Here is a 140621-nt window from a genome sequence, read left to right on the forward strand (position 1 = left end):
GAAGAACTGGGGAAGGAGAAAGAACGGGGCGTCCAGGCGGAGCAGGAAGCTTCAGCAGAAAACACTGAGTCAGACGCCTCACGGGCAAGAGACAAACGGCCGAAGCTCAAAAAAAAAGAATCGCAGCCGCTCGAAAGCTAAGGCAGTATCCTGACCACGGAGTCCAGGAGGACGGACACGTGAAGAGGGGCAGAGGCTTCTCCCGGGAGGGCCGGGGTCCTGCATGCGGAAGGAGGCGGGGGGTTGGGGGTGGGGGCGTGGGGCGACCTCGGCCCCCAGAGCACATTTCCCAAATAGCGGAACACCAGACTAAGGCCGCAGGACCGGCGCGCCCAGACGAGATTTCTTAAAGGTGGGCCGGGGCCTCGGGGCCTGCCTGGCACTTTGGGAGGCAGTGACCTGCGACCAGGCTGCCGGAGAGTCCTCATCCCCATGCTCCACGCGGCCGGCGCAGCCGGTACCCCCGCGGCGCCCGAAGGCAGGTACTAACCGGAGAAGAAAAACTGGAATCGAGGGCTACACGAAGGGCCTCACGCCACAGGAAGAACCCACTGTCGCCCCGCCGAGTGTCCGCTGCCCATGTGGCCCACGCGCGTGTGCAGAACGATCTCGCGGGGTGGGGGGGGCGGGGAGAACGGGCCGAAGATACGGAAGTCCTCCGGGGACGGGGCCGAGGACAAGGAAGCCCTTCGGGGGCGGAGACAAGGTGGCGGAAGACTCCCGGAAGCGGGGCGAGGCTGAACACCGGGAAGCCCTTTGGGGTGGGACCAAGGTGGCGGAAGCGTGGCGGAAGTGCGGCGGAAGGTCAGACCTCCCCGGAGGCGGCTTCTAAGCCCTCCAGGGGCGGGGACCAGGTGCCGGCAGCCTATCGGAAGCGGGGCGGAGGCGGTGCAAGACCTCCCTCCACATCTTTCCAAACAGTACATTTCACTTACAGCGAGTTTACGCGGCGACACATTCAGCAGGCTATTTATATCGCCCTGCTTTTCTCCCCGCCAGGCCGGTCATATATCATGCTAAGTCCATCAACATTTCTTCTGAGAAGGAGCCAAGTCCATTTTTATTTCCTCTGGGAGATGCTGGGACTAGGTTCATTTGCATGCAGTTCCTTTGCGTACGTCAAAAGTCCGGGTGGGCGTTCCAGCCGCCGCCAGGTTCTGATGCCAAAATCTTTGTCAAAGCCAAAATCTCCGAGTGGCCAGCCTGCCACTGCCTCTCTGACCTCATCTCCTGCACTCCTCCCCAGGGGTCCCTCGCCTCTAGCCACACGGGCCTCCTCGCTGCTCCGCAAACACACCGGCACACGCCAGCCTCGGGGCCTTTGCACTCGCGAAAGTTCCCCCGGCCTGACACACCCTCCCCGGGGTAGTCCCACGCCCGGCTGCTTCTCAGGGACACCTTTCCAGACCATCCTATTCAGACCCCGACACGCCCTGTCCTCCTTCCCAGTGTATTCTTCTCCAAGCTTACCAACACCCAAGGAGCCGAGGCACAGGCTTGAATCTCTGTGAAGCTGCTACGTAGAAAAAAATACCGAGGCCACAGCTAGAACGGCAGCTTCGTAAAGCTTGTACGTACACTCTGCGTCCCTAGAGTGCCGCCGCCGCCGGGCGTCCCTAGAGTCGCGGAGAGGACAGAAGAATAAATAGCTTAGCGGACGGCCCCCCGAGCGATTTGACCTACAGAGGAGGATGGCATTGAATACAGAATGACATGCACACCTACCACACCCACTAACTGAGATATGGCGAGGCCAAACTGGATTTTTATCTTGTCATTCGTGGGTGTTGCACAGGACGAACCCATCTTTCGTCGCCTCGAAATAAATCCTTAAACAAGCTATCTTCATGTTTTGCAATAAAGAACGGTTCGGCTAATCCTGTCTAACAAATTTTTAAAAGTTAGCGTACTGGCTTCTCTCCTACAAATAACTTTTAAAAGTTCGTCATCATTAGTGAACCAAACTATTAGTTAGACTATTATTAATAGTACTTTTAAGATGAAATATTAATACAATTCTTTGTGATCAATAAGGAGCACTCCAGTTCAGATATGTTTTTAAGTTAAATCAGAGGACTCTCATGGAAATAGGCAGAGTTCCCTAAGAAGCACTCGGTACTTAGTACAGACTTATTTAACTTCCGAGTAACAGAAGCCTTTAAATGACCAGTTAGGGGGTTGCTTGACACAAAATTTCAAACCTAGAAAACATGTATGGAAGTAAAATAAACGTATCAACGGTAGATGTAAAATAAACGTGCTTTAATTTCCATGTTTTTAGAAAAGATTTTATTGATGTATTTTTAGAGGGGAAGTGGGGAGAAATAGAGGGGGAGAAACATCAGTGTGTGGTTACTTCTCATGCACCCACACTGACTGGGGACCTGGCCTGCAACCCAGGCCTGTGCCCTGACTGGGAATCGAGCCAGCAACCCTTTAGTTCACTCAATCCATGGAGCCACACCAGCCAGACATACATGATTTTAATATACAAAGATATATGAAGTACATAGTAGGTGCTCACTTTGTTGAATGCATACACGAATGAATACACGAGTCCATACCATCTGACAATTCCCTTTTCTTTCCAATATTCGGAGTTTCATCGTCGGTCGCGAAACAACTTTCACCTAGTTGCAGAAATTTGCTATTAAGGACGATGAGGCATTAGCCTGCGCTTCTTAAAATTGGAGACCTAGTCTTACTCAGATTTGAGTATGAAGAGAGGGGATAACAGCACGCTGGTTAAGAACACAGGATTTTCAGGTGGACGGCTTGGGTTCCTTCCAGCCTCTAACACCTGCTGTCTGACCTGAAAGCAAGTTACCTCCTTCTCTGCATATCAGTTTTGCCTTCTGTAAAACTGACCACGGTGAGGACGAAATAAAACTGTGCATGGAAGTGCCAGCACGGGGTCATTCTGATTATTCCACAAATGACTACTAGAGTAATGGTAACTGATAGACCTCCAAAGACACAAATACACAGAAATATTGCAACAAAAGCAGTCACTGCCTGCAGAGCTACTGATTCTGCCTGAAACCTCCCGGAGGGCCACTAAAGGTCGTTTCCCTACAGATCACCCGAGGAACGGAACCTTGCAAAATACGAGGGAAGAGCTTGTCTGTGGAACTGGGCACTCTCTGCACAGTACAATGACAGTTCAATAAGAAGCTTTCCCAGAGTCTACACCCTTTAAAGCTAATAATGATAATTAGAAGAGCAACCTACTAATAGCACACAGATGACATATTTCAAAAAAAAAAAAGTGAAGGGGTTCAAGCAGTGACGCACACTAAAAACAGTATAAGAACAAAAATAAGAAGGTATTGGACCAATAGTTAAAAATACAAACAACACGGGAGAAAAACTGGGACAACTGTAAAAGAACAACAATTTAAAACAAGACCAAAAAATTGCCAATAACAGGAGACAAAGTAAACTGGATACATAAAAGGTATAAATAAGAAACATGACATTAACACTCTGAGAGACTTAAGTTTTGGCTGTACAAATTCAATTTTAACTTTGAATATCATTTCTCTAGTACTGTCTCAAATTTGGGGAGTTAGAAGAATGATTTACCTAAAAAGTTTGGTGATTAAGGAAGGACAAAGGACTGCAAAGCTGAAAACCTTATTTTGAATACTTGGCACCACCACTCGTTTAGCTGTGAACCTGCACATGCCACAATATCCTAACCTACATCAATATGGATATCTATTGGCACAATGTCAATAATTGTTAAAAGTGTATGGCGAGAACTCTTCAAGTCATTATATTTGAATGTTTTATGTATGTTTAAATTTTTTAATTCTAGAAAATTAATAAGAAAGAATAACTTCTGCTTTGCTGCCTCACTGTTGTGCAGAAAAAATTAAATAAGCTATATTATCTCACTAAGTCAGGTAGTATCTAGGTAGTTTGCCATTCTTTTTTTTTTTTACCCCCGCTACGACTACTCACACTTAGTGTGGTGGGACAGACGCGCGCTCTGCACAGTCTCCCGCTGGCCTTACTCCTCGCTTTCGGGGTTCCTACAGCCACCCCGAAAGAGCACTGGGCCTGATGATGGGGTACATACGAAGCGTTTCTGGAAATCTGTTAGCTCTTCTGAAGCTCCATCCAGGAAGGCTAAGTCTATTAAAGATAGAAGCCTGTTAACCCTAGGCTCATTAACGCTAAACCTATCAACCCTGAGCCTAGCCATCTAGCCCTATCCGTACAATGGACTCGGTGAGCTTCCCTTAGCTGTAATCCCCAGAGTTCCCCACAGGAGGGCAGCACTGAGACAGACGGGGAGCCACAGCCGGCAAGCACACTGACAGGTTGATGGAAGAGTTCCTCTGGAGCGCACAGGAGCAGGTGAAGCGCGTTGAGTTCAGTGGACTTAAGTGGCTTCTTGGCAATCCCAGAGCCTGGCGTCTGAATCGAGAGATGATGATTTGCACTTTCTAAAAAAGTCTGAGCACCATCAGATTAAGTAAATGTTGAGTTTACTATTGTAATTTGATACCGTAAACCTCTCCATAGAATTGCGGAGGACGTGTAAGACCTTCGGGAGCAGGACAGAGGACCCCGAAGTCCCGGGGGGGGGGGGGGGCAGGGAAGGGGACGCGGCAGTTCTTCGGGGGCGGGGACAGGGTGGCGGAAGACTCCCGGAAGCGAGGCGAGGCCGAACACCCGGAAGACCTTCGGGGTGGGACCAAGATGGCGGGGCAGGCTGCGTGGACCTTCTGGGGTTGGGCCTCGGCTGCGTGAGACCTTCTAGGGCGGGAACAAGAGGGCGGGTCCGCGGGAAGCGGAAGTCGCCCGGAAGTCCTCTGGGGTGGGACCGGGAGGGCGGATGTGTCCCGGAAGTGCGGCGGAAGGTCGGACTTCCCGGAAGCGGCTCCTAAGTCCTCCAGGGGCGGGGGCGAGGTGCCGGAACTCTATCGGAGGATGTGTAAGACCTTCGGGAGCAGGATAGAGAACCCCGAAGTCCCGGGGCGGGGGTGGGGCAGGGAAGGGGACGAGGCAGTTCTCCGGGGGCGGGGACAGGGTGGCGGAAGACTCCCGGAAGCGGGGCGAGGCCGAACACCCGGAAGACCTTCAGGGTGGGACCAAGATGGCGGGGCAGGCTGCGTGGACCTTCTGGGGTTGGGCCTCAGCTGCGTCAGACCTTCTAGGGCGGGAACAAGATGGCGGGTCCGCGGGAAGCGGAAGTCGCCCGGAAGTCCTCTGGGGTGGGACCAGGACCGCGGAAGTGCGGCAGAAGGTCAGACTTCCCGGAAGCGGCTCCTAAGTCCTCCAGGGGCGGGGGCGAGGTGCCGGAACGCTATCGGAGGATGTGTAAGGCCTTCGGGAGCAGGATAGAGGACCCCGAAGTGCCAGTGCGGGGCAGGGAAGGGGACGCGGTAGTTCTAGTTCTTCGGGGGCGGGGACAGGGTGGCGGAAGATACCCGGAAGCGGCGCGAGGCCGGACACCCGGAAGACCTTCGGGGTGAGACCAAGATGGCGGGGCAGGCTGCGTAGACCTTTGGGGGTTGGGCCTCGGCTGCGTGAGACCTCCTGGGGCGGGAACAAGATGGCGGGTCGGCCGCAAGCGGAAGTCGCCCGGAAGTCCTCTGGGGTGGGACCGGGAGGGCGGAAGTGTCCCGGAAGTGCGGCGGAAGGTCAGACTTCCCGGAGGCGGCTCCTAAGTCCTCCAGGGGCGGGGCCGAGGTGCCGGCAGCATGTCGGAAGCGGGGCGCAGGGTATGTAAGACCTTCGGGAGCAGGATAGAGGGTCCCGAAGTCCCACGGGGACAGGGAAGAGGACGGGGTAGTTCTTCGGGGGCGGGAGACACAGAGTGCAGAGAGAAGAGCGTTCCAGAGAGGGTGAGGGACAGACAGAGGGCGGTCCAGAGGGGGGGCGGGGGTCCAGGACAGAGCATCAGCAACAAGGCAGTGGCGAGTTGCAGGTCAGAATGAAGAAAGTGGACTTTATTCTCAGGACGAGGGAAAGCAGGGGCTGATTCGGGTTTATATATAAGATACTATCTGTGTGTGTGTGTGTGTGTGTGTGTGTGTGTGTGTGTGTGTGTGTGTAGCGGAGTGGGAGGGTGTCCTCTTAAAGCAAAAGAATACGGCAGTACAAATACAAAATTGGGTATCAAACTGAAAATCAGAATGAGAAACTTCACCAAATTACCGCAGTGGTTCGATGAGCCGACATACCCGTAAGGCACCCCCCCCGCCCCCCCCCCCCCCCGGCGTTTCCGGCATCACGGGACCTGAATCCCCAGATGGTAACTGCACACACCTTAAGGATGAAGTTTGCTTCTGACTTGGCCCATGTCAAGCCCTGTTCCTCTCCCACTGTCCAGGAACTTCCAACGATGGTGACAACTTCTGTTCCTGTGCCTTCCTGTCACTATACTGGGTATGCAGGCTCATCGGGTGGGTGAGGAACACGTCCCGAGAGCCATTTCGACCCTGAGGTGAGTAACAATAACCTCACTACGCATGGAAGTATCTGCGGACAAGTATGTTCCGCTGCAGAAACAGACGGTAGCGCTTATTAACCGCAGGTAGAAGACCTTACTTTTGCAGACTTTACAAAAAGCATGAGCACGGAACACATTGTGAGGGTCCCTTCCCAGGCCTCGGAAGCGAGGGGTCCTGAAGCTTAAGCTTCGCTCACTTCGCAGCAGATCTTTGAAAGTCTCGCATGGGGAACCGACGGAAGGGTTCAATGTGCTCTGAGGAGAGCTGGAGGGGACAAGTGTGGGAGGCCGGCACTGCGGCGGTGGCCCTGGAGCCTTCCTGGGCTGAGACCAGGGCCCCCCACCCCCCCACCCACCGCCCCGCCTCAGCCAAGACCGACTGCTCTCGTCTGCGGCCCCTTTTCCTCTGTGGCCATAATCTCTCCTGCACAGGACCTGCCACGTGCCCGCCGTGGGCCTGCCGCGGCGTCCGCAGCTGTCATCCCCCCGCCCGTCTGGTCTGGGTCGGCTCAGCCCACGGTCGTTCTTAAACCAAGCGCTGGAGACGGAGAGAGGGCACACCCGGCTACCCCGAGGGATGTGCCACCTGGGTCAGAGGAACAGACAAACGCATTGTAAGAACCATAGGTAAGGGGAAAGGTAAACTCGAGTTCTCTCTCTGGAGTAGAAGGGGAGAGGGAAATGGGGTCTGAGGGATCCAGAGGTGCTCAGAAGCACTGATGACCGATTACTGTAGCGGGTGCAGGGCTTGCACTGTAAACGGGCCTTTCACGTGTTTTCGGAGCGGTTTGCGTGAACGCGTGTGTGTATACATGTGCACGCACACACTTCCGGTCCTAGGAAGAGCCATCGATGTCGATGACTGGCAACAGGTACAAGAATGTGATTCCCACAGAGGCCGAGGGCCACGGGTTCTCCAAGACGGTATGGACACAGCAAGGGAGGCCTCCAGGGCACAAGTCCCATCTTTCCCTGCTTATGACACTCGCACCCACCAACTTTAGCCTCTTGTGTCCCGGCACCTCCAGGGCTGCCCCAGGACACTGAAGCATGAAGGATCACAGACCCACTAACCCCGGTGAACAACAGTGACTGCTACAGACAATTCTCCTTCACCGTTTCCATTCTTACCGAGTTTTATTCCCAGAAAAGGGGGGAGGGGGGTAGAAAGGCCCATGAAGAGCAGTCACCGCTCAACTTACAGAAAGGCGAGGCCCCGATCAGAGGCTACCATCCCTCTTTCCCACCGTCCGGGTTCAAAAGCCAACACGTGCTCACTGTGGAAGAGGGCGGCTGAAATGGGGCTCAAAAGATTTATAAGACCCCCAATTCTGTCTTCCACGTATCCTTTTCTTTTTGTTCTTTTTCTTTCTTCTCACGCTCAGCCTTAGCTTCTTCTTCCTCGTGTCTTCTGATCAGCTGTTCCACTTCCTTCTGTCCGAGGACTCCGATGACCGTCTTTCCATTCTCTCTGGTCGGCGTGGCAATTTCCACTGGGGGCAAACACACACACGCACGGCTGCGTTATAGCAATCACAGGTGCTAAAGTTGTTGCAGCTACCTTAAAATACCGTTTACATTCATCGCCGTTGCAAAATCACGTTAGGTACCTATCGCTAGGTTTTACAGCAACACAGAAATACTCACGGCGCCGTTATTGCCAATGCGTGCGGCCTTCCATCCCCCGTAATTTCCGCTTGGGTCGCTCCGATAGAGCTGAAAGCCGTAACGCTTATCCCAGCCAATGGACAGCAGCGAGACGCCAAAGGCACGTTTTTCCCTTTAACCAAGAAAAGAGGACCGTCAAGCACATCAGCCGCCCAAAGGCAGTATCGCTACAGTCACTCGAGCTCCCCGAACGTAGCTGAAGCACCTTTCTTGTGAAGCTGAGCATTCGTAAGTGGCTCTGTTCTGGCCACCACAGACTAAGGCCCACCAAAACGTCCACTTGCTTCCGGGAGATGGGCACAGCCAGGAGACGGAGTTAAGACCCGGAGGACCGCTACTCCGTGCTGAGTTTAATTATTAGGTAAGAAAAGCAATCGGTTTCCAGATTTAAAAAGGCTATTTCTGCCTCTCGATGGTCTATTAATAAAACATATGATAATACATATCGCGGAAACCACGAAGCGCAAATGTACAAAAAGTTTTTCACTTACTTTTCAATTTCTTTTTACCATCTCATAAAAAAATTATTACCTAGAAAATGTTTCCCCTTTCTGGAATAAATATGCCCCAGATTTCCTACCTCCAAACTGCGCGTATGCTTGTTTGATATCACAGAGCGCTGTCACCAACTGCTCACGAGGAATTGGCTCCCGATACTGTAATAAATAAATACCTAGGATGAAAACACTGGCATAGTCATCATTTTTTCCTAAGACACAAAAATCTAAGCAAAACATATTCTGGACATAAACCTGCGCCATGGGGGGACATTGACAGTCACCTGTCATTTGAAAGGGGAGCAGGGGAATGTCAACATCCTAACAATCTTATGACCATAGCATTTTATAAGTTCGGGTTAGAAAAAAGAAGCAATTTTCAATTAATAAATCTGCGATGACTCTCATCTTGGCAAAAACGAGTTCTCCTTAGAGATATCAAGCAAACTGACTTATAGATCGTCAGTCACACTCTCTCTGACCATACCTTTGGGCAATGAGCCTCAGTTCGTTGGTCAGAACGTTAGCGTCAGAAGTTACGCCGGCCACGGTGCAAGCCATGCCCCTGGAGGAAGAAAAAAAAAAATGTACTCATGTGTCTGTAAGCAGAGCAGGTGTCTGAGAGGGCCTTTAAGAAGTATTTGCAAAGCCCCAAGTTCCATGATAAGTTTACCATGCTCGCGTCAATGCTCTGGTTTTCTTCTGAACAGACAGAAACTACAGAAGGTTTATCTTTGCAGGACAAACCTGACGTCGTTTATAACATGAAAGATACACAGCGCCCCCTCCAGTTCTTCGATAGGCGTATTCAGCGCCACGACGCCGAACAGGGCGAGAGAAGGAGCACTAGGAAGCTAAAGCAAGTCCCGAGAGGGTCCAGAAGCAAGACAGAGGTTTTGCCAGAGGGGAAGAAAAACTACCCCCACTCCTGGGTCATCGGTATTCTCACCTCCAAAGGCCTGGCTGGCCGGGGCGGAGGGAGGGGGCTCAGGGGCTAGGCTCCCAGGAAAGGCGCCTTTCCTTTCTTTGCTGCCGCTCCCCGAGGGCTGCGCTGGCTCCCCTAGAGCTGGCACCCTCTGTCACCTGCTGTCACTACACCTCCGCAAGCCTGCCGGCTGCCGAGCGGCCCGTGGCCCGGCGGTGACTCTGGAGGGATGACGCTTCCTTGGACACGCATCCAAAGGCCCTAGAACCGGCACCCGCCTCGTCCCCCACTCAGGGGGGAAGTCTCTTGACAGGCAAACCCAGTGCCCCGCCAGCTAGGAGTCCCGCACGCCCAATGACGCAAAACTGACGGGGCTCATCTAAACTGTTCCCAGACCTCCAGGGGTAAGATTCAGGACACTTCCACACAATTCCCGAGTAGCCGTTCTGAACACTCGGGGAGCCTGCTACGTGTCAGACCCTGCGCTAGTGTATTTCACTCGTTTTACTCTAGTTCATTAAACGGCCACCACCACTCGAGGCGGCACCGAAGCCCAGAGAAGGAAAGCAACGGGTGCGAGGTCACACAGACTTAACCCAGATCTGCACACCTACCACGCCTGTACTCCGAACAGTATAGAATAGTTTCTCCACCTAGGGCTTGGCCCTGCACGTCAAAAGGATAACGTATCGTCCGAAGCCTCAAGGAAGTTTCAAACAAGAATCAAAAATGTCCACCAGTAAAGGCACAATAACAAGCGTTCGCTTCAAGTTTACTGCGGCACACGGGCCAGGCCTCCCGAAATACGTGAGGTCCTACGTATGTGAGCACGTGAGGTATCGAAACCCTCTCCCCCCTGTGAGCTCACTTACTCATCATCGAGCTTATAAATTTTTTCAGGGACAACAACTTCATCAAGCAGCTTGTGGATGTTGCGTCGCTCTGCTGCAAGCCAAACACCGTCGTTCGCTAAAGTTCCCGGACAGGTGCCCGCACGTCCGATGGCCTCCATGGCGTATTCAACCTGGTACAAGCGACCTGCAAAACACAAGCGGTGAGAAACCGAGACTCCCTTCTGGGTGCTTGCACCACTGGGCCAAGAGAGTCAGCGGGAACCCTGACAGGCTCTACCCTCGAGTCCCTCTCTCGTTCTCTCGTGCTGCGCGCGATCGACCTGGTGACCATAATGACATCAAAACACAAGAGAGCATGAACTATTCAAAAAGTGTCTTGACTTCCGCCCCCCCACCCCCACCCCCCCAAAAGTCAAGCACTTAAAAATACTTTTGAGACAGATTCTACAATTCCTACTTTGCCTCCTGGAGAAAATATAGTGGTCCTGGAGTCATAGCTTCGAGACCGCAAAGGAAAATATATACCCATGACTCCCGTCCACTGAAAGTAACTCCTGCATAAAACACATCCTGGCACCCAGAGTCCAGTGTGTAGCAGGGAACCGATCATTTCTTCCCACCCCCATTTTCTCACGCAGGTCTGTAAGCTGAGTACCAGACCCTTTGTCAGGCGATAGCTTACGGACGTGTGCGGAACTTACCGTGTGTTCTGAACTTTACGGCTCCTGTCAAAAGAAAGTAAGATCCTTACTAAAACGAAAGTTACAACTGAAAAAGCATTTCCACGGCTTAAAACCGTTCCGTCCACCCCCTTCTTTGGCCGAGGTGAGGGACGCAAACACGATTTGACACAGGTGGAGACCGAGGCACCGGGGCTGGACGGGAAAATCGAAAAAGCCCTTTTTTGGAAAAAAACCAACGCAGAAAAGGAGCCCAAATGAGACACGGTAGAGGCAGAAAGAGGGATGAGACCCTGCAGGTCCAAGAGGAAGAACTGGGGAAGGAGAAAGAACGGGGCGTCCAGGCGGAGCAGGAAGCTTCAGCAGAAAACACTGAGTCAGACGCCTCACGGGCAAGAGACAAACGGCCGAAGCTCAAAAAAAAAGAATCGCAGCCGCTCGAAAGCTAAGGCAGTATCCTGACCACGGAGTCCAGGAGGACGGACACGTGAAGAGGGGCAGAGGCTTCTCCCGGGAGGGCCGGGGTCCTGCATGCGGAAGGAGGCGGGGGGTTGGGGGTGGGGGCGTGGGGCGACCTCGGCCCCCAGAGCACATTTCCCAAATAGCGGAACACCAGACTAAGGCCGCAGGACCGGCGCGCCCAGACGAGATTTCTTAAAGGTGGGCCGGGGCCTCGGGGCCTGCCTGGCACTTTGGGAGGCAGTGACCTGCGACCAGGCTGCCGGAGAGTCCTCATCCCCATGCTCCACGCCGGCCGGCGCAGCCGGTACCCCCGCGGCGCCCGAAGGCAGGTACTAACCGGAGAAGAAAAACTGGAATCGAGGGCTACACGAAGGGCCTCACGCCACAGGAAGAACCCACTGTCGCCCCGCCGAGTGTCCGCTGCCCATGTGGCCCACGCGCGTGTGCAGAACGATCTCGCGGGGTGGGGGGGGCGGGGAGAACGGGCCGAAGATACGGAAGTCCTCCGGGGACGGGGCCGAGGACAAGGAAGCCCTTCGGGGGCGGAGACAAGGTGGCGGAAGACTCCCGGAAGCGGGGCGAGGCTGAACACCGGGAAGCCCTTTGGGGTGGGACCAAGGTGGCGGAAGCGTGGCGGAAGTGCGGCGGAAGGTCAGACCTCCCCGGAGGCGGCTTCTAAGCCCTCCAGGGGCGGGGACCAGGTGCCGGCAGCCTATCGGAAGCGGGGCGGAGGCGGTGCAAGACCTCCCTCCACATCTTTCCAAACAGTACATTTCACTTACAGCGAGTTTACGCGGCGACACATTCAGCAGGCTATTTATATCGCCCTGCTTTTCTCCCCGCCAGGCCGGTCATATATCATGCTAAGTCCATCAACATTTCTTCTGAGAAGGAGCCAAGTCCATTTTTATTTCCTCTGGGAGATGCTGGGACTAGGTTCATTTGCATGCAGTTCCTTTGCGTACGTCAAAAGTCCGGGTGGGCGTTCCAGCCGCCGCCAGGTTCTGATGCCAAAATCTTTGTCAAAGCCAAAATCTCCGAGTGGCCAGCCTGCCACTGCCTCTCTGACCTCATCTCCTGCACTCCTCCCCAGGGGTCCCTCGCCTCTAGCCACACGGGCCTCCTCGCTGCTCCGCAAACACACCGGCACACGCCAGCCTCGGGGCCTTTGCACTCGCGAAAGTTCCCCCGGCCTGACACACCCTCCCCGGGGTAGTCCCACGCCCGGCTGCTTCTCAGGGACACCTTTCCAGACCATCCTATTCAGACCCCGACACGCCCTGTCCTCCTTCCCAGTGTATTCTTCTCCAAGCTTACCAACACCCAAGGAGCCGAGGCACAGGCTTGAATCTCTGTGAAGCTGCTACGTAGAAAAAAATACCGAGGCCACAGCTAGAACGGCAGCTTCGTAAAGCTTGTACGTACACTCTGCGTCCCTAGAGTGCCGCCGCCGCCGGGCGTCCCTAGAGTCGCGGAGAGGACAGAAGAATAAATAGCTTAGCGGACGGCCCCCCGAGCGATTTGACCTACAGAGGAGGATGGCATTGAATACAGAATGACATGCACACCTACCACACCCACTAACTGAGATATGGCGAGGCCAAACTGGATTTTTATCTTGTCATTCGTGGGTGTTGCACAGGACGAACCCATCTTTCGTCGCCTCGAAATAAATCCTTAAACAAGCTATCTTCATGTTTTGCAATAAAGAACGGTTCGGCTAATCCTGTCTAACAAATTTTTAAAAGTTAGCGTACTGGCTTCTCTCCTACAAATAACTTTTAAAAGTTCGTCATCATTAGTGAACCAAACTATTAGTTAGACTATTATTAATAGTACTTTTAAGATGAAATATTAATACAATTCTTTGTGATCAATAAGGAGCACTCCAGTTCAGATATGTTTTTAAGTTAAATCAGAGGACTCTCATGGAAATAGGCAGAGTTCCCTAAGAAGCACTCGGTACTTAGTACAGACTTATTTAACTTCCGAGTAACAGAAGCCTTTAAATGACCAGTTAGGGGGTTGCTTGACACAAAATTTCAAACCTAGAAAACATGTATGGAAGTAAAATAAACGTATCAACGGTAGATGTAAAATAAACGTGCTTTAATTTCCATGTTTTTAGAAAAGATTTTATTGATGTATTTTTAGAGGGGAAGTGGGGAGAAATAGAGGGGGAGAAACATCAGTGTGTGGTTACTTCTCATGCACCCACACTGACTGGGGACCTGGCCTGCAACCCAGGCCTGTGCCCTGACTGGGAATCGAGCCAGCAACCCTTTAGTTCACTCAATCCATGGAGCCACACCAGCCAGACATACATGATTTTAATATACAAAGATATATGAAGTACATAGTAGGTGCTCACTTTGTTGAATGCATACACGAATGAATACACGAGTCCATACCATCTGACAATTCCCTTTTCTTTCCAATATTCGGAGTTTCATCGTCGGTCGCGAAACAACTTTCACCTAGTTGCAGAAATTTGCTATTAAGGACGATGAGGCATTAGCCTGCGCTTCTTAAAATTGGAGACCTAGTCTTACTCAGATTTGAGTATGAAGAGAGGGGATAACAGCACGCTGGTTAAGAACACAGGATTTTCAGGTGGACGGCTTGGGTTCCTTCCAGCCTCTAACACCTGCTGTCTGACCTGAAAGCAAGTTACCTCCTTCTCTGCATATCAGTTTTGCCTTCTGTAAAACTGACCACGGTGAGGACGAAATAAAACTGTGCATGGAAGTGCCAGCACGGGGTCATTCTGATTATTCCACAAATGACTACTAGAGTAATGGTAACTGATAGACCTCCAAAGACACAAATACACAGAAATATTGCAACAAAAGCAGTCACTGCCTGCAGAGCTACTGATTCTGCCTGAAACCTCCCGGAGGGCCACTAAAGGTCGTTTCCCTACAGATCACCCGAGGAACGGAACCTTGCAAAATACGAGGGAAGAGCTTGTCTGTGGAACTGGGCACTCTCTGCACAGTACAATGACAGTTCAATAAGAAGCTTTCCCAGAGTCTACACCCTTTAAAGCTAATAATGATAATTAGAAGAGCAACCTACTAATAGCACACAGATGACATATTTCAAAAAAAAAAAAGTGAAGGGGTTCAAGCAGTGACGCACACTAAAAACAGTATAAGAACAAAAATAAGAAGGTATTGGACCAATAGTTAAAAATACAAACAACACGGGAGAAAAACTGGGACAACTGTAAAAGAACAACAATTTAAAACAAGACCAAAAAATTGCCAATAACAGGAGACAAAGTAAACTGGATACATAAAAGGTATAAATAAGAAACATGACATTAACACTCTGAGAGACTTAAGTTTTGGCTGTACAAATTCAATTTTAACTTTGAATATCATTTCTCTAGTACTGTCTCAAATTTGGGGAGTTAGAAGAATGATTTACCTAAAAAGTTTGGTGATTAAGGAAGGACAAAGGACTGCAAAGCTGAAAACCTTATTTTGAATACTTGGCACCACCACTCGTTTAGCTGTGAACCTGCACATGCCACAATATCCTAACCTACATCAATATGGATATCTATTGGCACAATGTCAATAATTGTTAAAAGTGTATGGCGAGAACTCTTCAAGTCATTATATTTGAATGTTTTATGTATGTTTAAATTTTTTAATTCTAGAAAATTAATAAGAAAGAATAACTTCTGCTTTGCTGCCTCACTGTTGTGCAGAAAAAATTAAATAAGCTATATTATCTCACTAAGTCAGGTAGTATCTAGGTAGTTTGCCATTCTTTTTTTTTTTTACCCCCGCTACGACTACTCACACTTAGTGTGGTGGGACAGACGCGCGCTCTGCACAGTCTCCCGCTGGCCTTACTCCTCGCTTTCGGGGTTCCTACAGCCACCCCGAAAGAGCACTGGGCCTGATGATGGGGTACATACGAAGCGTTTCTGGAAATCTGTTAGCTCTTCTGAAGCTCCATCCAGGAAGGCTAAGTCTATTAAAGATAGAAGCCTGTTAACCCTAGGCTCATTAACGCTAAACCTATCAACCCTGAGCCTAGCCATCTAGCCCTATCCGTACAATGGACTCGGTGAGCTTCCCTTAGCTGTAATCCCCAGAGTTCCCCACAGGAGGGCAGCACTGAGACAGACGGGGAGCCACAGCCGGCAAGCACACTGACAGGTTGATGGAAGAGTTCCTCTGGAGCGCACAGGAGCAGGTGAAGCGCGTTGAGTTCAGTGGACTTAAGTGGCTTCTTGGCAATCCCAGAGCCTGGCGTCTGAATCGAGAGATGATGATTTGCACTTTCTAAAAAAGTCTGAGCACCATCAGATTAAGTAAATGTTGAGTTTACTATTGTAATTTGATACCGTAAACCTCTCCATAGAATTGCGGAGGACGTGTAAGACCTTCGGGAGCAGGACAGAGGACCCCGAAGTCCCGGGGGGGGGGGGGGGCAGGGAAGGGGACGCGGCAGTTCTTCGGGGGCGGGGACAGGGTGGCGGAAGACTCCCGGAAGCGAGGCGAGGCCGAACACCCGGAAGACCTTCGGGGTGGGACCAAGATGGCGGGGCAGGCTGCGTGGACCTTCTGGGGTTGGGCCTCGGCTGCGTGAGACCTTCTAGGGCGGGAACAAGATGGCGGGTCCGCGGGAAGCGGAAGTCGCCCGGAAGTCCTCTGGGGTGGGACCGGGAGGGCGGATGTGTCCCGGAAGTGCGGCGGAAGGTCGGACTTCCCGGAAGCGGCTCCTAAGTCCTCCAGGGGCGGGGGCGAGGTGCCGGAACTCTATCGGAGGATGTGTAAGACCTTCGGGAGCAGGATAGAGAACCCCGAAGTCCCGGGGCGGGGGTGGGGCAGGGAAGGGGACGAGGCAGTTCTCCGGGGGCGGGGACAGGGTGGCGGAAGACTCCCGGAAGCGGGGCGAGGCCGAACACCCGGAAGACCTTCAGGGTGGGACCAAGATGGCGGGGCAGGCTGCGTGGACCTTCTGGGGTTGGGCCTCAGCTGCGTCAGACCTTCTAGGGCGGGAACAAGATGGCGGGTCCGCGGGAAGCGGAAGTCGCCCGGAAGTCCTCTGGGGTGGGACCAGGACCGCGGAAGTGCGGCAGAAGGTCAGACTTCCCGGAAGCGGCTCCTAAGTCCTCCAGGGGCGGGGGCGAGGTGCCGGAACGCTATCGGAGGATGTGTAAGGCCTTCGGGAGCAGGATAGAGGACCCCGAAGTGCCAGTGCGGGGCAGGGAAGGGGACGCGGTAGTTCTAGTTCTTCGGGGGCGGGGACAGGGTGGCGGAAGATACCCGGAAGCGGCGCGAGGCCGGACACCCGGAAGACCTTCGGGGTGAGACCAAGATGGCGGGGCAGGCTGCGTAGACCTTTGGGGGTTGGGCCTCGGCTGCGTGAGACCTCCTGGGGCGGGAACAAGATGGCGGGTCGGCCGCAAGCGGAAGTCGCCCGGAAGTCCTCTGGGGTGGGACCGGGAGGGCGGAAGTGTCCCGGAAGTGCGGCGGAAGGTCAGACTTCCCGGAGGCGGCTCCTAAGTCCTCCAGGGGCGGGGCCGAGGTGCCGGCAGCATGTCGGAAGCGGGGCGCAGGGTATGTAAGACCTTCGGGAGCAGGATAGAGGGTCCCGAAGTCCCACGGGGACAGGGAAGAGGACGGGGTAGTTCTTCGGGGGCGGGAGACACAGAGTGCAGAGAGAAGAGCGTTCCAGAGAGGGTGAGGGACAGACAGAGGGCGGTCCAGAGGGGGGGCGGGGGTCCAGGACAGAGCATCAGCAACAAGGCAGTGGCGAGTTGCAGGTCAGAATGAAGAAAGTGGACTTTATTCTCAGGACGAGGGAAAGCAGGGGCTGATTCGGGTTTATATATAAGATACTATCTGTGTGTGTGTGTGTGTGTGTGTGTGTGTGTGTGTGTGTGTGTGTAGCGGAGTGGGAGGGTGTCCTCTTAAAGCAAAAGAATACGGCAGTACAAATACAAAATTGGGTATCAAACTGAAAATCAGAATGAGAAACTTCACCAAATTACCGCAGTGGTTCGATGAGCCGACATACCCGTAAGGCACCCCCCCCGCCCCCCCCCCCCCCGGCGTTTCCGGCATCACGGGACCTGAATCCCCAGATGGTAACTGCACACACCTTAAGGATGAAGTTTGCTTCTGACTTGGCCCATGTCAAGCCCTGTTCCTCTCCCACTGTCCAGGAACTTCCAACGATGGTGACAACTTCTGTTCCTGTGCCTTCCTGTCACTATACTGGGTATGCAGGCTCATCGGGTGGGTGAGGAACACGTCCCGAGAGCCATTTCGACCCTGAGGTGAGTAACAATAACCTCACTACGCATGGAAGTATCTGCGGACAAGTATGTTCCGCTGCAGAAACAGACGGTAGCGCTTATTAACCGCAGGTAGAAGACCTTACTTTTGCAGACTTTACAAAAAGCATGAGCACGGAACACATTGTGAGGGTCCCTTCCCAGGCCTCGGAAGCGAGGGGTCCTGAAGCTTAAGCTTCGCTCACTTCGCAGCAGATCTTTGAAAGTCTCGCATGGGGAACCGACGGAAGGGTTCAATGTGCTCTGAGGAGAGCTGGAGGGGACAAGTGTGGGAGGCCGGCACTGCGGCGGTGGCCCTGGAGCCTTCCTGGGCTGAGACCAGGGCCCCCCACCCCCCCACCCACCGCCCCGCCTCAGCCAAGACCGACTGCTCTCGTCTGCGGCCCCTTTTCCTCTGTGGCCATAATCTCTCCTGCACAGGACCTGCCACGTGCCCGCCGTGGGCCTGCCGCGGCGTCCGCAGCTGTCATCCCCCCGCCCGTCTGGTCTGGGTCGGCTCAGCCCACGGTCGTTCTTAAACCAAGCGCTGGAGACGGAGAGAGGGCACACCCGGCTACCCCGAGGGATGTGCCACCTGGGTCAGAGGAACAGACAAACGCATTGTAAGAACCATAGGTAAGGGGAAAGGTAAACTCGAGTTCTCTCTCTGGAGTAGAAGGGGAGAGGGAAATGGGGTCTGAGGGATCCAGAGGTGCTCAGAAGCACTGATGACCGATTACTGTAGCGGGTGCAGGGCTTGCACTGTAAACGGGCCTTTCACGTGTTTTCGGAGCGGTTTGCGTGAACGCGTGTGTGTATACATGTGCACGCACACACTTCCGGTCCTAGGAAGAGCCATCGATGTCGATGACTGGCAACAGGTACAAGAATGTGATTCCCACAGAGGCCGAGGGCCACGGGTTCTCCAAGACGGTATGGACACAGCAAGGGAGGCCTCCAGGGCACAAGTCCCATCTTTCCCTGCTTATGACACTCGCACCCACCAACTTTAGCCTCTTGTGTCCCGGCACCTCCAGGGCTGCCCCAGGACACTGAAGCATGAAGGATCACAGACCCACTAACCCCGGTGAACAACAGTGACTGCTACAGACAATTCTCCTTCACCGTTTCCATTCTTACCGAGTTTTATTCCCAGAAAAGGGGGGAGGGGGGTAGAAAGGCCCATGAAGAGCAGTCACCGCTCAACTTACAGAAAGGCGAGGCCCCGATCAGAGGCTACCATCCCTCTTTCCCACCGTCCGGGTTCAAAAGCCAACACGTGCTCACTGTGGAAGAGGGCGGCTGAAATGGGGCTCAAAAGATTTATAAGACCCCCAATTCTGTCTTCCACGTATCCTTTTCTTTTTGTTCTTTTTCTTTCTTCTCACGCTCAGCCTTAGCTTCTTCTTCCTCGTGTCTTCTGATCAGCTGTTCCACTTCCTTCTGTCCGAGGACTCCGATGACCGTCTTTCCATTCTCTCTGGTCGGCGTGGCAATTTCCACTGGGGGCAAACACACACACGCACGGCTGCGTTATAGCAATCACAGGTGCTAAAGTTGTTGCAGCTACCTTAAAATACCGTTTACATTCATCGCCGTTGCAAAATCACGTTAGGTACCTATCGCTAGGTTTTACAGCAACACAGAAATACTCACGGCGCCGTTATTGCCAATGCGTGCGGCCTTCCATCCCCCGTAATTTCCGCTTGGGTCGCTCCGATAGAGCTGAAAGCCGTAACGCTTATCCCAGCCAATGGACAGCAGCGAGACGCCAAAGGCACGTTTTTCCCTTTAACCAAGAAAAGAGGACCGTCAAGCACATCAGCCGCCCAAAGGCAGTATCGCTACAGTCACTCGAGCTCCCCGAACGTAGCTGAAGCACCTTTCTTGTGAAGCTGAGCATTCGTAAGTGGCTCTGTTCTGGCCACCACAGACTAAGGCCCACCAAAACGTCCACTTGCTTCCGGGAGATGGGCACAGCCAGGAGACGGAGTTAAGACCCGGAGGACCGCTACTCCGTGCTGAGTTTAATTATTAGGTAAGAAAAGCAATCGGTTTCCAGATTTAAAAAGGCTATTTCTGCCTCTCGATGGTCTATTAATAAAACATATGATAATACATATCGCGGAAACCACGAAGCGCAAATGTACAAAAAGTTTTTCACTTACTTTTCAATTTCTTTTTACCATCTCATAAAAAAATTATTACCTAGAAAATGTTTCCCCTTTCTGGAATAAATATGCCCCAGATTTCCTACCTCCAAACTGCGCGTATGCTTGTTTGATATCACAGAGCGCTGTCACCAACTGCTCACGAGGAATTGGCTCCCGATACTGTAATAAATAAATACCTAGGATGAAAACACTGGCATAGTCATCATTTTTTCCTAAGACACAAAAATCTAAGCAAAACATATTCTGGACATAAACCTGCGCCATGGGGGGACATTGACAGTCACCTGTCATTTGAAAGGGGAGCAGGGGAATGTCAACATCCTAACAATCTTATGACCATAGCATTTTATAAGTTCGGGTTAGAAAAAAGAAGCAATTTTCAATTAATAAATCTGCGATGACTCTCATCTTGGCAAAAACGAGTTCTCCTTAGAGATATCAAGCAAACTGACTTATAGATCGTCAGTCACACTCTCTCTGACCATACCTTTGGGCAATGAGCCTCAGTTCGTTGGTCAGAACGTTAGCGTCAGAAGTTACGCCGGCCACGGTGCAAGCCATGCCCCTGGAGGAAGAAAAAAAAAAATGTACTCATGTGTCTGTAAGCAGAGCAGGTGTCTGAGAGGGCCTTTAAGAAGTATTTGCAAAGCCCCAAGTTCCATGATAAGTTTACCATGCTCGCGTCAATGCTCTGGTTTTCTTCTGAACAGACAGAAACTACAGAAGGTTTATCTTTGCAGGACAAACCTGACGTCGTTTATAACATGAAAGATACACAGCGCCCCCTCCAGTTCTTCGATAGGCGTATTCAGCGCCACGACGCCGAACAGGGCGAGAGAAGGAGCACTAGGAAGCTAAAGCAAGTCCCGAGAGGGTCCAGAAGCAAGACAGAGGTTTTGCCAGAGGGGAAGAAAAACTACCCCCACTCCTGGGTCATCGGTATTCTCACCTCCAAAGGCCTGGCTGGCCGGGGCGGAGGGAGGGGGCTCAGGGGCTAGGCTCCCAGGAAAGGCGCCTTTCCTTTCTTTGCTGCCGCTCCCCGAGGGCTGCGCTGGCTCCCCTAGAGCTGGCACCCTCTGTCACCTGCTGTCACTACACCTCCGCAAGCCTGCCGGCTGCCGAGCGGCCCGTGGCCCGGCGGTGACTCTGGAGGGATGACGCTTCCTTGGACACGCATCCAAAGGCCCTAGAACCGGCACCCGCCTCGTCCCCCACTCAGGGGGGAAGTCTCTTGACAGGCAAACCCAGTGCCCCGCCAGCTAGGAGTCCCGCACGCCCAATGACGCAAAACTGACGGGGCTCATCTAAACTGTTCCCAGACCTCCAGGGGTAAGATTCAGGACACTTCCACACAATTCCCGAGTAGCCGTTCTGAACACTCGGGGAGCCTGCTACGTGTCAGACCCTGCGCTAGTGTATTTCACTCGTTTTACTCTAGTTCATTAAACGGCCACCACCACTCGAGGCGGCACCGAAGCCCAGAGAAGGAAAGCAACGGGTGCGAGGTCACACAGACTTAACCCAGATCTGCACACCTACCACGCCTGTACTCCGAACAGTATAGAATAGTTTCTCCACCTAGGGCTTGGCCCTGCACGTCAAAAGGATAACGTATCGTCCGAAGCCTCAAGGAAGTTTCAAACAAGAATCAAAAATGTCCACCAGTAAAGGCACAATAACAAGCGTTCGCTTCAAGTTTACTGCGGCACACGGGCCAGGCCTCCCGAAATACGTGAGGTCCTACGTATGTGAGCACGTGAGGTATCGAAACCCTCTCCCCCCTGTGAGCTCACTTACTCATCATCGAGCTTATAAATTTTTTCAGGGACAACAACTTCATCAAGCAGCTTGTGGATGTTGCGTCGCTCTGCTGCAAGCCAAACACCGTCGTTCGCTAAAGTTCCCGGACAGGTGCCCGCACGTCCGATGGCCTCCATGGCGTATTCAACCTGGTACAAGCGACCTGCAAAACACAAGCGGTGAGAAACCGAGACTCCCTTCTGGGTGCTTGCACCACTGGGCCAAGAGAGTCAGCGGGAACCCTGACAGGCTCTACCCTCGAGTCCCTCTCTCGTTCTCTCGTGCTGCGCGCGATCGACCTGGTGACCATAATGACATCAAAACACAAGAGAGCATGAACTATTCAAAAAGTGTCTTGACTTCCGCCCCCCCACCCCCACCCCCCCAAAAGTCAAGCACTTAAAAATACTTTTGAGACAGATTCTACAATTCCTACTTTGCCTCCTGGAGAAAATATAGTGGTCCTGGAGTCATAGCTTCGAGACCGCAAAGGAAAATATATACCCATGACTCCCGTCCACTGAAAGTAACTCCTGCATAAAACACATCCTGGCACCCAGAGTCCAGTGTGTAGCAGGGAACCGATCATTTCTTCCCACCCCCATTTTCTCACGCAGGTCTGTAAGCTGAGTACCAGACCCTTTGTCAGGCGATAGCTTACGGACGTGTGCGGAACTTACCGTGTGTTCTGAACTTTACGGCTCCTGTCAAAAGAAAGTAAGATCCTTACTAAAACGAAAGTTACAACTGAAAAAGCATTTCCACGGCTTAAAACCGTTCCGTCCACCCCCTTCTTTGGCCGAGGTGAGGGACGCAAACACGATTTGACACAGGTGGAGACCGAGGCACCGGGGCTGGACGGGAAAATCGAAAAAGCCCTTTTTTGGAAAAAAACCAACGCAGAAAAGGAGCCCAAATGAGACACGGTAGAGGCAGAAAGAGGGATGAGACCCTGCAGGTCCAAGAGGAAGAACTGGGGAAGGAGAAAGAACGGGGCGTCCAGGCGGAGCAGGAAGCTTCAGCAGAAAACACTGAGTCAGACGCCTCACGGGCAAGAGACAAACGGCCGAAGCTCAAAAAAAAAGAATCGCAGCCGCTCGAAAGCTAAGGCAGTATCCTGACCACGGAGTCCAGGAGGACGGACACGTGAAGAGGGGCAGAGGCTTCTCCCGGGAGGGCCGGGGTCCTGCATGCGGAAGGAGGCGGGGGGTTGGGGGTGGGGGCGTGGGGCGACCTCGGCCCCCAGAGCACATTTCCCAAATAGCGGAACACCAGACTAAGGCCGCAGGACCGGCGCGCCCAGACGAGATTTCTTAAAGGTGGGCCGGGGCCTCGGGGCCTGCCTGGCACTTTGGGAGGCAGTGACCTGCGACCAGGCTGCCGGAGAGTCCTCATCCCCATGCTCCACGCCGGCCGGCGCAGCCGGTACCCCCGCGGCGCCCGAAGGCAGGTACTAACCGGAGAAGAAAAACTGGAATCGAGGGCTACACGAAGGGCCTCACGCCACAGGAAGAACCCACTGTCGCCCCGCCGAGTGTCCGCTGCCCATGTGGCCCACGCGCGTGTGCAGAACGATCTCGCGGGGTGGGGGGGGCGGGGAGAACGGGCCGAAGATACGGAAGTCCTCCGGGGACGGGGCCGAGGACAAGGAAGCCCTTCGGGGGCGGAGACAAGGTGGCGGAAGACTCCCGGAAGCGGGGCGAGGCTGAACACCGGGAAGCCCTTTGGGGTGGGACCAAGGTGGCGGAAGCGTGGCGGAAGTGCGGCGGAAGGTCAGACCTCCCCGGAGGCGGCTTCTAAGCCCTCCAGGGGCGGGGACCAGGTGCCGGCAGCCTATCGGAAGCGGGGCGGAGGCGGTGCAAGACCTCCCTCCACATCTTTCCAAACAGTACATTTCACTTACAGCGAGTTTACGCGGCGACACATTCAGCAGGCTATTTATATCGCCCTGCTTTTCTCCCCGCCAGGCCGGTCATATATCATGCTAAGTCCATCAACATTTCTTCTGAGAAGGAGCCAAGTCCATTTTTATTTCCTCTGGGAGATGCTGGGACTAGGTTCATTTGCATGCAGTTCCTTTGCGTACGTCAAAAGTCCGGGTGGGCGTTCCAGCCGCCGCCAGGTTCTGATGCCAAAATCTTTGTCAAAGCCAAAATCTCCGAGTGGCCAGCCTGCCACTGCCTCTCTGACCTCATCTCCTGCACTCCTCCCCAGGGGTCCCTCGCCTCTAGCCACACGGGCCTCCTCGCTGCTCCGCAAACACACCGGCACACGCCAGCCTCGGGGCCTTTGCACTCGCGAAAGTTCCCCCGGCCTGACACACCCTCCCCGGGGTAGTCCCACGCCCGGCTGCTTCTCAGGGACACCTTTCCAGACCATCCTATTCAGACCCCGACACGCCCTGTCCTCCTTCCCAGTGTATTCTTCTCCAAGCTTACCAACACCCAAGGAGCCGAGGCACAGGCTTGAATCTCTGTGAAGCTGCTACGTAGAAAAAAATACCGAGGCCACAGCTAGAACGGCAGCTTCGTAAAGCTTGTACGTACACTCTGCGTCCCTAGAGTGCCGCCGCCGCCGGGCGTCCCTAGAGTCGCGGAGAGGACAGAAGAATAAATAGCTTAGCGGACGGCCCCCCGAGCGATTTGACCTACAGAGGAGGATGGCATTGAATACAGAATGACATGCACACCTACCACACCCACTAACTGAGATATGGCGAGGCCAAACTGGATTTTTATCTTGTCATTCGTGGGTGTTGCACAGGACGAACCCATCTTTCGTCGCCTCGAAATAAATCCTTAAACAAGCTATCTTCATGTTTTGCAATAAAGAACGGTTCGGCTAATCCTGTCTAACAAATTTTTAAAAGTTAGCGTACTGGCTTCTCTCCTACAAATAACTTTTAAAAGTTCGTCATCATTAGTGAACCAAACTATTAGTTAGACTATTATTAATAGTACTTTTAAGATGAAATATTAATACAATTCTTTGTGATCAATAAGGAGCACTCCAGTTCAGATATGTTTTTAAGTTAAATCAGAGGACTCTCATGGAAATAGGCAGAGTTCCCTAAGAAGCACTCGGTACTTAGTACAGACTTATTTAACTTCCGAGTAACAGAAGCCTTTAAATGACCAGTTAGGGGGTTGCTTGACACAAAATTTCAAACCTAGAAAACATGTATGGAAGTAAAATAAACGTATCAACGGTAGATGTAAAATAAACGTGCTTTAATTTCCATGTTTTTAGAAAAGATTTTATTGATGTATTTTTAGAGGGGAAGTGGGGAGAAATAGAGGGGGAGAAACATCAGTGTGTGGTTACTTCTCATGCACCCACACTGACTGGGGACCTGGCCTGCAACCCAGGCCTGTGCCCTGACTGGGAATCGAGCCAGCAACCCTTTAGTTCACTCAATCCATGGAGCCACACCAGCCAGACATACATGATTTTAATATACAAAGATATATGAAGTACATAGTAGGTGCTCACTTTGTTGAATGCATACACGAATGAATACACGAGTCCATACCATCTGACAATTCCCTTTTCTTTCCAATATTCGGAGTTTCATCGTCGGTCGCGAAACAACTTTCACCTAGTTGCAGAAATTTGCTATTAAGGACGATGAGGCATTAGCCTGCGCTTCTTAAAATTGGAGACCTAGTCTTACTCAGATTTGAGTATGAAGAGAGGGGATAACAGCACGCTGGTTAAGAACACAGGATTTTCAGGTGGACGGCTTGGGTTCCTTCCAGCCTCTAACACCTGCTGTCTGACCTGAAAGCAAGTTACCTCCTTCTCTGCATATCAGTTTTGCCTTCTGTAAAACTGACCACGGTGAGGACGAAATAAAACTGTGCATGGAAGTGCCAGCACGGGGTCATTCTGATTATTCCACAAATGACTACTAGAGTAATGGTAACTGATAGACCTCCAAAGACACAAATACACAGAAATATTGCAACAAAAGCAGTCACTGCCTGCAGAGCTACTGATTCTGCCTGAAACCTCCCGGAGGGCCACTAAAGGTCGTTTCCCTACAGATCACCCGAGGAACGGAACCTTGCAAAATACGAGGGAAGAGCTTGTCTGTGGAACTGGGCACTCTCTGCACAGTACAATGACAGTTCAATAAGAAGCTTTCCCAGAGTCTACACCCTTTAAAGCTAATAATGATAATTAGAAGAGCAACCTACTAATAGCACACAGATGACATATTTCAAAAAAAAAAAAGTGAAGGGGTTCAAGCAGTGACGCACACTAAAAACAGTATAAGAACAAAAATAAGAAGGTATTGGACCAATAGTTAAAAATACAAACAACACGGGAGAAAAACTGGGACAACTGTAAAAGAACAACAATTTAAAACAAGACCAAAAAATTGCCAATAACAGGAGACAAAGTAAACTGGATACATAAAAGGTATAAATAAGAAACATGACATTAACACTCTGAGAGACTTAAGTTTTGGCTGTACAAATTCAATTTTAACTTTGAATATCATTTCTCTAGTACTGTCTCAAATTTGGGGAGTTAGAAGAATGATTTACCTAAAAAGTTTGGTGATTAAGGAAGGACAAAGGACTGCAAAGCTGAAAACCTTATTTTGAATACTTGGCACCACCACTCGTTTAGCTGTGAACCTGCACATGCCACAATATCCTAACCTACATCAATATGGATATCTATTGGCACAATGTCAATAATTGTTAAAAGTGTATGGCGAGAACTCTTCAAGTCATTATATTTGAATGTTTTATGTATGTTTAAATTTTTTAATTCTAGAAAATTAATAAGAAAGAATAACTTCTGCTTTGCTGCCTCACTGTTGTGCAGAAAAAATTAAATAAGCTATATTATCTCACTAAGTCAGGTAGTATCTAGGTAGTTTGCCATTCTTTTTTTTTTTTACCCCCGCTACGACTACTCACACTTAGTGTGGTGGGACAGACGCGCGCTCTGCACAGTCTCCCGCTGGCCTTACTCCTCGCTTTCGGGGTTCCTACAGCCACCCCGAAAGAGCACTGGGCCTGATGATGGGGTACATACGAAGCGTTTCTGGAAATCTGTTAGCTCTTCTGAAGCTCCATCCAGGAAGGCTAAGTCTATTAAAGATAGAAGCCTGTTAACCCTAGGCTCATTAACGCTAAACCTATCAACCCTGAGCCTAGCCATCTAGCCCTATCCGTACAATGGACTCGGTGAGCTTCCCTTAGCTGTAATCCCCAGAGTTCCCCACAGGAGGGCAGCACTGAGACAGACGGGGAGCCACAGCCGGCAAGCACACTGACAGGTTGATGGAAGAGTTCCTCTGGAGCGCACAGGAGCAGGTGAAGCGCGTTGAGTTCAGTGGACTTAAGTGGCTTCTTGGCAATCCCAGAGCCTGGCGTCTGAATCGAGAGATGATGATTTGCACTTTCTAAAAAAGTCTGAGCACCATCAGATTAAGTAAATGTTGAGTTTACTATTGTAATTTGATACCGTAAACCTCTCCATAGAATTGCGGAGGACGTGTAAGACCTTCGGGAGCAGGACAGAGGACCCCGAAGTCCCGGGGGGGGGGGGGGGGGCAGGGAAGGGGACGCGGCAGTTCTTCGGGGGCGGGGACAGGGTGGCGGAAGACTCCCGGAAGCGAGGCGAGGCCGAACACCCGGAAGACCTTCGGGGTGGGACCAAGATGGCGGGGCAGGCTGCGTGGACCTTCTGGGGTTGGGCCTCGGCTGCGTGAGACCTTCTAGGGCGGGAACAAGAGGGCGGGTCCGCGGGAAGCGGAAGTCGCCCGGAAGTCCTCTGGGGTGGGACCGGGAGGGCGGATGTGTCCCGGAAGTGCGGCGGAAGGTCGGACTTCCCGGAAGCGGCTCCTAAGTCCTCCAGGGGCGGGGGCGAGGTGCCGGAACTCTATCGGAGGATGTGTAAGACCTTCGGGAGCAGGATAGAGAACCCCGAAGTCCCGGGGCGGGGGTGGGGCAGGGAAGGGGACGAGGCAGTTCTCCGGGGGCGGGGACAGGGTGGCGGAAGACTCCCGGAAGCGGGGCGAGGCCGAACACCCGGAAGACCTTCAGGGTGGGACCAAGATGGCGGGGCAGGCTGCGTGGACCTTCTGGGGTTGGGCCTCAGCTGCGTCAGACCTTCTAGGGCGGGAACAAGATGGCGGGTCCGCGGGAAGCGGAAGTCGCCCGGAAGTCCTCTGGGGTGGGACCAGGACCGCGGAAGTGCGGCAGAAGGTCAGACTTCCCGGAAGCGGCTCCTAAGTCCTCCAGGGGCGGGGGCGAGGTGCCGGAACGCTATCGGAGGATGTGTAAGGCCTTCGGGAGCAGGATAGAGGACCCCGAAGTGCCAGTGCGGGGCAGGGAAGGGGACGCGGTAGTTCTAGTTCTTCGGGGGCGGGGACAGGGTGGCGGAAGATACCCGGAAGCGGCGCGAGGCCGGACACCCGGAAGACCTTCGGGGTGAGACCAAGATGGCGGGGCAGGCTGCGTAGACCTTTGGGGGTTGGGCCTCGGCTGCGTGAGACCTCCTGGGGCGGGAACAAGATGGCGGGTCGGCCGCAAGCGGAAGTCGCCCGGAAGTCCTCTGGGGTGGGACCGGGAGGGCGGAAGTGTCCCGGAAGTGCGGCGGAAGGTCAGACTTCCCGGAGGCGGCTCCTAAGTCCTCCAGGGGCGGGGCCGAGGTGCCGGCAGCATGTCGGAAGCGGGGCGCAGGGTATGTAAGACCTTCGGGAGCAGGATAGAGGGTCCCGAAGTCCCACGGGGACAGGGAAGAGGACGGGGTAGTTCTTCGGGGGCGGGAGACACAGAGTGCAGAGAGAAGAGCGTTCCAGAGAGGGTGAGGGACAGACAGAGGGCGGTCCAGAGGGGGGGCGGGGGTCCAGGACAGAGCATCAGCAACAAGGCAGTGGCGAGTTGCAGGTCAGAATGAAGAAAGTGGACTTTATTCTCAGGACGAGGGAAAGCAGGGGCTGATTCGGGTTCATATATAAGATACTATCTGTGTGTGTGTGTGTGTGTGTGTGTGTGTGTGTGTGTGTGTGTGTGTAGCGGAGTGGGAGGGTGTCCTCTTAAAGCAAAAGAATACGGCAGTACAAATACAAAATTGGGTATCAAACTGAAAATCAGAATGAGAAACTTCACCAAATTACCGCAGTGGTTCGATGAGCCGACATACCCGTAAGGCACCCCCCCCGCCCCCCCCCCCCCCCCCCCGGCGTTTCCGGCATCACGGGACCTGAATCCCCAGATGGTAACTGCACACACCTTAAGGATGAAGTTTGCTTCTGACTTGGCCCATGTCAAGCCCTGTTCCTCTCCCACTGTCCAGGAACTTCCAACGATGGTGACAACTTCTGTTCCTGTGCCTTCCTGTCACTATACTGGGTATGCAGGCTCATCGGGTGGGTGAGGAACACGTCCCGAGAGCCATTTCGACCCTGAGGTGAGTAACAATAACCTCACTACGCATGGAAGTATCTGCGGACAAGTATGTTCCGCTGCAGAAACAGACGGTAGCGCTTATTAACCGCAGGTAGAAGACCTTACTTTTGCAGACTTTACAAAAAGCATGAGCACGGAACACATTGTGAGGGTCCCTTCCCAGGCCTCGGAAGCGAGGGGTCCTGAAGCTTAAGCTTCGCTCACTTCGCAGCAGATCTTTGAAAGTCTCGCATGGGGAACCGACGGAAGGGTTCAATGTGCTCTGAGGAGAGCTGGAGGGGACAAGTGTGGGAGGCCGGCACTGCGGCGGTGGCCCTGGAGCCTTCCTGGGCTGAGACCAGGGCCCCCCACCCCCCCACCCACCGCCCCGCCTCAGCCAAGACCGACTGCTCTCGTCTGCGGCCCCTTTTCCTCTGTGGCCATAATCTCTCCTGCACAGGACCTGCCACGTGCCCGCCGTGGGCCTGCCGCGGCGTCCGCAGCTGTCATCCCCCCGCCCGTCTGGTCTGGGTCGGCTCAGCCCACGGTCGTTCTTAAACCAAGCGCTGGAGACGGAGAGAGGGCACACCCGGCTACCCCGAGGGATGTGCCACCTGGGTCAGAGGAACAGACAAACGCATTGTAAGAACCATAGGTAAGGGGAAAGGTAAACTCGAGTTCTCTCTCTGGAGTAGAAGGGGAGAGGGAAATGGGGTCTGAGGGATCCAGAGGTGCTCAGAAGCACTGATGACCGATTACTGTAGCGGGTGCAGGGCTTGCACTGTAAACGGGCCTTTCACGTGTTTTCGGAGCGGTTTGCGTGAACGCGTGTGTGTATACATGTGCACGCACACACTTCCGGTCCTAGGAAGAGCCATCGATGTCGATGACTGGCAACAGGTACAAGAATGTGATTCCCACAGAGGCCGAGGGCCACGGGTTCTCCAAGACGGTATGGACACAGCAAGGGAGGCCTCCAGGGCACAAGTCCCATCTTTCCCTGCTTATGACACTCGCACCCACCAACTTTAGCCTCTTGTGTCCCGGCACCTCCAGGGCTGCCCCAGGACACTGAAGCATGAAGGATCACAGACCCACTAACCCCGGTGAACAACAGTGACTGCTACAGACAATTCTCCTTCACCGTTTCCATTCTTACCGAGTTTTATTCCCAGAAAAGGGGGGAGGGGGGTAGAAAGGCCCATGAAGAGCAGTCACCGCTCAACTTACAGAAAGGCGAGGCCCCGATCAGAGGCTACCATCCCTCTTTCCCACCGTCCGGGTTCAAAAGCCAACACGTGCTCACTGTGGAAGAGGGCGGCTGAAATGGGGCTCAAAAGATTTATAAGACCCCCAATTCTGTCTTCCACGTATCCTTTTCTTTTTGTTCTTTTTCTTTCTTCTCACGCTCAGCCTTAGCTTCTTCTTCCTCGTGTCTTCTGATCAGCTGTTCCACTTCCTTCTGTCCGAGGACTCCGATGACCGTCTTTCCATTCTCTCTGGTCGGCGTGGCAATTTCCACTGGGGGCAAACACACACACGCACGGCTGCGTTATAGCAATCACAGGTGCTAAAGTTGTTGCAGCTACCTTAAAATACCGTTTACATTCATCGCCGTTGCAAAATCACGTTAGGTACCTATCGCTAGGTTTTACAGCAACACAGAAATACTCACGGCGCCGTTATTGCCAATGCGTGCGGCCTTCCATCCCCCGTAATTTCCGCTTGGGTCGCTCCGATAGAGCTGAAAGCCGTAACGCTTATCCCAGCCAATGGACAGCAGCGAGACGCCAAAGGCACGTTTTTCCCTTTAACCAAGAAAAGAGGACCGTCAAGCACATCAGCCGCCCAAAGGCAGTATCGCTACAGTCACTCGAGCTCCCCGAACGTAGCTGAAGCACCTTTCTTGTGAAGCTGAGCATTCGTAAGTGGCTCTGTTCTGGCCACCACAGACTAAGGCCCACCAAAACGTCCACTTGCTTCCGGGAGATGGGCACAGCCAGGAGACGGAGTTAAGACCCGGAGGACCGCTACTCCGTGCTGAGTTTAATTATTAGGTAAGAAAAGCAATCGGTTTCCAGATTTAAAAAGGCTATTTCTGCCTCTCGATGGTCTATTAATAAAACATATGATAATACATATCGCGGAAACCACGAAGCGCAAATGTACAAAAAGTTTTTCACTTACTTTTCAATTTCTTTTTACCATCTCATAAAAAAATTATTACCTAGAAAATGTTTCCCCTTTCTGGAATAAATATGCCCCAGATTTCCTACCTCCAAACTGCGCGTATGCTTGTTTGATATCACAGAGCGCTGTCACCAACTGCTCACGAGGAATTGGCTCCCGATACTGTAATAAATAAATACCTAGGATGAAAACACTGGCATAGTCATCATTTTTTCCTAAGACACAAAAATCTAAGCAAAACATATTCTGGACATAAACCTGCGCCATGGGGGGACATTGACAGTCACCTGTCATTTGAAAGGGGAGCAGGGGAATGTCAACATCCTAACAATCTTATGACCATAGCATTTTATAAGTTCGGGTTAGAAAAAAGAAGCAATTTTCAATTAATAAATCTGCGATGACTCTCATCTTGGCAAAAACGAGTTCTCCTTAGAGATATCAAGCAAACTGACTTATAGATCGTCAGTCACACTCTCTCTGACCATACCTTTGGGCAATGAGCCTCAGTTCGTTGGTCAGAACGTTAGCGTCAGAAGTTACGCCGGCCACGGTGCAAGCCATGCCCCTGGAGGAAGAAAAAAAAAAATGTACTCATGTGTCTGTAAGCAGAGCAGGTGTCTGAGAGGGCCTTTAAGAAGTATTTGCAAAGCCCCAAGTTCCATGATAAGTTTACCATGCTCGCGTCAATGCTCTGGTTTTCTTCTGAACAGACAGAAACTACAGAAGGTTTATCTTTGCAGGACAAACCTGACGTCGTTTATAACATGAAAGATACACAGCGCCCCCTCCAGTTCTTCGATAGGCGTATTCAGCGCCACGACGCCGAACAGGGCGAGAGAAGGAGCACTAGGAAGCTAAAGCAAGTCCCGAGAGGGTCCAGAAGCAAGACAGAGGTTTTGCCAGAGGGGAAGAAAAACTACCCCCACTCCTGGGTCATCGGTATTCTCACCTCCAAAGGCCTGGCTGGCCGGGGCGGAGGGAGGGGGCTCAGGGGCTAGGCTCCCAGGAAAGGCGCCTTTCCTTTCTTTGCTGCCGCTCCCCGAGGGCTGCGCTGGCTCCCCTAGAGCTGGCACCCTCTGTCACCTGCTGTCACTACACCTCCGCAAGCCTGCCGGCTGCCGAGCGGCCCGTGGCCCGGCGGTGACTCTGGAGGGATGACGCTTCCTTGGACACGCATCCAAAGGCCCTAGAACCGGCACCCGCCTCGTCCCCCACTCAGGGGGGAAGTCTCTTGACAGGCAAACCCAGTGCCCCGCCAGCTAGGAGTCCCGCACGCCCAATGACGCAAAACTGACGGGGCTCATCTAAACTGTTCCCAGACCTCCAGGGGTAAGATTCAGGACACTTCCACACAATTCCCGAGTAGCCGTTCTGAACACTCGGGGAGCCTGCTACGTGTCAGACCCTGCGCTAGTGTATTTCACTCGTTTTACTCTAGTTCATTAAACGGCCACCACCACTCGAGGCGGCACCGAAGCCCAGAGAAGGAAAGCAACGGGTGCGAGGTCACACAGACTTAACCCAGATCTGCACACCTACCACGCCTGTACTCCGAACAGTATAGAATAGTTTCTCCACCTAGGGCTTGGCCCTGCACGTCAAAAGGATAACGTATCGTCCGAAGCCTCAAGGAAGTTTCAAACAAGAATCAAAAATGTCCACCAGTAAAGGCACAATAACAAGCGTTCGCTTCAAGTTTACTGCGGCACACGGGCCAGGCCTCCCGAAATACGTGAGGTCCTACGTATGTGAGCACGTGAGGTATCGAAACCCTCTCCCCCCTGTGAGCTCACTTACTCATCATCGAGCTTATAAATTTTTTCAGGGACAACAACTTCATCAAGCAGCTTGTGGATGTTGCGTCGCTCTGCTGCAAGCCAAACACCGTCGTTCGCTAAAGTTCCCGGACAGGTGCCCGCACGTCCGATGGCCTCCATGGCGTATTCAACCTGGTACAAGCGACCTGCAAAACACAAGCGGTGAGAAACCGAGACTCCCTTCTGGGTGCTTGCACCACTGGGCCAAGAGAGTCAGCGGGAACCCTGACAGGCTCTACCCTCGAGTCCCTCTCTCGTTCTCTCGTGCTGCGCGCGATCGACCTGGTGACCATAATGACATCAAAACACAAGAGAGCATGAACTATTCAAAAAGTGTCTTGACTTCCGCCCCCCCACCCCCACCCCCCCAAAAGTCAAGCACTTAAAAATACTTTTGAGACAGATTCTACAATTCCTACTTTGCCTCCTGGAGAAAATATAGTGGTCCTGGAGTCATAGCTTCGAGACCGCAAAGGAAAATATATACCCATGACTCCCGTCCACTGAAAGTAACTCCTGCATAAAACACATCCTGGCACCCAGAGTCCAGTGTGTAGCAGGGAACCGATCATTTCTTCCCACCCCCATTTTCTCACGCAGGTCTGTAAGCTGAGTACCAGACCCTTTGTCAGGCGATAGCTTACGGACGTGTGCGGAACTTACCGTGTGTTCTGAACTTTACGGCTCCTGTCAAAAGAAAGTAAGATCCTTACTAAAACGAAAGTTACAACTGAAAAAGCATTTCCACGGCTTAAAACCGTTCCGTCCACCCCCTTCTTTGGCCGAGGTGAGGGACGCAAACACGATTTGACACAGGTGGAGACCGAGGCACCGGGGCTGGACGGGAAAATCGAAAAAGCCCTTTTTTGGAAAAAAACCAACGCAGAAAAGGAGCCCAAATGAGACACGGTAGAGGCAGAAAGAGGGATGAGACCCTGCAGGTCCAAGAGGAAGAACTGGGGAAGGAGAAAGAACGGGGCGTCCAGGCGGAGCAGGAAGCTTCAGCAGAAAACACTGAGTCAGACGCCTCACGGGCAAGAGACAAACGGCCGAAGCTCAAAAAAAAAGAATCGCAGCCGCTCGAAAGCTAAGGCAGTATCCTGACCACGGAGTCCAGGAGGACGGACACGTGAAGAGGGGCAGAGGCTTCTCCCGGGAGGGCCGGGGTCCTGCATGCGGAAGGAGGCGGGGGGTTGGGGGTGGGGGCGTGGGGCGACCTCGGCCCCCAGAGCACATTTCCCAAATAGCGGAACACCAGACTAAGGCCGCAGGACCGGCGCGCCCAGACGAGATTTCTTAAAGGTGGGCCGGGGCCTCGGGGCCTGCCTGGCACTTTGGGAGGCAGTGACCTGCGACCAGGCTGCCGGAGAGTCCTCATCCCCATGCTCCACGCCGGCCGGCGCAGCCGGTACCCCCGCGGCGCCCGAAGGCAGGTACTAACCGGAGAAGAAAAACTGGAATCGAGGGCTACACGAAGGGCCTCACGCCACAGGAAGAACCCACTGTCGCCCCGCCGAGTGTCCGCTGCCCATGTGGCCCACGCGCGTGTGCAGAACGATCTCGCGGGGTGGGGGGGGCGGGGAGAACGGGCCGAAGATACGGAAGTCCTCCGGGGACGGGGCCGAGGACAAGGAAGCCCTTCGGGGGCGGAGACAAGGTGGCGGAAGACTCCCGGAAGCGGGGCGAGGCTGAACACCGGGAAGCCCTTTGGGGTGGGACCAAGGTGGCGGAAGCGTGGCGGAAGTGCGGCGGAAGGTCAGACCTCCCCGGAGGCGGCTTCTAAGCCCTCCAGGGGCGGGGACCAGGTGCCGGCAGCCTATCGGAAGCGGGGCGGAGGCGGTGCAAGACCTCCCTCCACATCTTTCCAAACAGTACATTTCACTTACAGCGAGTTTACGCGGCGACACATTCAGCAGGCTATTTATATCGCCCTGCTTTTCTCCCCGCCAGGCCGGTCATATATCATGCTAAGTCCATCAACATTTCTTCTGAGAAGGAGCCAAGTCCATTTTTATTTCCTCTGGGAGATGCTGGGACTAGGTTCATTTGCATGCAGTTCCTTTGCGTACGTCAAAAGTCCGGGTGGGCGTTCCAGCCGCCGCCAGGTTCTGATGCCAAAATCTTTGTCAAAGCCAAAATCTCCGAGTGGCCAGCCTGCCACTGCCTCTCTGACCTCATCTCCTGCACTCCTCCCCAGGGGTCCCTCGCCTCTAGCCACACGGGCCTCCTCGCTGCTCCGCAAACACACCGGCACACGCCAGCCTCGGGGCCTTTGCACTCGCGAAAGTTCCCCCGGCCTGACACACCCTCCCCGGGGTAGTCCCACGCCCGGCTGCTTCTCAGGGACACCTTTCCAGACCATCCTATTCAGACCCCGACACGCCCTGTCCTCCTTCCCAGTGTATTCTTCTCCAAGCTTACCAACACCCAAGGAGCCGAGGCACAGGCTTGAATCTCTGTGAAGCTGCTACGTAGAAAAAAATACCGAGGCCACAGCTAGAACGGCAGCTTCGTAAAGCTTGTACGTACACTCTGCGTCCCTAGAGTGCCGCCGCCGCCGGGCGTCCCTAGAGTCGCGGAGAGGACAGAAGAATAAATAGCTTAGCGGACGGCCCCCCGAGCGATTTGACCTACAGAGGAGGATGGCATTGAATACAGAATGACATGCACACCTACCACACCCACTAACTGAGATATGGCGAGGCCAAACTGGATTTTTATCTTGTCATTCGTGGGTGTTGCACAGGACGAACCCATCTTTCGTCGCCTCGAAATAAATCCTTAAACAAGCTATCTTCATGTTTTGCAATAAAGAACGGTTCGGCTAATCCTGTCTAACAAATTTTTAAAAGTTAGCGTACTGGCTTCTCTCCTACAAATAACTTTTAAAAGTTCGTCATCATTAGTGAACCAAACTATTAGTTAGACTATTATTAATAGTACTTTTAAGATGAAATATTAATACAATTCTTTGTGATCAATAAGGAGCACTCCAGTTCAGATATGTTTTTAAGTTAAATCAGAGGACTCTCATGGAAATAGGCAGAGTTCCCTAAGAAGCACTCGGTACTTAGTACAGACTTATTTAACTTCCGAGTAACAGAAGCCTTTAAATGACCAGTTAGGGGGTTGCTTGACACAAAATTTCAAACCTAGAAAACATGTATGGAAGTAAAATAAACGTATCAACGGTAGATGTAAAATAAACGTGCTTTAATTTCCATGTTTTTAGAAAAGATTTTATTGATGTATTTTTAGAGGGGAAGTGGGGAGAAATAGAGGGGGAGAAACATCAGTGTGTGGTTACTTCTCATGCACCCACACTGACTGGGGACCTGGCCTGCAACCCAGGCCTGTGCCCTGACTGGGAATCGAGCCAGCAACCCTTTAGTTCACTCAATCCATGGAGCCACACCAGCCAGACATACATGATTTTAATATACAAAGATATATGAAGTACATAGTAGGTGCTCACTTTGTTGAATGCATACACGAATGAATACACGAGTCCATACCATCTGACAATTCCCTTTTCTTTCCAATATTCGGAGTTTCATCGTCGGTCGCGAAACAACTTTCACCTAGTTGCAGAAATTTGCTATTAAGGACGATGAGGCATTAGCCTGCGCTTCTTAAAATTGGAGACCTAGTCTTACTCAGATTTGAGTATGAAGAGAGGGGATAACAGCACGCTGGTTAAGAACACAGGATTTTCAGGTGGACGGCTTGGGTTCCTTCCAGCCTCTAACACCTGCTGTCTGACCTGAAAGCAAGTTACCTCCTTCTCTGCATATCAGTTTTGCCTTCTGTAAAACTGACCACGGTGAGGACGAAATAAAACTGTGCATGGAAGTGCCAGCACGGGGTCATTCTGATTATTCCACAAATGACTACTAGAGTAATGGTAACTGATAGACCTCCAAAGACACAAATACACAGAAATATTGCAACAAAAGCAGTCACTGCCTGCAGAGCTACTGATTCTGCCTGAAACCTCCCGGAGGGCCACTAAAGGTCGTTTCCCTACAGATCACCCGAGGAACGGAACCTTGCAAAATACGAGGGAAGAGCTTGTCTGTGGAACTGGGCACTCTCTGCACAGTACAATGACAGTTCAATAAGAAGCTTTCCCAGAGTCTACACCCTTTAAAGCTAATAATGATAATTAGAAGAGCAACCTACTAATAGCACACAGATGACATATTTCAAAAAAAAAAAAGTGAAGGGGTTCAAGCAGTGACGCACACTAAAAACAGTATAAGAACAAAAATAAGAAGGTATTGGACCAATAGTTAAAAATACAAACAACACGGGAGAAAAACTGGGACAACTGTAAAAGAACAACAATTTAAAACAAGACCAAAAAATTGCCAATAACAGGAGACAAAGTAAACTGGATACATAAAAGGTATAAATAAGAAACATGACATTAACACTCTGAGAGACTTAAGTTTTGGCTGTACAAATTCAATTTTAACTTTGAATATCATTTCTCTAGTACTGTCTCAAATTTGGGGAGTTAGAAGAATGATTTACCTAAAAAGTTTGGTGATTAAGGAAGGACAAAGGACTGCAAAGCTGAAAACCTTATTTTGAATACTTGGCACCACCACTCGTTTAGCTGTGAACCTGCACATGCCACAATATCCTAACCTACATCAATATGGATATCTATTGGCACAATGTCAATAATTGTTAAAAGTGTATGGCGAGAACTCTTCAAGTCATTATATTTGAATGTTTTATGTATGTTTAAATTTTTTAATTCTAGAAAATTAATAAGAAAGAATAACTTCTGCTTTGCTGCCTCACTGTTGTGCAGAAAAAATTAAATAAGCTATATTATCTCACTAAGTCAGGTAGTATCTAGGTAGTTTGCCATTCTTTTTTTTTTTTACCCCCGCTACGACTACTCACACTTAGTGTGGTGGGACAGACGCGCGCTCTGCACAGTCTCCCGCTGGCCTTACTCCTCGCTTTCGGGGTTCCTACAGCCACCCCGAAAGAGCACTGGGCCTGATGATGGGGTACATACGAAGCGTTTCTGGAAATCTGTTAGCTCTTCTGAAGCTCCATCCAGGAAGGCTAAGTCTATTAAAGATAGAAGCCTGTTAACCCTAGGCTCATTAACGCTAAACCTATCAACCCTGAGCCTAGCCATCTAGCCCTATCCGTACAATGGACTCGGTGAGCTTCCCTTAGCTGTAATCCCCAGAGTTCCCCACAGGAGGGCAGCACTGAGACAGACGGGGAGCCACAGCCGGCAAGCACACTGACAGGTTGATGGAAGAGTTCCTCTGGAGCGCACAGGAGCAGGTGAAGCGCGTTGAGTTCAGTGGACTTAAGTGGCTTCTTGGCAATCCCAGAGCCTGGCGTCTGAATCGAGAGATGATGATTTGCACTTTCTAAAAAAGTCTGAGCACCATCAGATTAAGTAAATGTTGAGTTTACTATTGTAATTTGATACCGTAAACCTCTCCATAGAATTGCGGAGGACGTGTAAGACCTTCGGGAGCAGGACAGAGGACCCCGAAGTCCCGGGGGGGGGGGGGGGGCAGGGAAGGGGACGCGGCAGTTCTTCGGGGGCGGGGACAGGGTGGCGGAAGACTCCCGGAAGCGAGGCGAGGCCGAACACCCGGAAGACCTTCGGGGTGGGACCAAGATGGCGGGGCAGGCTGCGTGGACCTTCTGGGGTTGGGCCTCGGCTGCGTGAGACCTTCTAGGGCGGGAACAAGAGGGCGGGTCCGCGGGAAGCGGAAGTCGCCCGGAAGTCCTCTGGGGTGGGACCGGGAGGGCGGATGTGTCCCGGAAGTGCGGCGGAAGGTCGGACTTCCCGGAAGCGGCTCCTAAGTCCTCCAGGGGCGGGGGCGAGGTGCCGGAACTCTATCGGAGGATGTGTAAGACCTTCGGGAGCAGGATAGAGAACCCCGAAGTCCCGGGGCGGGGGTGGGGCAGGGAAGGGGACGAGGCAGTTCTCCGGGGGCGGGGACAGGGTGGCGGAAGACTCCCGGAAGCGGGGCGAGGCCGAACACCCGGAAGACCTTCAGGGTGGGACCAAGATGGCGGGGCAGGCTGCGTGGACCTTCTGGGGTTGGGCCTCAGCTGCGTCAGACCTTCTAGGGCGGGAACAAGATGGCGGGTCCGCGGGAAGCGGAAGTCGCCCGGAAGTCCTCTGGGGTGGGACCAGGACCGCGGAAGTGCGGCAGAAGGTCAGACTTCCCGGAAGCGGCTCCTAAGTCCTCCAGGGGCGGGGGCGAGGTGCCGGAACGCTATCGGAGGATGTGTAAGGCCTTCGGGAGCAGGATAGAGGACCCCGAAGTGCCAGTGCGGGGCAGGGAAGGGGACGCGGTAGTTCTAGTTCTTCGGGGGCGGGGACAGGGTGGCGGAAGATACCCGGAAGCGGCGCGAGGCCGGACACCCGGAAGACCTTCGGGGTGAGACCAAGATGGCGGGGCAGGCTGCGTAGACCTTTGGGGGTTGGGCCTCGGCTGCGTGAGACCTCCTGGGGCGGGAACAAGATGGCGGGTCGGCCGCAAGCGGAAGTCGCCCGGAAGTCCTCTGGGGTGGGACCGGGAGGGCGGAAGTGTCCCGGAAGTGCGGCGGAAGGTCAGACTTCCCGGAGGCGGCTCCTAAGTCCTCCAGGGGCGGGGCCGAGGTGCCGGCAGCATGTCGGAAGCGGGGCGCAGGGTATGTAAGACCTTCGGGAGCAGGATAGAGGGTCCCGAAGTCCCACGGGGACAGGGAAGAGGACGGGGTAGTTCTTCGGGGGCGGGAGACACAGAGTGCAGAGAGAAGAGCGTTCCAGAGAGGGTGAGGGACAGACAGAGGGCGGTCCAGAGGGGGGGCGGGGGTCCAGGACAGAGCATCAGCAACAAGGCAGTGGCGAGTTGCAGGTCAGAATGAAGAAAGTGGACTTTATTCTCAGGACGAGGGAAAGCAGGGGCTGATTCGGGTTTATATATAAGATACTATCTGTGTGTGTGTGTGTGTGTGTGTGTGTGTGTGTGTGTGTGTGTAGCGGAGTGGGAGGGTGTCCTCTTAAAGCAAAAGAATACGGCAGTACAAATACAAAATTGGGTATCAAACTGAAAATCAGAATGAGAAACTTCACCAAATTACCGCAGTGGTTCGATGAGCCGACATACCCGTAAGGCACCCCCCCCGCCCCCCGCCCCCCGGCGTTTCCGGCATCACGGGACCTGAATCCCCAGATGGTAACTGCACACACCTTAAGGATGAAGTTTGCTTCTGACTTGGCCCATGTCAAGCCCTGTTCCTCTCCCACTGTCCAGGAACTTCCAACGATGGTGACAACTTCTGTTCCTGTGCCTTCCTGTCACTATACTGGGTATGCAGGCTCATCGGGTGGGTGAGGAACACGTCCCGAGAGCCATTTCGACCCTGAGGTGAGTAACAATAACCTCACTACGCATGGAAGTATCTGCGGACAAGTATGTTCCGCTGCAGAAACAGACGGTAGCGCTTATTAACCGCAGGTAGAAGACCTTACTTTTGCAGACTTTACAAAAAGCATGAGCACGGAACACATTGTGAGGGTCCCTTCCCAGGCATCGGAAGCGAGGGGTCCTGAAGCTTAAGCTTCGCTCACTTCGCAGCAGATCTTTGAAAGTCTCGCATGGGGAACCGACGGAAGGGTTCAATGTGCTCTGAGGAGAGCTGGAGGGGACAAGTGTGGGAGGCCGGCACTGCGGCGGTGGCCCTGGAGCCTTCCTGGGCTGAGACCAGGGCCCCCCACCCCCCCACCCACCGCCCCGCCTCAGCCAAGACCGACTGCTCTCGTCTGCGGCCCCTTTTCCTCTGTGGCCATAATCTCTCCTGCACAGGACCTGCCACGTGCCCGCCGTGGGCCTGCCGCGGCGTCCGCAGCTGTCATCCCCCCGCCCGTCTGGTCTGGGTCGGCTCAGCCCACGGTCGTTCTTAAACCAAGCGCTGGAGACGGAGAGAGGGCACACCCGGCTACCCCGAGGGATGTGCCACCTGGGTCAGAGGAACAGACAAACGCATTGTAAGAACCATAGGTAAGGGGAAAGGTAAACTCGAGTTCTCTCTCTGGAGTAGAAGGGGAGAGGGAAATGGGGTCTGAGGGATCCAGAGGTGCTCAGAAGCACTGATGACCGATTACTGTAGCGGGTGCAGGGCTTGCACTGTAAACGGGCCTTTCACGTGTTTTCGGAGCGGTTTGCGTGAACGCGTGTGTGTATACATGTGCACGCACACACTTCCGGTCCTAGGAAGAGCCATCGATGTCGATGACTGGCAACAGGTACAAGAATGTGATTCCCACAGAGGCCGAGGGCCACGGGTTCTCCAAGACGGTATGGACACAGCAAGGGAGGCCTCCAGGGCACAAGTCCCATCTTTCCCTGCTTATGACACTCGCACCCACCAACTTTAGCCTCTTGTGTCCCGGCACCTCCAGGGCTGCCCCAGGACACTGAAGCATGAAGGATCACAGACCCACTAACCCCGGTGAACAACAGTGACTGCTACAGACAATTCTCCTTCACCGTTTCCATTCTTACCGAGTTTTATTCCCAGAAAAGGGGGGAGGGGGGTAGAAAGGCCCATGAAGAGCAGTCACCGCTCAACTTACAGAAAGGCGAGGCCCCGATCAGAGGCTACCATCCCTCTTTCCCACCGTCCGGGTTCAAAAGCCAACACGTGCTCACTGTGGAAGAGGGCGGCTGAAATGGGGCTCAAAAGATTTATAAGACCCCCAATTCTGTCTTCCACGTATCCTTTTCTTTTTGTTCTTTTTCTTTCTTCTCACGCTCAGCCTTAGCTTCTTCTTCCTCGTGTCTTCTGATCAGCTGTTCCACTTCCTTCTGTCCGAGGACTCCGATGACCGTCTTTCCATTCTCTCTGGTCGGCGTGGCAATTTCCACTGGGGGCAAACACACACACGCACGGCTGCGTTATAGCAATCACAGGTGCTAAAGTTGTTGCAGCTACCTTAAAATACCGTTTACATTCATCGCCGTTGCAAAATCACGTTAGGTACCTATCGCTAGGTTTTACAGCAACACAGAAATACTCACGGCGCCGTTATTGCCAATGCGTGCGGCCTTCCATCCCCCGTAATTTCCGCTTGGGTCGCTCCGATAGAGCTGAAAGCCGTAACGCTTATCCCAGCCAATGGACAGCAGCGAGACGCCAAAGGCACGTTTTTCCCTTTAACCAAGAAAAGAGGACCGTCAAGCACATCAGCCGCCCAAAGGCAGTATCGCTACAGTCACTCGAGCTCCCCGAACGTAGCTGAAGCACCTTTCTTGTGAAGCTGAGCATTCGTAAGTGGCTCTGTTCTGGCCACCACAGACTAAGGCCCACCAAAACGTCCACTTGCTTCCGGGAGATGGGCACAGCCAGGAGACGGAGTTAAGACCCGGAGGACCGCTACTCCGTGCTGAGTTTAATTATTAGGTAAGAAAAGCAATCGGTTTCCAGATTTAAAAAGGCTATTTCTGCCTCTCGATGGTCTATTAATAAAACATATGATAATACATATCGCGGAAACCACGAAGCGCAAATGTACAAAAAGTTTTTCACTTACTTTTCAATTTCTTTTTACCATCTCATAAAAAAATTATTACCTAGAAAATGTTTCCCCTTTCTGGAATAAATATGCCCCAGATTTCCTACCTCCAAACTGCGCGTATGCTTGTTTGATATCACAGAGCGCTGTCACCAACTGCTCACGAGGAATTGGCTCCCGATACTGTAATAAATAAATACCTAGGATGAAAACACTGGCATAGTCATCATTTTTTCCTAAGACACAAAAATCTAAGCAAAACATATTCTGGACATAAACCTGCGCCATGGGGGGACATTGACAGTCACCTGTCATTTGAAAGGGGAGCAGGGGAATGTCAACATCCTAACAATCTTATGACCATAGCATTTTATAAGTTCGGGTTAGAAAAAAGAAGCAATTTTCAATTAATAAATCTGCGATGACTCTCATCTTGGCAAAAACGAGTTCTCCTTAGAGATATCAAGCAAACTGACTTATAGATCGTCAGTCACACTCTCTCTGACCATACCTTTGGGCAATGAGCCTCAGTTCGTTGGTCAGAACGTTAGCGTCAGAAGTTACGCCGGCCACGGTGCAAGCCATGCCCCTGGAGGAAGAAAAAAAAAAATGTACTCATGTGTCTGTAAGCAGAGCAGGTGTCTGAGAGGGCCTTTAAGAAGTATTTGCAAAGCCCCAAGTTCCATGATAAGTTTACCATGCTCGCGTCAATGCTCTGGTTTTCTTCTGAACAGACAGAAACTACAGAAGGTTTATCTTTGCAGGACAAACCTGACGTCGTTTATAACATGAAAGATACACAGCGCCCCCTCCAGTTCTTCGATAGGCGTATTCAGCGCCACGACGCCGAACAGGGCGAGAGAAGGAGCACTAGGAAGCTAAAGCAAGTCCCGAGAGGGTCCAGAAGCAAGACAGAGGTTTTGCCAGAGGGGAAGAAAAACTACCCCCACTCCTGGGTCATCGGTATTCTCACCTCCAAAGGCCTGGCTGGCCGGGGCGGAGGGAGGGGGCTCAGGGGCTAGGCTCCCAGGAAAGGCGCCTTTCCTTTCTTTGCTGCCGCTCCCCGAGGGCTGCGCTGGCTCCCCTAGAGCTGGCACCCTCTGTCACCTGCTGTCACTACACCTCCGCAAGCCTGCCGGCTGCCGAGCGGCCCGTGGCCCGGCGGTGACTCTGGAGGGATGACGCTTCCTTGGACACGCATCCAAAGGCCCTAGAACCGGCACCCGCCTCGTCCCCCACTCAGGGGGGAAGTCTCTTGACAGGCAAACCCAGTGCCCCGCCAGCTAGGAGTCCCGCACGCCCAATGACGCAAAACTGACGGGGCTCATCTAAACTGTTCCCAGACCTCCAGGGGTAAGATTCAGGACACTTCCACACAATTCCCGAGTAGCCGTTCTGAACACTCGGGGAGCCTGCTACGTGTCAGACCCTGCGCTAGTGTATTTCACTCGTTTTACTCTAGTTCATTAAACGGCCACCACCACTCGAGGCGGCACCGAAGCCCAGAGAAGGAAAGCAACGGGTGCGAGGTCACACAGACTTAACCCAGATCTGCACACCTACCACGCCTGTACTCCGAACAGTATAGAATAGTTTCTCCACCTAGGGCTTGGCCCTGCACGTCAAAAGGATAACGTATCGTCCGAAGCCTCAAGGAAGTTTCAAACAAGAATCAAAAATGTCCACCAGTAAAGGCACAATAACAAGCGTTCGCTTCAAGTTTACTGCGGCACACGGGCCAGGCCTCCCGAAATACGTGAGGTCCTACGTATGTGAGCACGTGAGGTATCGAAACCCTCTCCCCCCTGTGAGCTCACTTACTCATCATCGAGCTTATAAATTTTTTCAGGGACAACAACTTCATCAAGCAGCTTGTGGATGTTGCGTCGCTCTGCTGCAAGCCAAACACCGTCGTTCGCTAAAGTTCCCGGACAGGTGCCCGCACGTCCGATGGCCTCCATGGCGTATTCAACCTGGTACAAGCGACCTGCAAAACACAAGCGGTGAGAAACCGAGACTCCCTTCTGGGTGCTTGCACCACTGGGCCAAGAGAGTCAGCGGGAACCCTGACAGGCTCTACCCTCGAGTCCCTCTCTCGTTCTCTCGTGCTGCGCGCGATCGACCTGGTGACCATAATGACATCAAAACACAAGAGAGCATGAACTATTCAAAAAGTGTCTTGACTTCCGCCCCCCCACCCCCACCCCCCCAAAAGTCAAGCACTTAAAAATACTTTTGAGACAGATTCTACAATTCCTACTTTGCCTCCTGGAGAAAATATAGTGGTCCTGGAGTCATAGCTTCGAGACCGCAAAGGAAAATATATACCCATGACTCCCGTCCACTGAAAGTAACTCCTGCATAAAACACATCCTGGCACCCAGAGTCCAGTGTGTAGCAGGGAACCGATCATTTCTTCCCACCCCCATTTTCTCACGCAGGTCTGTAAGCTGAGTACCAGACCCTTTGTCAGGCGATAGCTTACGGACGTGTGCGGAACTTACCGTGTGTTCTGAACTTTACGGCTCCTGTCAAAAGAAAGTAAGATCCTTACTAAAACGAAAGTTACAACTGAAAAAGCATTTCCACGGCTTAAAACCGTTCCGTCCACCCCCTTCTTTGGCCGAGGTGAGGGACGCAAACACGATTTGACACAGGTGGAGACCGAGGCACCGGGGCTGGACGGGAAAATCGAAAAAGCCCTTTTTTGGAAAAAAACCAACGCAGAAAAGGAGCCCAAATGAGACACGGTAGAGGCAGAAAGAGGGATGAGACCCTGCAGGTCCAAGAGGAAGAACTGGGGAAGGAGAAAGAACGGGGCGTCCAGGCGGAGCAGGAAGCTTCAGCAGAAAACACTGAGTCAGACGCCTCACGGGCAAGAGACAAACGGCCGAAGCTCAAAAAAAAAGAATCGCAGCCGCTCGAAAGCTAAGGCAGTATCCTGACCACGGAGTCCAGGAGGACGGACACGTGAAGAGGGGCAGAGGCTTCTCCCGGGAGGGCCGGGGTCCTGCATGCGGAAGGAGGCGGGGGGTTGGGGGTGGGGGCGTGGGGCGACCTCGGCCCCCAGAGCACATTTCCCAAATAGCGGAACACCAGACTAAGGCCGCAGGACCGGCGCGCCCAGACGAGATTTCTTAAAGGTGGGCCGGGGCCTCGGGGCCTGCCTGGCACTTTGGGAGGCAGTGACCTGCGACCAGGCTGCCGGAGAGTCCTCATCCCCATGCTCCACGCCGGCCGGCGCAGCCGGTACCCCCGCGGCGCCCGAAGGCAGGTACTAACCGGAGAAGAAAAACTGGAATCGAGGGCTACACGAAGGGCCTCACGCCACAGGAAGAACCCACTGTCGCCCCGCCGAGTGTCCGCTGCCCATGTGGCCCACGCGCGTGTGCAGAACGATCTCGCGGGGTGGGGGGGGCGGGGAGAACGGGCCGAAGATACGGAAGTCCTCCGGGGACGGGGCCGAGGACAAGGAAGCCCTTCGGGGGCGGAGACAAGGTGGCGGAAGACTCCCGGAAGCGGGGCGAGGCTGAACACCGGGAAGCCCTTTGGGGTGGGACCAAGGTGGCGGAAGCGTGGCGGAAGTGCGGCGGAAGGTCAGACCTCCCCGGAGGCGGCTTCTAAGCCCTCCAGGGGCGGGGACCAGGTGCCGGCAGCCTATCGGAAGCGGGGCGGAGGCGGTGCAAGACCTCCCTCCACATCTTTCCAAACAGTACATTTCACTTACAGCGAGTTTACGCGGCGACACATTCAGCAGGCTATTTATATCGCCCTGCTTTTCTCCCCGCCAGGCCGGTCATATATCATGCTAAGTCCATCAACATTTCTTCTGAGAAGGAGCCAAGTCCATTTTTATTTCCTCTGGGAGATGCTGGGACTAGGTTCATTTGCATGCAGTTCCTTTGCGTACGTCAAAAGTCCGGGTGGGCGTTCCAGCCGCCGCCAGGTTCTGATGCCAAAATCTTTGTCAAAGCCAAAATCTCCGAGTGGCCAGCCTGCCACTGCCTCTCTGACCTCATCTCCTGCACTCCTCCCCAGGGGTCCCTCGCCTCTAGCCACACGGGCCTCCTCGCTGCTCCGCAAACACACCGGCACACGCCAGCCTCGGGGCCTTTGCACTCGCGAAAGTTCCCCCGGCCTGACACACCCTCCCCGGGGTAGTCCCACGCCCGGCTGCTTCTCAGGGACACCTTTCCAGACCATCCTATTCAGACCCCGACACGCCCTGTCCTCCTTCCCAGTGTATTCTTCTCCAAGCTTACCAACACCCAAGGAGCCGAGGCACAGGCTTGAATCTCTGTGAAGCTGCTACGTAGAAAAAAATACCGAGGCCACAGCTAGAACGGCAGCTTCGTAAAGCTTGTACGTACACTCTGCGTCCCTAGAGTGCCGCCGCCGCCGGGCGTCCCTAGAGTCGCGGAGAGGACAGAAGAATAAATAGCTTAGCGGACGGCCCCCCGAGCGATTTGACCTACAGAGGAGGATGGCATTGAATACAGAATGACATGCACACCTACCACACCCACTAACTGAGATATGGCGAGGCCAAACTGGATTTTTATCTTGTCATTCGTGGGTGTTGCACAGGACGAACCCATCTTTCGTCGCCTCGAAATAAATCCTTAAACAAGCTATCTTCATGTTTTGCAATAAAGAACGGTTCGGCTAATCCTGTCTAACAAATTTTTAAAAGTTAGCGTACTGGCTTCTCTCCTACAAATAACTTTTAAAAGTTCGTCATCATTAGTGAACCAAACTATTAGTTAGACTATTATTAATAGTACTTTTAAGATGAAATATTAATACAATTCTTTGTGATCAATAAGGAGCACTCCAGTTCAGATATGTTTTTAAGTTAAATCAGAGGACTCTCATGGAAATAGGCAGAGTTCCCTAAGAAGCACTCGGTACTTAGTACAGACTTATTTAACTTCCGAGTAACAGAAGCCTTTAAATGACCAGTTAGGGGGTTGCTTGACACAAAATTTCAAACCTAGAAAACATGTATGGAAGTAAAATAAACGTATCAACGGTAGATGTAAAATAAACGTGCTTTAATTTCCATGTTTTTAGAAAAGATTTTATTGATGTATTTTTAGAGGGGAAGTGGGGAGAAATAGAGGGGGAGAAACATCAGTGTGTGGTTACTTCTCATGCACCCACACTGACTGGGGACCTGGCCTGCAACCCAGGCCTGTGCCCTGACTGGGAATCGAGCCAGCAACCCTTTAGTTCACTCAATCCATGGAGCCACACCAGCCAGACATACATGATTTTAATATACAAAGATATATGAAGTACATAGTAGGTGCTCACTTTGTTGAATGCATACACGAATGAATACACGAGTCCATACCATCTGACAATTCCCTTTTCTTTCCAATATTCGGAGTTTCATCGTCGGTCGCGAAACAACTTTCACCTAGTTGCAGAAATTTGCTATTAAGGACGATGAGGCATTAGCCTGCGCTTCTTAAAATTGGAGACCTAGTCTTACTCAGATTTGAGTATGAAGAGAGGGGATAACAGCACGCTGGTTAAGAACACAGGATTTTCAGGTGGACGGCTTGGGTTCCTTCCAGCCTCTAACACCTGCTGTCTGACCTGAAAGCAAGTTACCTCCTTCTCTGCATATCAGTTTTGCCTTCTGTAAAACTGACCACGGTGAGGACGAAATAAAACTGTGCATGGAAGTGCCAGCACGGGGTCATTCTGATTATTCCACAAATGACTACTAGAGTAATGGTAACCGATAGACCTCCAAAGACACAAATACACAGAAATATTGCAACAAAAGCAGTCACTGCCTGCAGAGCTACTGATTCTGCCTGAAACCTCCCGGAGGGCCACTAAAGGTCGTTTCCCTACAGATCACCCGAGGAACGGAACCTTGCAAAATACGAGGGAAGAGCTTGTCTGTGGAACTGGGCACTCTCTGCACAGTACAATGACAGTTCAATAAGAAGCTTTCCCAGAGTCTACACCCTTTAAAGCTAATAATGATAATTAGAAGAGCAACCTACTAATAGCACACAGATGACATATTTCAAAAAAAAAAAAGTGAAGGGGTTCAAGCAGTGACGCACACTAAAAACAGTATAAGAACAAAAATAAGAAGGTATTGGACCAATAGTTAAAAATACAAACAACACGGGAGAAAAACTGGGACAACTGTAAAAGAACAACAATTTAAAACAAGACCAAAAAATTGCCAATAACAGGAGACAAAGTAAACTGGATACATAAAAGGTATAAATAAGAAACATGACATTAACACTCTGAGAGACTTAAGTTTTGGCTGTACAAATTCAATTTTAACTTTGAATATCATTTCTCTAGTACTGTCTCAAATTTGGGGAGTTAGAAGAATGATTTACCTAAAAAGTTTGGTGATTAAGGAAGGACAAAGGACTGCAAAGCTGAAAACCTTATTTTGAATACTTGGCACCACCACTCGTTTAGCTGTGAACCTGCACATGCCACAATATCCTAACCTACATCAATATGGATATCTATTGGCACAATGTCAATAATTGTTAAAAGTGTATGGCGAGAACTCTTCAAGTCATTATATTTGAATGTTTTATGTATGTTTAAATTTTTTAATTCTAGAAAATTAATAAGAAAGAATAACTTCTGCTTTGCTGCCTCACTGTTGTGCAGAAAAAATTAAATAAGCTATATTATCTCACTAAGTCAGGTAGTATCTAGGTAGTTTGCCATTCTTTTTTTTTTTTACCCCCGCTACGACTACTCACACTTAGTGTGGTGGGACAGACGCGCGCTCTGCACAGTCTCCCGCTGGCCTTACTCCTCGCTTTCGGGGTTCCTACAGCCACCCCGAAAGAGCACTGGGCCTGATGATGGGGTACATACGAAGCGTTTCTGGAAATCTGTTAGCTCTTCTGAAGCTCCATCCAGGAAGGCTAAGTCTATTAAAGATAGAAGCCTGTTAACCCTAGGCTCATTAACGCTAAACCTATCAACCCTGAGCCTAGCCATCTAGCCCTATCCGTACAATGGACTCGGTGAGCTTCCCTTAGCTGTAATCCCCAGAGTTCCCCACAGGAGGGCAGCACTGAGACAGACGGGGAGCCACAGCCGGCAAGCACACTGACAGGTTGATGGAAGAGTTCCTCTGGAGCGCACAGGAGCAGGTGAAGCGCGTTGAGTTCAGTGGACTTAAGTGGCTTCTTGGCAATCCCAGAGCCTGGCGTCTGAATCGAGAGATGATGATTTGCACTTTCTAAAAAAGTCTGAGCACCATCAGATTAAGTAAATGTTGAGTTTACTATTGTAATTTGATACCGTAAACCTCTCCATAGAATTGCGGAGGACGTGTAAGACCTTCGGGAGCAGGACAGAGGACCCCGAAGTCCCGGGGGGGGGGGGGGGGGCAGGGAAGGGGACGCGGCAGTTCTTCGGGGGCGGGGACAGGGTGGCGGAAGACTCCCGGAAGCGAGGCGAGGCCGAACACCCGGAAGACCTTCGGGGTGGGACCAAGATGGCGGGGCAGGCTGCGTGGACCTTCTGGGGTTGGGCCTCGGCTGCGTGAGACCTTCTAGGGCGGGAACAAGAGGGCGGGTCCGCGGGAAGCGGAAGTCGCCCGGAAGTCCTCTGGGGTGGGACCGGGAGGGCGGATGTGTCCCGGAAGTGCGGCGGAAGGTCGGACTTCCCGGAAGCGGCTCCTAAGTCCTCCAGGGGCGGGGGCGAGGTGCCGGAACTCTATCGGAGGATGTGTAAGACCTTCGGGAGCAGGATAGAGAACCCCGAAGTCCCGGGGCGGGGGTGGGGCAGGGAAGGGGACGAGGCAGTTCTCCGGGGGCGGGGACAGGGTGGCGGAAGACTCCCGGAAGCGGGGCGAGGCCGAACACCCGGAAGACCTTCAGGGTGGGACCAAGATGGCGGGGCAGGCTGCGTGGACCTTCTGGGGTTGGGCCTCAGCTGCGTCAGACCTTCTAGGGCGGGAACAAGATGGCGGGTCCGCGGGAAGCGGAAGTCGCCCGGAAGTCCTCTGGGGTGGGACCAGGACCGCGGAAGTGCGGCAGAAGGTCAGACTTCCCGGAAGCGGCTCCTAAGTCCTCCAGGGGCGGGGGCGAGGTGCCGGAACGCTATCGGAGGATGTGTAAGGCCTTCGGGAGCAGGATAGAGGACCCCGAAGTGCCAGTGCGGGGCAGGGAAGGGGACGCGGTAGTTCTAGTTCTTCGGGGGCGGGGACAGGGTGGCGGAAGATACCCGGAAGCGGCGCGAGGCCGGACACCCGGAAGACCTTCGGGGTGAGACCAAGATGGCGGGGCAGGCTGCGTAGACCTTTGGGGGTTGGGCCTCGGCTGCGTGAGACCTCCTGGGGCGGGAACAAGATGGCGGGTCGGCCGCAAGCGGAAGTCGCCCGGAAGTCCTCTGGGGTGGGACCGGGAGGGCGGAAGTGTCCCGGAAGTGCGGCGGAAGGTCAGACTTCCCGGAGGCGGCTCCTAAGTCCTCCAGGGGCGGGGCCGAGGTGCCGGCAGCATGTCGGAAGCGGGGCGCAGGGTATGTAAGACCTTCGGGAGCAGGATAGAGGGTCCCGAAGTCCCACGGGGACAGGGAAGAGGACGGGGTAGTTCTTCGGGGGCGGGAGACACAGAGTGCAGAGAGAAGAGCGTTCCAGAGAGGGTGAGGGACAGACAGAGGGCGGTCCAGAGGGGGGGCGGGGGTCCAGGACAGAGCATCAGCAACAAGGCAGTGGCGAGTTGCAGGTCAGAATGAAGAAAGTGGACTTTATTCTCAGGACGAGGGAAAGCAGGGGCTGATTCGGGTTTATATATAAGATACTATCTGTGTGTGTGTGTGTGTGTGTGTGTGTGTGTGTGTGTGTGTGTGTGTAGCGGAGTGGGAGGGTGTCCTCTTAAAGCAAAAGAATACGGCAGTACAAATACAAAATTGGGTATCAAACTGAAAATCAGAATGAGAAACTTCACCAAATTACCGCAGTGGTTCGATGAGCCGACATACCCGTAAGGCACCCCCCCCGCCCCCCCCCCCCCCCCCCCGGCGTTTCCGGCATCACGGGACCTGAATCCCCAGATGGTAACTGCACACACCTTAAGGATGAAGTTTGCTTCTGACTTGGCCCATGTCAAGCCCTGTTCCTCTCCCACTGTCCAGGAACTTCCAACGATGGTGACAACTTCTGTTCCTGTGCCTTCCTGTCACTATACTGGGTATGCAGGCTCATCGGGTGGGTGAGGAACACGTCCCGAGAGCCATTTCGACCCTGAGGTGAGTAACAATAACCTCACTACGCATGGAAGTATCTGCGGACAAGTATGTTCCGCTGCAGAAACAGACGGTAGCGCTTATTAACCGCAGGTAGAAGACCTTACTTTTGCAGACTTTACAAAAAGCATGAGCACGGAACACATTGTGAGGGTCCCTTCCCAGGCCTCGGAAGCGAGGGGTCCTGAAGCTTAAGCTTCGCTCACTTCGCAGCAGATCTTTGAAAGTCTCGCATGGGGAACCGACGGAAGGGTTCAATGTGCTCTGAGGAGAGCTGGAGGGGACAAGTGTGGGAGGCCGGCACTGCGGCGGTGGCCCTGGAGCCTTCCTGGGCTGAGACCAGGGCCCCCCACCCCCCCACCCACCGCCCCGCCTCAGCCAAGACCGACTGCTCTCGTCTGCGGCCCCTTTTCCTCTGTGGCCATAATCTCTCCTGCACAGGACCTGCCACGTGCCCGCCGTGGGCCTGCCGCGGCGTCCGCAGCTGTCATCCCCCCGCCCGTCTGGTCTGGGTCGGCTCAGCCCACGGTCGTTCTTAAACCAAGCGCTGGAGACGGAGAGAGGGCACACCCGGCTACCCCGAGGGATGTGCCACCTGGGTCAGAGGAACAGACAAACGCATTGTAAGAACCATAGGTAAGGGGAAAGGTAAACTCGAGTTCTCTCTCTGGAGTAGAAGGGGAGAGGGAAATGGGGTCTGAGGGATCCAGAGGTGCTCAGAAGCACTGATGACCGATTACTGTAGCGGGTGCAGGGCTTGCACTGTAAACGGGCCTTTCACGTGTTTTCGGAGCGGTTTGCGTGAACGCGTGTGTGTATACATGTGCACGCACACACTTCCGGTCCTAGGAAGAGCCATCGATGTCGATGACTGGCAACAGGTACAAGAATGTGATTCCCACAGAGGCCGAGGGCCACGGGTTCTCCAAGACGGTATGGACACAGCAAGGGAGGCCTCCAGGGCACAAGTCCCATCTTTCCCTGCTTATGACACTCGCACCCACCAACTTTAGCCTCTTGTGTCCCGGCACCTCCAGGGCTGCCCCAGGACACTGAAGCATGAAGGATCACAGACCCACTAACCCCGGTGAACAACAGTGACTGCTACAGACAATTCTCCTTCACCGTTTCCATTCTTACCGAGTTTTATTCCCAGAAAAGGGGGGAGGGGGGTAGAAAGGCCCATGAAGAGCAGTCACCGCTCAACTTACAGAAAGGCGAGGCCCCGATCAGAGGCTACCATCCCTCTTTCCCACCGTCCGGGTTCAAAAGCCAACACGTGCTCACTGTGGAAGAGGGCGGCTGAAATGGGGCTCAAAAGATTTATAAGACCCCCAATTCTGTCTTCCACGTATCCTTTTCTTTTTGTTCTTTTTCTTTCTTCTCACGCTCAGCCTTAGCTTCTTCTTCCTCGTGTCTTCTGATCAGCTGTTCCACTTCCTTCTGTCCGAGGACTCCGATGACCGTCTTTCCATTCTCTCTGGTCGGCGTGGCAATTTCCACTGGGGGCAAACACACACACGCACGGCTGCGTTATAGCAATCACAGGTGCTAAAGTTGTTGCAGCTACCTTAAAATACCGTTTACATTCATCGCCGTTGCAAAATCACGTTAGGTACCTATCGCTAGGTTTTACAGCAACACAGAAATACTCACGGCGCCGTTATTGCCAATGCGTGCGGCCTTCCATCCCCCGTAATTTCCGCTTGGGTCGCTCCGATAGAGCTGAAAGCCGTAACGCTTATCCCAGCCAATGGACAGCAGCGAGACGCCAAAGGCACGTTTTTCCCTTTAACCAAGAAAAGAGGACCGTCAAGCACATCAGCCGCCCAAAGGCAGTATCGCTACAGTCACTCGAGCTCCCCGAACGTAGCTGAAGCACCTTTCTTGTGAAGCTGAGCATTCGTAAGTGGCTCTGTTCTGGCCACCACAGACTAAGGCCCACCAAAACGTCCACTTGCTTCCGGGAGATGGGCACAGCCAGGAGACGGAGTTAAGACCCGGAGGACCGCTACTCCGTGCTGAGTTTAATTATTAGGTAAGAAAAGCAATCGGTTTCCAGATTTAAAAAGGCTATTTCTGCCTCTCGATGGTCTATTAATAAAACATATGATAATACATATCGCGGAAACCACGAAGCGCAAATGTACAAAAAGTTTTTCACTTACTTTTCAATTTCTTTTTACCATCTCATAAAAAAATTATTACCTAGAAAATGTTTCCCCTTTCTGGAATAAATATGCCCCAGATTTCCTACCTCCAAACTGCGCGTATGCTTGTTTGATATCACAGAGCGCTGTCACCAACTGCTCACGAGGAATTGGCTCCCGATACTGTAATAAATAAATACCTAGGATGAAAACACTGGCATAGTCATCATTTTTTCCTAAGACACAAAAATCTAAGCAAAACATATTCTGGACATAAACCTGCGCCATGGGGGGACATTGACAGTCACCTGTCATTTGAAAGGGGAGCAGGGGAATGTCAACATCCTAACAATCTTATGACCATAGCATTTTATAAGTTCGGGTTAGAAAAAAGAAGCAATTTTCAATTAATAAATCTGCGATGACTCTCATCTTGGCAAAAACGAGTTCTCCTTAGAGATATCAAGCAAACTGACTTATAGATCGTCAGTCACACTCTCTCTGACCATACCTTTGGGCAATGAGCCTCAGTTCGTTGGTCAGAACGTTAGCGTCAGAAGTTACGCCGGCCACGGTGCAAGCCATGCCCCTGGAGGAAGAAAAAAAAAAATGTACTCATGTGTCTGTAAGCAGAGCAGGTGTCTGAGAGGGCCTTTAAGAAGTATTTGCAAAGCCCCAAGTTCCATGATAAGTTTACCATGCTCGCGTCAATGCTCTGGTTTTCTTCTGAACAGACAGAAACTACAGAAGGTTTATCTTTGCAGGACAAACCTGACGTCGTTTATAACATGAAAGATACACAGCGCCCCCTCCAGTTCTTCGATAGGCGTATTCAGCGCCACGACGCCGAACAGGGCGAGAGAAGGAGCACTAGGAAGCTAAAGCAAGTCCCGAGAGGGTCCAGAAGCAAGACAGAGGTTTTGCCAGAGGGGAAGAAAAACTACCCCCACTCCTGGGTCATCGGTATTCTCACCTCCAAAGGCCTGGCTGGCCGGGGCGGAGGGAGGGGGCTCAGGGGCTAGGCTCCCAGGAAAGGCGCCTTTCCTTTCTTTGCTGCCGCTCCCCGAGGGCTGCGCTGGCTCCCCTAGAGCTGGCACCCTCTGTCACCTGCTGTCACTACACCTCCGCAAGCCTGCCGGCTGCCGAGCGGCCCGTGGCCCGGCGGTGACTCTGGAGGGATGACGCTTCCTTGGACACGCATCCAAAGGCCCTAGAACCGGCACCCGCCTCGTCCCCCACTCAGGGGGGAAGTCTCTTGACAGGCAAACCCAGTGCCCCGCCAGCTAGGAGTCCCGCACGCCCAATGACGCAAAACTGACGGGGCTCATCTAAACTGTTCCCAGACCTCCAGGGGTAAGATTCAGGACACTTCCACACAATTCCCGAGTAGCCGTTCTGAACACTCGGGGAGCCTGCTACGTGTCAGACCCTGCGCTAGTGTATTTCACTCGTTTTACTCTAGTTCATTAAACGGCCACCACCACTCGAGGCGGCACCGAAGCCCAGAGAAGGAAAGCAACGGGTGCGAGGTCACACAGACTTAACCCAGATCTGCACACCTACCACGCCTGTACTCCGAACAGTATAGAATAGTTTCTCCACCTAGGGCTTGGCCCTGCACGTCAAAAGGATAACGTATCGTCCGAAGCCTCAAGGAAGTTTCAAACAAGAATCAAAAATGTCCACCAGTAAAGGCACAATAACAAGCGTTCGCTTCAAGTTTACTGCGGCACACGGGCCAGGCCTCCCGAAATACGTGAGGTCCTACGTATGTGAGCACGTGAGGTATCGAAACCCTCTCCCCCCTGTGAGCTCACTTACTCATCATCGAGCTTATAAATTTTTTCAGGGACAACAACTTCATCAAGCAGCTTGTGGATGTTGCGTCGCTCTGCTGCAAGCCAAACACCGTCGTTCGCTAAAGTTCCCGGACAGGTGCCCGCACGTCCGATGGCCTCCATGGCGTATTCAACCTGGTACAAGCGACCTGCAAAACACAAGCGGTGAGAAACCGAGACTCCCTTCTGGGTGCTTGCACCACTGGGCCAAGAGAGTCAGCGGGAACCCTGACAGGCTCTACCCTCGAGTCCCTCTCTCGTTCTCTCGTGCTGCGCGCGATCGACCTGGTGACCATAATGACATCAAAACACAAGAGAGCATGAACTATTCAAAAAGTGTCTTGACTTCCGCCCCCCCACCCCCACCCCCCCAAAAGTCAAGCACTTAAAAATACTTTTGAGACAGATTCTACAATTCCTACTTTGCCTCCTGGAGAAAATATAGTGGTCCTGGAGTCATAGCTTCGAGACCGCAAAGGAAAATATATACCCATGACTCCCGTCCACTGAAAGTAACTCCTGCATAAAACACATCCTGGCACCCAGAGTCCAGTGTGTAGCAGGGAACCGATCATTTCTTCCCACCCCCATTTTCTCACGCAGGTCTGTAAGCTGAGTACCAGACCCTTTGTCAGGCGATAGCTTACGGACGTGTGCGGAACTTACCGTGTGTTCTGAACTTTACGGCTCCTGTCAAAAGAAAGTAAGATCCTTACTAAAACGAAAGTTACAACTGAAAAAGCATTTCCACGGCTTAAAACCGTTCCGTCCACCCCCTTCTTTGGCCGAGGTGAGGGACGCAAACACGATTTGACACAGGTGGAGACCGAGGCACCGGGGCTGGACGGGAAAATCGAAAAAGCCCTTTTTTGGAAAAAAACCAACGCAGAAAAGGAGCCCAAATGAGACACGGTAGAGGCAGAAAGAGGGATGAGACCCTGCAGGTCCAAGAGGAAGAACTGGGGAAGGAGAAAGAACGGGGCGTCCAGGCGGAGCAGGAAGCTTCAGCAGAAAACACTGAGTCAGACGCCTCACGGGCAAGAGACAAACGGCCGAAGCTCAAAAAAAAAGAATCGCAGCCGCTCGAAAGCTAAGGCAGTATCCTGACCACGGAGTCCAGGAGGACGGACACGTGAAGAGGGGCAGAGGCTTCTCCCGGGAGGGCCGGGGTCCTGCATGCGGAAGGAGGCGGGGGGTTGGGGGTGGGGGCGTGGGGCGACGTCGGCCCCCAGAGCACATTTCCCAAATAGCGGAACACCAGACTAAGGCCGCAGGACCGGCGCGCCCAGACGAGATTTCTTAAAGGTGGGCCGGGGCCTCGGGGCCTGCCTGGCACTTTGGGAGGCAGTGACCTGCGACCAGGCTGCCGGAGAGTCCTCATCCCCATGCTCCACGCCGGCCGGCGCAGCCGGTACCCCCCGCGGCGCCCGAAGGCAGGTACTAACCGGAGAAGAAAAACTGGAATCGAGGGCTACACGAAGGGCCTCACGCCACAGGAAGAACCCACTGTCGCCCCGCCGAGTGTCCGCTGCCCATGTGGCCCACGCGCGTGTGCAGAACGATCTCGCGGGGTGGGGGGGGCGGGGAGAACGGGCCGAAGATACGGAAGTCCTCCGGGGACGGGGCCGAGGACAAGGAAGCCCTTCGGGGGCGGAGACAAGGTGGCGGAAGACTCCCGGAAGCGGGGCGAGGCTGAACACCGGGAAGCCCTTTGGGGTGGGACCAAGGTGGCGGAAGCGTGGCGGAAGTGCGGCGGAAGGTCAGACCTCCCCGGAGGCGGCTTCTAAGCCCTCCAGGGGCGGGGACCAGGTGCCGGCAGCCTATCGGAAGCGGGGCGGAGGCGGTGCAAGACCTCCCTCCACATCTTTCCAAACAGTACATTTCACTTACAGCGAGTTTACGCGGCGACACATTCAGCAGGCTATTTATATCGCCCTGCTTTTCTCCCCGCCAGGCCGGTCATATATCATGCTAAGTCCATCAACATTTCTTCTGAGAAGGAGCCAAGTCCATTTTTATTTCCTCTGGGAGATGCTGGGACTAGGTTCATTTGCATGCAGTTCCTTTGCGTACGTCAAAAGTCCGGGTGGGCGTTCCAGCCGCCGCCAGGTTCTGATGCCAAAATCTTTGTCAAAGCCAAAAATCTCCGAGTGGCCAGCCTGCCACTGCCTCTCTGACCTCATCTCCTGCACTCCTCCCCAGGGGTCCCTCGCCTCTAGCCACACGGGCCTCCTCGCTGCTCCGCAAACACACCGGCACACGCCAGCCTCGGGGCCTTTGCACTCGCGACAGTTCCCCGGCCTGACACACCCTCCCCGGGGTAGTCCCACGGCCGGCCGCTTCTCAGGGACACCTTTCCAGACCATCCTATTCAGACCCCGACACGCCCTGTCCTCCTTCCCAGCGTATTCTTCTCCAAGCTTACCAACACCCAAGGAGCCGAGGCACAGGCTTGAATCTCTGTGAAGCTGCTACGTAGAAAAAAATACCGAGGCCACAGCTAGAACAGCAGCTTCGTAAAGCTTGTACGTACACTCTGCATCCCTAGAGTGCCGCCGCCGGGCGTCCCTATAGTCGCGGAGAGGACAGAAGAATAAATAGCTTAGCGGACGGCCCCCGAGCGATTTGACCTACAGAGGAGGATGGCATTGAATACAGAATGACATGCACACCTACCACACCCACTAACTGAGATATGGCGAGGCCAAACTGGATTTTTATCTTGTCATTCGTGGGTGTTGCACAGGACGAACCCATCTTTCGTCGCCTCGAAATAAATCCTTAAACAAGCTATCTTCATGTTTTGCAATAAAGAACGGTTCGGCTAATCCTGTCTAACAAATTTTTAAAAGTTAGCGTACTGGCTTCTCTCCTACAAATAACTTTTAAAAGTTCGTCATCATTAGTGAACCAAACTATTAGTTAGACTATTATTAATAGTACTTTTAAGATGAAATATTAATACAATTCTTTGTGATCAATAAGGAGCACTCCAGTTCAGATATGTTTTTAAGTTAAATCAGAGGACTCTCATGGAAATAGGCAGAGTTCCCTAAGAAGCACTCGGTACTTAGTACAGACTTATTTAACTTCCGAGTAACAGAAGCCTTTAAATGACCAGTTAGGGGGTTGCTTGACACAAAATTTCAAACCTAGAAAACATGTATGGAAGTAAAATAAACGTATCAACGGTAGATGTAAAATAAACGTGCTTTAATTTACATGTTTTTAGAAAAGATTTTATTGATGTATTTTTAGAGGGGAAGTGGGGAGAAATAGAGGGGGAGAAACATCAGTGTGTGGTTACTTCTCATGCACCCACACTGACTGGGGACCTGGCCTGCAACCCAGGCCTGTGCCCTGACTGGGAATCGAACCAGCAACCCTTTAGTTCACTCAATCCATGGAGCCACACCAGCCAGACATACATGATTTTAATATACAAAGATATACGAAGTACATAGTAGGTGCTCACTTTGTTGAATGCATACACGAATGAATACACGAGTCCATACCATCTGACAATTCCCTTTTCTTTCCAATATTCGGAGTTTCATCGTCGGTCGCGAAACAACTTTCACCTAGTTGCAGAAATTTGCTATTAAGGATGATGAGGCATTAGCCTGCGCTTCTTAAAATTGGAGACCTAGTCTTACTCAGATTTGAGTATGAAGAGAGGGGATAACAGCACGCTGGTTAAGAACACAGGATTTTCAGGTGGACGGCTTGGGTTCCTTCCAGCCTCTAACACCTGCTGTCTGACCTGAAAGCAAGTTACCTCCTTCTCTGCATATCAGTTTTGCCTTCTGTAAAACTGACCACGGTGAGGATGAAATAAAACTGTGCATGGAAGTGCCAGCACGGGGTCATTCTGATTATTCCACAAATGACTACTAGAGTAATGGTAACTGATAGACCTCCAAAGACACAAATACACAGAAATATTGCAACAAAAGCAGTCACTGCCTGCAGAGCTACTGATTCTGCCTGAAACCCCAACCCCAACCCCAACCCTAACCCTAACCCTAACACTCTAACCCTAACACCCTAACCCTAACCCTAACCCTAACCCCCTAACCCTAACCTAACCCAACCCTAACCCTAACCCTAACCCTAACCCTAAACCCTAAACCCTAACCCTAACCCTAACCCATGGAGGGTCCCCTCCCCGCTCTGCCCTGACCCTCCATGGAGGGTCCCCTCCCCCTTCTGCCCTGACCTTCCATGGAGGGTCCCCACCCCCTTCTGCCCTGACCCTCCATGGAGGGTCCCCTCCCCCTTCTGCCCTGACCCTCTATGGAGGGTCCCCTCCCCGCTCTGCCCTCACCCTCTATGGAGGGTCCCCTCCCCCTTCTGCCCTGACCCTCCATGGAGGGTCCCCTCCCCCTTCTGCCCTGACCCTCCATGGAGGGTCCCCTCCCCGCTCTGCCCTGACCTTCCATGGAGGGTCCCGTCCCCGCTCAGCCTTGACCCTCTATGGAGGGTCCCCTCCCTGCTCTGTCCTGACCCTCTATGGAGGGTCCCCTCCCCCTTCTGCCCTGACCCTCCATGGAGGGTCCCCTCCCCCTTCTGCCCTGACCCTCCATGGAGGGTCCCCTCCCCCTTCTGCCCTGACCCTCCATGGAGGGTCCCCTCCCCGCTCTGCCCTACTCCCTCTATGGAGGGTCCCCTCCCCGCTCTGCCCTGTTCCCTCTATGGAGGGTCCCCTCCCCGCTCTGCCCTGACCTTCCATGGAGGGTCCCCGCCCCCTTCTGCCCTACCCCCTCCATGGAGGGTCCCCTCCCCGCTCTGCCCTGACCCTCCATGGAGGGTCCCCTCCCCCTTCTGCCCTGACCCTCCATGGAGGGTCCCCTCCCCGCTCTGCCCTGACCCTCCATGGAGGGTCCCCTCCCCCTTCTGCCCTGACCTTCCATGGAGGGTCCCCTCCCCCTTCTGCCCTGACCCTCCATGGAGGAACCCCTCCCCCTTCTGCCCTGACCTTCCATGGAGGGTCCCCTCCCCCTTCTGCCCTTCCCCCTCCATGGAGGGTCCCCTCCCCCCTCTGCCCTGACCCTCCATGGAGGGTCCCCTCCCCGCTCTGCCCTGACCCTCCATGGAGGGTCCCCTCCCCGCTCTGCCCTGACCCTCCATGGAGGGTCCCCTCCCCGTTCTGCCCTATTCCCTTCATGGAGGGGCCCTAGGTTTCCCCTTTCCTGCTTCCCAGTGTCTCCTGTCCCCCCTCTTCCCATGACTCCGCCTGCTTGTCCCCTGTCCCCTCTGCTCTGAACTGCTCCATCTGGGTCTTCTGTGCCCCATGCCAAGGTTCCTCTGCGGAGGGTCCCCCTCCCCGCTGTCCCGTCTGTTCTTCCGCAGAGGGTCTCCTGCCCCCCTTGCCCCGTCCCGTCACTCACTGGCCTCTTCGGGGCGTGCGTCCCGGCCCCGCCTTCACGTCTCCCGCCTCCAGGCCGCGTGCCCGCGTCTCTGTACCTGAAGCACATGTCTCTCCCTCTTCATAGGTCTGAATCCTACCTGTGCTCTCGGGCCCCGTGTCAGATGTGATTTCCAATGTCAAATCACAGCGGGATCTTTAAAAACTATACATCACATCATGCCATTCTCGTGCCCACCCGAGGGCCCTGTGTCTGCCCACTGGCCCTGCCCTGCCCCCCAGCCAGCCCGGCGGTCTGTGCCCTGGGGGAACTTGCTGTCCTTTGGAGGTGGCTTCCCCCCCGTCCTCCGTGGGGCCAGTTGTGTCCCAACAGCCAAGTCTGTGTTTCATTAGGACAAGATCTTGGGGAGCCCTTCCCTGCCCCTGCTGGGGAGTGCCTGCGGAGGTCCCAACCCGGCGCTGTGAGCACGGGTCACAGATCTAAGACTCTTAAGACGGGTCATAGAGGTATCATGGCAACCATTGCAGGTGAGCCGGGGGTGGGCGTGGGGCGGGGGGGGCAAAGGTCAGCCGTTGAGGCTGAATGGAGGGACCGGGAGCTGAGATTTTGGGTGGCCCCTGGAAGCCAGGAGTGGCTTTGGCAGGGACCTGGGAGGGAACTCTCCCGTCAGTGTGCCTCCGGGGCGGAGCGCACCCGATGAGCCCGCCTCGGCTCTCTGACCCGTCACGGCACCTGCGATCCGGCGCACGCTCTGTGGTGTGGCTGCTGTGTCTGAGGCCCTGTGTTGGGGCCGCAGTAGAAAACCAGTGTGGTCCCCCTCACTGCCTAGTCACGTCGCCTGAGCCTGTTGTTTTCATGGCTCTCGGCATCTCCCGAAACACAATGGTGCTGTCGTTTGCCCCTCTGTCCGCCAGCCGCTCTCAGCCCCTGAAAGGTGGGCTGTGCGGACCCCGCCCCCGAGACCCCCAGGCCCAGCCAGGGCCACAGAGGAGCGGAGGAGAGCACACGCTTCTGATATCATGACATTTCATTTGGTTGTTAAAACTGATTCATCCGCACAGGCTTCCCCAAACCGCTTTACAGTATCTCCAATCAATGAGCGCCCCAAGGAAAACCACCCTTTGACTCTTTCGTCCCACCCACGTGTCAGTATCCGGTGGAGTCGCGCAGGGGCCGCTCTGTGAGCGGCCTCATGGAGGGGGAGGGTCCTGACCGCAGATCGGTTCCCACCGGGACGGGCTTCCTGTGCCCCGTGCCCTTGTGCCAGCCCTGTGGCCTCTGGTGGCCAGTTGACCCTGCTTGCTTGATGTCGCTTCTGGCGGGGCCCGGGGACCTCCACCTCCAGGCCGTGATGGCCCTGGTGGTCTCAGCTCCTCGCGTTTGAGTTTTTGCTCATTTCTTTCTTGGGGACCAGGAATTGTGGTCTTTGGAAGTGGAGGCAGCTCAGATGCTATGTGCTGCCAGCGGGCAGGGCTCAGGTAGTGTGGGGTGCTCCTCCTGAATACCCCACTTCCTGTCCCTCTGCCAGCCACCCCCTCGATAGCAGCTGCCCTCTGGTTCTGTTCGGGGTCCCCAGAAACAGTTCCAGGGACACAGGGTCATCAGTTCACCATGGGACAGCCTGTGCCCTCCAGCCACAGGGGTTGCTGAGTTGAGGTTGCCTTCCTCAGCTGTCGTCCCGGTGGAGAAGCCTGAGCTGGGGTGTGAGGGCCTCCGAGCTGGCTGAACTCAGGGCACTGTGGCTGGGCTGAGGTGCAGAGTCTGTGGGCACGCGGGGCAGCTCCGCCTGGGGGGCCCTGGGCCCTCACCCAGGGCAGGCCAGGGGCTGGAGGGGCCGCTCCCAGGCTGGACAAGTAGGGTTGCCAGAGACAGCAAGTGAAACACAAAACATTGCCTGAGACATGTGAAAAACCGAGAGAGTACTTGTTGTTTTTCTGAAATTCAAATGTAGTCGTGCACCCTATTGGCAGGGCCTCTGAGTCCAGGGTACCATTAACCCAGCCTCAGAGTCTGTAGCCTGGGGGGCCCTCGGAAAGGTAGGTGCCCCTGCCGGCCTCGGCACAGGACAGGCAGCTCCTGTGTAAGTCAGGCCCCAGGTGCCCGTAAACCAGCTTCAGGACACCTTCGGGGATCCAGACCTCCAAGCCCAGGAGGGTCCTCCTGGCCACAGCCACCAGGGGGCAGCAGCGTCCAGGACTTGAGGTTCCTCTGTGGGGTGGGGGCCCTGACCCAGTTATTGGGTCACGTGGTCAATCAACAAACACCGACGGAGGCCATGGGGACAGGAGCACTGTGGGGACAAGAGTGTGGCCTGACTCAGGGAGATCCAGTGCCTGCCGCGTCAGGGTACCCAGGGCTTCGAGGAAGGGGCTCCGGTAGCCTTGTTCCCACACCAGGCTGCTCCCCCAAATCCTCCCTGAGCCTCCCCAGGGAAGCCCACCCCAAGCCCAGGGCGCAGCTGGTGGGGCTCCGAAGCCTGTCTCTCTGCTGCCCCCTGCTGTCGGGTGTGGGGAATGCCCACCCTGTCACCTGCTGAGGTGCCCTCAGAGCCCTGCAGCCCCAGGCTCTGCTCACAGCTGCTCCGCCCTGGCTGCACAGCAGGTGAGCATTGCAGGAAGCAGAGGGCGCTGCCCTCTCCCACCCCCAGCCCCTGAGCTGGCCCTGCAGCCAGGGTCCAGGTTTCTGTTTCCACCCACCAGTCCCACCTCTGCACGGGTCCCTCTGAGCTCTTCGCACGCTGGGGCCACCCGGTAGGGGTGCCTGGTCCCAGTCCGGCTCTGGCCCCACATCTGGAGGATCCAGGGGCCACCCCCAGTGCTTGCTCTGAGCCAGAGAGCCGGGCAGACCCTGGCCCATGGGGGGGGGAGACAAAGAGTGCGCCATTCCTCAGGAAAACGAACCATCGAACAGACAGAAACAAGAACCGCCACGTGCTCCGGCGGCCCCACCGACGGGGGTTTGCTCAGAGAGCTCAGGGAGGGTCTTGGAGAGACATGCGCACAGCAGGCCGACCTCAGAGAACAAGAGAAATCTCCAAGAAACACTCTAACTCTCTACGTAAAGGATCTCAAAAAAAGAACAACAAACAAGCCCAGAGGAGTAGAGGAAAGGAAATCATCAGGATCAGGCCAGAAACAGGTAGATGGTCTTAAAAAAAAAAAAAAAAGAAAGAAAGAAAAGTACAATACAAAGCACCTGCAACCGAAAGGTGGCCCTTTGAAAAAACAAACAAAAGCGACAAACCTTTCTCCAGGCTCATCCAGAGAAGAAGGGAGCCCTGGCCAGAGAGCCCATCGGTGAGAGCGGCGTCCCAGTCCTCCAAGGGCGCGGGTTCCACCTCGGGTCAGGGCACGGACAAGAGGCGGCCTGTGAGTGTGTAAGAGAGTGCAACAGTAAATTGATGTTTCCCCCTCTCCCCCCCCCCTCCTTCTCTATCTAAAAGGCAATGAAATAATAAATAAAGAGACAGGATCCCCTCATCATTAAAATCAAAAACGAGAGGAGCAGTAACAACGAACCCCACGGAAGCGCTAGGGACGGTAAGAACACGTCGCCAACGACCACACGCCGACACGCTGGACGGTCTGGACGCCACGGACACGTTCCTAGACACGCGCCGCCTTCCAGACTCCACCAGGAAGAAGCAGAAAACCTGAAGAGACCGATCACGACGAATGAAATTGAAGCGGTCATCAAAAACTCCCAAGAAACAAAAGTCCCGAACCGGATGGCTCACAGGTGAATTTTACCAAACATTCAAAGAAGAACTAACACTCATCTTTCTCGAACTCGTCCAAAAAATCAAGAGACAAGAAGTCTCCCAAGCTTCTCTCACAAGTCTGGGATCATCCTCCTTCCCAAACCACATAAAGACACTAGAAAGGAAGACGATTAGAGGCAATAGCCCTGAGGAACGTAGATGCTACAATCCTCAGCAAAATTTTAGCAAACCAGACCCAGCAATACCTTGAAGAGATTATCAACAACGAAAAAAAAAAAAAAAAAAAAAAAGATCATGCACCATAATGAGACAGCGGGGCGTTATTATCTCACTATCCCAGGGATGCAAGGTCGGTACAGGAGCTGCAAACCAACAAACGCGATGCGTCACAGAAACAGCATCAAGTGTGAAATCACATGATCCCATCGACAGGTGAAGGAAAAGCGTTTAATAAAACACAGCGCCCGGTGAGGAGAACACGTCTCAGCAAAGGGCTACGAAAGGGAACACACCTCAGCATGAAGGCCACACGTGACCAGCTCACAACCAGTAACACACTCGGTGGCGACAACCCGAAGCGTCTCCCTGCAGAGCGGGAACAGGACGGGGGTGTCCGCTCTCACCGCTCCCATCCGACACGGCACCGGCCGTCCTGGCCGCAGCGACCGGGCGAGGAGAAGAGACCAAAGGCACCCGCATTGGGCGGGAGGAGGTGACGCGGTCGCTATTCGCAGATTCTGTGCACAGAGAGCCGCGACACGTCTCCCAACACTGCCGGGGCTGACGGACGCACCCAGTACAGGAGCCGGACACGAACCAAAGGGCCGGACGGAAATCGGTCGCATCTCTAGGCACCAACGACGAACTACCAGAAAGGGAAACCGAGAGAACGACCCCACTGACAACTGCGTCAAAAGACAACAGCAAACCCAGGAAGAAACCTCACCAAGGACGCAGAAGGCCTCGTCGGCGCCAAGGCCGGGTCCCGGCGGCTCCGGGCACCGAGCCCGTGAGCGGCGCTGCTCCGGGGCTCGCGGTCCTCCGACGGGAGCGGCACCACCTGCACGTCACAGCCACACGGACGGTACTTACGCTCGGTCTAAGGTGAGAGACGGTTCATGACTTCTCTCTGTGTACTGGGCGGAACGGTGCTCAAAACTGTGGTCATGACGCCTCGTCTCCATACGCGCCCTCCTTCCAGAGACGCTCCGGTTCCTCTCTCCACTGGGCGGCGAGAAGGATGACGAAGGCCAGAGAGTGAAACCAACAAGCCGCGTCAGGCGGGGGCGAGACGAACCTGAGAGACAGAACGTCACTCGTCCAAAGTCCAACACTTACTCAGCCGTCAAGCCAGAGGGAGTCTCGCTTCCCATCCGAGGCTTCATGGGTGAGGGTGACAACGCCAGGCCGTGACGGCGGGCTTTCAGTGTCCGAACCCAGTGAAACCTCCCTGCTCCTCGTGTCCCACGATGCGGGCCAGGGAGCCCCCGCGGCTCATCCCCTCTCTCTCCACACAGTGACTCGGGGACCCGGGGCTTCTCGGCTCTGCGGCTGCACCGAGGGCCCCGGAGGCCGCTGCCCCTCCACGCTCAGCTGGCGAGGCCCACGGACCAGCGGCACGCAGGACCCGCGGACCGGCAGTGGGAGGAGGGCCCGGGAGGGCCGCTCCCTCCGGTCCCGCCTCTGGCCGGACCTGGACCGCAGGGCGGGAGGGCTGGGAGACGCAGGACAGCGCGACCCCCGTGCATTGCGCACCCGGGACGGCCGCCCGCCTCCCTGTCCCCAGCATGTGCAGCCGACTCTGCCCACCGTCTCCAAGAGGAGTGACCGGGGAGAGGACTGAAAGAACGGGACGTCACGCCAACCAACGCAGCCCCTCTGAGGCCCGTGAGTAAAGACGACACTGTCCACTCGTTTCCAGAGACAGTCGGCTCGCTGTCCAGACTCACTTTCTCCCCCCTCACCCCCCCACCCCGCCCCTTTATTTCTTCTTGACGACAGAGAACGCGTCATTCTGGAGCCAACGTCCAGCGGTCAGCCGTCCCCGCACTGATGACAACCACGATCTTGAGACAGAACAGAGAAGCCAGTGCCTGTGGATTTTGGAAGGAAGCAGTAGCCAGCCAACTGCGGACAGAATTCATAACTGGATGACTGACCGGCACGGCGGTGACCCGACGGGTTTCCTGCCTGGATGTCAGCTCTGTGCTGAACGCGGTGAGCCTCGGCACAGCTCCACGGGCAGGACGGGATGGAAGCAGAGAGGACTGGACAGGTGCCGGTCGGAGCCAGCGTCGGGGCTGCCAGGGACCCTTCCCTCGGCTCCTCTCCTGGCCCTGCTCCCGCCCTGAAGCTACACCCAGAGCCAGGGTCAGCTCCTGAAATGCCCAAGCAAAGCTGGAAAATTGACCCCTGTGTTCCACCGGCTGTGGAAATCCTGCTTATTCTTTCTCTTTTTCCTCCCGCCAGTTTGCCCTGAAAACCACCCAGTTACGTGAAGCTTCCACGCGGCGCACGGAGGGAGAGGAGTCTCACTGAGGTCCTGAGGGAAACCAGAGCACCATCCGAAGGACCAGAGAACTGGTGGGGAGTCCAGGAGAAGACGCCCGGAGGGGGAGCTGGGCCCGCACGGAGTTCACCGTGGGGGCCACCATGAGCTCTCCGCCACGCTGGCGCCGAGGTCACCCCCACAGACACCGAGACAGACCTGCGCCACTGTCATCACAGACTTAACCGTGGTCTCCCGACCTCTGCCACCCGGTCGTGGGAAGACAGACCGGGGAACCCCGTTGAGTAAGGGAGTCGGGGCGGCACATCCATCGGTAGCATCATCCCAAGTCTTGAGGGAGGAAGTCCCGGGACTGGAACGGGCACAGGGTTCCGTGGGAGGGGCTGGAGCTCCGGGCACCAGCCTGCAGACCCGCCGCGCCCTCGATTCTATTACCGAGAACGGGTTCATTTTTACAAATAAAACTATTTTTCTTTTGTCTTTTTAGTGGTTTCCTATGTTTCCTGCGTGAAAGACTCAATTTTTTATCTGAAGGGTACACATAAAACCCTTGCTCTGACCCTAAAACCCTCACTCTCACCCTAAAACCCTAACCCCGACCCCCTAACTCCAACCCCGACCCCTGCCCCCTAACCCTAAGCCTGACCCTTTCACAGAGCAGGCGTGTATTTAACATTTTTTATACACGTTGTCATTTCCTTTGCCAGCAAAGTCGCACTGGTTTATAGCACTGTGCGTGTGTGATCAAAATCACATCCCTGAAAGAAACTAATTTTCAGGATATTTGCTAGGCATGACAGCTGAAATGATATTTTGTTGGTTTAAATACTATTCGGTTTCTAGCTACCTTTGCTGCTCCCCTGTGTACATTATCCATTTCTGTTTTTCTGTGAAAACGTCTTCACATTCCTTGACGTTTTTGCTCTTTTTCACTTTGCACTGCTTTGTGAGAGCTCTTCAGCCGTGGGCACTGGTAGCCCTACTGTGTGTGCTGCAAACATTCTGTGACTTGTCCTCTGCGCTCGGGGTGTCTTTGCGTGTGGAGCAGCGTTGTGTACGCGCCCCCAGCCCGCCTTTCCTTCGCGACCTCCCTCGCTGGCTGGGCACCTGCACCTGCCGGGCCACCCCCCAGCCGCAGCCCCTTGGAAGTTTCCTTGTTGACGGCCCTGTGCCTTCCATCGAATTCTCTGAGCGTCTGGGACTAACCTGAGTCTTGGCTGAAGAGCAGGATCTCACTGCAGTCTGCTCCCTCCCCAAAGCTAACCATCTGAGTGGGCTGTATAGGCTAATTCTCGCCCACAGTTCACGTGCAGGACCTCCTCCTACACCAGGGCGGCAGCGGGGGCGGGGAGGGGCGCCTGTCCCCGCCGGGAGTCACCGTACCTAGCCCACGTCCCCACTTTTCAAACTCCCATGGGAGGTCTGCGGAGGCACAGGCAGCCCACGCGCCACGACCTGGGGGACAGGACAGCCCACGCGCCACGACCTGGGGGACAGGACAGCCCACGCGCCACGACCTGGGGGACAGGACAGCCCACGCGCCACGACCTGGGGGACAGGACAGCCCGCGCGCCCCGACCTGGGGGACAGGACAGCCCGCGCGCCACGACCTGGGGGACAGGACAGCCCGCGCGCCCCGACCTGGGGGACAGGACAGCCCGCGCGCCACGACCTGGGGGACAGGGCAGCCCGCGCGCCACGACCTGGGGGACAGGGCAGCCCGCGCGCCACGACCTGGGGGACAGGGCAGCCCGCGCGCCACGACCTGGGGGACAGGGCAGCCCGCGCGCCACGACCTGGGGGACAGGGCAGCCCGCGCGCCACGACCTGGGGGACAGGGCAGCCCGCGCGCCACGACCTGGGGGACAGGGCAGCCCGCGCGCCACGACCTGGGGGACAGGGCAGCCCGCGCGCCACGACCTGGGGGACAGGAAAGGGCTTCTCACCGTGAAAGACGCTCTCAGGCTGTGGAAGAAAACGACTCCTCTTGTTGAGCCAGAACGTGGTCACAACAAAGGCCACGGGGTTGTAAACCAAGACATCTGCTCCTGACCTGGTTCTGCCACTGATTTGCGCTGGGATTTGGGGACAGTCCCTTCACCTCCCTGGCCCTCGGCCTCTTTGTGAGAGAAATGGGGACCATACGAATGTCAAGGCCCCATTCAGCTCCCCCCGGTACGACTTTGCGATCTGCTGGGCAGCAGAGTCAGGGACACAAGGCCTGGAGCAGACCCTCGACCTTGTCCCTCGCTCCGCAGGGGCCTCCACCAGTCCTGCTCTGCCAGCTGTCTGCCTGAGGCCTTCCCCAGGGGCGCACCCCAAGGTGGAAGCTTCAGCACGTGGTTTCCAGCCCTTTGGCCCTGGGCGAGTTCCTTAACCCCTCTGTGCTCAGCTCCCTCGTGCATGAGATGGGACGATGAAAGGGACCTCCTCCTAGAGCAGAAGGGTGGAAGGCTCAGCGCCACGAAGTGCCTGTCCCGGCACCTGATGCACCGTCAGTGGTGGGAAGATGGTGCTGGCCTGAAGGATGGTTAGGAAACTGATGTGGGAGCCCTAGTTTCCGGCCCCTCGTCCTCAGAGTGCTTCCTGCAGCTCAGAAGCAGGACGCTAGACATAGGCTCTGCTTTTCAAGGGTGCGTTCAGCCTCCACACTGGGGGCACCGGAACGAGCCCCAGGGGCCTGAATTCAACCATTGGCTGCAGGGCAGCGCCGTTCTCAAAGCTGCTCATCGGGAGGCTGGCGGAGCCGGGGCCTTTCCGGGCCTCCTGGCCAGCCGGGGAACCTGGTCTCCACTTCCTCCGCGTGTCCTGTGGCCCGCGGGTGCGTCTGTCTGAGCAGAGGGGCAGAGGCCGCTGGCCGGGACAGGCCACGCTCCTCCTGCGCGGCAGTGACTGAAGCTGCCCCCGAATCGGAGCTCCCTGCGCCCAGAGCACCGGGGCCTGGAGAGGCAGCTGCCCCGCGTCCGAACACTCTGAGAACGGTGCTGCCCGCAGCAGCAGCCCCGGGCTGCCAGGCACCTGCGCGCATCAGGCACAAGGTGGCAGAGTCGGCCATCGCCCACAGAGAAGATAACGTGGTTGTCCTGCTGCTGGCAAGGAAAGCAGCTCTGAGGTGACACTTTGTTCTGCTCAGGCTGCTGGGACAAAGCATCTCACGCTGGGGACTCACACGCAGAGGCGGTCTCAGCCCTGGAGGCTGGCGCTTTGAGGCTCAGGCACCCGCAGGGCTGCGCCCTCTGAGGTCAAGGGATGCTCCGCTCCAGCCCCTCCCGGCTCCTGGCGGCTCCCGGCTCCCTTGGAGTTCCTTGGCTTATAGACACAGCACCCCGATCCCTGCCTTCATGTGGACACGGAGCCCTCCCTGTGCACATGTCTGTGTCCTCATCTGCTTCTTTTGTAAGGACACCTGTCTCAGTGAATTAGGGGCCCTTCCCCAGTGTGACCGCATCCTAACTGACCACACCTGCAACGGCCCTGTTTCTAAAGGTGGGCACATCCTGAGGTCCTAGGGGTCAGGGTTTCACCTGAATGTAGGGGGACAGAAACAACTAAAGCCCTAACAGTGGGTTTCCCCGTGGGGTGGGGGTGGGGGGAGGACTGAGTCCAATGTATCTGTTTCAAAGCTCCTGGGAGACCAAGGCCCGGTGTCTCCTAGGCCTCTGGCAGGGAGGCGCTTAGAGGTCCTGGCGGCCCGTCCTCAGCTGACCGGTGGTCTCCCTGTCACGCGTGCTGTCTCCCGTGGGCCGGGACACCCCTCCGAGGAGGAACTCACTCTGCTTCCCTCCGTGGCCAGCTCCATAACGCAGCTGGAGCCTCTCCCTGGAGCTCCGTCCCACGCACCCTGTCCCTCTGCTTTGGGTCACAGACTGAGCACCTGCCTCGCCCCAGCAGCTCCGGGTCAGCGAACACCACGTGCCGGGACGCGCTAAGCGCGGCAAGCGCACTCCACGCCTGTGTCTGCACCACATTCGTAGGAGATGCGCGATTACTGACACCCCCATCCCGCAGACGAAGGGGTGAGGCCCCGAGGGGCTCAGGGGCCGGCTCCCAGCAGCCCCGCAGGAAAGGCCGAGCAGGGTCAGCCTGGAGCGCCTGCTCCGCCCCCGAGACCAGGGAGCCGGCGGGCCCAGGCCGGTTCGGTCCCAGGGGCTGTCGCACCAGCGGGCGTGCCCCGCGGCGCGGGGGCTGAGGGACACGGGACGCCCTCTGGGGGCAGAAGACCCCTCACACGGGGGCGTCCCAGCGACCCCTTCCGAAGGGGGCGGCTCGTCCACGGCCCTGGAATTCGGCTCCTCTGCAGCGCGGCGGCGGGCCGTGGAGACAGCACCCCGGGGACCTGCCACGCCCCGTCTGGGGCTCCGGCGGACTCCCGCACCCACGTTACCGGCCGCCCATCTCTAAGTCTTCTCCCGCCCACGGGTCCAAACGGACTCAGTTTTGTGGGCTCCACGCTGGAAACCGCCCGCCGAGTGTGGACCCCCTTACCTGCCGTGTGAGGCTCGTGCGGGTCTGTGAGTCCCAGGCCGGGCTGGCGGGTGTCAAAGGCCCTGCAGGGCGACAGGTGCTCGGCGCATGCGCGCCGGCGGCCCGGGCGGACCCCGCGGCCTCCTGTGCCTGCGGTCCGCTCCGTGACCTCGATGCGTGACCCGGGCGCCGGGCCCTCGGAGCAGCGAGGGGAGCAGGGCGGGGTCCGCGGCGCCGGCCTCCGGTGACTGTGCTGCCCACGGGCTCCCTTCCGCGTCGAGTAGCGGAGCAGGAGCAGCGGCGCTTGCCGCAGGGCATCGTGGGCCGCGCTCGGCTTCCTGTGCCCGCGCCGGAAGGGGCGGGGCCGGGGGCCGGGTGGACGCACGTGCGCCGACGCGACGCTGCGCCTGCGCGCCTCCGGCGCCTCCGTGTTCCGCCCCCCCCCCCCCCGACCCCTCCGCGCGGGGTCCGTAGTGAGCCTGGGGGAGGAAGGCAGGAGACGCTCGCCGCGAGACGGGGAAACTAGGGACTGCTGCCCTGCTCCCCGCGGGGTTTCGTTGTGTGGCATCTGTCACCCCACCGTCCCGATACAATTCCTATTTTAAGGCCTTCACATGCTTCATCTTGCCTGTTGCTCCCATTTGCTACATGACGAGGCAAGGGCATTTGTTAACTGCATTTTACACGTATTTTAACTGAAGACTGATTCTAACATAGTTCAAAATCCAGAAGTAGGTCTAAATGGGCCAGAAGAGCATGCACACACAGTCTCCTGGACAAACAGAGGGATCCCACACCGTTGCAGGTTTGGGTTGAAAGTTGGGTCAGACTACAAAGCTGTATTCACACCACGGGGCAGGTGTGGAGGGTGAGGTGGGCCTGAGGGCTGGGTTGTGATGCAGAGGCCACCCTCTGTCCTCACTGGGGCCTGCATGGCCCTCTGTGCAAGTGCCCATCCGGGGTGCACCGTCCGGAGCACTCGTGTGAGGGGCACGTGAGGCAACTCGAAACAGCTGGGACCAAGTGACGGAGAAAGGGCACCTTGTGCTAGTGCTCTGGGTTGTGTTACATTAGACGTCACTGGAACTAGAGTCCTGGGAGCAACCACATCCACAGATGCCACATGTGGTGGCCCCGGCACAAGGCCCTCACCTTACCAGGAACCCCGTGAAGACCCCCAAGTCTCCCTACATAGTGACCAGGCCTAGGTGAGATGTTTGGGACCCCCTGTCCACATGCTGCCCCCACCACTGGGCACCCACGAGTTTTCCCACACCTTTCTGCCTCTATCCTCACTGTCACTCACCTTTCCTCACACGGTCCTAACACTAATCCTGACCCCCTGACCCTGACCCTGACTCTGACCTAAGCCCTAAACCTCACCCTCACCTTAATTCTAATCTCTGACCTCCAATCTCAATCCCTCACCCTAACCCCTAACTTTAATCTCAAATCCTAACCCTTCTAACCTTGACCTTGACCATTTGACCTTAAGTCTGACCCTAAAATCCACTGACTCTGACTACACTGACCTTCTTACCCCCGACCCTAAACCCCTAACGCTAAACCCGATTTTAAATCCAAACCTAACTCTGAGCTAACCCTATCTCACTCACCTCTTACTTCTAAAAGTGAACTTACCTGGTCACCCCAAACTTCACAGCCTGCTAAGCCCGACCTCACCCTGGCCTTCCACCGCCCAGATCCTCCATGAGGCTTTCTTGAGGCTCCTCCTGCCTCCATCTGCCCAATACTCACCCAACTATCAGGCTGATCCCACTGTGGTAGAGTCCTCGTTTCTGCTGCGCCGGCCCCACTGTGCGCGGCGGCCTCTGTGCTGCCGGGACGCCTTGGTCCCGAGGCTCGCCGCCCTCCGACCCCCACACCCCTCACAGACACCACCCAGCAGCTTGGTAGGGTTTTTATTTTATTTTTTTGCTAAGTTTTATTTTAATTCAAGGACTTTGATTCATACAAAATGTCAGTGTAGAAACAATAGCAGAATCCAAAGTTGGGTTGATAAATATCACTCAAGCAGCAAACTAGTCGATCACAGAGTTTTTTTTAAAATTGAGTCCCAGTTGTGGTGCATGGTTGGGACATCTCTTTTTTTTTTAAACACTGTTCTTAAATATAAAGTTTTGCAACAAATTTTTGATTTATATCAAATATAATTAAAAATTAACAAAGGATTACATTGTATCAAAAGTACGAAGATATACATCGTCATGCATATACTTGCATATTGTATATATGTATAAATTTTACATGCACACGCAACTTGTTCAAACTATGGCCACTGCTTGAATGGTTCCAGTGCAGACAAGTGGTTGATGCATTCCAGATTTGGCAACTCACTGAGATTTCAGGGGGACGTGATGACTAAAAAGAGACAGTGCAGAGACAAAATCCAAAGTCAGGAGGACGGGACACGTTGTGTCAGTCCCCACGGCCTGTAATTGTCACCATTCCCACGTCTAGAGGAATCCAGACAGACCAGCGAGGCGGTGTGGCTCTAGGAGGCGGAGTCCCCGCTCCATGTGGCCTGGGGAAGCAGCTGTGCTTCTGCACAGAGTGAGTTCGTGCCAGCGGGTTGGGGGACCATCACGAAACGTCCGAATCCAGTACACACCACAGCGATCACATGCACGGTCCAGGCTCCAGATCAACTGCATCAGATTGGGTAAAATACTCTTGTTATCTGAAAGTTTCGGGTTGTGCCTTCCAGTAAGGAAACTATAAAATGGTTTGGTCCCAATCGTGCTGAAACCCTAGAACAGGTGGCGGTCTTGTGTTTGTTTCTAGTAAACGTGTCTTTTGTTGCATAGCCCTGTGGGGGAACGGCATCCACTCCCTGGGACGGCTCCACACACAGACACATACACACATCACGTGCCAAGTTTCTTCACGGAGAATCATGGGGTAAAAGGCAGTGGGAACACACATGACACAGCAAAGATCGCCGACATTTCAAAACACGGAGGCCACATGGGAATCTGCTGTGTAAACGCTTTTCTTCACACAAGTCTCTCAGTGTTTTCGGCACCACATCCCACTACGTTCTTCCCTCTGGCCAGCAGGCTGGACTTCGCTTGTTCTGCCTTTGTCGGGGTCGCCCCTGCTCAGCAGCGGGACCCAGGCTTCTCCTTCACGGGTCACGTCTGCCAATTCTGACCTCAGTGCAGTTGGGCTCTCCCTCCCGCCCGACGACCCCTGTTCGGCTCCTGCCCCAGTCCCCCCCATCTCCCCCATCTGGCGTGAAAACACACGCCCACAACCACAGGCTCTGCTGGGCAGACGTCCATCCCTGAGGATCGGTGCGGACCACACTGGGAACGCCCCACACGGCACCTGTGCCGGGGAGCTTTCCAGAAACCTTCCACTTGTGGGAGGAGTCGGGAAAGGGAAAAGCCCCCTCACTGCCAGTCACCCTGTCCCGATGGGGGTGGGCTGCATGCTGCCAGCTGATGGCAGCTTTCCACTCGGTTGCCGTGTAGAACAGTCTCCACGATCCCAGTGCAGCTCACATCGCCTCGCGTCACTGCCCCCAGGAGCCTGGTGCCAGAGGGCTTGGAGGTCAGGCACTTGGTCGCGAGCAGCGGGAGCTAGGGGTCATGGGGGGGGCCATCTGGACGGGACAGCAGAAGGTCTCCCCAGACAAGTCACAGAGCATCTTGAGAAGCCAAGATCGTCCTGCTTTTGAAGTCAGGCTGACATGTCCTTCCCTGCTCATCTGGTTTCCACTTTTCTAGGCTGAGCACACGGAATTGACAAAAGAGGGACAGGAGCGGCAACTAGAAACCGAAGTCAACAGCAGGAAGGTTTCCCCGGTTTGGACCCTTTCAGGGTGGATGGTTTCTGGGGTCAGAGAGTTGGGCTGTATCAAGTCCACTTGTTTAAGATTCAAAGAGCCACGTGGGACGTGTGTCCTGCGGACGCAGCTGAGACCTGCACACGCCGCAGGCAGGGCTCCTGCAGCGGCCACTCTGCTCTCAGTCGCCTTGGTCCTGTGGCCTCGCCGCTGCTGCTCTGCACCCCACTCTGGGGTAACAAGTGCTCCTCAGGCCCCATCCTCCTCCAGGGCCCACGCAGCTCCCTAGACACTAGGGTCCATCCCAAAGGACTTGGACTCCCAAGACCCTGCTCGGCACACACAGCCACTTCCCACGTGGGGTCTGTGGTACGTGGCCCAGGCAGGGAGCACGTGAGGGACAGAGAAAGCCGTGGACCTCCCTGGACGGAAGAGCTTTCAGTCCATCCGGCGGGAAGCAGGGGAAGAGCGTCCGCTGCTGCCCGTTTCCCCGAGCGTCCCAGGGGCTCCGAGCAGATGATAAAACTCATCCATGGGAACAGGCCCGCGGGCGGGTGCGCGGCGGTGGGGGTCGCGGTGCGCCTAGCACCAGTGGTCTTGGTCGGGGTGGTGGTAGCTGTGCCGCACGCGACCGCCCGAGCTGAGCCCCAGGGTGCAGTGGTAGCCGTTGGGCACGCGGCGCAGAGGGTGGGACTGGGAGGTCAGGGAGGACACATAGGAAGTCCGGGAGGAGCGGCCGGAGTTGGAGGCTGCAGCCTCCTCGAAGGTGAGCACGTCCTCAGGCTGGGTGTGGGCAGTGGCCTCGCTGTCCAGACGCTGCCCCAGGTAAGGGTCGGAGCCGGTCCGAGAGCTGGGGGCCAGGGGCGGGCTGAGGGGGTCTCTCTGAAGCAGTGTGTTGTGCTCGGAGAGGCCACGGCTGAGCCGGCCTGGGGAGAAGGCCGGGAGGCTGCCCTGAGCCCCAGCAAAGTGCACAGGCGAGGAGTTGGCCGTCTTGTAGGTGATGCTGGGGCGCGGAGTCAGCGGGGTCTGGGGGAGCTGCCTCCGCGCGCCGCGGCCGGGAGTGCTAGCACCAGAGGTGGACGGCAGGGGGCTCCCGTTCCCTGAGCCGCTGCCCTGCAGGGAAACCGGATGGCGTGAGGCTCCGGGCCCGGCACACGTGGGCCGGGTGCAGGGTGGGGACCAGGCAGGGAGGGGCAGGGCTCGGCCTTGGATCTGGGAACAGGGACTGCAGGGGCCACCCAGGCCGAGTGTCGCCAGGAGAAGCAGCCTCGGCCTCCTGGGCGTACCTGTCTCGGGGGTCCTGGCTCCTGCCCGGCTGTGGGTGATGTGGGGTGGCTGCTGAGGGAGGGCCTGGGCTGCAGGGGCTCCCGGCCCCCGAAGCGGTCACATGAATAGAAGCGCTGCTTCTCGGAGGAGGAGGAGGAGGGCTGCCTGCGTTCCTGGGACCGGCCCCGCTCCTGCCTGCGCTCCCGCCGGCCGCCTGCAGGCGCCTCTCCCGGGGGCGGCCCTGGCCCTGCAGTGCTGCTGGGCGCTGGTCCGGGAAGAGGAGATGTCACCGCGCTGGGCCAGGCAGGGAGAAGGTGCCCTCACCCCAGACCTGGCACTCAGGCCAGCAGAGGGTCCCGAGTGAGGGGCCAGGGTGGGTGGTCCAGCCTGCTGCCCAGCTGTGGAACCCACGCCCTGTACTCAGGGCTGGTAGTGGGGTCGTAAGTTACAGAAATCTAAGGGTCCCCCTCAGGCTCTCAGACCCCAGGCTCAGGCCACCGCCACTCGAGGACCCTCACATGCACCACCGTCTGTGTCTGCTGACAGGCTGGGCCCCTTGTCCAGGCACTTCTGCTTCCGGTCCCTGCGGCGGTGGCAGCGGTGGTGGTGAGGGGGGGCCGCCTGGCTGGCCGGAGCGCGGCCGGGGGCAGCATTGCAGAGATGAGCCATGTGTGGGCGCTGCGGCGCCAGCGTGGAGATGGAGCGCTTCATGGGGCTGGCGTCCGAGGCCGGCTGCGCGGGGGGACATGGGAGGTGCGCCGCCTGAGAAGGGCCTAGGGGGCTCCCCAGTGGACACACAGCAGAACAGGCCCCTCAGGAGGGACCGTGCCCCACTGTCGGGGTGCCTCCCAGGGGGCAGGGGCACTCGCTGGTGTTCCACCGGGCACCTCCCTCTCCCTCCCTGCCCAAGACCACCCATCTTCAAGAGCATCTGCACAGGCGCCGCTCTTGTGGGTGCCCGTCTCCCAGGCCAAGTGGTGCCCGGCAGGGCCTCTCGGGGGTGGTGGGCAGAGACAGGACATCGTAGGAACAGTGAGGACAGAGCCACGGGAGCGACAGTGACCAGTTACCAGAATCAAGTACAGATGAACCGTACGGAACCAGAAGCCGGGAAGAGGGGGGGCCCGGAGGAGAAAGGCAGGGAGAGCTCAGGCCGCGCTCTGCGTGAGCTGCATGCAGCCAGCCGGCTCTCAGAGTCCCAGCCCACAGGCCGGCCCCTCACCAGCCTGGCCAGGGACAGCAATGTCCCTTGACATGGCCTCAGGCCTGCAGACCCCTCCCTGGGTCCCTGTGAAAGGGGCTCAGCTCTGACAACGGGAAGTCCAGCCCCCGCCTGGGGCCTCCTGCTCAGTCACCCTGTGGGTCCCACAAGGAGCAGGGCCGGGAGGGTCGTCAGCTCGTGTCCAAAGAAAGACGGGCCAGGCCACCTCAAGCCTCCAAGGGCTCAAGAACACTAAGGGGAAAGGGTGGTCTGAGGTGGGAGGCACCCAGGCATTTTCTGGGGTGGGAGGGACAAAGGGCTGAGTCAAGGATGCAGGCTGTACAACCCACAGCTGGGTTGGGGGGCTCTAAAGACCAGCACCGTATTCTGGGGGTGCCCAACAATGTTGGCAGTGTCTAGGCAGCAGCACAGCTGGGGAGGCTCCACCCCAACAAAGCTCTACACAGGACACAGCGCTCCCGGGCCAGGGCTCTGCTGAACACCCCACCACCCGAACTCCGGGACCACCCACCTGTGTCCCTGCTGCCAGGCGGGGCATGGAGGCCGCTCGACCCTGGCTCTCCAGCCCGGGTTGGGGCTCCCCGTCAGGGCCCCTCAGGGCCATGCTCTGCATCTGGACATCCACAGCCTGGGGGTACAGCAGCCCCCCCAGTCACACCCACCTCATATCCCGCTCTCACCTTCTTCCTCACCCCCCCATCTAGTCTCACCCGTCCTTTCTCACTCCCGCCCCCATCTCAGCCCCCTCCACCCCGCACCCTGCACCCCCCTCCCATCCCACCTCCACCCCTGTCCCCCCATCTCACACCACCCCCAGCCCCGGGGGCCTCCTCACTGGTTTTCCCAGCTGCGCCACTGGGATCTCTGTGGAGTGGCCACGCTCCAGGGGCGTTGTAGCCTGGTAGGGCACCTCCTGGGTCCTCTGGGTGGTGCCCCAGGAGACAGACTCTTTCATGCCACTCTCTTGGGTTTGCCTGTGGGGAAGAGAGGTTTGCTCTGTCAGCGCTGAGGTCTGTATGCAACAGAAGGTCCACCCGGGACCTGGCCCTCCTTGCTGGGCATCTCCACCCCCGAGAGTGAGCTGGGAGCCTGTGGGGTGTGGCCCCTCATGTGCAGGCTCTTCCAAGCGGGGACACCGCAAGGGATGTGAACCCGAGGCTGGGGCTCAGAGTGGACGGGCAGAGGGGACCCTGGCCACCCACCCAAGGGAGCCCGGGTCCAGCACTTCCTAGTCGGGGCACATCTGGCAGATTCCTCAGACCCGACAGGGGCTCCCGTGTGCAGCAGGGGCAGGAATCGTCGGAGGTAAGGCTGAGACCACGCCTGTGCAGCGTGCAGAACGCACATCCTGCCTACGCCAGCCACACTCCCTCCAAGGGGCTCCTCGCGCTCACCTCCAGCCGTGCTGGTTCCTCCTGACTCCCTGACCCGGCCCCTGGCTGCCCTTCAGATCGGGCTCCTGTGTCCCCCTAGGGGACAGCCTTCCGCAGCACACACCGCACCTGCCGGATCCTGCCCTGCAGTGTCTGTCTTTCTGATCATGTCTCCCAAGTGGCATAAAAACTGCCTGGACTCTGCTGTGTCCAGTGTCCAGGGAAGCACTGCGCACATCCCCCATCACCCGGCTGAGGGGCACCGTCATGGTGGCCACAGCAATGGCAGACCAGTGGTTGCGGGGGTCTCTGAGGAGAGCCCTCGCTCTGCCGGAGTTGCCAGCCTCCCCCACAGGCACCCTGAGAAGCGCGGCTTTGGCAGGGCAGCGCTCAGTTTCGGTCAGGTTCTGGCGGGGTTCTGTGGAGGGTGCCCCTGCAGTGCCGCCCCCACCCTGTGACCTCAGACCCGGAGGATGGGGCACAAGAAGAGGCCTGATCGCCTGCCCCCTGGCCTTCCTCTTGGGCCCTCCCTGTAAGGACAAGCCCAGAATCCAGATGTGGGAATCAGCTGCCCTGGGCCCGCCGGCCCCTAAGGAGCTGGCCCAAGCCCAGGCCCAGAACGCCACCAGGATGGCCCCGGAACTGGGAGAAGTGACGCAGCCCTGAGCAGGTGCAGCTTGTTACTCAGCCAAAACTACTGGATTCACAGTCCACAAACCGAAACCCAGCTCCGAAGAAGCACGCGTGAAATGCGAAGAGAGGAAGAACCCAGAGCCCTCCCTGTGCACGCCACTCCCAGCCTTGTCCCCCTCGAGAACAGCAGGCTGGGACCGGGCCCCGCTCAGCCCTTGCTGGCTGAGATACAGCTCCCGTCCCTGCCCAGGCCCCTGGGGTGTCTGCAGATGTGGGACCTTGCTGGCCTGGGGGTGGGAGGCTGGCTGGAAGGACCGTGCCCTCCCGGGGACCCCAGCTGGCCAGCAGCAACCCTCTCAGCTATTCTTGGGGCACAGTGACCGTCACTCTGTGTCACTTGGTTTGGGGGGGTTCTTTATCAAGAATCATTGTGGCAAGAGTTGTGTGACATAGGAGGATCTTGCCAATTTGTCTTCTGAATATAGTTGCTTCAGAAATAGATGCCAGAATGGAGATGTGAGAGGAAATGCATCTGAGAGGAGGAGGAAGGTCAGAGCACTGAGAGGCCGGCGACAGAACGGCGTGAGGACCCGAGGCGGGAACCAGGAAGTTCAAGTTCAGCGAGGAAGGAGAGGCCCGGACCCCTCGCCAAACAGAGAAGCCGGCACACACGGAGGGAGCGGCAGCTGGAAGCAGGAGGCGTCCCCATCACGGCTCTCGGCGCTGTCAAAGGCGCGTGTCTGCCATTATGGGACACATTTCAGAGTTCACCACAGAGGCTGCTTCATGTGGACTAGCTTTCGGTGGCTCATGTGAACATCTGGGGGAGGTGAGCACACAGCCGACCCGGGAGCTGGGACGGGACCTGAGGGCCCTGTCCTGAGTGCTACCCAGGGGCGCCCCTCCGAGTAGGGAGGTGGAGAGACCAGTTCAGCTTTCCCCCGCACCGACACGCCTGCGTGGCCCAGAGCTCAGCAGCACCCCTGTCCGGTGTTCACCCCATCCCACCCGGCACTCACACGGCCCCGCCCAGTGCTCACACCCACTACCCGGCACTCACACGGCCCCGCCATTGCTGAGGGAGGCCGAGCTCTTCTGCTGAAGGAAAACGCGGGCTCCTCGGAGGACAGCTGGCTGTGTCTGCTCCAGTGTGGCCTTCAGAGGGTGGAACAGGGACACGGCACCCATCTGCAGAACGGAGGCGGGCAAAGCAGCGCTCAGAGGGCTGGGGGCGGCCCTGCCGACTCCTCTGCACCACAGGGCTGCAGGGACCTGCTCCCAGTCTGGTCTGCACGTGACATCGGGAAAGCAATTTTACTTCCTGGTGCTTCGGTTTCCCTGCCCACAAGATGTGGGGGCTGGATGTGGTTACAAGGGGCAAACGGAATGCCTCTCACCAACTCTGACAGGCAGAGGCTGCGGGAGCCCCGGGCGAGCAGAATTCTGGATATTCCGGGGCTGGGGGGACATCCGTGGCAGACAGAGAACGGAGGGCCGGGCGCGGGCACCAGACACCTCCCTCCCTGCTGCGGGCCAACGCCACGGGAGCTCTGGACACCAGGCAGCTTTCTAGACAGAGCGCCTACGGTGGCCATGAAGGCTCTGCTGTGTGGGGAAGTTGTCACCTCCAAAGGATGACATCTGAAAGATGGGCCCCCAAGTCATCCTAACCAGTCACATGTGGAACACATGGTGACCCTGGGCCCATCAGTTAGAATGTCCTCAGCCCCTGGCTGGTTGCACCTCCCAGAACAATCCCCTCATGCGTGCTCCGTAACGTTTCTTCTACCACTTAAAACGTGGTACCACCGGGCCTCTGTCCTCAGCCCTCGCATCTCTTGACCCTGAACATGAGCACCCCAAGTCAGGGGCTCCTCCAAACCACCAGGCAACCAACTAGACCAGTGGTTCTCAACCTTCCTAATGCCACGACCCTTTAATGCAGCTCCTCATGTTGTGGGGACCCCCAACCATAAGATTATTTCCGTTGCTACTTCATAACTGTGACTTTGCTACTGTTATGAATTGTCATGTAAATATCTGATATGCAGGATGTATTTTCATTGTTACAGATTGAACATAATTAAAGCCTAGTGATTAATCACAGAAACAATATATACTTACATATGTGTTTTTCGATGGTCTTAGGCGACCCCTGTGAAAGGGTCGTTCGACCCCCAAAGGGGTCGCAACCCACAGGTTGAGAGCCACTGAGCTAGAGGGACACATAAAGGCTATACAGGATTTTTGACTTTGGGGCCCGAGAGGTGGCTGGAAGACCCTCTCCTTTCCCCGCTGCACTTCCTCTGGGCAGGGTGTGGCTTCCCGCTGTGCTCGGGCACCGGGAGGCTGCCAGCATCCCATTACTTCTTGGAGACCCAGGGCAGGTACCTGGGACAGGCCCCCGGGAGCCTGGTGAGTTTGGTCTCTGCTGGTCTTCTTCTGCTTGTAGAAGTCGAATATCATCAGAGCTGCATAGACCTTCCCAACGGTCACCTCTCCGGCTGGAGGGGAGAGGGGGCAGGAAGGAAACAGAGGCCAGAGCTTGAAGGAGACAGGGAACAGAAAAGCCATGGAAAACATGGGGCGCAGTGGGGTGAGAAACAGGCCCCACCCAGGACTCGAAGCGTGTGGCTTGGCCAAAGAGGGCTTCTCCCCTGACCCCCGGCAGTGCCTCCAGACGTGGCTGCGTCCCGCCCAGCGCCGCAGGGGCCCTCCCCGAGGCCTCGCCGCCTCCCAGCAAAGCGGAGTCAGCGTTCGCCTTTAAGCACCTCATTGTCTCGGCTTCTACAGCTGCTGGAGTCTCCCTGCCTTCTCTCTGGGGTTTTGGAAGTGCAGTCCCCACACTGAGGGTGTGGGTGGCTTTGCTCAAAGAATAACGCCACATCACCTTCTCCCCCGACTCCTGGGCACTGACTTTTAAGACCAGTTTTCCCTGCAGGTGGAAACTGAGTCTGGACTGTTCAGAAGGTGAGTCCACCTCTTCAAGGTCACTGGACAGTCACCTCACCCAGGCCTCCCTCCTCTGCCTCTGGGTGGGACACAAAAGGGGGGCCGTCACACCCTCACTTACGTTTATGGGGTGGCACCAATAAGTCCAGGGTCTTCTGGGGCAGATTGGCCCACACGGAGGCAATCTCCTTCCTCAATTCTGCGTCACACTGGTGCTGCTTCGTGCCAGCTGGGGCAGGCAGGGGTGGGAAGGGGAGGGGGTGTCAGTGCCACCCCACAGCCCCCTGGGAAACAGGCGGAGCTGCGCAGGCGGGAGGGCACGACGAGGGGCGGGACGCGGCAGAGACAGTGCCGGGAGGAAGGTGCCACAGAGGCCAGTCAGAGCTGTCCCTGCCCCTTGCCGGGACTCGTGTCCACTGTGCGCGCGTGACCACATGTGCACGTGGAAGGGGAGGGGTACAGTGACGTCCACACACTCACCCACCGCTTGCTAAAGTGTATGGAGCACGTCAGGTGCTGTTCCCGACGACGGAACAAAACCGAAGGAAGTGGCCCCGGGAGGAGCCTGACGTGAATCCACAAGGCAGGAGAGGTCAGTTAAAGTCCAGTGTGGCGGAGAGAGGCAGAGCCAAGTGGGGAGGGACGGGGAGTGTCAGGAGGGCTGCCCTTTTGGACAGGGAGGCCAGGAGAGGCCTCACGAGCAGGCGGCAGGTGTTCGTGAGACCCTGAGCGCAGAGGGGGCCCCGCTGTACGCGGGGGCCAGGGAGGCAGTGCTGGGGCAGCGGGAAGGGATGGGACGTGCTCGGCTACCTTTGCTGGACACCAGGTTTATTCAGGCGCACGTTACATGCAATACAATTCCCCCTTTGTAATGGTCCCACTCTGAATTTTGGTAAATGCACTCAGTGCCGCATTTGCCACCGCAGACCAGCTGTGGGGCGCGGGGCGAGTCCCTCGGCCCCCACGGCCGAGCTCCCCGCGGCCATCACGTCACCTTCTGCAGAGCGTCACACAGACGGCACAGCGTGTGGGCTCCCGGCTCCGACTGCCTTCACTCGGCACGACACACGCGTGATCCCCACGTCACGGCTACACCCGCATCTGTCCCTGCTGCTGCTGAGCACTGTCTCTGGCACAGACCGACCACACACAGTGTGTCCACCTCCCCGACGGGCATTTGAGTCGCTTACAGTTTGGGCCAATTGTGAATCCAGCCACAGCCCTTCGCGTACGGGCTTCTGTGCGGGTGTTTCCGCATCACCCACCCTTTAATCAGCGAGGACTGACGCTGAGCACCTTTGCCGGCCTTTGCCGGCCTTCCCCGTATCTTCTCTGGTGACGTATCTGTTCAGGTCGTTTCCTTGTTTTCAATGGGCTGTTTATTTTCTTACTGCTGAGTTACAAGAGAGCTTTATATAATCTGGCAACCAATCCTTATGTCAATGGGTTTTCCACAAGTATTTTCTGAATTTTTGGCCTGCCATTTCATTTTCTTAGATACCTTTTGAGAAGCAAGTTTTTAATTTTAATAAAGTTCAATTTATCAACTTTTTTCTTTTATGGCTCATGTTTTTTGCATCTTAAAATAATCTTTACCAAACTCAAAATTACCGAGGCTTTCTTCCTGTTCTCTTCTAGGGGTTTTATAATTTCACATTTATGTCTATGATCCATTTCTATGATTCGAGTTCATTTTTAGAGAAGTGAAGGGACATGCCGTGGACTGAATTGTGTCCCCTGCACATGCTGAAGCCTTAACCCCCAGGGTGACTGTTTGCAGACAGGCCAAGAAAGAGGTAATTCAGGTGAAACGAGGTCCTAAGGGTGGGGCCCTGACCCCCAGGACTAGTGTCCTTACAGGAAGAGACTGCACTCCCTCTCCACATGCTCTGGGAGGAAAGGCCACAGGGGAGGACACTGGGAGAAGGCGGCCGTGTCCAGGCCAGGGGAGCGGGCCCCAGAATGAAACCTGCCTTCCTGGAACCTTGATCTTGGGTGTCCAGCCTCCAGTCTGTGGGGAACAAATGTCTGTCCTTAAGCCGCCCAGCGATGGTGTTTTATTCCGGCCGCCCAAGCTGAGTAAGACGGTAAGTGTCAAGGTTAAAAAAAAAAATGGCACACGTTGTCTACATTTCTCTCGCACCGTTTGTTTAAAAATTACCTTTTCTCCATTAATTGCCTCTGTGACATGGAAAAGCAATGGACCCCAAGAGTAAGTCCCTTCCTGGAGCCTCCGTCTTGTCACCAGCGCCACACGCCCTGATCGGTGCAGCTCCACTAAGTCTCTGCTGCACGTAGGGTGAGTTTTCCAAATTTGTTTTTTCAAAATTGTTTGTGTTGTTCAAGTTCTTTGGCTTTTGTACATGCACTTCACAGCTGGCTCGTAAATTTCTACCCCAAAAGTCCGTTTTGACTTTCTGTTGATCAACAGCAGAAGGATTGACATCATAATATTGCATCTCCTAATACACGAACATGTTATACAGCTTGATTTACTTAGATCTTTGATTCCTTCCGTCTATGTTTTAAAATTTGCAGCAGAAAAATATTACACATGTATTTTTTAGAGTTTCCAGCTATAAGGAAGCATTTCATGCCTTTGGTGCAACTTTAATGGAACTTCGTTCATATTTCAATTGTTAACTGATATACTGACCTAGTATCCTGTGACTTTGCTACATCAAATACTAGTTTTAGTTACATTTCTGTGGCTTAAAACAATAGAAATACGTTGTCTCAGTTCTGGAGACCAGAAGCTCCAAATGAAGGTATCGGCAAAGCTGTGCTCCCTCCAGTGAGGGAGAAAAGCCCTTCTTGGTCTCTCCTTAGCTTCCGGTGGGTCACATAAATCCTTGGAATTCCTAGCCTTGTAGTTGCCTCAGTTTTATTAACATTTTATTAGACTTTTTGGGATTTTCCTCATAGATAATCATGTCAATTGTGAATAGAGGGAGTTTTATTTTTTTCCCTTCCAATTGCTACACCTCGTTTCTTTTTCTTAACTTATTATAATGGCTAGGACCTCAAGTATAATATTGAACAAAAGTGGTCACAGCTCCCTGGACGGTGTGGCTCAAGTGGATTGAGCGCCGGCCTGCAAACCAAAGGGTCACTGGTTCTCTTCCCATTCAGGGCACGGGCCTGGGTTGCAGGTCGAGTCTCCAGGTGGGGGCATGTGAGAGGCAGCCACACATGGATGTTTCTCTCCCTCTTTCTCCCTCCCTTCCCCTCTCTCTAAAAATAAATAAACAAAAAAATAATTTCTAATGGTGACTGCAGACGTCCTTGTTTTGTTCTTGACCTCAGGAGAAAAGGAGTCAGTCTTTCTTAGTTAAGTATGTCATTAGCTGTAGGTTCTTCATAGATACCCTTTACCAGATTGGGGAGGTTTCCTTGAGCCCTGGCTGGTGTGGCCCAATGAATTGAGCTCTGGTCTGTGAACCAGAGGGTCACCAGTTCAATTCCTAGTCAGGGCACACGCTTGGATGGGGGAACATGAGAAGCAATCACACATTGATGTTTCTCTCCCTCTCTGTCTCCCTCCATACCCCTCTCTCTAAAAACAAATAAATAAAATCTTTAAAAACAAAAAATATATAAAGAAAGTTTCCTTGAATTTATAGTTTATATAGAATTTTTAAAATCACGTACATTGAATTTTGTCAAATGCTTTTCATGCACCAATTGAGATGACCACATCATTTTTATTTTTTTCATATATTAAACTGTAATGATTGATTTTATCCAAAACCAATCCCAGGAAACCAAGCTTGCATTCCTGGGATAAACCCTATTCTTGTCATCATGTGTTATTTTATAACGCGTATGTGTGTGCGCGCGCACGTGTGTGGCTAGATTCAGTTTGCTAAAATGGCATTAAAGATTTCTGTGTCTATATTCATGAGAAATATTGGTCTGTAATTTTTTTCCTATGAGGTCTGGAAAAAGTCCAGCCATTGTTAATGTAACGAGAAGGGTTTGAGCGACGTCGCTGTAACCCGGCAGCCAAGGAGCGAGGACTGGAATGCGCGTGTGTGAACAATGACGCCTTCACTGTACTGGTCGGTGGGGGCAGCAGACGCTGCTGAGTGAGCACATGTACTGTGTGGTCGTCGTATTCAAAGTGACTGAGCACAGCAGCGAATCTGTTTCAGCTTTTGTGTTAAGCTTGAACATTCCTCCATGGAAACTGTTCAGATGACCCAGAGTGTGCAGCTGTGGGCAGCTGGTGACGGGCTGCTTCATCATAACAACATGCCTGCCCATGCTTCACGTCTTGTGCAGTTTTTTAGTGAAACATCAAATCACCCAGGTGACTCAGCCCCGCTACAGCCCAGAGTTGGTGCCCTGTGACTTCTGGCTTCTCCCAAAACTAAAATCACTTTTGTAAGGGAAGAGATTTCAGACCATTGATGAGATTCAGGAAAATACGACGGAGTAACTGACAGCGATTAGAACTGTGCAAGGTCCCAGGGTGCCCACTTTGAAGGGGACTGAGGCGTCCTTGTCCTGTCTGCAATGTTTCTTGTATCTTCTTCAATAAATGTCTCTATTTTTCATAGTGCATGGCTGGGTACTTTCTGGACAGACCTTATGTCTTTGTTCAGTTTTGATATCAGGGTAATGCTGGCCTCGTAAAAATCAGCTGAGAAACACCCTCTGTTTTTCTACTTTCTGGGAGAGTGTTTATGGAATTGGCATTATTTCCACCTTAAATGTTTGGCAGACTTCACCAATAGAACCAACTGGGCCTGGGATTGTCTTTGTTAGAAGTTTTTTAACTGTGATTTGTTTTCTTTAATAAATATAGTTTTACTCAGGTCATTATATTTCAGGTCATCTATTCTTGAATAAGCTTGACAGCTCATGTCAAGGAATTTTTCCATTTCCTTTAAGTTCAAGTTTTCGACATAAAGTTGTTCATCACATTTCCTTGCCATCCATTCGGTGCTGGCAGGGTCTGCAGCAATGTTTCATCTTCCGTTCCTAATGTTATTTTAATCTCCTTTTTGTCTTGATCAGTCCCGCTAGAGGTTTATCAGTTGTATTGGTTTGATTTCCACCTCGAGCATCTGGCTGTTGAGTTGGTGGAAGACGGAGGAGCCAGAGCACTGCAGACAAGTCAGTGGCGGACCGGCAGCAGCTCGGACTGGGCGGCTGGGAGACAGGGTAGAGAAGCCATCAAATTCTGGATGCATTTTGAAGGTAGAGTCAGAAGATATGATAAGAGGTAAGATATTGATCAGAACTGGGGTATAAAACAGGAGAAGGTACGACCAAAATTCTTGCCTTGAGCAACTGGAAGGACAGCCTGCACCATGGGGAGTGTAGACGCTGAGGGCTCTCTGAAGCTCGAGTAGGAGCGATGGAATGTTGGAAAGCTTATCGGGCCTCCAAGTGCAGAGGGAGATGCCCTGTGACATACAGACTGGGAGTTCCGGGGGAGGCCCGGACGGACTGCGCCACCCTGGGGGAGAGAACTGGGAGTCACAGTATTGAAAGTCACGGGAACAGGTGCAGAAGACAGAGACAGCAGCCAGCAGCTAGGAGGGAGGCGGAACCAGAAGAAGAGGCATAAAAGGGGTTCAGAGAGGGGGGAGTGAGAGCCGAGGAAAGGCTGCAGACAGGTCTGCACCAGGAGGGCCGAGAAGGCGGAGGCCAGGGAGAGCTTCACAAGAGCCATCGTGCCGCGGTGACAGCGACTACAGACGGGGACCGAGAAATCAGAGATGACACACACACGTCTCTCAAGGAGCTGCTGGCTATGAAGGAAAGAAGACAAATAGGGACGTTGACGGAGGGGAAGAGGGGATCTTTTGAAGATGGGAGGCATCATGGCGTGTTCATGTATCGACACAGATAACCCAGCACAGGCAGAACACAGGCGAGGCAAGAAGCAGTGCAGATCATGAGAACGGGCCCTCGTGTGCAAGGCGGAGACTGGCCCGGACTCGCCCAGCACAGGAGTCCGCGGAGCTCAAGGGAACAAGAGCAGGGGCTGGGGGTGGGGACAGGGTTCGGTGCAGGCCTCCCTCTGGTGACCCCAGTTTTCTGTGTGAAGGGGAAGCTGTCATCACACAAGGGGGAGGGGGGAGGTCGTGCTAGAGCTTCATTCCTCTTTGATCTGGCGCAAGCTATGCCGTCTTCTCGGTGAACTCCGGCAGGAGAGCGCCTGACCCCGGACGGGGCTCGGGTGGGGGCAGCGGAAGAGGGGCTGGCCCGCGAGCGTGAGCAGGGCCAGGCTGTGCCCCCACTGCAACTGGCTGCAGCCCTGTGTGACCTGGACAGGCCATCTCCACTCACTGTCCCTCAGTGTCCTTGCTGATGTGCAGGGCGCTTATCAGGGGACACAGCCGCTGCCCCCTCCAGACAGGGCCCCACACCCCTCCCCGCGCCCCCCTGGGGGCCCCCCGAGGCAGCCGTGCTCACCTGGAGCCAGCTTGATGTCCAGTGCGGTCCGGATGAGGGCCATCAGCGTGGATGTGAAGTGGACAGTCATGTCCTCGTTGGAGATGGGCATGTTCATGCGAACCAGGCGCTGAGGACAAGGGGGCAGGTCAGGGCCCGGCCGCCCTGGGCCCCCACCCCCACAGGGCCGCTCAGTGCTGGAGGCCCCTGGAGACAACCCCTGCAGGTGCCCAGGACAGAGGTCGGGCCGATGGGAGTTTTGCCAGCATTCCCGCTTAGCCTGGTCCCCACCCTCACATGAGCTGAGCTGAGGGCTCCGCTGGCTGCAGCAAAGCACAAGTCCAGGCACAGACTTGCCCCCCAGGGCCGGCCAAGAGCCTGAATTGCTCTGGAAGAGCCGGCTTCCTCAGCCGGAGGACCTCCCCACCCTCTGCCCATGGCCGGGAGGATGGCCCTGCCTGAGGGGAGGGATCTGGGCTGCCCGACCAAGGCTGGGGTGCCCCGGGACAACCCACAGACAGGAGGGAGGACCCCTGTCCTTACTCCTCTGTCCAAACCCATTCCTTCCAGCCATGACCTGGGGCCCTGGACAAGGGTGGACAGCCGACAGCGCAGCCTGGGCGGCTTCCCTCAGCCCCGGGTGGCTCTGCCCTCACCAACCAGCCAGGGGCCTGAAAGGGACAGCTGACGCCCCTCACAGAAAGAAGCCCAGGGTCTTAGAGATCAGCTCCAGTTGGGAAGACCCAGAGGAGCTGGGGCTGCCTGGGTCTCAGGCTCAGCCCCTGTTGGGGGCTGGCAGGCAGAGGCTCGGGCCATCCTACAGGAACGTAAGTCCTCCGAGCAGAGGGTCAGGGGCGGTTCCCCTTCAGGTGCAAGTCCCCTTTCCTCTCTCTGGTTTCCAAGGACAGAGCCCAGGGCCCAAGGCTCAGAGGACTTACATGCTCTCCAGGAGGAAAAGGGTCACAGATGAGTCTGCAATGTCCTGGCCACGGAGGGGCATCGTGTCCCACCTGTCTTTCCCAGCAGCCTCCCACTCCTTCCACAGAACGGGAGCCAGAGAGGGAGGTGCAGGGCCTCCCTGGCTCTGCCAACCCTCTCCCCAGCCAGCATCCTGGCCCTGAACTTAATCCTCAGCCTGATGGAGGGCAAGTGCCTGCAGACACGAACCCAGACCCTGTCCCCTGAATGCTGGCAAAGCCCCACTTGGTTACAGCCGATCATGGTCCCAGGGCCTCACTTGGCACCTGTGTGACACACCCCAGGGAGCACGGCTTCCCAGAGCAGTGTCCCTGCAGCCCAGCACCGAAGGCAGCGGGAGCGGCAGGGGGCTCCTCCCCGGGGCACTTGGGGAGTCAGGGAGCCGTGAAGGAGGAGCAAAGCAGGTGATTCCCAAGAGAGGAGGGCTCCGTCCAGGGCACCTTCCCCCACAGGGCCTGCATCTCAGAAAGCAGCAGAGAACCAAGGCCCGGACAGACAGACAGGCAGACAGGCGTCCGTGCGCTGGGCCTGACCCTGCTGGCCACAGCACCCTGTGCATCTTCTGCCCCCTCCCCAGCTCGCCAAGCCCGCCCACCCCCACCCACCCTGGCCTCTCCGTGCCCAGAACCTGGGAGCTGGCCAGCACAGCAGGGGAGGGGCTCCAAGGCCACCCATAGGCCCTGCAGCCCCCTGGCCCTGTGTCGGTGCGGACAGAGCTCTCCTTCTTGGGGACGAGGCTGTGGTGTTGCATGCAGGGCCTCCAGGCAGCCACGACACTCATGCCAGGCAGGGCAGGCTGAGGAAGATGCCAGAGGCATCCGCCCCGCCCCCAAAGGCCGTGCTGAGCCGGGTGACAGCCAGGCCGAGAAGCAGAGCACAGAGAGAGCACGGACAGCAGCAGACACACGGGAGCCCCGGCGGGAGGCTCGCTCAGAGAGAGGGAGACAGCAGGAAAGCTCCAGACACATGCCGGCCATTTGCTGGGGGCACGGGGCTGCAAAGGGGGCTCTCGGGGGGGACTGCAGGATACAAGGGGTGACCGGACGCATGGGCGAGGGCAGCAGGCTCGGGGCTGGGGCCGTGTGAGGAGGGAAGCCTGGAGGTGTCCCTCAGTTTACACCCTTCCTGGCAGCTCAGCTGGCTACAGCCTCAGCGAGGGGGTGTGGCCATCACAGGGCCACCTGGGCCTGAGGCTGCTTCCACTGCATAAACCTTGCAGGACGCCTCTGCGTGACCTTCCTCCTCCTCAAGGCCCCCTGGGCCCACGAGGTCCTGCAGGCTCACGCCTTCCTCGGGCAATGGCCGCCAGCCCTGGGACGTCTGCAGGTGTATAGCTGGGTGGGTTTCTCACTGCAGACCCCTCTCCCCAGGGAGGCCCGAGGGTGGGGACAAGGGAGCCAAGTGTGGGACTGAGCCCAGAACAAAAGCCTCTGGCAAAAAAGCTGGCCTGCCCTGTCCTTCTGGGAAGGAGGCAGGAGGGAGCAAAGGCAGGGGACACTCTGTCTCTGTCTCCCTGAGCCTCTCAGGGCCACCGGGGGCAGCCCTGGGGACAAGGAGCCGGTGCAGAGACGCCAGCGTGGTGTGCGCGTCCCTCTGTCTGGGAAGGAAGCGGAGATGGCTGGGGCAGAGGAAAGAAAGAAACAGTGAGACAGCAGAGTGGCAGACAGACAGACAGACGGACAAGCCCCAACAGGAGGCGGGAGGCCAGCCCCAGCACAGACAGCCCCCGGGGAGCAGGGGTCTACCTTGTACGCCACGCGAGCTGGGCATTTCTTCCCCAGCCCCAGGGGCGGGGACATGTGTTTCAGCATCTCAAACATGTCATTGTAAGTGATGCGCCCACTGGAGACCCGGCCCAGGGAGGCAGAGGCAGAGAGGGTCCGCAGGAGGGTGCGGGAGGGGGGAGGGGAGGAAGCAGACAAGAAAACAGATCCAGTTAACCAGCGTTGGAGAAACTGCCGAAAGGGAATGAGAGGAGGGTCTCCGCTCCACTCGGCCCCTCGTGCCCCCGCCCCCCTCTGCACTCCGGCCCCGCGCAGGGCAGTGGGCTGCGGCATCGAGCTGATGAACATGGAGGGGTAAGGAAGGGCTGCATCGGGGCGGCTTTGGGTTGTCATTTCTGGTCTACACTTTTAGAAACCACAGGTAACACCAATCAGAAAAGAGCCGGAGGGCAGGTGGACAGGGCTGCGGGACCCTGAGGTCAGCTCAGCACCGCGGGCAGAGACACCCGCTTCCCCTTAGCGCTCCGTTTGCTTCCAAGTCAGCTGACAGGCTATGAAGTGGAGAAAAATCTAAGACCAGCAGGAAACTAGAGGAGAGCTTCGCTGTTCTGCAGGGAGCCCCCGAGGCTCTGGGCAAAGTGGACCAGGCCAGTCCCACTCCAAGCCCAGAGACGCCCGAGGCCAGCCCAGGGCAGGGCCGGGCAGGAAATGGGGGCTGCGGGCCGGTGGGGGACACAGGGTGGGGACAGCTGGGGCAGGGGCCGCTGGGACTGGCACCACCCTGGCCTCCTCCTCTCACTGCACAAGAGGCAGGATGGGGGCGAGCACATGGGCTACGGCTCCCGATTCAGGACAGTGTCTGGGGGCCAATGACTGTCTCCTCCCCAGGTAGACAGGCCTGAAGCCTCGCCACCACCCATGGGACCTGCCTATAGGACCTGTTGAGGTCCAAGCGATAGTCATGTTCCGACCACCCGGGCCTGGCCCTCTGCCCAGGGTCCCCAGCCTTGGCCAGGCAGATCAGTCCAGAGGGGAAGCAGGAGGGCCCTCTCCTCTGTCCTCTGTGCCCCCAAGGATGACAGACCCCTGGGCCGTTGGGCTCTTCCGACCCAGAGGGGCAGCTGCTCCTGGTCTGCTGTGCCCACGCCCCCTCTTCCAGGCCCTGGGCCTCCAGTTTCTCTGACCATAAGCCCACCCTTGAGAGCCCGGGGGTGCAGGGGAAGCTGACCCCCGGCCCCCACCCAGCAGCCAGCTGCGGAGCTCACTGCCGGCCAGAAAGCGCTGTGCGCGCTGCCTCCTAGGCTGTCTGTCCCTGCCAGCTGGAGAGTGAGGGGATCAGCTGGGGACCAAAGCGTCCGGGAGGTGGGGTGCGGGGCGGGGCAGGGCGGGAGGGAGGCAGCGTCCTCGGTCCCACCCAGGCAGGGAGTGCACGCTGTGTGTGGTTTCGGGCAGGGAGGAGAATGTCAGATGGGGGCTCTGAAGTTGCAAACCTTGTAGGCCAACCTACGAGGGCAGTTCTTCCCTAAGCCAACGGGCGGCACAATACAACGCAACAAACTGTACAAATCCTTATAATGAATCCGGCAACTGGAAAGGAAACGTCACAGGTTACAGCAACCGAGGCTCGGGCGCCCATCCCGCTGCCCTCCCGCCCTGCGCGGCAGACGTGCAGGCAGCTCCCTGGTGGGGCGCCGGGCGGGAGCCCCCGGGCCAGGGAAGGACGCAGCCTGGGCGCCCCGTTCTGCACTCACCCCTGGCGGCCCCGCCCACGAGCCTGCGCCCGGCCCTCCGCTGCCATTGGGGTGCCGCAGAGGACCCCCTCGCCCCGGGGTGGGCGTCCCTTCCGTTCCCTGCACCGTGTCCTCTCAGTTCCATCGGCTGCCCACGTGAGGCCCTATGTCTGGAAATCGGGGCAGAACAAGGAAGTTCCACTCCGGCCTCTGCCGCAGGGCGTGCCAACCTCGCGCAGCTCCCTTCTGCCGTCAAAGCCCTCGGGTGCCGCCAGATTAAAACCGTGGGCCTGACACTACCAGTTGGATTCAAAAACGATCCCCACGGTCAGTGGAACAAAGTCAAAGCTACTCGTTTGACCCAGCTCGCCAGGCCTCTCAGCCTGCCCCCGCCGCTCTTTGCTGCCGTCTCTCCCTTTCAGCCGGACACACTCCGCCTCCAGCACCTGCTGCCCCAGAGCTCGGTCCCTCCAGCCATCCTGCCCCCGCACGTGGGCTCAGACCCCACCTGCTCTGCCACACCCCGGCCTCACGCTCTGGCTCCTCTTTCCACGGGGACCCCACACCCAAGACGCTCAGCATGGTCCCCGGACAGGGGCATGCACCGCAAGACGGGCTGATCTCGCTCACAGCGGGTGCGACTGGGACGCTCCCTTCGAGTCCACACTCACCACGAAGTGCTGAGGTGACAACCGGGGGGGTGGGGGACAGGTCTGAAAGCAGCTCTGAGCCTCCTCCTCTCCCCCAGCACATACAGACGTGTGCGCACGTGCACATCCATACACAGATGTTGACACACAGTGCACACACAAGCGTGCAGTCACACGAATGCACACGCAGTTCACGCAGCCACACCGGTGGAAGCGCACACACACACGAAAGCCTAGGAAACTCCACCAAGCCCTGCAAGAAGGGGACTGAAGAGGACCACGCCCTGGCCTCTATCACGGAGGCCAGTGGACCTCTGAGCACCGTCTGTCCTGCTCAGAGGCCCCTGCTGGGCCTTCCCCTCCCAGCGCCTGGGAGCAGCTGTGTCCAGCCCCGGCCTCGTGGGAGCGCGAGGTGGGTACGAGCTGTGCTCGTGTCCCTGCTACGTGAGGTTGTGGGTGCTGGCGGGCCACTCTGTGCTGGGACTTCACCTGTGCTGCACGCCACGCTCCCACAAGCACTTTCTTCTCCAAGTGCCCGACAGCCCGGCCCTCCTGGGGCCCCACGGAGCGCTCTGTGTGCGGTCGCAAGCCAGTCTGGCCCGAGTCCACGTCCTGTGTACCCTGCCTCTGTGCCCCTGTGCTGACTGGGGAGCCCCGAGTCTGCGGTTCCCACTGGCTGGGAAGTGTCCTCCCCGTCCCAGGCCTGCACTCAACTGCCGTTGCCCGTCGGTCCAAGTCCCATCCCAAACCATCGGTTTTCCTGCAACACAATCTCCTCCAGAGGAGACGTGCCAGCAACGGCAGCGTCCGTGCAACCACATCAGGACGAGTCTCCATCCCGCTGGCCCTGGGGTCTCTGAGAGGCGCTGGGCCTGGGTGCGGCCACCCTGCCCTCCAACCCAGTGGGCCTTCCTGACCAGAGAATCCGTGATGCGCCCCCGTCAGGAGAACAGGCCTCTCCAGGCCGCAGAAGAGGCCATGCGCACCACGAACATCACTCCAGGCTGTGCCTGTCTCGCACTGTGTGACAACTGCAGGTCTCTCGCCACCATGGAAAATACCCTGAGGCGCCACCAGGGCCTCCAGGATGTGACCGACGGGAAAGGGCTCACCCGGCACCTTCTGGGCCCTTGCTGTGCTGCAGATGTGCTGCGGCGGGGCCCGCGGGGAGGCTGGCAACTAAGGCGGTGAGGGGCCCTTTGGGGGCTGGGGGCAGAAAGCTCCAGGATTGCTTACCTGCGGAGCTCACTTGCTAGGAGGGCGTGAGCCCCACAAGAACCATGTGAGAAGGACATGGCAGGACAGGTGCCCCCAGCTCATTCCCAGCCCCCAGAGTGCAGGAAATCCCAGGCACCGGCCCCTCACTGGGGCAGGGGTCACCACGGGCAGGGCTGCAGGCCTGTCCACACCTGGAAGCCAGGCCTCTCGGCCCCTCCAGGCCCTCAGACTACTCAGGTCACTGCCTGGGAGGGGCGTGAGCAAGGAGCAGGTGAGTGAGTGCTGAGGGGTGCACAGGTGGGCGGGGAGCCCACGCTGCTCCGCCAGCCCCCGCGGGTGAGAGGACTCCGTGGGCACACAGGGCACTCCCTGGAAACATGGCCTCAAAGCAGCGTCTCACCTCAAACCACCTTCATGAGGAGACCCTTGCTCTTCTGGAAATGACCCCACCACACACACTCACGCAACAGACACAGGGAGCCTTTCCACCACAATGAAGGCTCTTACACGCACTAGACCCTTCCCGGCTGCTCATCAGATTTCAGTAAAAGTTCACCAAGGGCCCACTGTTTGCAGCCTGAGCTGGGGACACAGAGGGGCACATTGGCTCCTGTCCCCGAGAGAGAGAGGGCAGAGCACCCTGCGCCCACCAGGAGAAGGTCCTGGGCCCATGGAGGCCTCTGCCTCCAGGAGGACGAGGAGGCCTAAAGGCGAGTTCCCCAGTGATCTCCGTGACCCCTTGTGCAACTGGCCATTTAGGAAGAACCCCAAGCTTCACAAATGCCCCCAAAATGTTCCATGACCCCCACGTAGCATCCTAAGGGCTGGCCTGAGGGTTCAAGGAGGATTTCTGGGCCTGGGGAGCTTCTGGAAGCACAGGGAGGGTGAGAAGGAGAACACCACCCACAAGGGAGACCCAGCGCCACCCCCCGCGGAGCAGGAACCCTGGGCCCCGAGGACCACAGAGCAGGGTGCCTCACTCACCACGCAGCCGGGTCGTACTCAGCCCAGACCCTGATGAACTCGTCCAGGTGGTGAGGCCCTAGGATGGAAGAGTCCCGCGTAAGGTACTCAAAATTGTCCATGATCACAGCCACAAAGAGGTTCAACATCTGCAGGACAGGAAGGAGAAGAGGTGGCACACAGAGACCTCAGCCTGCCTGCTCCCAGCCCCTGCGCCCTCCAGCCACAGTCCGGGTGAAAGCCTCAAGGAGGCCGAGGTCACTCGACTGAGCCAGAGCCTGCCCGGACCTGCTGTCCCCGCAGCCTGGACCTCTGCATGGCTGCCACCCGGCCCCACAGCGGCAGCCACAGCCTCAGCTGAGATGAGCAAGTGAAGGCCGGCCGCTTCCACCGGCCAGCCTCGCTGTCCCGCTCTGCGAGCTGGTGGCCCCAGGATCACAGAGCACTCGGTGCCTCCTGCGCTGGCTCCCAGCTGGCAGCTCCTGGGGCCTTGTCCCCTTTTACCAGCACTTGGACTGACCGCCCAACACTGTTGCCTCTACAGCCTTTGTGGTCTCTGCCTCCATTTTCCCCCACAAAACACCTTCCTGGCAGTGACTGCGAGTTCCAGCTCAGAAACTGAGGTGCAGAGAGCAATGCGGGACAAGCAGACCTGCCGCGGGACGAGGACAGAAGCCCCAGCCAGGCCGCACCAACTGGGCGCGGGGACTGTCAAAGAATATCAATCCGGGCAATGACAGAGCAGTTGTCTAGTTGTCTGTTTCTCCATGAACATGTCGCCTCACAAATGTCAGCTTGTTTCTGAGGCTGGGACGCCCTCGTATAAGCAGCTTCACAGATCTGCCCCAGGGTCAGTGAACCTGTGCACTTCCTACACTTTCTTGTTGTGGAAACTGAGATGTTTAACTGAAACTGTGATCTGAGGAGCACCAGGTGGGGGATGGGCCTATCGGGAAGGACCACCTTTCTGGCTGATCATTGGCGCCTGTCTGAGGAAGGTGGCGGACCCAGGTCTCATCTGCACTTTGAGAGGAAAGGGCACACACTGATGACAAAGCAGGGCTGCCCGTGCGCGTTGGCCCGGTTACAAAGGACAGGACCGGCTCACAGAAGCACTTCATTCCTTTTGCTGTTAATGAAAGGACTAGACCACAATCTGGGGTGTATCCAAGGCCAATGAACCCTTTTCTGAGTGTTTAACGATGCAGGTCTTGTTCTGATTGCTGTAGCTTCAGTGTGGCTCGCAGCCTTGGAAAACGGTGCCTGTGAGCGCTCAGATCACGCTGCCTTCCCGAGCCCTGGGCTGGCGCCTCCCCCGGAAGCCCCGGGTGGTGGGAGCTCCAGAAGCCCGTGTGGCTGCTGTGGACACACACCACGGAGGTTGCCCCGGGGCACAGACCGTGCCCAACACGTCAAAGGGACACAGTGAGTGGGAAAAGGTGACACTGAAGGAAATTAGAACCTGGGAGCTCGTGGGAGGATGTGTGAGGCCACTGCTGAGTAACCTCTGCACGACCTCACTGAGGCCTAAGCGTTGGGACATTTCTGCCTTCACCTCAAAGCAGGGAAGAGGAACCTTTTCTCTTACTTTCAGATGTAAAAATCACACAAGGAATTGGCACTCCTGGGTGGAATAAACTCGGGAATATTTCTAAGCGGTGATTTAAAAAAAACAGAACTAACACCAGCCATCAGGGCTGGTTTGGCTTCTTCCTTCACCAGCCACTCGGGCTGCTGCTTGCACTGGGTTTCCTCTGCAGGTTCTGCCCCAAACACAACAATGAGAACAGAGCTGTGGGGCGTTGAACATCCGGGCCAAGACAGTGTCATGGCTTGAGGACAATGACAGGCCGGGGCAGGGACTGGGAGCCCTGTGAACAGAGAGCGAGGACAACGTGTAACTCAGCATCACAGACATCCCTCCAGAGCAAACGTGGAGGACAGCCGGAGTGCGCACTGTTGCTGCGGTCACCAGCTGGCTCCCGCTGGGGACACACTCACCGGCCAGCGGCACCAAGGCTCAGCGCTCCCTGTGAAGCCAAATAGGCAGAATCACACCGCATGTGCTCCAGGGATGACAAGGTGAAGTTACGGAGCCACACGTGAGCTCCCCAAAGCAAAGCAGCGCTCACCCCGTCAGTGGGGTTGTCATGAGGCGAAGGACGGAGGCCCTGGTAGGAGCAGCCTGGGGCACCCCCCTCCACGCCTGCTACTTAGGCACGTCTCCTCCTTTCACACAATGACACCGGGGACCTCCAATTGTTTGAAAAGTGACAGGGACACAGTTTGTCTCATTAGGAACGGCTGGCGTCACAGCCACTGTCAAGTGGAGAACATGCCCCAGCCCACTGTCACCAAGCACAGCCAGGGGCACACGAGGCTCTGGCCGCTCTGGCCGCTCACACAGCTCAGCTGACACATCGAGCGGAAGGGTCCTCGAAGGCCAGCAGTGTGTCCTCACGCCCGTCTGCCCGGCCTGTTCTGTTTACACCGTTGAGTGAAACAGGCCGCAAACGAGAAGCAGGTGGACGTGAAAATGGCATTGCTGTTTCCCAGGACACAAAGTTTAGGGTTTTGTAAAAACGAGGCCAGGGTACGATGCTAGGCTGGTTATGCGAAGATCAACACTCACGTTGCGTGCGAGTGTCCACATCAACCACATCATGACACCAGACTGGGACTTCCGTGAGGGGCATCACGGGGGTGGCAGGTGCAGGAAGGAAACGGAGAACTCAAAGGAGACTCACACCAAAAGCAACTAAATGTCCATTTTTGTCCTCAAAACAGTGGCGTTTAAGAATGTTAGTTGACTGTGTGGGTGGGTCTTTTCCCACGGTCCTGCTTAAAATATGATTTCAAATGACCGGACAGTTTCTTGCAGGAAAGCGACTGCGTGTTGAAACGCACCTGTGAAGAAGGGGGACCGTGGCCTCTCCCCCGAGGGAGCCGAGACCAGGCGCAGGTGAGATGCCCCGACCTCGGGAAGGCGCGTCGCTGTGTACAGACGCTCGCCACTCCGCAGGTCCAGGTCACTGGGGCTCTGTTCTCCCATCACATTCTGAGGCCGCGGTCTTCCTTCGGCTGTGCAGACATCACGGGCTGTCACTCTCAGGGCTCACTGGCTGCGTCAGCATCTTCTGTCCTCAGGAGCCTATATCTGGGCTCCAGGGAAGCTCCTGCTGTGCTCAGTGGAGCTTTATTGACTGTCCCTGGGGAAGGGCTCCCGTTGTTGGCGTTCACCAGCCTATGGAAGGAGAGTCACGAGGTTTGCAGTACGCCCCAAATCCAGGAGTTGGTTAGAAATATGGCTTCTTCCCCTGTTCCTGGTGTAGGACAGGGAGGGGACAGTGGTTCTTACTGGAGAGACATGGGGTCCTTCCCAGGATTTTGAGGCTGGAGGCTTTTTCTGTTCTTCTCTGCCTCAGGGTTCAAAGTGCTGCAGATTGTCTCTCTTTTCCAGTTGAGCTGGACTCGTGTGACCACACATGCCCTCCATTGTCCAGGGCCTGGTCAATCCCCAGGACTCCTGACCAGACCGCAGTCCTCTGGCTGCTCTGCACCGACTCTGCCAGCCACGAGGCTGCTCTGTCGGCCATGCCGGTTTCCAGCTCCCAGGGACAGGGCGATGTGGCGGCCCTGCCGGGAAGACCTCAGCTCCGGGCTGTTTACCATTTAGGTCTGGATTTATTTTAAGATGTTCCCTTTGGGGATTTTTTGGCCCAACCTCTGATCTCACCCAGGCCTTGGACTTTTTACTTTTGGGAAATACCTTCTCCTAAGCTGGGCGGCCTGGCTTTGCCTCACACCACTAGGTGCAAAGTTTGTTTCTGATGCAACCGTCCACCTGTGCACCCAGCTGGCTCTTCCCAGTGCTCTCTGGCCCAGTGGCCTCCTTCCTTAGGACGATTCCTGCAGATCAGGAAGGAGACCAGACACAGTGCTGCGTGTGGCCACCGAGCCACCAGGAAGCTTCCGCTGCACTTGAGAGGGACGGTGGGGACAGGAAACAGAGTTCAGGAAAGGCCACTCTGACTGAGAGGACCCGCTGTACAAGGGCTGGTGGCAGTCACCTGTGAGACATGCCTCCACTAAACTAACTGGTGTCATGAAAATGCACTGAGCTGAAACTCTGGGTCCTGGTGCTAAGTCCCTGCTCTGCCACTAACCAGCTCCCGCGTCAGGAACTCTACCCCCAGGTAACTTAGGCTATTTCTTTAGTCCTCCATGTAAAACGCAGGCGTCAGCGGGGTGCTTCCTATGTGATACAGGCCTTTCAATGCATTCCCCACCTTTTAACCCTCACAGTCGGCCTTGACCAGACAGGAGCCTGGGAAGTGGGGCTGCACGGAGCCACATGTACAGACTCGTGGCCTCTCTCTTTTGGAGATTCGTGTTTGATCTAACATTCTTGCCAAGAGAAGGCCAGGTGGCAGGGTTCCTGACGCCGTGGACACTGGGCTTCCGGGGCGGCCACATGGAAACACCCTGGGAGCAGGGCTGGCGTGCGGTGAGTGCCCAGAGCGATGCTGGGCTCCATGCGACCTTCAGGGCGAGGTGGTTCCCTCCGCCTGAGTCGGCGACGCCGGGGGTGAGGCCGCCCTCCTGCCACCGAGGGTGTCGACATTGGCTCTGCTTGGCCTCTCACCTGTAAGACAGTCAGAGGTGTGCAGCCTTGCAACGCACGTGGGGCCGCACGGAGGTATTTGGAATGTGCACATCTTGGCTTTTTAATTTGTTTACTGTTGCTGAGAAAAAATGACAAACTCAAAGACGCGTCAAACATTCTAAAGCGTTCTCCTTTCATAACTGTGGTCGCTTCCCACTTAATTAAAAGCAAACGGTTGGCCACCGAAGGAGTGCAGTTCCGCCATGCTCCCAGGAAGCGACCTGGAAGGTCTCCAAGTCCTCCAGCCTCAGGGTCTGCGACTCACCTGAGGTGGCTGCACTTTGGGGTCACATGGTCCACCCCCAGTTTAGCAGCCCACCTCCAGGATGCCAGTCAGCCTGTCCTGGGCTCCGCTGCCACACTGCGTTTGCTTTCCCTGACTTTCTCTTCACACATGTCATCTTGCGTAAAATTTGCAGCCACACTGAACCACGAGAGCCTTTCCTGCCGCATAAACACGTGCTGCTCTGAGGTTTCTCAGTGTGTGAGATGTTGGGACCGTGTCGTCGGGGCAGGGGCAGTCTGACCTTGCCACGGTCAGTCATCAGAGGGTAGGTAGCTGGGCACTGAACACCTTGGGGTGGGATCTTATACCAGAATTCTGCGCAGGCTTTGTGTTGAATCGGTGCACGCCTTTGGTGAGGCTGTAAGTCCTTTACACATTCTGGTTGGCGTTTACTTCTTGAAAAGCAGCCTGGTGCAGAGAGACAAGGGCGGCCTTCGAAGCCAGGCAGACTGGGTTCAAACTCTTCTTTCCCCAGCGTATTCATTCTTCGAGTGAGGCAGGTGCTGAATCTCTCCACACCTTAGCCCCTCCTGCAGAAAAGGCTGGTCCTTGCATGCTGTCCTGAGGGTCACTGGGAATAACCAATGTAAAGCAGGTGGTACGTTCTGCTGCCAAAGTGGCCGGCAGATGATGGGCTTCCTCCCCAGAGCAGGTCCTTCCAGGTGCAGGGCAAAGCCAGCTCTTAGGGTTTCCAACCTGCCCATCCCTGTTTGCAGGGGATGCAAGGTTCTCCTGGGGCAGGGGACTCAGTGCTAACACTGGAAAGTCTCGGGAGAATAGTGACAGTTGATTGTCCTGCTAATGTTCACCCACCTAAGGCCGGTCTCAGGACAAGCCCTGGACAGGGGAGCAGGGGCTGCCTCTGGGCCTAGGTGCGCAGGGGCTGTGTGAGCTTTGCCCGTGAATGCCGCCTGGAAGATGGGAGGCTGGAAACAGGTGGTTTTTAAATATTCATGTTCATTTCAGTATAGTTGACATACAATATTATATTAGTTTCAGATGCACAGAAGAGTGACCTGGCATTTATATACCTTACGATGTGATCGCCAAAATTAGTCTAGTAACTACCTGTCACCACAGAGGATGTGATAATGACTCTGTGCTGTGCATCACACCCGTGACCTCTGGGACTGGGATTTTGTCCCCATCCTTCCCCTTCACCTCTGGCCACCCTCCTGCCCTTTAGCCACCACTAATCTGTTCTCTGAGTCTGTTTCTGTTTCTTTCAGATTCCACATCCAAGTGAAATCAGGTGGTCCTTGTCCTTTTCTGTCTGACTGATGTCACTTAGCATCATACCCTCGAGGTCCATCCATGTTGTCACGAAGGGCAAGATTTTATTCTTTTTAGGGTCGAACACTATTTCACGGTATATGCACTACACTTTCTTTATCCATTTGTCTATTGATGGACACCTAGGCTGCTTTCATACCTCAGCTATTGTAAATAATGCTGCAATGAACACAGGGATGCATAGCCTTTCAAATGAATGTTTTCATTTTCTTTGAATAAATACCCAAAAGTGAACTCACTGGGTCAGAAGGCAGATCCATTTTTAACTTTTTGAGGTATCTCCAGAGGTACAGCCTCTGCTTCCCACAGTGGCTGCCCCAGTCTGCATTCCCACCAACACTGTATGAGGGTTCCCCTTTCTCCGCATCCTCGCTAGGATGTTGTTTGTTGATTTATTGATGACGGCCATTCTGACAGTTGTGAGGTGGGATCTCATTGTGGTTTTAATCTGCATTTCACTGATGGTTAGTGACATTGAACATCTTCTCATATGTCTGTTGGCCACCTGTCTGTCCCCTTGGGAGAAGTGTCTATTCAGGTTCTTTAGCCATTTTTAATTGGACTATTTGGTTTTATTTTTTGATAAATGTTGAGTTGTATAAGTTCTTCATATATTTTGGGTATTAAGACCTTACTGCATGTCATTAAGTAGGTTGTGTTTCCTTTGGTTGATGGTTTCCTTCCCTGTGAACAGCCTATTAGTTTGACATAGTCCCATTTGTCCATTTTTTCCTAAGACCAATGTCAGAGTTTGCTGCCCATGTTTCCTCCTAGGAGCTTTATGGTCTCAGGACTTACCTTTAAGTCTTTAACCCATTTTGAGTTCATTTTGTTTATGGTGTGAGAAAGTGATCAGCTTCATTTTTAAAGGTGCCTGCTCCAGTTTTCCCAACACAACTTATTGACGAGCTGTCTTCACCCCATTGTATGTCCCTGCTGTTTTTGTCATAGATTAATGACCATATGGGTGTGGGTTTCTTTCTGGGCTCTGTTGTGTCCCGTTGACCTGCATGTTTGTTTCTGTGCTGGTGTTTTCCCGTTTGGGTTAGGGTGGCTTTTCTGAACAGTCGAAACCTGGGAGTGTGACAGCTGACGCTTCTATCTTCTTTCTCAAGACAGCGTGGGCTGCTTCTGAGCTTTTGTGGGAACCACATGGTTTCTAAATAACTTCCAGCCTGTGGTCCTGGCTGAGCAGGTGTCTGCCCATCACAGCAGGTGGCCACGGAGGGGCCTCCTCTCTGTGCCTCAGACACCCCTGCAGGGCAGCACCGTGGCAACGCCTGGGGCACACGCCTCCTTCTGAACTCTGGGTGCTGCAATTCAGACTCGCCATGCAGCTGGGAAAAACATGGTCCTCAAATCCTGATCATCAGCCTGACTTGTCCCAGCCTGAGCCCTGCTGTTAACCTCCCAGGGTGTGGCCTACACTCACTACTTATTTGCTAGATTGACTTTTTACTCACTTCCTGTGTTTGAAAAGTGGACTTTTAAAAGCCAAGGGCAGGCACACAGCCCCTCACCACAACCTTCTGACCAGATACGGACCGAGTCCTGACGCCCCGTGTGTGATGTGTTCTGCTTTTTATTCTTTGGCTTCGAAGCTTAAGCTGTCTGGGAGAAGGACCCCCAGGGATTAAAATAAACCTCTCAGTGAAAAAAACATGCTCTTTATAGATTGTATGTTTTCCTTCCCTATCGCTTGATTCTTCTTATATGTTTTGCATTTTGGTTTCCATTTTTGGTTCAGACAGACTGGCCTCCCATACTGCTCTCACTTACCTACTGGCCTATTGGCTGTTTACCACCCACCCCCCACCCTTACTGAAGATCCGATGCTCCTACCGTGTGCAGGGAGCTGGGGGACGCTCAGTGCCCAGCGCCATCCTCGGCTCCACAGCAAACACATGCAGGTGAGTTCCACTTACTGTCACCAGTGGCTTATCGTGGGTTAAAGGCACAACTGCTCAGGGACAGGACGGATGCAATACAAGGTGGACTGCGGGACGTGGGTTAGTAGATACTGTAACCTCCTGGCCCTTGTCCTACACAGGCTCAGAACTGAGCGTCCCGCAAGCTGTGCTGTGGGCGACATCAGGGTCTCACTTTCCACGGAAATTAATATTCTATTTTGAATTAAAGAGGAATAGTTATTAATGGATTAATTAATGCATTCTCCCCTTCAGAAAGAATTTCACTTAAAGGACCCTTTTCAGGGAGTTTGCACAGAGAGGACGATCAGGTGCAGCATCTGAGGCACTGGAGCAGAGGACGGCGCAAACACTGCATGGCCACCCTTCCTGGTGCTGCTGTACTTCCTCCCACCGGCTGCTCCCTGCGCTCCTGGCTAAGGACTCTGTTTCTCCTTATTGGAATTTCCACCCTGGAACTGAAACACTCCAGGGACCTATTTGTGTCATTACTGCAAATGCAAGCGCAACTCCAAACACCAAACCACTGCGCATCTTTTCATCGCTGCTGGCTTTGCTGCAGTTTCAAAAATAGTACCTGGAGGGTAAGAACCAGCTTATGCAAAGGCAGAAGAGACAACTGCTCCACGCACTGAGGCCGGAGGTTCTGCAGCAGCCGGGCCCGGACTGTAGTCACGGGCATCAAGAGGGACAACCCCCTCCTTCATCCTCAGGAGCGCCTGACCTCGGGCGCGTGTGTGGGTTTAGGCAAGAGCGACTGCAAGGACTCAGAAAAGCTCCATCTGCCCAGTCAGTGGCTTGACTGACAGGCCATATGTCCCCGCCTTCGACCCACAGCTCCACGCCAAGTGACCCTGAGCGCAGCGTCACTAATGAGTCAGGCGATGCAGAGCGTTACTAACCACGCTGCGTCATACCTTTGTGCTCGTTCTGCAATGATGATGTTAATATAACGTGGAGAAAAATTCTTTTCAAGCAAAAGACTGATGAAACAACATCCTAAATAGTCACAACTGTTCTTACTGCATACCCCCTCTGGGAAGACTTAGAGCAGTAACTTCCGACCTCTTCCACCTCACGGCACATAAACTGGTGACTAAAATTCTGTGGCACACCAAAAAATACACTGTTTTTTTGCCGATCTGACAAAAAATGGGTATAATTTTTATTCTTCCCACCAGACAGCCATTCTTTACTTGACAGTCTAAGGGGAAAGAGGTCAAGGCTGCTGACTGAGTAGTCAGCCATCGCATGTTTTAAAAATCCTTGCGGCACCCTGGCTGACAATCACTGGCGTGGGGACCCCACCCCATGACTCATCGATGTCAATTCTTTCATTTCCACGGACGTGCTGATGAGACAACATCAGAAAGAGAGGAGGGAAACAAAAGACGGGAGAAATTACAACAGGCAGATGTTTGCTGTTTCACTGTTCAAGTTTATAAATTACTGTTAATCAGTGATAAAATGTTATTTCTTTAATACACAGTATTGCACCCCCGTTGCAGGTAGCGTGTAGTGAAAACTCAGTTTAGAAACTGAGTGAACATTCCGGGCCTGATCTTCCGGACATCACCCGCCCAGCTGTGTCCGCGCTGCACGCTGCCCACGGGCGCAGGGCCACGCCACAAAGCCTTTTGTTGCAGGGCCCGTGACCTGCAGTGACAGCCGTGTGCATGTGTGTATGACGGGGCCTTTCCTGCTGGGGCACTGCTGCTCTGCACCCACATTTTGGTGAAAGGGACACTGTTAGGCTGTCTTCCTTGCTTTTCCGATACTGTTGCCCTCCTACTGTGCTGTTTTATATGATACGTTTCATGAACGAATGAAACTGGTTTGTGACAGTAACCACTGTTCATTCTCCAAACAGGCAGCTACAAGCTTTGTCATTCAGCCTGAGCTGTAAAATTACATTTTTTCAATGTCACTCAGCAAATTGGGGTACTTCAGGGCTAGGAAAGCACGTGTGCCCCCAAGCACACATGACACCCCGACCTGCACACGCCTCTGGCGCCTATTACAGATATCACTGCAAGGGACCTTCCTGTTCCCTGAACCCCATATGCCAGGGCACAACTTCTAGAATATCTCGGTGGTTAAACGAGTGTTTCAAAAAACATTTTTCAGCCAAGAAGGAGACCTAGACAGACACGCTGCGTCTCCCTCCACAACTAAGAAGGAACACAACTACCTCAAAACTAGAGACAACCAGAAGTTCCAGAAAACTGAGTTGCACGGAAGTCCAACAAACAAAGATATAAAGAAGAAATAATCACCCAGACAGGTAGGAGGGGCAGAGCTGGGGTGGAGAGGACACGGTGTGGTGGCCGAAGTGGTGGCAGCGGAAAGCGTAGTCATACATTATAAAAGTCAGGGGGGACACCTGGGGAGCGCTCCCAGCCCCAGACCAGACCACACAGCTCACTGTCCCAGAGCAGGGAAAATCAGGCCTCATTGCTTCTGACTGTGCAGACCAGTGGGAGTTGGGGTGGAGGAAGAAACTGCTGGTCTCTCAGCAGAGTCTGCTTATTTAAAGGGCCCCCATGACCCTAGAACATCCACAGACCCACCCACTCTGGGAATGACAGCCAGGGGAACAGCTAGAGAGGCATCAGTCCTATAAGGAAGTGGGAGAAGTGCCTGGTAAAGGGGCGAGTGCTGAGCAAGCAACATTGTTCCCTCTCAGACCCCTCCCCCACATACAGTGCCACCAGGTGGTGAAATGGGTCACCCTGTACTGAGGAATACCAAATCTCCACCCTTTACAGCATAACAGGAGCGACAGCTCTACCTGAGACGCAGAGGCAAACACAGGAGCCTGTCAAGATGAGGAGACAGAGAAGTATGGCCCAAAAGAGGGAATAAATCAAGGTTCCAGTGGGAGAACTAAGCAATGAGGAGACAGCCAACCTAACAGATGAGAAGATAACCAACCTAACAGGTGCAGAGTTCAAAACACTGGTGATAAAGACGAGAAGCTTAGGAACCTCTGGGACAACTTTAAATGTGCCAACATCTGAACCATAGGGGTGCCAGAAGAAGAGAAAGAGCAAAAAACTGAAAGCTTGTGTGAGAAAATAATGAAGGAAAACCCCTCAAATTTGGTGAAGAAAATAGACATACAAGTCCAGGAAGCAGAGAGAGTCCCAAACTAGCAAGACCCAAAAAGGACTACACCAAGACACATCATCATTAAAATGCCAAAGGTTCAAGATAAAGAGAATCTTAAAGGCAGCAAGAGAAAAGCAGAGGGTTACCTACAAAGGGGTGCCTGTAAGACTCTCAGCTGATTTCTCAAAAGAAACTTTGCAGGCAAGAAGGGACTGGCAAGCAGTATTCAATGTGATGAAAAGCAAGGACCTACAACCAGGATTACTCTATCCAGCAAAGCCATCATTTAGAATGGAGGGGAAGATGAAGTGATTCCCAGACAAGGTAAAGCTAAAGCAGCTCATCATCACCAAGCCATTATTATATGAAATGTTAAAGGGACTTACTTAAGAGAAAGATAAAAATTATGAACATTAAAATGACATGCTCACAATTATCAACAACTGAATCTAAAAAATAACTACAAAATCTAACTAAGCAAACCAGAATAGGAACAGAATCATAGGTGTGGGGATCATTTGGAAGGTTATCAGCTGGGAGGGGGAAGGGAGAGAAATGGGGAAATGGTGCAGGGACTAAGCATAATTGGTTGGTACAAATAGGGGGAAGTTAAGAATAATGTAGGGAAGGGTGAAGCCAAAGAACTTATGTGCACGACCCATGGACGTGAACTAAGGGGGGCGGGATTGCTGTAGGGAAAGGGGGTTACTGGGCAGAGGGGGGCAAAGGGAAAAAACTTGGGACAACTGTAACGACATAATCAATAAAATAAACTTAAAAAATGTTTTTCATCTACTAATTGGATGGTGAGTCTGCACCTTTTTGATGTAAGATAAATTTCACCTAAGCTTCAGTTCCTCCTGTTCTGAGGGAAGAAAGCCACAGAGCACCCTCACTTTAAGCGTTCACCTACAACATGAACTCAACGCCTGCGAACCAACAAGCCGGGTACAGGGAAGGATCCTGTAAAAACCCTCTCGTCTTTGACGCTATCGTCTTCATTAAGTGCGACCCAGTGAACAGCAGCATTTTTAGAGGAACAACTGCAGTTAAGTTTTAGAGCCGGGGACACGCTGTCTGTCACCAGAGTCCACCCTGAGAGCGGCCCGCCCGGCAGCCGAAGGAGCCCCGGGAGCAGGCTGGGGCCCGCGGGGAGGGGCCGGTCACTCCGGACTCCGCAGGGCAGCCGCCTGCGCAGCCACAGCCAGACGCACGGAGACACCAAATGCGAAAGGCCCTCGGGAGAGCGCGCGCGGGACGTGACGGGGAGGAAACAGCTCAAAGTTATTCTGGTGAAACCAGAAGTATATGAAGTGAATAAAAACGACTGGAAGACTGATAACTGTGAAAATAAATATTGAAGTAACTCAAAGGCCTACTCTCACAGTAAAAGTTATAAAAACTGAATACAATATTAAACACAGACACAAATATAACAGAATGACTTGGTTTAAAACTATTATACCACTGAGCCACGCATTTCTTTCCTGTCCCCATTCTTCTTTCTAATAATTTTGTTCTTGAGGACACGTTTTGATAAAACACAGAAGGTCTGGAAAGGGCTGACGGGTGACAGTCGTCTCTGCTTCCGTCGCTGGCAGCCTGGCGGAGGTACTGAGTCCGCGGACTGTGTGCTGAGCCGCCTCCTTATCAGCGAGGATCGGGCCCACCTCCGGCCGCCCGCGGCCGCCCTCCTCTCAAACATGCCCTTTGCACGCAGGGTGAGCCGGCGCCGCCTCTGGGGTGACTGCCAGCACAGGGAGGGGCGGGCCTGGGCCGCGGAGGCCGAGGATCCCTCTCCTCCGAGCGTCCAAGTGGCGCTGGAAGGACAAACGCTGCTCACGGAGCCGGCGGTCCTCCGCCGCCTCTCCGAGCTCCGTCCAGGTACCGGGGACGTGTCTGTCGGCAGTATTTGCACCCTCACCTACCTTTCCATGGTCTTTACAGTCTGCCCCCGGGGAGGAACGGCACTCGTGGGAGACCGTGGAGCCCTCCAGTGATTTAGACAGTGTGGACCCCGTGCACACAGTGACCGTGACGCTGGGAAGTGCCTGTGCAGCAGAGCGTGGGCCACAGGGGACGCGCAGCACCTTCCCAGGAGTCTAGAACTTTCACTTGATGGTGCCCATCGGCCCTGGCGTGCTTGGTTCTCATGCTCTTTGCTTTCTTCTTTTTAAAACCAAACGACACGTCGTTAACACGCACCATCGTGCCTGTCCGAAAACCAGTCAGAGATGCCCCCAAATCTACTTCCCCTCGTCTGCCGCCCTCTGGAGGCCATGGTGGGTCCACCCCGAGTGAGGAAGCCCCTCCCAGACCTTCTGCTGGGTCACAGCTGCAATCGCTCAGCTGACCCCCAATTTATCAGTTGCGTGACCCCATCTCCTCCGCAGCGTTTCATGCCTTCTGAGGCTGCTTACGCTCCTGCAGTGGGGTGCTCTGTGGTCGCCTGGGTGCACTGGGCGAAGCCAGCGGCAGTGAGGACGGTCCCGGGGACTCCGATCATCCAGGACACACCTCAAGGGGCCCTGTTGTCGGGAAGGCTCGCCTCCTGAGGAGTAAGGAAAAGCCATGAATCAACACCAGTCTGCACAAAGGTTGTAAGGCCAAAATTAGCTTTCCGAGGGCACGCCCTGCAGCCCTCGGTTTTGAGACATTCTGTGCACTTTAAATTTGGAAAGGAAGTTGCCTGCCTGAAATGTTTGCTTCCCTGCAACTCCTCATGGGCAGTGAGGACACTTCCTCTGAATGCTGGTAAAGCCAGTGCTGACTGCAGAGTTGCCAACACAAGAGAAAACAGAGCTCTCTAAAAAGGCCCAGGACCGACCTGAAGACAGAAAGCGGGGTCTCGCGGGGACTCAGCTACTGTCCCCCTCAAATGCTCTGAGTCGGGGACCCACAACTTCCAGTGGCTGGCAAAGAGGGAGCTGGGAGGCAGGCGTGTGTCTGTTGCCCCCACGTCTCTGCACAAGAGGAGACCAGCTCTGTCTGTCCCCTCAGCGCCCGGGGCCCCACGGGGAGCAATGTGAAGAGAGCTGTGGAACAGCTAAGATTTTTGCCTTAAAATTAAACAATGTATATCCTGAGGTGCCCCAAAGGACAAGCTACCATTCTTTTATAACCATGTTAAAGTCAGCAGCACACATTCTATCCAAAAGCAGAGCCCCAGAGCCCTCACTTCGCTTTCATGACCTGAGGGACAGCAGTTCTCCTGACTAGACACCGGACACAGAGCACAGCCCCCCCGATGCCAGCGTGGGCTCCTCACCAGCCCCGGCAGGGTCGCGGGTACACTCTGTGAGTCACTCTCCAGCGCTGAACTCTCAGTTTCAAAAAGCAAACAGTTTTACTCCACGGAGGCAATAAACTTAGGAACTTCCTTAATCCTGGGTGGTGTGTTTGCACGTTAATTGGTAGTATCTCTACCAACTGGACAGACACCTCCATATAAGATACATTTTCTTTTTCACTTCGCACATCTTTGTTCATCTCAGATTTCCTGTGTCTTTCAATACAAATGTCCTGATAAACTAGAGGAAGTCACAGCTTGTGTTCCTGCTTCCTCAGCTTCCAGAGCTCATGGGATTCGCCCCAGGCATGTGACCCCGTGCGGAGACAGCCGCTGCCCAAGGACCCTCCCGAATAGGGAAGGGTGCCTGGCCGCACGCGGGGGTCCCAGCTGGCTGTCTTCAGCCCGCAGGTGCCAGTCAGGGGGCCGTGACAGGAGCACACCCGCCTATGTCCCAGGGGCCGGAGGAGCCCGGGACACCATTTCCTCCTCCCACTGCCCACGTCGCCAGACCATAGGTCTCCTGGGGTGAAGTTCCCAGGATCTCGAACCTGTTTTGGGTCCAGGAGAGTCCATTTGTGAAGCAAATATTTACAGTGCTGGTGGCCGCTAAGGCAGCAGGCAGGCTCTTTGTGACGTCTGTCTCCATGCTGAGCAGAAATGTGAAAGCTTGAGAGGCAGGTGACCTGCCCCTCAAACAAACAGGATGGCGAGAGGAAGGAGGGAGGTGATCGTTGTGAAGGGGAGCTGCAGACTCACTGGAGCTCTGTCCTGTGTCTGCTCTCCCCTCCCTCAGCTGCTGCTCTTCGTGCGCCCGTGTGTGTGTGTGTGTGTGTGTGTGTGTGTGTGTGTGTGTCTCACAGGCCGAGCACACTTCTCCCACGTTCCCTTCCCTCAGACCTCAGCGGGCCCTGGAAAGGCCACTGCATCAGCTGCACCTAAACTCTGCAGAATACTGGTCTGTCATGGGAGCTGCGCAGGGATGGGGGGGGCCTGGGTCCAGACGGATCAGAGGGGTAGACTTTTACTTTCTGTTTAAAGTTTTAGTTTGGTTTGCTTGCTCGTCACCTTGTTACTCAGCACCAGTTACCGTGAATTCTACTACGGTCTGTGCATAAAACGCAGGGTGCTCTGGCAGCCTGGAGGAAACTTATCTATAAATTCACAGTTTACATACTCCAATAGACAGTATTTTTATTGTTGTTGTTGTTGTTTTTCCTTTTCCGGGCTCCAGTCAGGAACGCAGACGCACAGATGACTGACTGCAGAAGCACCAAGTGCAGAGTCGGAGACCACCTGCCTGCACTTTATAGCCGCTGGACCCGGCAGTGCAGGCGGGTGGCTGATGGAACACAGGCCCCCAAGTCCTGGTTCAGGGCTTGACCATGGACCAGGCCCCTCTGGGGCCCAGGTGGGCCCTCACAACTGCCACACCAGGATGTTCTGGTGCCCGCGCCTCCTTTCCCGACTCACCTCAGTTCAAAGGGTGGCCTGTGACACACAAGGAACCAGCCCTGTTCTGTTTTTAGATGTTGGCTGCCTTTTTATCTTCTTTGGGGGCTTATGTTGGTGGAAAATAAAATTCAATAAATCATGAGGAAGAACGTAAATCATAATCCTTCCGAGTCCAAAACAAACACCGAACTCACCCTCCTTGTTAATGGTCACGCCTGCACTGAGCCCAAGACCCAGAAGTCTTGTGGCACCTCCTCCACCACCCTGAAAACCGACACTGTCTTCAATGAGCTTATCTCAAGGGCAGACGAAATCCTTCCACCACACGGTTAAAAAAAAAGAAACCTATATCGTTGTCATTGAAGGATAAGAGAAGAGAAGAGCCTACGATGTTTAAATTCTTGGTTCTCTTTGAAAAAGTACAGCCTCCTCCCCCTTCCCTACTCCCGGAAATGCCCTCCCACGCGTGCCTGGAAGGAGGGGCACAGGTGAGAGTGGGAACAGCGCTGCTTAGGCCCTGGAGGTCAACCGTGTGCCACTGGTGGCCGGGGGCAAGAAACACACCTCCTATGTTGTCATCAGGGCCGTGGGGGCCACTCTAGACCACCCAGCCCAGCGCCAGCTCATCGCTGAAGCTCCTTCCTGTGACTAAGCTGCTCCAGAGACGCTCCCTAGAAAGCTCCCAAAACAATAAAAGATGTTGAGCCAAACAGAGAGCTTTCCAGCTAAACGCATGCCAAAGTGCTAACAAGACGCAGCGGAGAGGCCCCCTTCCCGCAGCTTCGCTTCTGCTGGGGGTGGGTGCACGCAGCGGCCCAGGCTCCCGGCGGTCAGCTCTGACCCAGCCAATAACAGCGGAGGGTGGAACTGCTTTCTGACAACTTTGTATAATTCCAGTTTCCCTCTTTTCGTAGTAATAAGCCAACTGGGACGGTGTTGACATACCGTTTACCGGCAATCCTAAGAGGTACATTCAAAAGAAAGAGCGCTGAACCCGCGGGGACTGGGACTGTCACGCGCGACACTCTGCGTCTCAGTCTCTAGTCTCTTCCAACTGCAGAGGCCCAACCATCCAGCTCCGAGCCCTCACAGACATGCGCACACACACCCTGCTCACCCTTGGGTCCCGACCTCCGGGCGACGCGGTCACGCCGGGCCCTGCAGCCGCGGCCCCAGGGTCTCCATGGCCTTCTTACAGGTGTACAGCCACTTGATGATGCGGGCGTTCCTCTCGACGACCGAGGTGGTGCTGGGCACCTGTTCCATCAGCTCCTCCTCCTGCAGCCCCTCGTCCTTGCTGCTGTGCCGGGAGAAGCCGCTGTCGGAGGTGGCGACGCTCACGCTGCGGACCTTTAGAGCGAGGCGGTCCGGCACCGCGTAGAAGTTCTCCCTCCCGAGCGCCTCCACCACCTCGGGCTCCAGGCCGCAGAACTGGAAGAAGGTGTCGAATTCGGCCGCGGACATGGAGCAGCGGGAGCTGAGGTCTGACTTCGAGCGCTGCAGCCCCCTGCGCCTGGCCACTCGCGGCTCCGGGCTCCCAGTCGCCGCCGCCGGAACACTGGGGCGCGCTGCGGGCGCGGGGGTTGGTGCCAGGGCACTGGGGCTCGCCGGGGTCGCTGCCGGGACGCTGGGACGGGCTGGGGACGCCGGGGTCGCTGCCGCGACGCTGGGACGGGCTGGGGACGCCGGGGTCGCTGCCGGGATGCTGGGGCGCGCTGGGGGCGCCGGGCCTGCTGCCGCGACGCTGGGACGGGCTGGGGACTCCGGGCCCGCTGCCGCGACGCTGGGACGGGCTGGGGACGCCGGGGTCGCTGCCGGGACGCTGGGGCGCGCTGGAGGCGCCGGGCCTGCTGCCGCGACGCTGGGACGGGCTGGGGACGCCTGGGTCGCTGCCCGGGCGCTGGGGCGCGCTGGGGACACTGGGGTCGCTGCCCGGGCGCTGGGGCGCGCGAGGGACCAGAGCGGCACTGCAGGGCCGGGCGTGGTTGGCGCCACCTCCTCTCCCTTGGCCGAGCCCTCCCCTCCCGCCGGGGACGTCTCAGGGGCCGGCGGCGTCCTGTCCTTGCCCGGCCCGGGGAAGAGCTTTTTCACCAGGCTTTCCCTGAAGCTTTCGGTGCCCGGCCCGCGCACGAACTCGCACTTCTGCCGGTAGATGACCAGGGAGTCCGGCCTCAGCGGCTTCCGCGCTATTGCCCTGCGCGCCACGGCACCGGGAGCGCGGGCCGGGGGCCGAGGGTCGCCCGCCTGCCCTTCGCCCGCCCCGGGGCTGCTGCCCTCGGAAGCGGGGTCCCGGGCTGTCCCCGGCAGACCCCGCACGTACTTGGAGCGGTCAGCCGCCAGCCTCTCCACCGCGCTCCTGCGCGCCGGCCCCGCCGCGTCCGATCCCTCGGGCAGAGGCCGCTCCACCGGGGGCGCGTCCAGGCTGGGCAGCGCGCGCATCCTCGCGGGCAGAGCTGCTGGGGCTCCGGTTCCGCGGAAAAGCGCCGGCTGCGGCGTCCAGGACGAATTCCGAAGTCCGCGCAGGGTGGGAACCAGACTCAGGGGAACACGGGCCGCACAGACAGGAGAGTCGATCCAAGACCCAGCCGCGGCTCCTCCCCGCGGGTCCCCGCAGTCTCCCCAACGCTTTCTCAGGCTCAGCCCTGCCCTTCTCCTCCCTCGGCCCCGCCCCTCACCTCACCTCCCGTGGGCTTCGCCCCGCCCCCCGCCGCCCTCCCGCGCCCACCTCCGCCGACCGCGCCCCCACCTGCGTCGGCCCCGCCCCTCGCCTCCCGCCCGCCCAGAGCTTGAGGGCCCGGCTGCCGCGTCCCGGTTTCGCCTCCGCCCCAGAGGACCGGGAAGCAACCGCGTTCGTTCAGCCCCAGGTGCCAGCGGCCTCCTTCTGGCCCGGGGAGGGCCGTGGGTCCCCGCCGGAGGCTGGCACTTCCGGAGTGGGGGAGGGCGGACGACAGGGCTCCCCACCCCACCCCCAGGCCGGTGTTCCAGGTCCTTAGAATTGGTAGAGAGACCTCAGAGTGTTTGGAAACGAATTTCCTGTCTTTACCTGAGTTTGGATCTTTACCATCAGAAAGGAAACGGACGTACAGGGCGGAGAGCGCACGGCAGGGGAGAGTCTGTGTCCGTAGAAGAACCCAGGAGCCCATGGGGACCTGGGTCAGTCCAGGCCGTTACCGGCTGTGCTGTCCCCGACCCAGACCCGGGCGCCGGGTGCGGGAGCTCAGAGCGCAGGTGGGGCGAAGCTCTTTGGATTTGGGTGAAGCCTGACCAAATGCCCAGAAAAACCGGCTGTTTGTGCTGTAACCAAGGCAACGAGGAAACCACAGGTTCACAAGGCAGTGGGCCAGCCTAGGAATGCTAAAGGTGTAAGAGAAAATATTTCCAAAATTGCATTATTTCCAAAAGCTGGACATAGAACCAGAAATATCTGCCAGAGGGCAAGGTCTGCCGCGCCTGGGAGCTAAGGCCGGCTGCAGGGCACGCAGCCCTCTCAGAGTGGCAGGGGGCTGCTACTGACGGGGCCTGTCCTTTCCAGAAAAGCACTGGGGGGCCCGTGGGTCCCCAAGGGCCGCTGGTGACGCAGCAGGTGCAGCAGGTGTGGCTCACTGCCAGCCTGCCTCCGGCCTGGGAGGACTCATAGCAGCAGGCTTGTGCCAGGTCGGCCCCGAGACGAGTCCCTGTGAGGCCACGTCCCGCAGTCAGGGACCCAAGTCTCCTGAGAACCAGACTAGCCAGAGGGTCTCGTGGGAACGCGTGGGAAAGATCACTGAGGTCCTTTCGGTAAACAGCAAAGGACAGGGGTCCACAAAATTCGGTCTGCAGTTGTCATACATGTAACAGTTTATTCCTGTGTTATCAATTACTGTATTAGTAATTATTCCATAAACAACTGCAGACCGACTTCTGCGGACCCCTCTACATACCACGTGGGGGGAGGGGGGAGGAAACACACTCTTGGGTTGGACAGATTGTTTTTGGTCTCTGCTCACCCAACTTGGTCTCCTGCCAGTCAGGGGGGATCAAAAACTGTTTCTAATTGTTTCGCTCAGAGTGTCTCCTTTTTTGATTTGTGCTTCTTTGCATAACTAAGACACTAGCTACTAGCCATAGTCATGCAAAGGCATCTTAAAAGCTGTTCCCTTTCCCCATCTCCCAGCCTGCAGGCTCTGGGGATTTTGGGGGACCCCCACTCTGTAACATAATTGCAGCAGTTTTGACAGAGGGACGTGTAAGCTTCGGGTCCCTGGCATGTACCTGAGCCTGGTCTGCATTTGTGAGTTGTCTTCTTTTGGACAGGGACACCCCTCTCAGCGTCTTTCTGCTGTCACCTGTAAGATTCCTCATTTTTATAACTTAGAACGGCCATTGTCAAAAGGCAAGATAACTGGGCCCTAAGTAAACAACAGTGGGACTGTCAGGAGCGCTGCGAGCCCTGGCTGGTGCGGCTCAGCGGGTCGGGCGTCACCCCACAAAGGAAAGGTCGGTCCGTTTCCAGATCCCCAGTCAGGGCACAGGCCTGGGTTGCTGGCCAGGTCCCCCGCTGGGACATGACGGGGGCGTGTGACAAGCAACAGACCAATGTTTTGCTCACTTTCTCCCTTCCTTCCCCTCTAAAAATTAAATAAAATCTTAAAAAAAAACTGTATGAGACATTTTTACCCAAGAAAAGTTCCCTCAGGATGCGAACCTTTATTTTCCCATATTTGAAGCCCTAACAACTAGCAAAGTACCTGCGTTTAGTAGATTTATTTTAGTATTTTCTTGATTGATTACATCTCTGATTTTCAGCTACTTCTTTAAAACAGACATTAAAATTTTCACTAAGATTTTTATTATAACGTGTTTTTATGTTTTAGTTTTACTCCATAATTAGAAGTTTAATTTCACTGTCAAATGTTTTTGTTTACAAAACTTAACATCTGGATTCACATATGGATAATGGCATGTCCCTGAATCTAATGTGAAAGCAAATTATAAACTTTAACTTTCAAAATTATTAAGTTCCAATCTTTGATGCATGAATTGTTCGCCTTCTTTTACTCAAGCTGAGGAATTTGAAAAATGACATTATCTAATTACTTTGTTGTTTTCTAGTTATAATAATGCAAATCTATGATGTTTCAGTAATACTAGTGAAGAGTGAATTCAGAATTTATTACAGTAAATTGAACAAACATTAAAATAATTTTTCCAACTGAGTTGGTGAAGGGAAATATAAGTTATTTTCTCCATCAAAACCCATTTTCATTGTCAGTAGAATCAATTGCACAGAACAGCCTCTTACTGTTGCTACTGACTGGCGTTCCGGTGGCTGCCTCCGGGACGAGGGGCCCCCGCTGGCACGTCCAAGTTCTCACCTGCTATTCTGACATCATTATTAATCCCGCCCCTTTCCAGAGAGCACAGCGTGTGGATGCGTGTCGGTGAGTTAAGTTCTTCTGCGCTCAGTGGCCCCTTTTTAAATGAGGAGGCAGATGGAGGGGAAACCTCACTCCGCTCAAGCCCACGGGCCCAGCTTGGGAAGGAAGCAAGTGCTGGTCTGAGGAGGGTGTTGCCAATACTTTTCTGGCGCTCAGGAAAACAAACTTGCTCCCCATAGAAATGCACAGAAAAGTTGCATTAAGGCAGTTCCTTAAAAGAAAACAGAATTTCCGATGCTGCACTGCGGTGTTTGCTAAGAGCTGAGCGCGGGGCTCGTCTTGTGGCGGCTGACATGGTTCCTCAACACCCAGCTTTGTCCTGCAGGGTCTTCACGTTCGAGAATCCTTACCTCTGCGGTGGGCGTACCCTGGGGAAGGAGGGAGATAGCTGGGGGAAGGCAGGAAAAACGGATCCAAACCGGCAGCAGGAGCAGGAGGAAGTGGCGGTCCCGGCAGTGGGGCGCAGGGCATGGGACGCGGGGTGCTGGCAGTGGGGTCAGGTGCCACCCCAGGAACCAGCTGTGAAGAGCAAACACATGTCCCAGAAAAGGGGTTTCCAACGCAAGTGTCCAGGGTATTTGAGATCTTCAAGAGTCGTATGAGGGATCTATAAACTATTTTCATTATTCTGAGAATCCAAATGGAAATTGTTCATCTATTTTAAAGCTGCATTAGCTTATCCGCAGGCCCGGATTCCTGTGCAGGAAGCCCAGCGGGGGACAGAGTTGGACAGAAGCAAACCTGGTCCAGACAATCCTGTCATGGGGCGTCACTGACCTTCCACTCCTCGTTTTTGGTGAAACATTTTTAACTGTAGAAGTCAGAGTCACCTGCAGGCCAGGTGTGACACCGAACGCAGCGGGAGAACCACGCAGACTTTGCTTCACGGTAAGATGTGCTGCAAGGCCAGGGCTCCGGGCAGCGGCTCCCTCCTCCCCTTGCTCTGCCTACAGCCATCCCTTCCAGGGCAGATGTGAGCCTCCCAGACTCAGGGGACCTGGTGTGTGACAGGCTTTCCCTGGGCAGTCTCTGCTGTACCCTGGCTTCTTGTCTCCAGTCTCTACTGCTGGGTACAGACTCCTTCTGTTTTGCTGTGGCATTTTCTCAAGATGCAGCCTCTATATACACAGCTCCTTCTCCTGGTTGCCGTCCGCTCCACTCTGAGTCCGCAGGATGCCCCGCACTCACTGCCACCCACCAGACGCAGCAGGAGGCGGCCCTGGGCAGTCGGGGGAAAGGCGAGGGGGCTGCTTGCAGCCAGTCATTCTGAGAGGGTCCTGGAGGCCCGGCCCGGTGAGGATGAAATGCTTGCAAAGAGTGGTCACCAAACATTTCTGGTTAGGACACAAAGTAACTGGGCCCCAAGTAAATAAGGCCACTCTAATCTTCCTGGGCCCTAAATTAATGTCAAGTTTAAACAGGGTCATTTCTTTAACCCCTGACTCCAGGAAGAGGAGTGTCTTCCCTAGTGGCCTGCAGAACCGCAGTAGGGGACACTTGCAGGAATTTCTTACTGGTCCTGTCATAAGAAAAGTCTGTGAAATGGCCTCTTAAATGATCCTTTCTGTAACTAAGATTGCAAATAGCATTTTAAAGCACCTGAGAATTTCTACACTGAAGAAATCCATTTAATTGGTTTGCTACGGAACTCCTCAGACTTCCTGCCGAACCAGCTGGGCCTGAGTGAGTGGGCCACCGGGTCCTGGCCGCCTTCCGCAGACTGGTCCGCGGGCCTCGCCCCCAGGGGAGGGAATTCATTGCAGACGCCTTTCACTGGGGAGAAGCGTGGAGAGGACATAGGATATTTGTTAAATTCTTGCTCTCTGTCTGAGGCTGTTTTCTAGCATGTCTGCTCAGTCACCACAGACTGAGGCAAGGTTGTGACCCACATTAGTTATTGAAGATCAGCACTCTTTTCTCCACTCTGCTGCACGCCTGCTCTACAACGAGCCTATTTCCTCTCACCGATGTTCATAAAGTTTGGAAAACCAGATCTCTATCTCTTTATAAAAACCCATTTCAATAATAATGGGAGAGGGTTCCATGTACAGACTTCCCTTCCCGTTTTCTCTCACTCTTCAGTCATCACTTGGGTCCCCTTTCTCTGAACTCTCACTAGTTTTTCATTCTCTCTGTTGTAATCACTGCTGGGCGGCTTTGAACTTCAGAAAACAAGAAGCCAAGTGCACAGGCCCTTCCTGGTTCAAGGGGCAGCTGAGTCAGAGTTCCTGGAACGATAAGGCCAGGTTGGTGGGAGCAGGGCTGGGACGTGGCACTGAGAGGACTGGGAGGGAGAGCGAGGCCCTGAGGGAGAGAGCGGCCAGACCCCCACCCCCACCCCGAGAGGCTCCCAAGCTGCACAGAGCACTGAAGCCAACACAAGACTCCCCAGGAATATTAGGGGGGAAGCCAGTTAAAGACCCAGTGACACACTGGTCCCCTTAACAGGAACCCATGTGATTAATCTTGAGCTAATACTTCAAATCCTGACATTTTAACCTGAACGACAGAAGACATTGCTGTCAAATTGCAGTTGCATGTTTATAATCCTCTCTCAAGTTTTACAGTCGCTGTGCCGATGTTAATCTTCAACAAACACCGTTTTACATCATCTCCTGGCATTTCAAATGGTCCTTGAACTTGTTCTGAGAAGGCAGGTGAGGTTTATGGACATAAAGAAACATGATTATTTTGTCCGTGGCTGTGCAAGAAATGAAGGGGCTGCTGAGGAAAGACAATGGTACACATCTGTGTGCTGGTGGCCAAGTGACGGGCCACCTCCTGTGATACAATGACACTTAAGTGACATTATGTCACCCTTGGAATCAAAGGGACAAGGAAGTTCTCAAAACCAATTATTAAACTGGATATTAATTAAACAGGAAGGGAAATAATAAATTACTTGTACAGAGATAGTTTTAGAGATAACTGCAAAGTTGAATAATTTATTTTGTCCTTTAAGAGGTTTATTGATTTTGAGATAGTTTTTTCTTTCTTTTTTATTTAAGTATATTTTATTGATTATATTGTTACAATTGTCCCAATTTTTTTCCCCCTTTGCTCCCCTCGGTCTAGTACCCCCCTTCCCTCCAGCAATCCCACCCCCCCTTAGTTCATGTCCATGGGTCGTGCATGTATGTTCTTTGGCTTTACCCTTTCCCATATTATTCTTAACTTCCCCGTCTGTTTTGTACCAACCGATTATGCTTCTTAGTCCCTCACCATTTCCCCATTTCTCCCCCTCCCCCTCCCAGCTGCTAACCCTCCAAATGATCCCCACACCTATGATTCTGTTCCTGTTCTGGTTTGCTTAGTTGGATTTTGTTTTTATTTTTTAGATTCAGTTGTTGATAATTGTGAGTTTGTTGTCATTTTTGTGTTCATAGTGTTGATCTTCTTTTTCTTAAATAAGTCCCTTTGACATTTCATGTAATAATGGCTTGGTGATGAGGAACTCCTTTAGCTTCACCTTGTCTGGGAAGCACTTCATCTGCCCTTCCATCTAAATGATAGCTTTGCTGGATAGAGTAATCCTGGTTGTAGGTCCTTGCTTTTCATTACATTAAATACTTCTTGCAAGTCCCTTCTTGCCTGCAAAGTTTATTTTGAGAAATCAGCTGACAGTCTCATAGGCACCCCTTTGTAGGTAACTCTCTGCTTTTCTCTTATTGCTTTTAAGATTCTCTCTTTACCTTGAGCCTTTGGCATTTTAATTATGATGTGTCTTGGTGTGGTCCTCTTTGGGTCTAGCTTGTTTGGGACTCTCTGTGCTTCCTGGACTTGTATGTCTCTTTCCTTCACCAAATTAGGGAAGTCTTCCTTCATTATTTTTTCACATAAGTTTTCAATTTCTTGCTCTTCCTCTTTTCCTTCTGGCACCCCTATCATTTGGATGTTGGCATGTTTAAAGTTGTCCCAGAGGTTCCTAAGCCTCTCTTCATTTTTTTCAATTCTTATTTCCTCATTCTGTACTGGTTGACTGTTTTTTTTCTTCCTTATGTTCCAAATCATTGATCTGAATTCCCTTCGCCATTGGTTTTGTGCAGATTTTCCTTCGTTTCACTTAGCATAGCTTTCACTTCTTCCCTGATGCGTTTGCCATACTCAAGCATATCTGTCAAGCCTGTGAGCATCTTTATCACCAGTGTTTTTAATTCTGCATCTGTTAGGTTGGCTATCTCCTTGTCACTTAGTTCTCCAACTGGAACCTGGTCTGTTCCCTCTTTTGGGCCATACTTCTCTGTCTCCGCATTTTGACAGGCTCCTGTGTTTGTTTACCTCTGTGTCTTAGATAGAGCTGTCACACCTGTGACATTGTAAGGGGAAGAGCCTTAGGTATTCATTGTACAGGTGACCTGTTTTGCCACATTGTGGTGCTGTATGTGGGGGAGGGAACAATGCCGCTTGCTCAGCACTCACCCTTTTTTCCAGGCACTTATCCCACTTCTGTATGGGACTGGCACCTCTCCAGTTGCTGCCCTGGCCGTCGTTCCCAGAGTGGGTGGGTCTGTGGATGTTCTAGGACCGTGGGGGCCTTTAAACAAGCGGACTCTGCTGAGAGACCAGCAGTTTCTGCCTCCACCCCAACCCCCACTGGTCTGCACAGTCAGAAGCAATGAGGCTTGATTTTCCCCGGTGCTGGGACTGTGATCTGCATGGTCTGGTCAGGAGCTGGGAGCGCTCCCCAGGTGTCCCTCCTGACTTTTTAAAACATGTGACGGAGCTTTCCACTGCTGCTGCCATCACTGCCACTGCGACCACCACACTGTGTCCTCTCCACCCTGACTCCGTCCCTCCTGCCTGTCTGGATGAATATTTCTTCTTTATATCTTTGTTTGCTGGACTTCCATGCAGCTTGATTTTTCTGGAACTTCTGGTTGTCCCTAGTTTTGCGGTAGTTGTGTTCCTTCTTAGTTGTGGAGGGAGATACAGCGTGTCTGTCTAGGCCTCCATCTTGGCCAGAAGTGAGATAGTTTTTTCTTAAAGACCTAGACACTCATAGACCACTGGAGCATCAGCATGTTTGCTCCAGTTTCTGGCCTACACAGCCAGTTCGGGCGATACATCAGCTCAGGAGGGTACACCAGGAGGTCTGGGACCACATCAGGCTCTGTCACCTGCTAGTTCAATGGCCTGAGGGACATTGACTGTTGTTAGTACTGAGGGCAGCGACCTCCGTGGTTTTATGGGGATGGTGAGGGCAGCGTGTGGGAGTCTTTTCTGCCTCTGAGGAACTCTTTTCTGCTTCTTGCCCATAGTCTCTGTCTCAGCTCTGAAACCCAGACCAGCGTGGGCACTGCTTTCCTGACCACCTCCCACAATGTGCTTTGTCTCTGCAGCAGCTTCCGGGAAGCCTCTCGGAAATTTGCTGAAGTCATTGAGTTAATATTCCAGTTGAGCAGACTGGCATTGGTTTTTATCCTTAAACACAACCGCTTAGGGTCCAGGAGGGCCCTTGGGGTCGGTGACGGGGAACTGCCTTCTTGCGTGGTGGAAGAGCCACATTGCAGATCTGAACGTGGAGAGTCAGAGAATGTCCCCTCACCTGGGGGGACCCTGACATCCAAGGCTACTAGTTGTGAGGGAACAATGAAGCAAGAATTCTAAATATAATTTCAACCAAATCTTATAGAATCTGGGGGACCTGAACCAGAAAATAGCAATTAGCATTCTTTATCTGATACCAAAACAATTGGGAAGTTCTCATGTTGTTGAATGCTGTTGACATCTGTTGCTTCTTAGAGAAGGCATCCCCCTCTTATTAGTGATAATAACAGTTTCCTCAGGAAGCCAAATGATTTATTTTATACTTTTGTTAATTATAGAGAAGGAAACAAATTCTTCAGGTTATTTCCCACACCTACACGATGAAGACCTCTCTATGAACAACTGTAAGTAAATATCACATCCTCAGACACAAAAATCTATAGTTCCATGAAAAAAAAGAATTTAAAATGTTTACAAAGTCTGACTTCACATAATCATTAAACATGCATATAAGTTAGACTGTTTCCTATTCTAAAATAAAATCTCCAGAACATCGCTTAGTATGACCATTGGGGATAAATTTGCATATAAAACAGTGGCCCAGAGGCAATAAAAATGCTTCTTATCCATTGGTTCAACTAATTATCTGGTAAATAAACATAAGGTACAATTCAGGTTGCCTTCCCCATACATCCTTGGTTTATCTTTAGTGTGGGTCCTCCTAAGATTTTCTGATAACTGAAATTACAGAGTTATTTAAAGTGGTGAGTCAGGACCCCATCCAAAACCTATAAAATTCCGAAGCTCGTATTTTCCAGCTTTTAGAAGAAGAGCCTTTGCTCCGGGGAAGGAAGGAGCCAGGTTGTCACAGTGCTTGACAGAATCTCTAGTGTGGAATATGTTTTCCCCCATAAACCCTGTGTGTGTGTGTGTGTGTGTGTGTGTGAGAGAGAGAGAGAGAGAGAGAGACACGTGCACGTTTAACCCAAAGTCAAAGTCTACGTGTAGGACGCAGGCGCTTCTGTGAGGGGCCGGTGGCTGCGGGGCTCACGGAGGCTCCCTGCCCCGGCTCAGTACTGTCCGGCCAGGGGTGCAGGGGAGGCCACTGTGCGTGTGGCAGCTGCCCTGTGGGAGGCGACCGTCGGTTTCATCTCTAACAGCGGCTCTGGAGTGTGAGTTCGCTTTGCCACACTCCGTTGACAGCCTGTTAGCAGGCGTTTACATTCACAGCGCGGCTCCCGCACACCCTGCACCTCTGCTCCGGCCTCGGCTCCTCTGCCGCTCGGGTGCGGCGGCTGTGCTCCGTCTGCTCCCGTGAGACTCCGCTGGGCCTGCCGTTTACGCCGAGGGAGGGGGGCGCTGCCCTGTCCACGCCGGCTCAGGCGGACACCTGCTGAGGCCACGTGTGTCCTTCCCGCTCGGGAGGACGGGCCGCTCGCTCAGGCCCGGATGACGGTGACTGTGCATTGGGCTGGCTCAGGGGGGACCTCTTCCTGCAGCTCACAGAGCAGACGAGCTCCCTGCCTCCTTCTGATGGGCCTCCCGATTCAACGTGGACTCTCCGCCGCTGCAGAGGTGCTGACGTTCCCAGGAGAGCGTCTGGGGACTCACGCTCTGCTTGCCATCGAGTGACTGTGAGGACCTGTCATCTGAGCAGATCGCCGTCATCACGCACAACAGCCGCGGGGTTTAGGCCTCATCGTTACCTCCCCCAGTGGCCGAGGGCATTTTGGGCACCTGCGCAGCAGGGCGCTGCCCGCTGGGGTGCCCGCCAGATGAGGTCCATGTCAGTAAACTCTACCGGGTCCTCAGTGGCAAGATGGCTGGGGCCCTGGGAGTCTGCGGCCGCTCTTCCTCTGCTTTTCTCCCATGGGAGGAGGTTCCCCCGGGCTCCCTCCTGGCCCTGGTCCCGGCACCCCTGCCCGCAGAGGGGGCAGACCACAGCGCTGGGCTCAGGCAGGTGTGGGACTCCTGGGCCCTGGGGCCGGGGCACCGTGACAGTTGCCATGGTGGTGGCACTGGTGTCTGAGATATGACACTGAAGACCAACAAAACTGGGGCCCAGATCCCCAGGGTCACCGCCATGCCTAGGGGGACGGGGCTGGGACACAGGCATCTTCAGCTTGTCCCATGGGCGGTGGGGCTGGGACATCTCAATGCAGGACAGCGGTGAGCAGCGACCTGGACACCAGGGCGGATGTCACAGCAGCAGGGGCTCTAGGCCTGGGAGGTGGGGTGGCAGGGACCCTGACGTCCCCTCCAAAGGTGCCTTTTAAAGAGATACACAATGGTCAACACATACGTGACACATTTTCAATAAAATGTTTATTGTGGAATATTCCAGATTTATGGAGAGTTGTGAAGATGGTGCAGAGTTTTCACGTCCCCACATCCAGGCTCTCGTCTTATTAACGTCTCTCGTTCATTTGGCGTGTTTGTCACAATGACAGTGTTGGCAAAAGCAATGATGGGTCGGTGCTGATCCATTATTATTAACTAAATAGACTTTATTCCCATTTGCTGAGTTCTTCCTTAAGGTCATTATTCTGTTCCAAGCTCCCAGCCCGCACCAGATGATACAGTGTCCTGTCTCCTGACGCCTCGCAGCTGTGACAGCTCTCAGACCTCTTGTTTCGATCCCCTTCACAGTCTTAGGAGTGCGGGGCAGGTACTTTGCAGAACGTCCCTTCACTGGAGTCTTTATACCTTTTTTTCACGACCAGACCGGACTGATGGGGTTTTGGGAGGAAGAGGCGAAGTGCCGTTTCTGTCACACCAGGTCAGGAGTGTGTCTGACGAACGCTGCGCGTGTCATGGTCACCTTGCATCACCTGCCGAGGTCACGGTTACCCAGTTTCCTCGCTGTGCAGCTACTCTTCCCGTGACCCCATCTGAAGGCAGCCACCTCACATGGCCCAGGCCTCAATCATGGGGAGGTAGGAGCCCAAGGACCCTCGTGAACCCACAAACCAACAGGCTTTGCTGTCCTCTTGTGTCTGCTAGAGTCTCATGTGGAGACGGTGGGACTGTGGCCCCCTGGAAAATTTAAACAACAGCGGGCGAGCAGCTGCATCTCGCATGTGGCGGGGGAGCTTCCCAGGCAGAGACCGGTCTCCTCCGGCCCCGGTGTCACGCTTCCAGAGCTGAGCAGCCCTGAGCTCGAGAAAACACTTCCAGGATTTGAACCTCACGGCAGCTAAATCTGTTCCCCAGTTCACACCTCACTCACCAGGATGGGGGCCTATTCACGGAAGAGGGAGCAGCGTGTTCATTTCAGCGGAGGCCAGCAGTCACGTGGAAACTGAAGTGTCTGAAACTGTTTGCACCTTTGTTCTCTTTATCACAATACATCACTGTGCACCCAGACACAGGAAGTTCACTGCCCAGGGAGCTTAGGGTTAGGCTCAGGGTCTCCAGCCTTTGCTGGGGTGGCTGCAGAGGGTTCTGGGAGCTGATGGTAGTTGCTCTAAGTCATACACGAGGAGAGTTACCCTGCAGTGTGAGCTCCGAGGAATAAACAGAGGCACGCGGCACATGCCTCCTCTCTGTGCAAACCAACTGTCAGTGTGAACGCGAAGCTCAGGTGTCAGAGCTGGGCTATTGGGCCCATAGCTACATTTCTCAAGGACAAATATGGAATAGAAATAGGGAAGAAAAGCGAAGAAAAAGACTTCATATACTACCGTAGGGCTAGAAGGCTTCCTGGCCTCACCCTCAGCGGGTGCACCCCATCTCTGTCATTTTACATCACCTGTAATGACATTCAGGCCTTGTGTTTCTGACTCTCATGATGAGTCAGGTTTGAACAGCCTCCCGCTCTAGCTGAGAGGAAGACACTAAAGCTCTAAATGAGGTCTAACAAGGACACCAAAAACACACGGCAAAACTGCCGGCTGCCGGGCTGGGACACCGGGCCCTGAACTTCCCTCTCCCCTGATCTGGCTTGGGATCTTGGACAGACTCTGAACTCCTCTGGGCCTCCATGTCTGCGCCGTGACACGCTGGGAGAACAGAGCACCAGACCACCCTGCACAGACCCGAGGCTGCGCGCGGCCCTGTTGTGCAATCGCAGCTCTGGGAAGTCCAGAGTCAGTGGGGGATGAACCCATCCCAGGGAGGCGGAGTCTCCGGCCAGTCACGCCTGAGTCAGAGGCGTGACGGCACTCCCTGCCACGCGGTATGTGAACAGGCATGTATGCCAAAGCGGAGAAAGTTTCCGTTCCACTGAACACAAAGCCAGGGCCCAGAAATGCCTGAGGCCATGCGGGGGCTGTGCCCGGAAGCCACCCCAACGAAGCCTCATGACCTGGGCTGCTTCCCTTTCACCAGATGGACGGACCGACGGACACATGGAAACCCTGCTGCTCCTTTCAGGGGCTGAGTTTCGGATGGTTAGTCTCAGAGCTGCAGCCTCAGGAGCTGGCGCGCTGTGGTTGGCCTTGAGTGTCCTTGTCATTGAGCCCCTTCCAGTCCCCTGCCAAGTTGTTAGTACATATCTTTAGATCGAAGCTGCGTTAAAATCCTGTGTCAGCTGCCAGCCCATTGTATCATCAGCTTGTGAGGTTCCCAGTTCCTAGAGGCCACTTATCCCGTGAGGATGCGTCAGACCTCCAGCCGCCAGGAGACCCATCATTTCAGCGACTTGCAATTATTTTCTCATGAGAGTAAATTCTAGCTGGCCATTTTCTTTGGGAGGATTACACTGGCCAGACAGCACGTGACAACGTGGCTTCCAGACACGCAGGAAATGACGCCAGGGCCGAGTGAACGTGCTGTGCAGCTCAGCGTCCTGACCCTCGGCCCACAAGGCGCGATGTCATCCCCCACGCGCTGGCGACTTTTCCCGTCAGAGCCTCCAGCACGATCTTATTTTTATCTCTCTGGCTCACTTTGAAATTTGGAACAACACCTGCTCCCTCTCTCACGCGAAGGATGCAGCCCTTGTGACGGGAAGGAAGGCCGCGGCACACCCCTGGCTCTCCGCAGGCCGCTCACCTGGTCAGAGGCCCTAGGTTTGGTAGTATCCTGCCTCTGTACTCACTCCTGCAGTCCTCCCAGCCGGCCAGGCACCACCGGCAGGACAGCGGCTCGGCGGACTGGCCCCGAACGGTCCTCCGCCCAGCGCTGCCTGCGAAGGCCAGGCAGCCAGTCCCGCACGCGCGGGCGGCACTGCTTCTCGTCGGCCAGTTGCCATCCTGCTTCTCTCCTGGTGGTTCATTCCCAAGGTTGTTAAAAATTTCAAATACACTCACGTGTTGCAACTAATAACAGGTAGAATGGAGTCAGCAGCCAGATCTTCCTTTCTGTATGAAGTTTCCACTTTCCACGTGAAGTTCTGTTTGTTTGCTGCCTCCAGACGGGAACAAGCCTCGCTCGTGCTCATGGAACAGCTCACTGCTGTGTTTGAGAAGACAAACGTGATCCCACCTTTATGATTCCCAGGCGTTAACTGTGGGAGTCCTGGTGCTGGCTCCTGTAAGCTGGGGAACCAGTGACGTAAGAAAAAGCCCCAACAGCTAAACTGATGGTCGCTTGAGGAGACAGCCCTCGGCATCTCAGAGGCGCGGCTTCGTCACCAACAAAACAGAAAGCTGGCAGCTAAAGGCAGGACGGTCATGCACCTGGGTTTGCTCAGAAAATCCCAGCTGGCGTCTGCTGTCCAAGCGCACCTTTAGCAGGCAGCCCCCGTTCACTCCCTAGGTCTCCAGGTTTAAATAATAAAGTTTTTGATCACACTGTATTTCAAGGGGTTCAGTGCCACTGAGAGGCCTGGGTGCAGGGGATGTTCAGGTGGCCTGCGTGGCAGACGCAGGTGAGCAGGTGCCGCAGGTCCGGTCGCTGCGGCCAGGACACGTTCAAGGGAAGGACCGCACAGGCAGGGCCTCCGCCGCGCTTCCTGCTCCGTGAAAACCCCTCCGGAACCATGAGCTTGGGGGAGAGACGAGTTCTAAGACGCGAGGGCGATTTGCAGGAGGAAAGTGAACGCCTTCAGCAAGGTCCCCAGGGAGTTCCTCAGTGGGTTCTGCTGAGACCCGTCCTGGTGTGTGGGGCTGCTGCCTGCTGGCCTTGTTGTAGGTGGCTCGGTGAGTCTCCGCACACGCGGAGGCCGTGAGGGGGGCGTCTCTGTAATTCCCCTCACACGTGAGAGCCAAGGCTCGACACGCAACTTGCACGCCATAGAGCTGGCAGATGGAAAAGTCAGGTCCTGAGGATCGAGGGACAGAGGGGGAGGGCGAGAGGGGGAGAGGGAGAGCGGCTGCAGGGAACTTGACAGGTCACAGCAATCAGAGCCAGACCAGCCAGCTTCACCAAGGACAGCAGTCAGCACAGAGGGGACCCACACGTTCACTAGTTAACATCTACTTGGTTTTCACTGCGTCGCCGGAGCTCTGCCAGGCCCTGGGGCTCTATTCGCAGAGTGTTTGGGGGGGGGGGTGCAGAGCAGAGCGAGAACCAGGGAAGATCATGCGTGTGCTGAGGCGCAGGGGAGGGCCACCCCAGCGGGGTGCCTGGCACAGCCCCGAACTGCGCGGGAGGGGAACCGTGAGTAGACGGTACCCACTGAGGAAGGAAGGAAGCAGGTTAAAGACAGAACCACTGAAGTCCAGCAGTGCCGGGAGGGCCGGGAGCGCGGGCAGGCTGCTGGTGGTGGCGGGGTGGGCGGGCCGCAGGGGCACAGACGGCGCCGAGGGCAGCAGGGACCTGTGTGTCCGGCCGGTGGCCGCCCACCTGGGACAGCGTTCCAACAGAAGTTCGATGTGTGAAGAGCCTGATGCATCCCTGAACACCAGAGTTTGAGGTCATAGCTTTAAAGTAAAAGGCATGAGGTTGAAACAACAGGTCAGGGAGTCCAGAAGAACCCACGAGGTCAGCGGCCTGCAGAGAGAGATTGCAGTTTAAAAAAATTACTCCTCCAGGCCGCTGCCAGTTTTATCAAAACTCCTCTGAAATACCTGATAACACAGAATTCCACAGTGAGGACAGAGAATTATTTTCTTCCCTCCCCGTTCTCTGCTCCTAGAACTGCACAGGTCTCCTAACGTCTCCCACGCCGCCTTCCCAAGCGCAGGGTGCACAGCAGGGACTGGGCAGAGGGCACCAGCCCTCGCTGTGTGACCAGGGCAAGTTCGTAAGCCTCTCTGAGCCTGCAGTTCCCCTGGGTAAAACGGCAGATGGGTTTCTTGTTCCGCCTCAATGAGGTGTGAGCTGAACCTGCTCCGCGTAACGACTGCTGCACAGCGGGCACTGTCAGTTTTCCTGTTGGTGGCTCAGACTCTGCACCCAGCGCCCCTGTTCCGAGCGCAGTCGCCGCTCCTTCAGCGAAGGACACGCTGGGCCTCGGTCCCCAGTCCCTGCAGTGACTCGTTGTGTGTAACTTCTAAGCGTTTACTTTTATGTCTACGCATTTATCTGTTCAGCTGGTTATTTGGGAAACAAGGCTTCTGCATTTTTTATTTGCTTCTTTAGTGTATCCACTTCCTTTAAACTCAGGTTAGCTGGAGACGGAAAAGTCTGGAGAAGAGTGACCAGAATCTTGATCCCCTGACTATTCCAATACATTAATAATAATCTAATTATTTAATGAATTTAAACGTTGAAAATATAAATTAAATACTACCTCAGGATGATTGGTGTGTTTTCAAATGAAGACATCATATCCTGGAAGACTTTCGGGAGACCAGACAATTGCCCCTGTTTTCTCAGGGAGGGGCATTTAACTACAGCTAACTACATGGATGTCAGATAATGTTAGCATATGCTTAGTGACTCAGAAGTTATGAACTGGCCCTGGGAAACCCCGTAGCTTCGACCCAGAGTGCCTTGGGGTAGTCCCCCCTCAGTTGTGTAGACAGATGTGGTGACAATAGGGTAGAAAGAATGACATCATTCTGGAAATCAGTGTTCCTCACACAAGAACTTTGAATATCAAAATCATAATTTTTATAGATATAGTTACAGAAAATGCATACGAACCCGAGACATTTGTCACCTAGATGGTAAGTTAAATACTCATAGGAGGTGTGTTAAAGAACAAAATTCAAACAGGTGAACGTGAGGATCTCGCTGGCTTTACCGCGTGACCCAGCGGCTGCGCCAAGCAGTGGGCCCCGGTGGAAGGTTCTGATGGGCAGAGCGAGGGTAGGACGAGGCAGTGACAGTGGAAAACTTTTCAGATGGCGTGACCTTCACTTAGGAGAACTCAGGGGTCTCACGAGGCAGATTCCCTCCCTCGTGCTAACCAGAAAATTCCAAACTGATGAGAAAAGAGTGAATGTAGGGAGACTGTAAAACGAAGTCTCTCTAACCACGCTGCTAAAATCACTACCATTATGAAGGCCGGGGCACGAAGACTCTGTTCTTACTGCAGCTGCCCTGCGGACGGACACTTTTTAAACTTTCTGGTCCTGCGCCAGGTCCTGGATGCATCTAACCGCCCGCTTGCACCTGAAGGACTCAGGTGTCCAGACCCTGGGACGCGACCAGACCTCCTGGGGATAGTGAACCAGGCACGGAGGAGGAGGGAGGCACCACCGCTAACCCTGCAGCCCCGAGCCTGTTTGGTAAGATCGCCAGGTGCTCCGCCATCACAGGGAACACCAGCCTCACGCGGGAGGAGGGAACCCTTGAAATTCTCTGCGTCCTCTCCAGTATTTGGGAAGGAAACCCTTCGAAACTGTGCTTCCATCCCAAGGCCAGAAAGGCAGGAGAGGGTCCGCGGTGCCCAAAGAAAAAGCCGGTACCGCTGGTCACTCCCCGTTTTACGAGGGAGCCCCCGGTGCTTACAGAAAGAGCCCATAATTCAGTTTGGGTAACTGCCCCAACTTGGATCAACGGCCTCCCGTCACGTATCTGTCTTACAACATGGTGAAAAAAAAGTAGGGTCTGGAGCAAGATAAGGATTCAGGCTAACAGACCCCCACGCACACCTAAGTTTGGGCAGCCACGTCCCGACCCCCCAACCCCTGCCCTGGGAAAGCTGGCACCACCTTTACCTGTCAGTTGGCGCGGAACTCCCTCGCCCGCCCCGTCAACTGTATGCGTCCTCAGGACAGAGGCCCTGGGGCCCTTGCCCTCCCCTCCGCCGCCCTTCCCTTGCCCTGCCCGGCCCTGTGCCTCTCTCCCCCCTCAGCACGGTGTTGGCGGCCATGAGAACGCGTCACCAGCAAACTCTGCGGGCTCGCCCATAGATTTGCAGATCCGGGGTTCTGCTCTAACAACGGTACCCTCGTCCAGACCCCCGACATCTGTCTGACACCCGTCCTGGACCAATCCGAGGGCTAAGAAGGCAGGACCAATGATTCTCTAGAGCAGTGGTTCTCACCCTTCCTAATGCCGCGACCCTGTAATGCAGCTCCTCATGCTGTGGGAACCCCCGACCATAAAATCATTTTCGTTGCTACTTCGTAACTGTGATTTTGCTACTGTTATGAATCATAATGTAAATATGATATGCAGGATGTATTTTCATTGTTACAAATTGAACATAATTAAAGCATAGCAATTAATCCCCAAAACAATATGTAATTATATGTGTTTTCTGATGGTCTTAGGCAACCCCTGTGCAGGGGTTGTTCGACCCCCAAAGGGGTCGCGACCCACAGGTTGAGAACCGCTGCTCTAGAAGGTACTTTTCAGTGTAAGAACTCGACTTTTCTGTCTTCTTCAGAACACTTCTGGGCATTTGCCTCGCTGTGCTCCTGTTCGTAACTCTAACATCCTTGAATAAATCTTTATCATTTATTTCTAGCAAAGCCTGCAGACTGTTTGAATTAGTTCAGCCTTGTTTTAAAACTCCCCTGCTGGGAGAGGCTGAAACTGCAATTAGTTTAATTATTATTCTGGGTGGGACTTAGCAAAAGGGGCTCCATTTGGGGTCTGTTGTTTCTCGAAGAGGTCAAACCACAAATATTTACCTCAGAGGAGGAGCTGCAAAGTTGTGAGGCCTGAGGCTGTCAGAGTCCATGGCATTTTTTGAGGATTTAATTAAAGTTAACACATGTATTTCTTAAGGTTTGCAGCCTCTTGAGTGTCAACTGCATACGTGTTTTTAATTCCACAAATATTTGAGGATCTCATTGATGTCACAGACTTCAGGAACACGAAGATACATAAATGTGTAAACTATTCATTAAACTGAGCTTAGATGTTTCTGCAAAGCCTGTCTCCCTTCCAACACTCATTACAAGGAGGAGAGCTGAGTTCAAAGAAAGGCGTTGAGCCCGGGGGCATTGCTGTTATCATGTCTGATAAACTTAACAACAAAAGTTGCTGCCAGGACAGCACCTCCTTCTGAGTCCAGTTTCTCAGGTTGACTCTGCAGCCACAGGAGGCGTCAGGGCCACCCACCCAGGACCCAGCGTGGCCCAAAGGCTGACCCAGGGCAAGTGACCCTGCCACGGAGGGTTTGTCCACAGGCCCATCTGAGTGTCAGGAGTTAGGAAACAAGTGGAGGGAAAACAATCCGAGTGACGCTCCTTTGGAGAACAGGCAGTTTCCTCATGAAATGAAGGGTGACCTTAGAATGAGTCACAGAAATGGGCCCCGGGGAGCGTCCCCCACCCGCCCACCTCTGTTGGGCAACATCCGTGATTGCAGCGCCTTGTGAGTAAGAAGCCAGCTTGTGCTCAAACTCCCTTATTTTGTTTTGAGCAGACACAGATAATTTAGCCAGTGTGAACTCTGACAGTTCCCTGTGACGAATGTCCTGGCGCTCTCTCTGCCGTTTGGCACCAGGACTGAAACCAGACAGCGAGAGCGGAGGAGGCTTTCTGAGGAAGACGGTCAGGACCAAGGCCGAGCTGCATGATGGGAAAACAAGCTTTCACAGGAAAATTCTAGTGACTGAGAGGCAGTGTGTGCACTGACAGTTGTCCATTTCGACAAAATGCAAGTTCATCCATGAGCATTTTAAAAGTTCAAATTTTATACCCAGTTCTGGGTTTCTAGAAAGGGGAAGATCCACCTCTTTGTCAAACGTCCCACGAAAACTAAAGTCTTCTATCACCCTCATAATGGGCTCATTGTTGCGTGTTTAGGAGGAGCCAGGCTAATGGCAGTTACTTAGTTTCTTTTTGTTGCTCTCTGCGCAGACCCATCGCAGCAGCGATTGGAGGCCAAGACCCTGGAGCTTCCACACTCTGTCCTTCACGGGCTCCGGATCTCGGAGCCTCGATAACAGGGAGCTAATGCCAGCCCTGCCCTCACAGGGCGGGCAGTGAGAACTTAAAACACTGGGAATACGCCCGTTAGCTGTTAGGAAAGCTGGGGGAGACTGTGATTTGCTCAAGGCCACGTCGGCAGGAAGTGGAAATACAAGAATTTCAGCCCCGGGCAGCCCAGCTCGAAGACTACCTCCCAGCCACGCTCCTATCCCACACGAGCATTTTAAACTGTGAAGTCAAATCACTTCAAGTTGATAACTGGGTGTGGAATGCACTGAATTCTAAACCTCCTGAGGTCAGGGACCGTGTCTTTCTTGCGCTTGTATCCTGGAATCCCATCAGAGCGAGAGACGCAGGAGAGCCAATAAACTGTCGCTCGTGTGTGTTGGGCTTTGAGGCAGATGTTAGGGGACAGAGAGAGGGGAGCAGACATCTCCCTGGGAGGGCTCACAGCTGCGGGCCGGCTTGCTCAGCCTGTGCCCAGGGCCACCGAGCAGACATCGGCTGCTGAGACTCGGCCCTGAACGGAATTTAACTGGGAGGCTGACTGTCCCTCAGTGACTCTACTGCTGCTTCTAAAGAGATTCCTTCCTTGAAAGGCGGCTGCACTGAGTTCCCAGAGATAGCCTCGTTTAGCAGGAGATAAACGTACTTACTTACCCTTTCATCCTTCCCTCTGTGTGTCAGTAAAGGGTTTCTTCTGATTTTGTTAGTGGCCCAGGACCTGGGAAGGGTGGAGAGAAGACGTGTCTGCTACACAGTTGGAAGATCGATGTGGCCTCGCAAACTCACCTGGGTTCTGAACAAGGTTTAGTCTCTAAATAATCCAAGAATTTTGGCAAACTCCTTGGCCCTCATCTATAGGAGAGAATTGAATTCGATTTTTTTCACAATCTCTTCCTACCTAAAATTTCTAGAATCAGCTGACTGATGATTTCAAGGAATACCTATTAAAATGGGTGGGAGGACTTTGAAGAGGAGGTTTGACCTTGGCTGTTGAAGCGTCAGGGGTCGTGGAGCTGGCGATTCGAAAGCACAGGCCTCCTCTGGGAACTGGGTCACCTGGGTGATGTTGAATAAAATAACGTGGGCCCTTTCATCGCTGTCTGATTTCACAGAATTCCTCTCCTGAATATAATCCGACTTTGAATATGACGTGTCTTAGTCACCTGGGTTCCATTTCTGGTGTTCCTGAGTCTCCCCATCACCTCGGGGTAAATCTTCTCACAGAAAAGCACCGTTTTACATTCACAGCTCAGCGACCTCACTCAGTAACCACATCTTGAAACACTGTTATTCCGTTTTTGTCCATAGTGGGTGGACTTGGGTGGAGAAGGAAAGCAGTTATTAATTCAATGCTTAAAATTTTTACAGCACCGAAGTCCTCGAGAGCTTCGTTCACTCTGTGTGCCTGTGTTTGTTTCCCACATTTAAAAAATTATTTTTTATAGGATTTTTTAAAAGAAATCTTGATGCTATGTTATCAGTAATATTTAAATTTAATTTGTGTTTGCAGGAGAGCCGCATCATCTTCACTTGTGGAGCTGCTGCGTCTAATGTCCATCCCTTTATCCAGCTCTACCAACAGGTACCGTTAGTTGAAAATTTAATATGTGTCAAGCAGTGGGCCAGGCGCTTTACCGCGGTTACCTTGCGTGCATTTCACTGCAGCACTGAGACTTCAGTATCCCCTCTCCCTCTGTGCTCCTGGGGAAACCAAGGCTTCCGAGAGCGCGAGCTTTTCCCAGGGCCACGGAGCAGCTGCCAGGCCACGGCCTTGGGACGCCTTGTTGTCTGACACCCATGTCCCTTAGCGTCAGGGACAGAAACAGTGTGAGATGTGGTGTCCTCCTCTGTGGAGCCTTTAGGACGAGGGGCTAACCCAACGGTGTGCACACAGCCGCGAGCTCTGGTGCTTGTGCTGACCTCTGGTTTCAGGGAGCAAAGCTCTGGGACCCACGAAGCCTGACTTCTGCAGGTGTGTGGCTGTCCCTGGGCACCTGCCCCTGAAGAGCCACTGGTGAGCTGCACCAGGCAGCCAGAGCGGGGCAAGCACCCTGGGCTCAGAAGGTACCCCTGCCGGGAGAGTGTTGGCACGGATGGACGGATGGAGGGACAGACAGACGGACCACAGCCTGCGCATCGCTGCGGTGGCCGCATGTGGTGTCCAACAGCAGCCCCCTGTGGCACATGCAGAGCCTCGTGGTCAGAGGTTCATGTGCATTTGGGGACTGTCGATGGGACAAGTCTATTACTTGGGGAGCTGCTGATTTATTGGGGTCACTGCAATCCCTCCCCACCCTCCCCAGATTTCTCTAGTGCCTAAGGGAGAAGGATGAAATACCCAGAGGAAGAGAAGTCAAAGGCCATGCTGCAAAGAGGGCTACGATTTGAGCTGGGGAAATGGAAGCCCCAGGACTTCAGGCTGGTTTCAGCCATGGGCAGCTCTCCCAGAACCAAAAAGTTGGAAACTCGGAGGAAAACGGGAATTACAGGATGCAGTTACCCCGTCCCTCATCAGCCACCAAACCACCTTATCCAAACAAATGGATGCACTGGAAGCCTTGGGACCTTACCACACCTATTGAAGTAAAATAACTGAGGAAATGACATAGAGCTGCACTGTTTGTCAGAGAAATTACTTACGAAGAACCTCTAATGTGAGTCGAGGAAGCCCCGACCTCAGCCGTTGTTACTGGGAACCCTGTGGAAACGGACTTTCTAAAGCTTTTGCCATCAGAAGGTCAGAAATGTCACTTAACAGTGGGGTGTGTGATGGGTGGATGCCAGAAATGTCCACAGTGGCTGAACTACACGCTACCGTGGGGATCAAGGTCTCACTGACTTACCCCAGTTCCCACTTGATTGATCAGTCCAATCAGCTGGAACCCAATGGGGAGGGAAGCCACTTTGTTTCTGTGGGATTTGGGGGGCTGAGTGAAATCCTACCAATACTTACAGCTCACCATGGTCCTTACCTTCCCCAGGCTGTTGGACTGGTTAAACCACACCCTAATGATTTCTTTGGTTAATATCAAGCCCAAGGCTCATGATGGCCCAGAGCGCTGCTGTTGGTTCTATTAAAATAAGGTCCATTCCTGCCAGCAAGCAGGCTGTTTGCCCGGTGAGATCAATGTAGAATTTAAGCCGCTTCTTACCAGAGACAACGATAAAACACCTGTGAGCAGACACAAGGCATCTGCGCGCTTCCCTGGACTGGTGCTGCCATCCTGTGGCCAGATGGTGGGCAGCCCCCAGGGAAGGTCCAGGGCTCCTCCTCAACTCGTCAGAACCAGGCGGTCTTGTCAATATCGTTAATTTGCCATTTTATGGCACCAATAACCAGTGTCACTTAGCCGAATTCACTGGGATTACATTTCCTTTTGCGTAACACTTTTTGTTTTCCTTCATCAATTCCTTAATTTGCATTTGCTTACTTTTCTTTATAATTTATTTCAAAAATGCTCCGTGATATATTACTGTCCCTATGTGAACATTTGCAAATGTTCAACGCCGGTTCCTCGGAGTGAACAGGGCCGTCTCCTATCTTTGAAAGCTCCCAGCTACAGCCCCGCCACGGCTGTGACCTCGTGCTCCAGGGCTCCCTTCCCCTCGGTCCTGTGTCCGCACTTGCTGCCTGGGCCCTTGTCTTCCTGCGTCGTGACTCACTTCCTCTTCTGCCTAAATGCAACTTCCAATCACCTTGGAAGGAAGCCTTAGGTGGACAAAACTGGCTTTATTTTTCCTTTCAACTCAGTTAGTAGTGTGGTGTGTGGTATGTGGGGCACATGTGTGTACGCGTATAAGTCTTCCTGGTTGAAAATGAGTTTCCTGTGGACGTCCGGCCAAGATGGAGGCGTAGACACACACGCTGTGTCTCCCTCCACAACTAAGAAGGATCACAACTACCTCAGAACTAGAGACAACCAGAAGTTCCGGAAAATCAAACTGCATGTAAATCCAACAAAGATATAAAGAAGAAATACTCACCTAGACAGATAGGAGGGGTGGAGCTGAGGTAGAGAGGATGCGGTGTGGTGGCAGCAGTGGTGGCAGCGGCAGGCTGGTAGGCAGGCCGGTGGAAAACAGTTACTTGTTTTAAAAAGTCAGGAGGGACACCTGGGAAACGTTTCCAGCTCCTCACCAGACCACGCAGCTCACAGTCCCAGCACCAGAGAAAATCAAGCCTCATTGCTTCTGACTGTGCAAACCAGTGGGGGTTGGGGCGGAGGCAGAAACCGCTGATCTCTCAGCAGAGTCTGCTTGTTTAAAGGGCCCCAGGGTCCTAGAATGTTCGCAGACCCATCCACTCTGGGAACAACAGCCAGGGCAACATCTAGAGAGGTGCCAGTCCCATACGGAAGTGGGAGAAGTGCCTGGAAAAGGGGCAAGTGCTGCGCAAGTGGCTTTGTTCCCTCTCACACCCCCCCCCCCACAGTGCCACAACGTGGTGTAACAGGTCGCCCTGTACTGACGAATCCCTAAGGCTCCGCCCTTTACAACATAACAGGAGCAACAACTCTACCTAAGACACAGAGGTAAACAAACACAGGAGCCTGTCAAGATGAGGAGACAGAGAAGTATGGCCCAAAAGAGGGAACGGATCAAGGTTCCAGTGGGAGAACTAAGTGATGAGGAGATAATCAACCTAACAGATGAAGAGTTCAAAACACTGGTGATAAAGATGTTCAGAGGTTGACAGATATGCTTGAGTACAGCAAACGCATAAGGGAAGAAGTGAAGGCTGTGCTAAGTGAAACGAAGGAAAATCCATTCAAAACCAATGGTGAAGGAAAGAAAACCGGGGTTCAAATCAATGATTTTGAACACAAGGAAGAAAAAAACAGTCAACCAGTACAGAATGAGTAAATAAGAATTGAAAAAAATCAAGAGAGGCTTGGGAACTTCTGGCACTTCGTTAAACGTGCCAACATCTGAATCATAGGGGTGCCAGAAGGAGAAGAGGAAGAGCAAAAAATTGAAAACTTATGTAAAAAAATAATGGAGGAAAACTTCTCAAATGTTGTGAAGAAAATAGACATACAGGAAGAACAGGGAGTCCCAGGTGAGCTGGACCCAGAGGGGACCACACCAAGACACATCATGATTAAAATGCCAAAGGTTCAAGATAAAGAGAGAATCTTAAAAGCAGCAAGAGAAAAGCAGAGAGTTACCTACAAAACGGTGCCTATAAGACTGTCAGCTGATGTGTCAAAAGAAACTGTGCAGTCAAGAAAGGACTGGCAAGAAGTATTCAAGGTGATGGAAAGCAAGGACCTACAACCAAGATGACTCTATCCAGCAAAGCTATCATTTAGAATGGAAAGGCAGATCAAGTGCTTCCCAGACAAGGTGAAGTTAAAAGAGTTCCTCATTACCAAGCCATTATTATATGAAACGTCAAAGGGACTTACTTAAGAAAAAGAAGATCAAAACTATGAACACTAAAATGACAACAAACTCAGAACTATCAACAATTGAATCTAAAAAA

The 140621-nt window shown here is 54.6% G+C and overlaps 2 protein-coding genes and 5 long non-coding RNA genes across 7 annotated transcripts; all 7 read right to left on the reverse strand.

Moving 5' to 3' along the window:
• Positions 1-7588: 7588 nt before the first annotated feature.
• On the reverse strand, positions 7589-9190 carry LOC150005557 (uncharacterized). Its single transcript, XR_016511668.1, has 3 exons — positions 9119-9190; positions 8114-8790; positions 7589-7959 (listed from the first exon to the last, which is right to left on the reverse strand). It is a non-coding gene; the product is annotated as an uncharacterized LOC150005557 (long non-coding RNA).
• A 9794-nt stretch (positions 9191-18984) lies between these two features.
• LOC150005558 (uncharacterized) lies at positions 18985-20586 on the reverse strand. Its single transcript, XR_016511669.1, has 3 exons — positions 20515-20586; positions 19510-20186; positions 18985-19355 (listed from the first exon to the last, which is right to left on the reverse strand). It is a non-coding gene; the product is annotated as an uncharacterized LOC150005558 (long non-coding RNA).
• Positions 20587-30389: 9803 nt separating this feature from the next.
• On the reverse strand, positions 30390-31991 carry LOC150005559 (uncharacterized). Its single transcript, XR_016511670.1, has 3 exons — positions 31920-31991; positions 30915-31591; positions 30390-30760 (listed from the first exon to the last, which is right to left on the reverse strand). It is a non-coding gene; the product is annotated as an uncharacterized LOC150005559 (long non-coding RNA).
• A 9792-nt stretch (positions 31992-41783) lies between these two features.
• LOC150005560 (uncharacterized) lies at positions 41784-43385 on the reverse strand. The gene is made up of 3 exons (XR_016511671.1): positions 43314-43385; positions 42309-42985; positions 41784-42154 (listed from the first exon to the last, which is right to left on the reverse strand). It is a non-coding gene; the product is annotated as an uncharacterized LOC150005560 (long non-coding RNA).
• Positions 43386-53188: 9803 nt separating this feature from the next.
• Positions 53189-54790, reverse strand: LOC150005561 (uncharacterized). Its single transcript, XR_016511672.1, has 3 exons — positions 54719-54790; positions 53714-54390; positions 53189-53559 (listed from the first exon to the last, which is right to left on the reverse strand). It is a non-coding gene; the product is annotated as an uncharacterized LOC150005561 (long non-coding RNA).
• A 21405-nt stretch (positions 54791-76195) lies between these two features.
• Positions 76196-100708, reverse strand: LOC150005562 (voltage-dependent N-type calcium channel subunit alpha-1B-like). The gene is made up of 15 exons (XM_090280145.1): positions 100573-100708; positions 99944-100117; positions 98720-98799; positions 97325-97456; positions 97058-97185; positions 92497-92593; positions 89795-89903; positions 83487-83594; positions 82805-82917; positions 81474-81601; positions 79243-79381; positions 78919-79035; positions 77710-77917; positions 77206-77450; positions 76196-77032 (listed from the first exon to the last, which is right to left on the reverse strand). Exons 1-15 carry the CDS (start codon positions 100706-100708, stop codon positions 76502-76504), a joined length of 2445 nt encoding a protein of 814 aa, XP_090136271.1. The 3' UTR covers positions 76196-76501.
• Positions 100709-110329: 9621 nt separating this feature from the next.
• FAM110C (family with sequence similarity 110 member C) lies at positions 110330-115710 on the reverse strand. The gene is made up of 2 exons (XM_090280859.1): positions 114182-115710; positions 110330-110871 (listed from the first exon to the last, which is right to left on the reverse strand). Exon 1 carries the CDS (start codon positions 115501-115503, stop codon positions 114211-114213), a length of 1293 nt encoding a protein of 430 aa, XP_090136985.1. The 5' UTR covers positions 115504-115710; the 3' UTR covers positions 110330-110871; positions 114182-114210.
• Between the last annotated feature and the right edge of the window lie 24911 nt (positions 115711-140621).

The sequence above is a fragment of the Furipterus horrens genome, unplaced genomic scaffold (genome assembly GCF_987537825.1).
Source record: "Furipterus horrens unplaced genomic scaffold, mFurHor1.1.pri manual_scaffold_6, whole genome shotgun sequence".
Lineage (NCBI taxonomy): Eukaryota > Metazoa > Chordata > Mammalia > Chiroptera > Furipteridae > Furipterus > Furipterus horrens.

Bases quoted from the DNA above. Each gene is read 5' to 3' on its own strand.
- FAM110C (XM_090280859.1), bottom strand. From the start codon at position 115,503: ATGCGCGCGCTGCCCAGCCTGGACGCGCCCCCGGTGGAGCGGCCTCTG.
- LOC150005562 (XM_090280145.1), bottom strand. From the start codon at position 100,708: ATGGTAAACAGCCCGGAGCTGAGGTCTTCCCGGCAGGGCCGCCACATC. The intron at 100,118-100,572 runs GTCTGGTCAGGA...ATGTCTGCACAG, and splicing joins AGAGCAGCCAGAGGACTGCG to CCGAAGGAAGACCGCGGCCT. The intron at 92,594-97,057 runs GTGAGTGAGGCA...CCGGGTCTCCAG, and splicing joins GAGTACGACCCGGCTGCGTG to TGGGCGCATCACTTACAATG.